The following is a 144,179-nucleotide window of genomic DNA, read 5'->3' as shown; positions in this document are numbered from 1 at the left end:
CCAAACAGTAAAGTGGTAAGGACAGATTCTAATCAGTAATATACTATTGCACAGAGAAAAGAGTCTGATGTGAACTGAACTCAACTTCGATTTATACAGAAGTGGCTGGTTAAAGGAGTACTTTACACAGCATTTTAAAAGGAGAAGGAGTGAATAGGGAAGGAAGTGAATGAGGGCTCAGTAGAGTCAAGGAAATGAAAAATTACAAAAAGCAGGTAGAAGGGTTGGTCCATGTGAAAGCCATCTGGGTTTGCTAATTGACATTTATTACTTATTGAAGTTAAGCTCCTATCCTCCATCAATGCTGGGAGACAGGGGCTCCCTCTTCAGGTGTTGGCTGGAACACAGTAAATTTTGGGGGCAGCTGTGAGTTTTCTCTGGTCTTGAGCTGTTAGAGAATACGCTACTGTTTAAGCCTTTAAAAGCCAAGGTTTAGCTTTAGTAGAGAGGAGGGCTTGGAGGAGCTTGGCTAGAGTTTGGTCAAGGAGACAACCTTTGTCTCTTCTTTGACTAATTTTAAAAATCTCCTCTTTATAATTTTATTTTGCTTTTGCTAACTCTTCCATCCAATGGGATTAAAATAAATTAAGTGTATTAAATAAATCTTAATATTTAATATAAATTTAACACAGCTATATTAGCTTACACTGATTATGCATGTAGAATTTGGAATTGAGAGACAGTTGAAAAGAACTGGTACCAAAAATTGATTTCTAATACTGGTGCTGTTGCCCCAAAATAGTGGCTTATGTATCTGGTTTATGTCTATTCCTGAAAAGCCCTTGCTGGCCATTCCTAAAGTGACTCTCATATTTCTTCTCTGAAGTGAGTAGTCAGTTTTTCCATTTTTTTCTGCTCTTACCTTTCTTACTCTACGGTAAGGATTACAATCTTACATCTTGCATTTCTGACATCTACATGTCTTCGTTATTTCACTAACTCAGAAAGGGCAGGGAATAAAACTTTCTTTATAGTAAGCATTTTTTCACTCCAAGCTCAAAGAAGGAAGTTTTAGGGAGCATGAAATAAATGTTATCAGTCAAACCGAACAGACTCGTTAAGCCAGGAAGTTCTTTCCTTCTCATATTTATTGTCCTATCCGGATCAAGGACAAAATAATCTATGAATAAATTAAGTAGCTCAAGATTGTTTTGTGAATATTTGATCCACTCACTAAATCGTGTACTTTATTATTCGTATAATTCTTCTTCAATTCTCCTTTCTGACTCCATTTTTTGGTTTATAAATAAAAATACAAGGGCTTTCAAATAACTCAATTTCTTACAGTTTAATATAGCCCTCTTTATGATATGTCTATTTGCTAAAGCTGTATGGTCCAAGATGACATTTTAAAACTCTATATAAAGAGCTATGTTGTAAAATCACCTAAGATCTGTTCTTAAGAATGCCAGTTAGGGGGGAGGTTATACCTGTGAGGGGCGTGTGGGGAATGTCTGTAACTTTCTCTAAATCTTGCTGTGAACCTAAAACCACCTTAAAAAATTGTAAAAAAGAAAAAGAAAAGTGCCAGTTAGGTCTTTGCTATTATTTATATTCTGACAGTGCGGAAAGGGAAATAGGAAGGCAACTGGGCAGTTGTTATTTATACCAATTGACAATAATCTCCTTCACCATAAAACAGTTAAGAATAATCTGTTTTAAAGAGTAGAATACTGGTTGCCAGGGGCTGGGAAATGGGGGAGATGGGGAGATGTTGATCAAAGGGTAGAAGCTTCCAGTTACAGGATGAGTAAGTTCTAGGCATCTCACGTACAGCATAGTGACTATAGTCAACAATACTTTATTATATACTTGAAGGTTGCCAAGAGAGGAGATCTTAAATGTTCTCACCACACACACACAAATGGAAATTATGTGATGTGATGGAGATGTTAACTAACCTTATTATGGCAATCATTTCTTAATAAATGTGTGTATCAAATCGCCACATGTACACTTTAAACTTACATGAAGTTATATCTCAATTATATCTCAATAAAGCTGGAAAAAAAGAATAATCTGCTTCATCTCTAAATTCAGAGTGAGTATAAGTAAAGGTTTTAATAAGGAAAGGAAGAGAAGGGAAGGAAGTTGACAGACTTTTTTCAAGGCAACCAATAACTTCAAGTAAGTATTTTATCATTATTTGATTAAGCTTCCAATAGCTTATGGATGCTACCATTTTATCTCTGGGACACTGTTACCTTTGTAGATAAATGCTTACTTTTCAGGAAACAGGGAAATAATACCTTTAATGTAAAAATGCCTTGCTATTCTTACAGGGCTTAAAATGGGGTGAGAGCTTATAGGGGAATGTCAGGTAAAGGAAGAGTTTTGTTTTGTTTTGTTTTGTTTGGCTGCACCATGCGGGCTTGTGGGATCTTAGCTCCTTGACTGGGGATTGAATGCAGGCCCTCCGCAGTGAGAACACAGAGTCTTAACCACTAAACTGCCAGGGAATTCCCAAAGGAAGAGTTCTTGTTTCTAGAGAAAGGTATTACTTTTAGACAAAGCTTTCCTAGAGAAATGAATCCAAAAAGCATTGAAGAGGAAATTTCTTTTGCAATACAATCCCCAAACTATTCCTTACCAAATCCATAAAAGATGGTTGCAAATTGCATGCAGTCATACATATATAAGATTGCACTTGAAATAATTTGGGTTTAATAAGATCAGGGAAACAAAGTAGGTTTATAGTCAAGAAAAAGAATTTCATATAAGATCAAAGAACTCATATTTAAAATTACCACTAGAGGGCAGAAAACAGGGGGAAAAGGATAAATAACTGGGTTTCTAGAATCAAAATTTTTAAGCTCCTGGAATCTCTGAAAACAACTGTAATAATAACAACAGTTAACATTTATGAGGTGCCTACCATGTACTAGGCCCAATTTTAAGATATATACGTGAAATATGAATATATATATATGAAATTAACTCATTTAATTTCACAACAACCCTATGAGATAGGTGTCTGGTAGATGGGGGAAACTGAGGTTAAATTGAGTAGTGCAAGGTCATGTAGTAACTCAAAGGTATCACTGGATTCAAATCCAGGAAGTTTTACTTCCAAGACTGTACACATACTCACTACCTTTCCTCATGGGTGACAGTCTCTTTTTGTGTGTGTGTACTTTATTACAGTTATCCTCTGAACTGTGAGAGCAAGTAGTTTTTTTTCTAGCATGATAAGTTTCCTAACTTGCTTCTACTGCGTTATCTGGCAGGCCAGGAATTTTGTGGCTGGCCTCAAATATACACTTTAGAAGTCTAAAAATGTGTTTTATTAATGCTGTGAACTGCCAACGCTATTAAGTTTTCTGGATAATCTGAACTAATAAGCAGGGCCTGTGATGGTAACATTAACAGTGTCAGGGGGAGGCTGACCCCAGAATGGAAGAGTAGCTGTATTAACCAAACACAGCAGAGTGATACAGGACAGTGCTGGAGCTCTCCTGGTAGACACTGAATGATACCAGGTACAGAAAGACCAGAGACCCCAGCTTGTCCTTAAGCCATATTGGTGCTGTGTGGAGAAGGGTGCAAATTAAAATAGAATGGTTGAGCCTTGACTGTTAAACCACAAGCTCTCTGTACTCATCCCATTTCTAAACTCACCAGTCAATTGCAACTTAGGGCCTAAATTTCAAACCTGCCCTGAGAACATATGACTTGTCAAGGTAGCTGATTCTCCAATACCAATGCACAGGAAAAATTAGGAAACTATCATATCGGTGTTACAAAAGAAAGGCAATAAACTAAAACCTAAAGTCAGCGGGATTAAGGGACCAGGCAGAATAAGGGTCTAAAATATGCATGGTCAATATTTTCAAGGAGATGCTATCCTATTTTCAATCAAAATTCAATCAGGCAGGTTTGGAGGAACTTGGCAATTACATTCAAAAATATACATGGAAGAATAAAGGTCCATGAATAATTTAGTCATTTTCATCTAAAGAAAAGCAAAGAATGGGAACACATCCTGCTAGATACAAGACATAGTACAAAGCCATAATAATGATATGATAATAATAATAAAACCAGTGCGGAATTCATCACAGATAGAAAGACCACAGAACACAATGGCAAGCTCAGGAATATATATACACACATAAAGCACATATATGAATTTTCTATATGATAATGTTGAACTATAAGTGAGTGCAAAAATGATAGATTGTTTGGTAGATGGCATTAGGAAACTGATATAATTCAAGAAAATTAAGTTGGAGCCATGCCTTATACCATAAATAAGCTACCCCAGGTGTGTGTTTTTTTTTTTTTTTTTTTTTTTTTAAACATCTTTATTGAAGTATAATTGCTTTACAATGGTGTGCTAGCTTCTGCTTTACAACAAAGTGAATCAGTTACACATATACATATGTTGCCATATCTCTTCCCTCTTGCATCTCCCTCCCTCCCACCCCCAGGTGTGTTTAAACATTATAATGAAAAGTAAAATTTAAAAAGTAAGAAAAAATTCAGAAGAATATATATGTTGCCTTGGGGCAGTGGAAAATCATATTAATTAAAACTCTAGGGACTTCGCTGGTGGTCCAGTGGCTAAGGCTCCACGCTCCCAATGCAGGGGGCCTGGGTTCTATCCCTGGTCAGGGAACTAGATCCCACATGCCTCAACTAAGAGTTCGCATGCTGCAATTAAAGTTCCCACATGCTGCAACTAAAAGATCCCTCATGCTGCAACAAAGATCCTGCATGCCGCAATGAAGATCCTGCGTGCTTCAACTAAGACCTGGTGAAGCCAAATAAATAAATAAGTATTTAAAAAATAAATAAAAACAACTCAAGGAGTACAAACCACAAAGGAAAGAAAGAGAGTTTGAGAGAGAGAGAGAATATGGATTTGATTACATTAAATTAAAGAGCTATTTCAATGAGGAAAAAACAGAGACAAAGTTAATAAATGGTTAATAAACTAGGAGAAGAGTTGCAATGTGTGAAATAATCTAGGGATTGGCATCTAGAATATGCAAGAAATTCTTGAAAATCAACACGAAAAAGACAGGTATTCCAGTTTTTTAAAAATGGGCAAAGGAGAATAATAGACAATTTCCATCCAGAGAAAACTACACAGCTAAGAATTCTGTGGAGAGTTGCTCAACTTTCCCTGTAAACAAAGATGGGTAAAGTAAATCAACAACGAGATATGACTTCACCCATTAGTTTGGCAAAATGTTGAGAGCTGGATATCACCAAGTATTGGTAAAGCAATGGAAAAGGGAGTGTAAACTTGTGTAACCATTGCAGAGACCAAACAGAGTGGAATTAAAACTGTATAATTTATGCCCTCGTAATCCTACTCCTGGGAGTTTCCCAGAGAACCTTCTACCCAGATCCATAAGGAGACATGTATGAAAACATGTGTTCATTACAACATTGTTTTGAAAGCAAGAAGTATGTTACAACCTTGCTGTTCTTACCAGGAGACTAAATTTAAAAAAATGATCAAAGCATACTAGGAAAAACAGTGTGGCAGAGAGAAGCACTGAGCTAGATGTATTTGAAGAGCATGGATAGATTTTTAAATAATGTTAACAGAAAAAAGTAAAAAACAGCCAGACCGGAACTTCCCTGGTGGTCCAGTGGTTGAGAATCTGTCTTGCAATGCAGGGCACGCCAGTTTGATCCCTGGTCAGGGAAATAAGATCTCACATGCTGCGAGGCAACTAAGCCTACGCGCCATAACCAGAGAGAGGCCCAAGCACCACAACGAAGCAAAGAGCCCACACGCCGCAATGAAAGATCCTGTGTGCCGCAACTAAGACCCGATGCAACCAAAAAATAAAGTAAATAAGTAAATATAAAAAAAAAAAACAACAGCCAGACCAATAGAATACAATCATTTAGTTAATAAATTCAAAACACCTACACTCCCCAAATACAATACAGTTTTCAGAGTATAGGGGAGAAAAAACTATTTTCCCTCTACCCATCTTAGGTTCATTGGCTGGGCCCTATAAATTAGACTAACAAAATACAGATTAGCAAGAGAAAAGCAGAAGTTTATTAATGTATGCATTGTGCATACATATGGGAGCACCCAGTGATGAGTATCTTGGAGGAGGTGGTTAGAACTTGGGTTTATATAGCATCTTAACAAAAGAACAAAACATTTTTACAGAAGTGACAAGAAAAAAGCAAAGGACTTTGAGCTTCTAGGGGCACGAATTGTGGGAAGGCAAATATTTTGGGACAAATAATGGTAGATAATGCCTCTTATGGCAAGGTTTGCTAAGTAGATTCTTCTGGTGCTGTCTTCAGGCTGATAAGGGTTTAGAGTTGTCTCCTGTGAGTAACTGCTTTTCTTCCTGGTACTGAGGGAGGGGGAGATGCGTTTATAAGTTTATGTCCCACTTTTAGGCAAATAAAGGGAAAGTAGAGAGCTTTTCTTATATTTGCTTCTTCTCAGTTACCTTTAGTTCAAAATAATCCTTATGCAAAGTGGCGCATTTTGGAGTGGCATATTCTGCTGCCCTTCAAGGGTAATTTAAGACCAGATATCCAGCAAAGTGCTTAGGTGGTGAGGTGGGAAAGGTGATGAAGGCAGGACCCAGAGCTAATAGGAAAAAGTGAATACAGACCAAGAGAAGGCCTTTTCTGTGCTGATAATACTTTTCAGAGTAAATTAACTCAATTCCCTGCAACTGAGTTTTTTAAAAGTAAGAAAAATACAGCAGTTTGAAAGAGGGATATGGAAATCTCTAGAAAAAGAATTTCATTTTTATATGTAAGTAAATTCACATTGCTATGTTTATAAATCATAGAATATTACCAATACATTTTGAAACACTGTTACTGTTGAGGAAGTACTTTGAACAGGAAATTTTCTCATGTCTTTTAATAAAAATATTTATATTTGAGGTACTGGGCAGAAGGGGCCTTAGATTATGAGCCAAGAGCAAGATGGTCTGTATGCCTGTGAGAAGCCAGAGAGCACAGAAGACACCGTGGAAATGTTCTTTTCTGTAGTACAATTTCAAAGTCAGTAGATGATATCTGACTTACAAAAATTAATAAGAGGAAATCAAGGGTAGGAAAAAAGGGAAGGAACCAATTCATAAAAAAAAAGACAAACATTTCAAATTCCTTGAGTTTTAAGAGACTAAATTGGTATTCTCACTGCATCAATAGTTCACTGTGATGCAAACATTGGCATTATATATATTTACATATATATAGAAATATTTATTTCTAAATAGGTGGCAATAAACATATATATATATACACCCATACACACACATTTTATATGTACATGCAAGGTACCTATATGCAAACCCATAAACATTCCTAAGTGACCACTATTTTGTATCCTCAGTATTTTTATCTGTGAAGTAGAATTAGTCACATTCAAATGAATGGTGACTTCTAAGCCACTGAAAGTAAATAAAAAATGAAGTCATGTTTTGGTCTATTATCTCATAGGGAACTAATAGACATTACTACCAGGGAAAATGGAAACCTTTACTTCCCTTCCACCTAGTTTTATATAATTCAATAGACAATTTCAAGCTGCCCAAGAAAGTATAAAATATTTTTCATCATTGTACTATTTTTATGATTTTATTAAACTATAATTTCTCTAAGATCTGAGATTTTTATGAATCTTTTATGGAGGTTGCTTATGTTTATAAGGTTTCCTGTTATCTGATTTTTACAACCTTGTAATAACATAGGCTTATGAAGAGATGGTGTGCTTACTATACCGTGATACAATGGAATTATGGAATACATTTATAGTCCATTTCACTTTTTTTAAATCACTTTACACACATGTCAATATGTACTGAGCATGGGAAATTAGAAGCATATGTGCGCACACACACGCACGCAATATTCCCTGCCTTTGTAGAGCTTGCAGTCCAGATGGGGTTTTGACTTTAAATTGAACCAAAAATCTCAAAAAATCTACCTTCCTGTGACATTTTAACTGCTCAACCTCAGCAGCAAACCAATTAAACTTATTACCTCTTCTACATGAGAGCTCTTTAAAAATTTCAAGAATCACCAGAACCTTCCTTATACAATTATTATGAGTGCATCCTCAGATCACATTTCATTTCCACCAAGACCCTCTTAAAATGCAATACCCAGAATTGAATGTAGATACTGTCTACCCAAACAGTTAAATTATTAAGTATGAGAAAACAGATGGTATGCAGTATTTTAAAGCAGCTGGTATGTCAACAGCACGTCATTATTGTTCAGGTTTCATAATGTGTCAATTTGGCTATGCAGAACTACATTTTCCATAATTCTCTTTCTTGTGTGCTAGGGTGAACCACAAGGGAGACACTTGGGAGACTGGAGGCGAAAGGGGAAGCAACAGCTCTTTTGTAGCTCACACATGTTTTTGATCTGCTGACTCACCTCCTTGGGGTGAAGTAGCAGCTGGGTGGGCCTGCAACTGCTCTAGCTTGCCCTGAATCGGAGGTCAGCTTCATTTACACCTGGGTCAGGTGTGTGTGTTAGCTCTGTGACAAAGGACCCGGGAAATTCTGCAGGACACCCTTGTCACCAAGGTCCCAGGCAACAAAAACTGACGTGACTTTGTCTGCCCTCTTGCGGTTCCATTCGTGCTTATGGATTCCCACTTTCCCTTGATCTCCTCCACTTTACATCCATCTTCCCTTCCTGCCTACCAGCCTAGTGGACTTAGTGCTCCAGCATTAGAATCAGCGACAACCACCTAAGACTGCTTAACCAGCTCCCACATTTGCCCAACTCCCTGTAACAAATTGTATATATTTATCGCCTAGTAGTTCTGCTTCTCTAGCTGAACAAATACAATTACTAAGTTTTTATTATTTTCTACTTTAATTTTGAAATAATTCACACACACAGATATGTCCCATTTACGAAGCAAAACACTACTGATCCATCCGATGCTGGTGCCCTTATGCTTCCATTACTATTACACTTGCATGGCCTCACGGATGCCTCTTCTCTCTTAGTAACCACTGATCTGAATTTTATGCTTATCATTCCTTGCTTTTCTTAAAGTTTTCATGTATATAATATTTAATTTTGAATATTTTTTGAACTTTAAATAAATGGCATAATTTTAGGCAGCCATATGACGGTGAGGACTTAAAAATTATTTACTTAAATCTGTACATCTTTTGTTAAAAAATATTTTCTGTGTCTTCCACCCCATACTATATTTTTCCCTTATTAAACGTGAGAACATTGATTTTGGACCCTCAACCTAGACTGTTGACATCAGCTTGGATCTTGGTTCAACTCTCTAGCATATCAGATTTCCCACCTGAAGCTTTGTTTTCCCTCAAGTCTTGCTAAGAATATTTTCTATGTTTTCATTCAAATGATAAAAATATTAAGAGGAGAGGTTGAAGGACATTGTACAGACGTGTGCTACTATTAGCTTCACCTTCATTTGGCCTTCTAATTCAATTTATATGTTGCTTTGCTGCGTTACCAAAGTGTTCTCAGGCATCATCCTTATCACACATTGCTGTAATTGTTTATTTACTTATCACTCTCAACAGCCAGACAGTAATATCCTTGGTGAAGGGATGAAGACTAATTCAATTTATATTTTCTGTGCAATCACAATTCTTGCATTAAAGAGGCATTCAGTAATTATTTACTGAATGTACAAGCTTCATTTAGAAGGATAAATAGGAACTCAAGAGATGAATAAGGTGGGAAAGGGTGTTTTAGGCAGTGGAAGCAATGAACAGGCAGGGCACATTGGGCAAAATTGAGGACAAGCTCAGTACTATTAAATTTCCTTTAAGGAATTAATATTATAGAAACATAGGTAGGCAAATGAACCAACCATCAGATTAGGCCTACAGCTGAAGCATCGCCAGAAATTTCAAAAAATACTACAGGAAAATGATAGTAGGGACCACTGACTTTTGAAAGAAATGTTCATATTTTAAAAGGCATAAAATGGGGGCTGTCTTTCTGGTCTTACATCTGTTTTTGAATAGTTTGGTGTGATTTTAAATGGGCTGGATAAACCATCATATTTTTCACTTAAAAAACAAACTCAGAGCTAGGATATTTGAATATTTGCTTTTGTTTTCTTTCTTTCTTTTTTTAAACAGTTAACTTTATTTATTTATTTATTTATGGCTGTGTTGGGTCCTTGTTTCTGTGCGAGGTCTTTCTCTAGTTGCGGCGAGCAGGGGCCCCTCTTCATCGCGGTGCGCGGGCCTCTCACTATCACGGTCTCTCCTGTTGCGGAGCACAGGCTCCAGACGCGCAAGCTCAGTAATTGTGGCTGACGGGCCCAGCTGCTCCGCGGCATGTGGGATCTTCCCAGACCAGGGCTCAGAACCCGTGTCCCCTGCATTGGCAGGCAGATTCTCAACCACTGCGCCACCAGGGAAGCCCTTGCTTTTGTTTTCTTAAGCAAGGATTTCTTGATACTGACTTCTTCGTTATTTCTTTGTTTCTCTCTTCCATCTTACATCAGTGATTTTTGTCCTTGTAGTATGGTTGAAGGGAGAAAGAGGGAGGGGAGGAAAGAGAAAGTTGAAGGAAGGAAGGGAGAGAGGGAAAGAGGGTAGGAAAAGGGTTATAGGTTTTTCTTCCCAAAGATTCTAATTCAGTAGATCTGAATTGGGTTGTACTGTGAAACTGTAGTTTCAGACATTTCCAGAATTGATGGCGATGTGCAACTCAGTTTGAGAACCATCATCTAAGGGGTATGACAATGAACTGATAGAAAAATGAGCACAACCACAAAAAAATCATCTATAATATGAGTCTAGTGTAAGATACTGATCCACCATTAGAATATTAGTGACACCTATAGTCAGGATTGCATCAACAAATAGCTGCCCTGGTTCTAGGTCACATTCTACTGCTCTCTCCCTGGACCACCTGTAAATCAAACACCAGTAAATTTTCTGACTTGATCCACATGCAAAAAACTGTCCATTTCCTTAAAAAGATGTTGATATCTTATTTTCAGAATTTCTCAATATTTCATCTGCAATTAGGATAATTTTGAGGCATCAAGAGTTTTTCAATTATATTTCTATTGATCTATTTCTCTTCTGTATTAATTAGATTATAGGCTTATAAATTCAATAATACATATGAGAGAAATATAGCAACAAGGATTGCATGTAAGAAAATACAAATTATAGAGACTGGGTGGGTATGGAGTGTTTACAGCAGGAAGGATCTCTCCAAAGGAAAAAAGATGGCTCAAAATTGGAAGCTCATCTCCATCAAGCTCATTCTCACATCAAGAATTACATGGAATATTATTCCAAATTATTCCATAACAAAATATGGGAGCTAGGAAAAGCCCAAGAAAAACAACTACACAGAATCACAAGCCATAATAAATTTCAAAGTCAAGCTGTCATGAATATAATATAGAAGTATTAAGGGAGACCATTATCTATTCAGAGTACAGATTTTTAAACCAAATTAACTACAATTGATTACAATGTTAAAACTGGACTTTGCTGCAGTAGTTATATTTTGAGACACCTTGATTTTCAGAGGTTTAAAGTTATTTTCTAGTAAAATATCTTTAAAAATCAACCAGTATCAGAGCTTCAGTGATGTGTAGTTTTCAAACTACAGTGCATTTCTGGTTTGTCTTTTTTTTACTACATAGTTTAATTTGAGAAAGATAGGGATTGAAGTAAGCTTAGGTTTGATCCTAGACTGAGAAAGTTGGAGTTTATATGGAACAGCCACTGCTATTTGACAGGATTATGTTGCTATTTTAATACCACTAATAAATTCATATACAAAAAAGTTCTGATTATTTATAAGTTGTATATATAGTTTCATATTTCAAAGGGTAATAAACATTAAATTTTGCTTTTTCATGGAATATTTGGACTTCAGTCAAATATTCTGACTTTAATCACATATTTTGGGGATACAGATTTACTAAACTGAAAATTTTTTGTTATATAATGAATTTGATATAATATATATGAATGTGCATATATATATATAAATCTATATAGTGGGGTGTGTGTGTGATTTGAATTGAATTTATGTATTTTAAGGCCATCTTGTTTGCTTCCATTCCCTGAGAGCACTACTTTTGTTATTTGAGAGTTTCTGAATATTCTTTTCTGCAGATAAAATAGAATTAAGGAAAATAATCTAGACAAAATATTTAACAAGTGTTTTAGATGATTAATTATAATAATTCAGGGAAATAAAGGATATTAAATAGATAACTATTTCTAGTCACGCTAAAAGTCTAATGGTATGTCTAATGGTATAAAATTTTTATAATATATGTATAATGTTGATGAAATTCCTCATTAGATGAGAATATAGAGAAAAATACCATTTTATAGTCCAAGTCCATTTATATGCAATGCAGAATGTAGCAGTAGAGCTATCTGATGAATATATGTAATATTTAAAGGTAAATATTATACTTTTCATAAAATATTTTTGCATTTACTCTCCTTGAAATTGGTAGTAGATATATAAGGTACAGATCCTACTTAACAGACAGTAATCAGTACCTCCATATACTACATACACGCATGAACACACACACACACACACACACACACAACAGTACATATTTAGGACCAGTCTCTATTTGGAACTTTGGGAAATATAAATTTTAGAGAAAAATTTGGCTATTGCTGTCAAATAAACAATAACTCCGAATGTAGAGATGCTAACCCAGTCAAGTACTAACTCTTAACGGAAATGTATGTAAAGTTGGTGGAATGGCTGAAGTTGTGGATGAAAGCAAATTCACCCAAGGAGTTTCTTTAGTAACAGATCGGCAAGAGTCCATCTTCTCTTCTGCCTTTCTCTTGATGTAACTTACCTGTCTCCCGATCTATAAACTTGAGTTGATTAGAGAAGTGAAACTGAAAGACAGATGTCTAGAATTTCAGTTCCTTGAGGAGCAATGATGTCTGATCTCAAACTACTCCACTTAAAGATAAATGGCTTTGTTAAAACAGGAAACATAGGTAGTATAAGGCCACTGATGGGTACGATCAGTTGTTTGAAAATACTCTAGAAATTGCAAAATACTGTAGCTTTTAAGATGAGATAGGGGAAAATTAAAAAAGAAAAAAAGAACTTTGCTATGTATTTATAGTTATTTCTGATAATACTTTAAAGTAAAAATGATTATTTAACTTTAAATATAAAACACTTTCTTCATGGTTTCTGAAGTTTAATTGTATTATATTGATATAATCGTTTTTATTGAGGTATCGTTGATGTATAACAGACTCATCTATTCAGGAAAATAATTAAATATTGACATGTAAGGTACATTTATTATTTGTACATTATAATCCTTTAAAGACTAATCTACCAAGTAATCTTCATTAATAAATGCTGATGTGTGGAAGAATGGATCACCTTTGAAATCAATACATGTAAACTATAAGCCCTCATCATACACTGAAAATGACATAGAAGGAAACATAGGGCAAACCTTAGTTCCTTCATGTGTCAGTCCTTCCTTACTCATCAGTAAGTTGAAGGTAGAGAGTAGGTATAATGTGCATGTGTCAAAAAGCAAAATAAAAACAGCTGAGTTACTTCTGAGCAGCATTTTCATTCACTTGGTAAGAACCAAATATATACTTATATATAAGCTATGAAATATGAATTGTGTAATTTCAGAGATCCTGCAAATGAGTTAAATGCTCTTATATTTACATCTAATCTGGTATTGCATAATCTAACGACGAACGGTAAAATTCTTTTTAATAATTAAAAAACATTTTTTTTCTTTACTTAGAACACCATTACATAGGAAATAAAAAAGACATGATTAGTCAAGGGAGAGACCACAGAAGAAAGTTAAACTTTATATAAAGTTTAGTTAAACTAAACTTTATAGTTTAGTACTGGTAATGGAACTTCTTCCTGCTTTTTGAACAAGAGGCCCACATTTGCATTTTGCATTGGGTTCTGCAAATTATGGAGCTATCGTTGTCCAGTTTAACGAGGCCCTGGAGAGGATATCACAGTGGCACAGAGGTCAATGATTCCCTCTCACAGGTGCTGCATCAGATACTTTGACCATCCTTCCTGGCTCCACTATTGTGGCAAATCTCTCCAGATTCTCTTTGCAAGCTTGCTGGGGCCAACTCACTCAGACTCACACCATTGCCCTGGCCTGCCCTGTTAACTTGCTTTGCCAACCATGGGGCCAGCATTTCTAAAATGTTTTTTTCACAGCATTGCCAAGACAATAGAGCTCTTTTCCTTTGCCTAAGGAGCCTGGCTGAGCCACAAACAGATGGAGAATGTAATTCATCCCCTCAAAGGTCTGAAAGATACAAAGAACCTGCAGTACTTGTTCGGCACCTGGCTCCTCCATTGGACCCCGTGATCTGAATGAACCTGCTGGTTACTTTTCCGGCTGTCTCTGTGCCAATGACTTTGCTGATGGCTCTATCTGTCCCTTTTATTTCTAATCCATGCAGAAGCTCATTATAGAAGCCATGAACTGAGATCTATGGTGTTTGGAGTCTAGAAAAGAAGGCTGAGAAACTGCAGTAGACTCTACTTTCTTACACAGACTTTTAAGACTAAGCCTAATCCATCTATATATTGTCTCAAATGCATCCCATCCCACTTTTTTTCAAGTGGAGGCTTTATCTTTTGTACTGATTTATTAGTATTCTTTTAATATTAAGGGTATTAATGCTTTGTAGATGATACACTGTACATATTTTCTCCCAATCTGTATTTCATTTTTCATCATGTAAATGTTTTCTTTTAAATTTTATATAGTTAAAAATTTGTGACTTATTTTGATCTTACTGAATACTTTGGAATTCCTATAGTATTCTGCTGTTAAATATATATTTTTGTTGTTGCTAGATACCCATAATTATACAAAGAAAGTTTCCTTCTATTCCTTGCTTACTGAAAGTTTTTGGGTTGTTATTATTTTAATAGAAAAATGGATGTTGACTTCTTATCAAATACCTTTTGAGCATGTATGGAGATAACTGTATAATTTTCTCCATTAATATAAAATAATAAATTACATGAGTAGTTCCCTAAGGTTGAATTATTCTTTCAAAATATACCCCATTTGACTTTGTGGTGTTATTGCTAAATTGCTATTATGGTATTATTGGTGGTATTGATAAATATTCAGTGTTTACATTATTAGGCCTATATAATATATTTCACAGCTGATAATTTTAGCGTATTAGGAATATTTTTGTTTTTCCCCCTCCTTTTGTTTTTCTCGTGTGTGTGTGTGTGTGTGTGTGAGTGTGTGTGTGTGTATCTGTTGCTATTTCCCTCCACCACTTATCAGTAGTAGCCTCTAAATACAATTTCCAACAAGGTCAATCACATCAGGTGAACTTAGACATTTCAATTATTTTCCTGGAAACAACCCTCCTGGAGACCCTCTTTTTCCTGTCTGAGCTGGTTGTACTCTGGGTGTGAAGCACAATGGTCATAGTAGGACTCCCCTTTTCCCTCATACTTTGAATTCTTTGTCTTTTTCTGGCTTGGATCTATTGTTTATGGCTCCCATCTTCCTCTTACTTGATGTGTTGCAGAGGCAGGGGGATGAAAGCCCTCACCTACTCTAATCTGAGCTGATGGTGCTCTGTGCCGGTGCTCATTTATCATCCTGGGCTCTCCCTTCAATGTCATCCTGATGATTTCTGTTCCTGTATCTCCCCCTTTAATTTGATCTACTCTCTTGATTTTGAGGAGTACCTTCCTCAGTAGCTTGCTGAGAAAAAGTATGCATGGGAGATACATTTTTTGAGACAGTTCATACTTTAACATGTGTGTATTTCATTCTCATATTTAATTGACTTTTCAACAGGGTACAGAATTCTAGGTTGTAAATGTTTTCCTTCAGAATTCTGGAGGTATTTCTCTTCTGTTAAGACCATCAAAACCATTCTATTTTCTGACCAGTTCTATATCCCTTCCCCCTTCTATGGAACCTATAGAATTTTCTCCTTTTCCACAGTGTTTTGAAATTTTACCATCATGTGCCTTGGTGTGGGTCTATTTTCATTCGTTTGACAAGGAACGTGGTGGAATCCTTCAGCCTGCATTTCCTTCAGTTTTAATTTTTGAATTGTTTCATTGTGGACTTCCTCCCTTCTGTTTTCTCTGTTCTGTCTTTCTGCTATTTGGATGTTGAGCCTCCTGGACTAATCATTTAATATTATCTTTCTTCTCTTCTTACAGCTCTCTTTGTTCTTCTGCTCCACTTCCTGTGGGATTTTTCTTAACTTTATTTTCCAAAACTTCTTTCATTTAGTCTATCATGTCTTAAAATCTGATCACCTTTTTCTTTCTTAAATGTTCATTTACATAATAACTTGTTCTTTTTTTCATAGATGTAAAATTGTCTCTTAATATGAAGGTTTTTATGATAGTTTTCTATTGAAATTTTTTCTCTGTGTGTATTTTTTACGTATAAATGATGTTTCTTCTGTTTTGGTTTCTCTTTCCATATTAAATCTTTTCCTTGGGTGTTTGGAAATCTTTCGTTGTTTATTTTGTTTAAGACTGTGGGATTAAAATTTTATTTTAATCATTTTGAGTGTATTGGACTTTTTTGACTTTAAACTTCACTTGAAGATTATCTTAAATAATATGTTTTGAGGGATCCTTGGGCTGGTCATATACACTTGAAAATATTCTTTCAATCTCCTATCTGGAGAGTAAAGGTAATGGCCCATTAGTAAAGGCTTCTCAGTGTTCAGCATACACTACGTGTGTGGACACTGACCCTCCTATCTTCAGTAAAGTACTATGTAGCCAATTATATGGGGGCAGAACCAAATTGTACAGTCACATTGAGCCCTGAGAAGAGCCCCACACTCGATTTGTCTATTGTAATTATCTTGAAATTAGTAATTTTTGAATAATGAACCCAGCAAGTTATGTATCCAGTCCTGGGTATCCACACCCTCAAGTCTGCAGATCTAAGGCCAAAAGACCGTCAGTTTTATCTTCTCCAGTTCTCTTTAAGGGTGGAAGAAGGGCATTTGCCCAGCAACGTGGGCAAATAATTCAAGTGGGCATCTAGGGATCTAACTGTTTCTAAATTGGACTTCACAGAATTCTCTAGCACTGCCTTTCATCCTCCTTCCCCCTCCCTCAAAAAGTAGCTGTGCCTAAATCTAGCTTTCCATGGGCACCAAGGTCACAGACTGCTAGTAGCTGATTTTTCTCTGCCACTCCTCTATGTGGCTAGCTACCCAAATCCAGAATGCCTGTTGATAAGCAATCTTTTATTCCTCCACCAAAAAGGTTGCTCTTTATTAACAGTGGGGTAGGGTCCTTCCCGTGAATGCTAACCCTCCCTCTGTGTCCAGTAGAGCACCCTGGCCCTAGAATACTTCTCTGTGTGATAAGGGGACATATTGGAGGACCTGTGCATTTCTTTCTGGTGATCACGCACTTCATGCTTTGCCAATAAAATCTGTTTCTTAACCCATTAGAGTGACTTGGTAGCGGCTTCAACAAAACACAGCTCCAAACGGATGCATTCGACACTGTGGGGGAGCAAAATTTGCCACCCCAAAATGTGTCTCTTTGGAATAAGGATTAATTTAGGCTGCTTATTTTTAAGAAACAGAGGACTCAGAAGTCTTTCTTTTTACCTCCCCCTTAACTGCAGAATGTATATAAAGGGCCTGTTCCCAGAATAGCGCTATCGCTAGAGATATCTGCAAAGAATATGGGCTAGGTGTGGTGGGCAGACTCAGCAAGGCCTGCAGATCAGAGTCCGCTCTGTTTCCCATTGTGTCTGTTTGGCTCAGAAACCATTTATTTACCAAACATTTGCTTTTTCATCTCCATGTCAGTTGCCTTCCTCCCCTTTGAAGTCCCAAACCAGTACCCCCAACAACCTCTTTTGTCTTTAGCTAAGGATGGTATTAAAGATGAGGGTTTTGGCCATTTTGGCTAAGTTAGTTTAGCCAAACTAAACTAGGAGAGACCTAATTTTCCTGGGTCTCTCCCACATATAGATGTTCTTAAAATTTTGTTTGATTTTCTCCTGTTAATCTATCTATCTCATGTCAATTTCATTCTTAGACCAGCCAGAAAAACCTAGAGAGGTAGAGAAAAATGTTTTTTTCCTCCCTGACACCACAAAACTAGAAAAAAATATAACTTTTGTGAAATCTACAATAATAATAGTAACAACAACAAACATTCACATATTTTGTTTTATCATTTGCAATACTGCCAAAACTGTTATTTTCACCTTTACGACACTGGCAGATACGTATTATTTTCCTATGTTATGGGAAAAGAAACTGAGGCTTGGAGTGGTTAAGTGATATTCCCACATTTACAAAAAGATTAAGTGGTATTGCTCAGTCTCAAAACTGCTGCCTCCAAATATTTTCTTAATCAGTGTGAACATGCAAGGTTGTCTCATCCACAGGCTGAGTTTTCTCTTTTTTTATATGGCATCTCCATTTTTGCTAATTTTTTCATTGAGGAAAGCTAATCTTCCTGTCTTTCCCTCTTAGTCAAGAGCTCCTTAAATAATACCTAAGTTTATTAACTAAACACTTTCCTTAGCAACCATTACTCTTCCAGAATGACTACAAAGCTGCTTTGTATCAGAACGCAAATCAGGGTTACGAATGATAGATCGATTGATTGATTTCTTATGCCACATCTTCAAAAAGACATTTATAGAGCACCTAACAGGTTGTAAAAACTAAGAATATGTTTTCTTGGCAACAGTTTAATGAAAAAAAAGAGGACATCACTACAAATGGCCAAATATCTAGTTGTTGAGATCAATCAGTTTTATTTAACTTGCCAATCTTATTTTTAAAAAATTTTAACAAAACAGTTTAACTGTCATGGGAAATAATATATTGGCTCTATTTTGAGATAAAACTCTCTGCATAAAGTCAAACATTTGGATAAAAATTGAGAATTTGAAAGCAGTTATAGTGGAAAATGTCCTTCCTCGCCATCCCCTACTTCACCCCTCACTCCTATTGTAAAGGTTGAAATAAAATTTTATGGATCAGGCTTGACATCTTTGATTTTGCTTTCTGTAAACTGCTTTATCTCTAAAATGTGAACATGAACGGGATCTCTTGAGAATCAGTCCAGCTATGAAATCTTCACTTCCATCAGTCTAAATAATCAGATAACTGGGTATATTCAGGTTATTTAATTTTCCTTTCTCATTCATATGTTCGGTTAGCCCTCTTCCCCATAGTTTTAATTAGACATTGTCACTTCCTTGAGCTAGCATGAAATATGAGAAACAGTTAGGAATATTAAACAAATAATAAATGAATAATTCATTTAAATGAGTGCATTACTTTATTGGCCCAAACACAGAAGCAAAATGAAATTCTAAAATAAAAGATGACTGGATATGATGGGAAGATGAGTCATAACTGTTGTTTTTAAATGCATCAAAAAATCAAACATAAAAAGAGAAAGCAAAAAATACTAGAAGAAATCATAGATACTTTTGTATTTTTCTTAAAATAATGAAGGCTTTTTCTAGCTATGACAAAAGCAGAAGTCATTTTTCTTTTTTTCTAAAGAGTGGTTAATCTGACTGCATAATACATAATTTTTGGTGATAATGTCAGAAGACAAAAGGCATACTGGGAAAAGTTACCATCAAAAGTGAAATAGACAGTGACAAGTGACCCAAGGAGGCTTGGTTTCTCCTGATGCCTCTTACCTTGACCTGTAGATGATGACCTTTTCTCTGTATGCACATCCTTGGTGTCTCTTCTATAATCTTGGATTAGATTCTGAGCCCACCCATATGACCTCATTTAACCTTAATCACCCATTTAAAGGCCTATCTCCAAGTACACTCACATTCTAGGGTACTGGGGGGTTAGTGCTTCAACATATGAATTTTGGGGGAACACAATTCAGACCATAACACTTTGTGCCAAGTGATCATAGGGTATCAGGCTTTGGTCTTCCACTCTTCACCTTTATGTTGGGATGCCCAGAATCTCCTCAGTCACAGTGCTGAGTGAGTCCCACAGCAAAAGGTCTGTATACCTTTAAGTCATTTTTAGACTAGGTGGCTAGCAATAACTTGTCTCTATACCAAAGGGACTGCAAAACACAAAATTATATTAGAATAAATCTCTACCAAGTATATCCTTAATTCACCTTCCTTTCAGCAGGACCCCCAAAACAGTCACAGCATGCCATCTGAAATGTGGGAAAGTATGATGCAAGAGAAGTTGGAGTAGAAATAAATGGTCATATTAAGTGGTTCCAGTTAAAATAGCAAATTTTACAAAAATTCATATGGAAAATGAACATATTACTAGTTCCTGTCCCAGAGCCTTAGAATGCATCTGTACAAGTCATGGATCTGACTTCCCCTTCTAACAAGACTTGCTTATTTCTGGGGTTGGATGGAGTGTCTGCATTTGATATGAGTAGAAGGTATATTAAGTTGAAGGAGTATCTGCTTTTGTTTCAGAGAATAAGTATGAAGAAGGGTTGCCTGTCAACAGTGAATAGGACTGGAGAGAATATTTGACATATTCAGGACTTCTTATATTTTGAAAACGCTTCTGTATTTGGGGAAATTTTCACATTATGAATCCTACCTCCGCCCACTGAGATCAGAACTCAAATACTAGCCTCTCTTGCAGCCAGCACTCAGGCATGTGCCCTAGCCCTTCACACACCCAGGTGAGTGAGACCAATTCAGAGATGAGCCTGGCGGCACTCCTGTTTATGCAGGGTAGCTCTCCCATTTGGCTGGTGTAGGTGGCAGCAGGAATTGCAAGAGCAAGTTCCTGACACACAGGCAGCATCACTGATGGAGGCAGTAGTGGATGTGAGGTGCTGAGTCCCTGGCATTTCATGTTTGATGGAGGAGGCATCAGTGGTATCCATATCAGACCAGTATACTGCATGGTTCTTGGTGTTCCTGGAAGTCTATCCTTGAGTTTGTTTCTTCAACAACCCCAAGTAGGACCTAATAAACTTTAAGAGGTTATTTTTCTGGTTAAACTAGCCAGACTGGATTTTGTTGTTTGCAATGTTTGTACATCACATTTTAACATATAAAAAATACTCATCCCGACTTACAACTTCTTACAAAGAAGTACAAATTAAATTGTAAATACATGCCGTTTTTCAACTGTCAGATTGGCAAAGATCAAGGATTTGATTTCTTGGCATTAATGTAGGGAAACAGGCCCTTTCATTGTTGGTGAGAATGTAAACTAATAATTTTGAAGAAAAACAATGGTACAGTATCTATCAAAGTTTAAAACACAAATATCTTTTGATGAGGAAATATTATTTCCATGATTATATTCTACATGTATACCCTTGTATGAACCACTAAAGAAATGTACAATGATATTAATTTTTAAGCTGCTTGTAAATGGAAGTATTTAAAACAATATAAATGCAGTCAAGTGAGACCTGGTAAATACATAGTTGGACATTCACAGAATGGAATGATATTTAGCTGTTGAAAGGGGAAAGCTCTACACAGAGGAAATAGATATATTGTCAAAGTAGAAACGTTAGGCACGGAATGCCGCCATCCATGTGAAAAGGCATAGGCATACAGAAACGTTTTGCATAGATTTGGAATATCCCTGAAGAAGGCAGCACAGATAACTATCATCTCTGGGGAGGGAGTCTGGGTGAGGGACATGTCAAGAGATGGTTACTTTTCAGAGAATATCTGTAGATTTTGAGTTTCATTCTGTAATTCATCTCTGTGACAACTGTGTGCTTTGCTTACTCTGGCACACGGGACATGAAGGTAACCAGACACTGTTTCAGCATTTAGGGCGCTAAATGACATAACTACACAGATGATTATAGCATAATGCATTAAGAGCTGGGATAGGTGTGTACACAAGATGCTGTGGAAGCCAGAGAAGAAGCTCTTGAAGTGGCACAAAGAGAACTTTCTGGAGAAAAGGGCACGCAGAAATTGAAGTGAGAATTGGCAGTGGAGCTATAGGCAAAGCTATTCCAAGCATTAAAAAAAAAAAGAAAAGAAAAAGAAAATAATCAGAGGTAAAGTCAGTGAGGCACACAAAACAGTCAACTTTGGGGGAATTCTAAGTATTTCAGGATGAGTATAGTTTGGGTGGGGGAAGATGTCGAAAAGTAGATTGAAGAATTATTTAAGGTCCTTAGATATTGGATATTATCCTCACAGAAAAGGTGAGTAACTAAAGCTAGGAGGTGGAAGGAGAATCCTGCGTGGAGACATAATGGGAGTTCCAAGGCAAAGTGCAAGGCTTTTAATTTAAACTAAGGAAGTACTGGAACAGATAGGAATGTATTCAACTGCTATGAACCAAAAAGAGTGCTGTAACCAGTAGTTATTATTTGATACAGGTCTGGAGGGAGGCATCTCAGGGCTGGTGCAGTAACTCAGAGATGTACCAAGGACCCAGGTTTCTTTCTTCTTTCTTCTCTGCTATTCTTGGAAAAGTTGCCTGGTCACCACATCATTGCAAAGTTGCCACCGCTGATACTGGTATCATGGTTATATTCAAGGCAGGAAGAAAGAGGCAAAGGGATGGGGCAAAAAGCCTTCTCTACTTAAAGCTTTTCTCTCTTTGATGAGGGAAGCCATTCACAGCAGACTTGCTCTTGTATTTCATCAGCTATGCTCCCCTTAGACACACCATTGCTAAGGGGAATGAGATTTTACTCATTGTTTTAGACCAATTATGATTTATCTCCTAGCGTGTAGTAGAGGACTTCCACCCCTGAGATCAAAGGATCTCCATACATTGCTTAAATAACTTAGCAATTATTAAATATATATACATATGTGTATATATACATGCATATCTATACATGTAATACCCATGTATATATACACACATGTATGTGCATATATATATATATATATATATATATATATATATCAATATATCTATATATTCCTTTTCTTCCTTCCAGAGGAGGAGAGCAAATGACTGTCAGATGGTCATAGGTCCCAATTTAGAAATGGTATAAACTTCTGAGTAGCTTTGGAACTTTTTCATCTAATTCTTAATATCCAGAGACAACTAAAGTGGTTTCTTTTTCCTTCCATATCCATTCCTGACCTTGTTCAAGTATAGGATCATTTTTTTAACAATGTAACTAGAATCACATCTGATGGGCTGCCCTGTATTAGTTTATTACCACCAACTTAGTGATTTAACACAAATTTATGGTCTCATAATTTCCATGGGTCAGAAGAGACAGGCACAGTTAATTGCATCCTCTGCTCAGGGTCTCACCAGGCTGCAAAGCGTTGACTGGGGCTGTGATGTCATCTGAGGCTTGGGGCTTCTTCCAAGCTCACTGGTTGTTGGCAGAATTCAGTTCCCTGGGGTTGTAGGACTGACATGCTCAGCTCCTGGAGGATGCCCCTCTCCATGGGCAGTTAGTTCACAATGTGGCTGTTTGCTTTTTCCAGACAAGCATGAGGGTATCTGCCTCACTAGGAATGTCTCCCTCCAGCCTGCTGAAATAGAGTCTTATCAAATGTAACCTAATCAAAATAGTGACTACCCAAAACATTCACAAACCTGCCCACATTCCAGGATCACCCCATGTGACCAGGTGTCAAGAATCTTGGGGGCTACTGCAGAATTTTGCCTACCATTATCTCATGACTTGGATTTGTATTCTACTAATGGGCAGTAGCAAATTCCCACCCTTATTTTTAGTACTTTACATATTACTGTCTGATATAATGCTTTTTTCTAATAAAATTTTAAAATTAAGTATTATTTTCAGTAGGAACTAACCCACTCCACATTCCCATTCTCATTTTCACAGTTTCCCAGGATCTTGTCATACACTTTTCACTCAACAACAGCTTAAGGAAAAAAAAAAAAGAAAGATTTTATAGCATTATTTTACTATAGAAAAAGGGAAAACAGAGTTTTAGGAAAAACAGAAGAAGAAAAGAGATGTTTTGTCTATACTGAAAAGAGTTGTAATGTAGTCGGGAAAGAAGATATAATCACATAAGTTGAATACCAATAAAATATTTAAATGGGGGTTGAAACCAACAATGAAGGTCAAGTCACAAGGCTGTAAATTGTTAATTTTCAAATTAATCCTAGGGAGATTCAGAGGAGAGTGGTTGGATAATTTATTGTGGTGACACAAGCTACCCTTAACTTTAATGTCTTAAAACAACAGTGTTCTTATATCTCACAATTGTGTGGGCCAGGAGTACAGGCAGGGCTCAGCTGGGCAATTCTTCTGCTTCAAGGAGCATCACGTGGCACTCAACGGGCCTTGTCTGAGGCTCCAAGAAGGGTTCCTCACAAAACTAGCACACCTTACTGCCCCTCAGCCCCTCTTTCTACATGGCACCTCATCCTTCTAGGCCCCCCATGTAGTCTGGGCTTCTCACAGCACGGTGATCTCAAGGTAGTCATACTTCTTTCCTGGCAGCTGTCTTGTAAGAACAAGAAGGAAGGAAATGGACGCTCTTGTGGTCTGGATCTGGAAATTCACACAGTGTTACTTCAGCGATATTCAATATGTTAACAGGAGTCACCCAGCTCAAGGGGAGGACATACAGGACCCTCTTTCTTCTTCAACATAACTCATGATAAGGACAGTGTCAAAGCAGATGTGGCCATATTTAATTCACCACGGAGGGAAAGGTCAATCTGGACCAGAAAGATCAGAAAATGCCATACATGGAAGGTAGTATATAAATTGGTTTTAAAGGATATGGATCATTTGAAAAAAATGGACTGGGGATAAGGTTAAAAAATATTAAATATATACATATAAACCAGTACTAATGGGGAAAACTTTCAAAATGCTTAGCAAAACAAGAATTACATTTCTTCTTCAATTTATTTCGCTCTAACAGCAAAAGAGAAGTGGAAACTAGCCTCAACCTGGCAAGTCACTGTTTCCTGTTCATAAACACGTTGAGCTGATTGGGAAGATAATTTTTCCTTAAATGAGGTCAGCTTATTTGAAGAAAGGTGAATTTGAGCTTAAGGATTTTATTGGAGTAATTGGGGAAGGTCAGTCAGAGTTCAGTTTGTTTTGAGAAGTGCTTAACTGTTAAAACTCTCCAAAGGCATAGGGAAAGGCTTGTAGTTAGTCTTGAGACAGGATGCAGGGCAGCAAGACAGGGGTGTGACTTAGCGACCAGTGATCAGGCAGTTTGGGTTTAGCAAGTCCGCTCAAGGTCCTAAGAGTGTCATGATGTAAAATGTTTAGTCCTTCAGGGTCTCTCATAAGGCTTTGTTCAGAAAGGTTTAATCATTATAGCCATAATTTTCTGACTGAGACGAGGCTTTCCTTAGATTTGTAGTTCATAGATAAATAGCTCTCTAGATGTGTGTGTGTGTGTGTGTGTGTGTGTGTGTGTGTGTGCGCGCGCGCGCGCGCGCGCGCGCGCTCCTTGCAGTACAAGAAATGAACACAGTGCCTGGCACTTGGTGGAAATTTAATATTGCTTAACGAACTGTATTATTCATGTTCTCTCGATACAAATTTAAATAATCTACATTTTCCCTCAAAGTTTTGCCTATGTAATATTAAACTGGAAACAGGAATATTTTAAAAATACACACCAATTAAAAATTAATCATTCCTGTATGAGGTGAGCATAGTTCTTGTCTTGCACTTCAATTTTCAAAATTCGTATCTAACATTTTCTTTCAATCCTTTTTTTGACACATATATTTTGAATTTATGACTATCAAACCTGACATTGCAAAGACAAAGGCAGAGGGAACAAACTCATGAGAAATACTTTTAAAATATATCTTTTAATGTGTTATAACAGCCTGGAGAATTATCACATCTTACTACTCCTTTATGTGGTAATTAGATTCCTCCTATCCTCTCCGATAAAGCAGTAGCTTTTAGCTGTTTTATTTTATTTGGTCGGGAGCACTGAAAAATTCCAAGCTACAGTAAGTAAGGGATAACATTATTTTAAACGGTGTTGGAGTTTGACAAAGGTCTACAGGCTTGTGCATGTTACACAGTTATCTACTTCCCATAGTTTTGTTTCTTGAGCTCTAAGTGGCTTCTCGGAAACTGCTAGGTTAAGCAAACAAAAGAAAAAGGAAAACAGACTGCGGGACTCTTGAGACTCTGAAACCTTAATCTAAAGCGAACCGGTTAAGCCTTCAGAGACTGGAGAGGAGGCTGTGTGCGATTGGTAGGCAGAGCAAAGACAGATTAGTCCAGGATGCAGGGCAGCCGGATAGCGCCTTCCACCAGCGCACACATAAGCCTTCTTAACCCAGAATGGCCGGGGTAGCTGAAACGCGTTCCCAACCTCTGTCCCACTAAAGTAAATAAGTGAACCTTGCTTCAGATGAACTGCAAAGGATAGTCTGCAGATATATCTATACATATATAGATATTAGGAGTTTCGACCTCTCTCCCGGGAGATGGGCTAGGCGCCACCTGCCAGCGTCTTTAGCAATCTGCCTCCCTGACCTGCTGGGGCGGAGAGGAGGCGGGGGAGGATGCGGCGCGGGGGTGGCCACCGCACATCCGGGCGCTCCTGCAGCCGGCCGCGGGCTGCATAATTGATGGAGGGCCGGGCGCAGTTCTGGGTGTGCTGCTGGCACGGTGAGAGTGTCTCAGGGGAGGAGGGCAGGGCGGCCGGCCCCTCCCACTCCGCCTTTTCTCGAGTGTCCTGCCCCCGGGCCTGGCAGCGGGCGCCGGGCCGCCGGCGAGTGTGCGCAGCGACTCCGGGCACCGACGGCGGTGGGTGCGCGAGGACCGCGGCGGACCTGCTGGCGCCATGCGCTCCCTCCTCAGTCTGCGGGGGCCCCGGGCGCCGCCCCTGCCGCTGCTCCTCCTGTGCCTCCTCGCCCCGGTGCGCCGGAGCTCGGAGGACGGCCGTACCCCAGGTGTGATGGTTGCAGGGCCAAGGAGGGGGCGGAGAGCGCGCGGGGATCCTGGGGCAGAGGCGCGGGGATGCTGGCGACCGCGGGTGGGGAACGGCGTCCGCCTACGCCCGTTTGCCACGCTAGGGTTATCTAAACTGGCCGAGAGGCCGGTGCGGTTCGGGCTCCTCCATGGAACGAACAGCGCCCTACGAGACGGGGTCGTGCGTAGTAGGGCAGTGTCTGGGTGTTCCTAGGAAAAGGGCGTGAGGGTGCGGGCAGGAACAAGGCAGCGACTTGGCCTCTGCTAAAGTGGCAGGATCTCTGAAAGCCACATTTCCCAAGGCCCTTCACTTAAATCGATAGTGAGGCTTAAATATCCCCTCCTCCCTTCCTGGCAGGTGGGTTGGCTTTGATGATGTTTTTTAGAGCTGAGCTGAAATAACAACAACAAAACAAACAAAGCCCCACGACTTAAGGATAATGTGTGTATCTTCTTTTCTACCTTGGTCTTTGAAAACAAAGACCATGGGTTTTTCTTTGTATTTGTGGTTGTATTATTAAGACACTGAAAGAGGGATTTTGGTGCAAAGCATCACGGAAACGAACACCAGATTTGCCATTTTAGCTTCACCCCTTTATAATTACTTTTTATGGTGAAAGTATTCCATCTAACCTACTTTCTAATGCAAGTTCCTGTGTTATAAATTTCGAAGTATTAGCAGCTAATTAGGATAACAGACCACCTCCAAGTTTGCAAATATTGCCCATCAGTAACTAAAATCAGGATATTATTCTACACAAGGTTTCGAACCTTTAATAGAAATTCATTTTTATGCACTTATAGCATGTAGATTTTTTGTAACATATTTTGAAGATGGAAAGATAATCAAATAATAAGATTACTCATTTTTTAATAAATGTCCTTTAACAGGCCTAGCTGTTAACAACTTGGACAAAGCATTTTGGGTTGCCTCAGTTTCCAAATTTCCTCACCCCGCTTTGCAGCCACCTTTCTCTTTTTCATTCACACCACTTATAAAGAATGGTCAAGGACGTTTTCTACACCCTGCATATCCCTGATTCACCTATCATTCACCTGAGAGTACTGCACTTCTGAGGACCAACGCATTCTAGGTGTGTCGTAGAACTTTGGTTCTCGACTTGGCTGTATGTTGGAATAACCAGCGAGCATTAAAAATGCTGATACGTGGATCCTGCCCTCAAAAATTCTGATTCAGTTGGCCTGGGATTCAGCCTACACGTGAGGAGTTTTAAAAGCTCCCGTGTGATTTTAATCATATGATCCTAAGCAGGTTGAAAACCACTGCTTTGAAATGATATGGCCTAGAGAGTGCACTGTTGGATAGGTATTCCATTGGTATGAGGGAGTCAGGTTTAAATTGACACTTAGAGCAGACTTCCAAAGAGAAAAGTATGAAACAAATGAAGGTGGAGTAAATTAACAAATAAAGTTTTAAATAAATAGAATGATGTATATATGTACGGCAGATGTCTGTGTGTGTATGTAGCACAAGTCCTGTCCTTTAAGCTCCACTTAAGCTAAAATTATGGAAGAATGTGACATATAAAAGGCATGAAGTTAACAATTCATTTCAAGGCAGAATTAAAACTTGTGAGGCAGCCTCATCTCACTTTATAGATACTGTATCGATCTCGGTGAGGTTCAGTTTCCTCCTTGCTAAAGACCATTGTGAAGTTTACTGGCTATTTTTTACCTAGGTGCTTTTGAACTACTTGGAAGTAGGTGTTCTATAAACCTAAGATTTGGGGCCAAATTTAAAAAATAAAAATGTTTATCATTTTTTATCATAAATGTATCATATTTACTATGTAACAACTGTGTGCCAGGCATTGCACCATATAGTTTACAGCTCTATGGGTTAGTTTTTATTATCCCTGACTTTCAGATGAGGAAATTGGAATTCAGAGGGGCTAAATAGTTGCCTAAGTACACATAATTAAGCAGTAGAGCAGGAAATTTAGCACTGTTCAGTCCGATTCCAAATACTGTGTTCTTAAACTCAGTTGTCTCTCTGAGATGAGTGGGTATGTCTATGAAAGTTTGGAATCATTGACAGAGAGCAGAGTGTGTGGATACAAATGCTAGATTTGGGCTGTAGGGCTTGCTGACTCAGTTTGAGTCCTGGAATAAAGTTGGCACAAGGACTCACCTTAACTCTTTTAGGCTGTTTTAATTAAATAAGAAATGTAAAATATCTTTATGAAGGAGAAATATTACATAAATGGGAATATTTAAAAATCATTATTATTACTCTTATGGGGGAACAAATCGAAGGAAAGGGTCATGCTTATCTTTTGAAAAATGTTTGCAGGGGTGTCATTTGAAATGATCATTTTTAACTTCTAGAGGATGTTGCTTATATGCTTCCTTGATCAATGCCCCCTTCCTTTCTAGAGACACACAGAGCAACTGCCCGGTAGTAAATATTTGTTGGAACAAATATTCGAGCACCTACACATGCCTTACATTGTTAGTCTATATCTAAGCAGAAAACTTTAGCAGTTTTTACCTTTCATGGCATTTAAACTTTAAAGGAACAGATTGGATATAAGCCTGTCTTTAATAGGGTTGTATCTGAGGCATCAAAATTTTGACCCTAAATTACCATCACATTTGAAATTACATTATATACACATTTGTTAAGAATTAGTTCAACTGGCTCTTCCTCGTCCTGGCCTTTTATCCCCACCTCTCATCCCCATCTCCTTCCCTCCCTTCTGGGAATGAGTCCTGTAGTCATTAGGTGGGGAAATGCGGAAGCGTCTTCCCTGTTGAAGGGACCCAAACGGTTTCAGATCAGGGAATTAGAAGCTGAGCTCAGTCAGGATGGCATCCAGGTAGGAGAGCAGCCCCGTGCAGAGTGTTAGAGCCGAAGCACATGAGGTGGGCGTTCCTGCATAAGGGTGGTCTGATGAGAGCCCTCAGAGCTGAGCACTGACAAGGGCTTCTCCGCAGCTATGGCATGCAGGTCTGATCCTGATCACAGGATGGAGGTAAAGCACGCAGGAGCAGACAGTGCAGGATGCTGGAGCCTAAGTGCGTGAGGAAGACACCTCTTTGGGGCCAATGGGAGATTAGTTATATATGGGGGGATTGATCAAATAAGTAAAGCTGGTGAGGATAACAGAATCTACGTTTTTCTCTAGAGAAGAAGGAAATAAACGGGGAAAACTAAAATGAACCTTGTGGTGTTGGACTGCAGTTGGCAGCATTAGTGTGAATTCATGACTTTAAATATCTATCTATCTCTATCCATGTCTTATGTCTATATATATCTATATAAATAGATGCATAAATATAAACGTGTATGTGTAAATATATGTATAATGCATATATGTGTCATATATATTTACAGGTGATCCCTGAACACAAAGGTTAATCTATGTATAATTTATAGTCAGCCTTCTGCATCAGTGCATCTGAGGATTGAACCAACCATGGACCATGTAGTCACATAGTATTTACTCTTGAAAAAAATATGCGTATAAGTGGACCCTTGAAGTTCAAACCCTCATTGTTCAAGGGCCAACTGTATATATGTATGTATATTATATCCATTATATATATGTTGTGTGTGTGTGTATGAATATGTACACATGTATTCTTAGGTCTACCCACTGCGATGGAGCAGTGATTTCCCAGCAGTGATGAACATACTTAGCACCCAAATCTTGATTCTAAATACATTTTTTTTTTTTTTTTTTTTTTACTAATAATAACTTGGACTTTTTGTAGAAATGGCTGATATCAGAACTGGAGTGGGGAAAGGATAGGATAAGCCTGGAACATCTTATGCCAGAAAGCAATGAAGTGTTCAAAGAATGATGGGTGATGTCAAAAGGATACAGAAGCCAAAGTGAAGGGGGTACGACTGGACAAACAGAGCATGAAAGTAAATAATAATACTAATGGACTAGTATCCATATGCACTGAATAATGTCCATTGAATTATATAGGTATTCATGAGTACATACTGAACTTAATTAATTAAATGAGTCAATTGAAAGTTTGATGAGGCACAAAATATTATATAGTTTCAAAGTAACTTCCCACAAAATTGGCATTAATGAAAAGGGAGAAAGAATAACTTTTAAGTGGAGAAGCCTGGCAGACACCACTTTAATCAAATGATCAGAGTGTAAATCAGTAAAGAAAGAAAGAAAATTGTGTGTCATCTGACAGGGTGCAGTGAGAAGAACACAACATCTCCTCTGTGACTTTCCTGCCAAAGATGTCTACTCTGAATCTAATCGTATAACAACTTAACTATCCTGAAACTTTCATAAGCATCAAGGTCATAAAAGTCAGGAGAGACTAAAGCTGTTTAGAGTGAAGAGAATAGAGGGACATGGCTCATGGCAGCTCATGTGATCCTGAGCTGAAACCTTTGGCTAAAAAAGTACATTATAAAGACTTTTATTGAAACTTAGATAAGATGTGGGATGAGATGATAGTGCATAAATGCTAATTTCCTGATTTTAACAGCAGTATTGGGGTGAAGTGGGCTATGTCCTTTGTAGGAAATGTTGTAATGTTTCTGAGGTCGAATGGGTCATCAGGTGACCAACTTGTTCCCCAGTGGTTCAGGGGAAACATTCTTTACTCTGTACGTAAAACTTTTCTGTTAGTTTGAGATTGCTTGAAAAGCAAAAAGAATTTCAACTCTGAGAAAGCTTGAATTAACAGACAAACCACAAGGATAGCTGAGAAATAGTCATCAGTTTATGTAATTAGGTACGATTTTCCAAAGGAGTATTTGCCCTCAAACAGAGACAGATTATAAGTGTTGAGGCTGTCTGTCCTAGATTGTAATCTTTTCAAGTTACTTTTGTATAGTTGGCCTCACATATTTCACAATATTAGGTGAACCCCGGAAATAAACAACTTAGGACACACACATTGACATAGAAGGAAAAAACCTCACAGTGGTTTACTAAAAATAAACTCTCTACTCCTAATAAAACATAGTCACTATTCATGCACAACAAAATATCTCAAATAATATATTGTTAGTATAGAAATAATAGATGTTATCTTTAAAAATGCTGTTTCTCTTTTAATTGAAAATAATATTTTTCTGGTATTTTTAAAGTTATTGTGGTCATATCATTACTAGTGTATCCCTACTCTCAAGATAGAATCTTTTTTACTATTGCCTTATAATTATATAGTTCTGAGATCCTGAAAGGGAATTTAGATGTCTCATCTGATTGATCTTGAAGCCCAGAGTGCCTTTGTGATGTAGCTAAGAGCCTGGAGCTAGCTAACAGCTGTAACTGGTTTCCTAGTTTGCATTTCAAAACTCCATCCAGCACTTGGTACCTCTTTGGAAAAGGTCCTCAAGATAGGAAGGGCTGCAAGAAATGTTCATGCTTTAAAATATCTGCACCTAAACCATGTAAAACAGCACCTCAGGGCTACAGGGCTATTTGAAGATTTTAAAAAATCATCACTTTGAGGAATGAGGGTTGAAGATGTACCTGTTTTGAAATCAGGATTTCTCAACTTTGGCATTATTGACATTTTGGGCTGGATAATTCTCTGCTATGGGGGGCTGTCCTGTAGAATGCTTAGCAGCCTCACTGGCCTCTACCTTTGTAGTGGGTGAGTTGTGTCACCCCCCAAAAGATGTTCAAGTCCTGACCCTTGGTATCTGTGAAAGTGACCTTATTTGAGAGTAGGGTCTTTGCAGATGTAATCAAGGTAAAATGAGGTCATGTTACATGAGGTCATGTTACATTAGGATAGACCCTTAACCCAATGACTGTGTCTTTATGAAAGAAGTGAGAGGGAGATTTGGATCTAGAGACACAGACACACAGAGGGAAGATGGATGTGTAAAAATGGAGCCAGAGATTGGAGTGATGCATCTACAAACCAGGGAATGCCAAGGATTGCTGGCAACCACCAGAAGCTAGGAAGAGGCAGGAACAATTCTTACTTTAGCACCTTTAGAGGGAGCAAGGCCCTGAACCTTGATTTCAGGCTTCTAGCCTCTAGAACTCTGAGAGAATGAACTTCTGTTGTTTTAAGTCACCGTATTTGTGGTAATTTGGTATGGCAACACTACGAAACTAATATAACCTACCAGGTACAAGTAGTAACCTCCAAGTTGTGATAACCTGAATGTCTCCAGACATTGTTAAATATCCCCTGGGCAGGGTGCGGGGAAGAAGAGAATCACCTCTAGTTGAGAACCATTAAACAAAATCTAAGTCCTATCAAAGAATAACCTAGTGGGTGAAACATTTAAAAAACCCACAGTCTCTAGAAAGAGCAGAGATCCTAGTTTTATTTGGCATAAGTTTCACTGTTAAAATATCTTAATGACCCAGGTGGAGGTAGTTTGAAACATTAGTTTCCACACTGCCCTTCAAAATATATTTTATTGCAAAAATCATATTTTAAAGAAAAGGTCAATTTATTTGCATTTCTATGTGACCAAGTTTTAAAAATAGTTTTACAAGGCTGTGTAAAAGTACACATTGCTTTTGTCATTAGGCTTTTTAATTGTTCTTTAATTTTTTTTTAACTAATCTAAAAATGACCTTCTTGTCCAATAGTTCCCATGTATATACAAAAATATGAGTTCCCTATCTAGACTGTTACCTGTCCCTGACTTAGAAAGTCTGACTTATAAATGTTCCCATCAGGAATTTATTTTCTTGCCAAAGCTTCTTTCCTCTTCTTTTCCTGACAAACTGTCTCTGGGGTATAGCGTCTAGGAATCAAGGTAGCCGTATTCCCCTTCTCTTCTTTTACTACTGCCGCTAGGGACAGGGGAGAGGTATCCTATATTCCTAGAGCCCAGCGGTAGAACTCTAAATGTATTGTTTACAAGCAGTATTGGTAATTAGATATTTTAATGCTATAGTTCAGCTATATCATGGCTTAAATGGCTTTTACAATTTGGTATGGGATCTCATGGTTATGTATATTGATAGTGTTGCTTCCACGGGGAAATATATTCTGAGTTTGAAACCTCTGTTTTATAAATAGTATATGTTATCCATTCCTAGGTTGTGTTTCTGTAATTGGGTTGCACATTTATATTGCTATTTATCAGAACGCTAAAACTAAGACTTATTAAAATAATTTTAATTATACATGTTGATAGCAATCAATACATTATGTGGATGAGAGAGAGAAAGACAGGGAATGGTATTTATCCTAATAGCTGTTTCTTATACCTTTCTTTAAATGATGTCCAGACCCTTCCAAGATTTTAAAATATAAGAGATCTGCGGGGGGGATGTTAGAGAAAATGCTTATTCTTAAATAGAGGTATAGTTGAACTGATTTTCTGACTTAAGTAAAAGCAAATCTTAAAACCCAATGCAGTTTTTTAGTGTTTATCTTTTTTTTTCTTCCCAATTTACTTCAATTAAATAGGGCCCCATTTAAACATGTGAAAATGTTACCTTAATATTAAATAGAAATTATAGCATGTTTATTTCATTTAAAATGTTAATAGCATAAATTATAAACCCTTCTAGCAATGTCTATTTTAAAATGTAATATGTTAAAGATATCTAAGTGGAGATCATTTTGCAATTTCCCATGAAACAATATAGGTGAAAATTAGAATGTTACACAGTTCTTTGATGCAACACCCTCATGCCCCATCGCCCAAGTAGAGGGAGAAAAATCTTTTAATCTCTGTGACAACTACTAAAAGCTACTCTTTTATGTTGGCATTTTGGCCACTACCTGTAAAAGAATGCCGAGTGGAAAATTTCCAGCAATGATTAATACAGGAGTGAGTATGATAACTGAAGGAATGCGTGTTATGATCTTGGCACCATCACTCAATATTATCCAGCTTTTCTGATCCTCCCTTCTCTATGAAATGAAACCCCAAGTAACAAGTCAGTGGCAGAACTTGGACCAGGATACAAATCCCTGACTCTCCATTCTGTACTTCTTTTTGTGACTCAGCCTAATCCTTTCAGGGAAGTATTCAAACCACATCTGCCTGAATCTCCTGCCAATGTCCTTTAAACACTAACATCAGCTGCATCAGCCTCCTGCCAGCTGTCCTCCTACTGAAAGCAATAAGGTTTACATTCTTACTTTTTTGATTAAAAAATATCTTGGCTAAACGATGAACTTCTCACTTTAATATTCTAACACCTTCTGCAGACTGCCCTGCTCTTGTACTCAAGACTTTTAAAGGAACTTTTCCCAAGACAAAAATCACAACAGTTATACATGCCCTTTTGCACTTGGGGCTTCTTCAGTGGAGTCTGGAGCCTGATCATGAATGCTTTAAAGGCAATAGGAAGTTAGGATACAGGTGGTGGCTGGATTATAGATGTCTGTTTGTATTTTTAATGTATGAGTTGGCAATTGGAAGTGGTCACAACAGTTAGTTATATTCTGGAACTATCCAAATTTTCCTACTCTTGAAGCTTGATTTTTCCTTTTCCTCCTATTCCTTCAACTTCCATAAGCTTATATTTTGCCCAAGTCAAGCCTAGACCCCTTTTCTCTCCTTATTCTAATGTAGGTCCTAGGGGGACCCATCCATCCACATCCTGCTGATGCAAAATGGGAAGATAACCCCAGCCTCAGAGCTCATCTCCTTGGCATTATCTCCAGCTCTATTCTACCTCCAGAGTCCTTCAAAGATGTAGATCACACTTCATACTCTGTAGCTCACATACCAACTTGTATACACCACATAGGCTAGTTACAGTCAATACTATAAATGGGTGCTACTCTGAAATTTTAATGACTCTCAATCACAAATTGTGGGCCTAAACCAACATTATTATGATCCATGTAGCCCTCCAGGAACCAAGTTTACTCAGCTTCATATTCCTTATTGGCATCAAGCATGTATGCTGTATATGTTCAATTATTTAAGTGAAATGAGAATGACAGCATTTTTTCAGCTTATGTCATCCTTACTGTTGCTGATACTGTGAATAAGAATAATGATAATGGTAATAATAATAATAAATGTCAGACCATCTCAAAAGGGTTATGAGCTTGTTTCAGGGATAAAAAGTGTGGTGAAGAGCTTCATGATGGCATTCTGCTCTGCAGTAGGCTAGGCCAAGAAGAAAGGTCTCCCGAGCAAAGGAAGCAAAGATATCAAAGCTTCTGTTTGCAAGCTTCACAGAACAGATGACAGAGTAGAACAGTCCTTTCTTTCCCACCTGCTGTTCCCAGGTGCTGTTCCCTCCTGGCTTCCTGTCCAGAAGGGAACAGCATCTGCCTTGATCTTCCTGAGATATTTTCTCTTTAATGCAACCTGTAAGTGAGCTATGCCCAGTAATAGAAAAAAAGAATTTTCATATTGATAGGTGACTTTTTGGCAATGTGTGTGTGTGCTTGAGAGAGAGTGACAGAGAGACAGAATAGGAATGAATGAATATTAGGTGTGGGTGGAGGAGAAATTTTGTATTCCTGACAGCCTAGTGAGAAACTCAGGGCATATTTTCCTAAATAATCACCGTCAGAGGGTAGTATGATTTAGGTATGTTATTTGTTAAAGGATTATTTTATGGGAAAGTGCATCCCACCTTCCAAGACTGTATTAGAAGTGATCAACGCTCTGGAACATGGCTAATTGGAGAGCTAGGTTCTGCGAGGTAGATTTTTTTATTAGGCAATATTGAAAAGCTGTGTGTAAGCTGAAGCAACAAAAATGATCACTTGCTTTGATAACATTTTTCATACGTTTAAGAAATGTAAAGAACTAGAAATCTAATCTTGCACTAGGAATAACTTTCTGAGCAGAGTGTTAAAAAATGTGGTGTAAAAAAGGCCCAGGTTTAATTTAAAGTGAATGAAGGGTCTTAAGAATGCAGCCAAGTTTACAATAATGAGCCTTTCTCCTCTGATTTGTTTGGTAAAGTTGGGGTAGTTTTCGTGGGAGGTAAGGTCTGTGTCCTGAAGTCAAAGAAACAGTAGCTAGTGTTAAAAAAAAAAAAAAAAAAAAAGAATCTTTGAGGAGAGTGGGACAGGTGGAAATGGAAACCTTGTTTCTTCGGTGAAAGTTTTTGAAAGAAGAGATAAGTGACAGAGAAAAACGGAAAGTTGGTTTGGTAGAGGACACACTGGACCGTCACCGTAGCTGGAAAACAGAGCAGCACAGACTCTCCCTGTCCATCCATTTATGTTCTCTGTCCTCTAGCGCCCGGTGCACTCTCTCTTATTCCTTTTTTACGCCCTTTATTTTGGTGTCTCTGTCCCTTTTTGTGCTCTCATCTTCTCTCTGCCTTTCTATGTCCTTTTTTTCCCCTGGCACTCTTATCTAATTTCTCCATATCTTCATTTATGTTTTATAAAGAAACTACAAATTTTAGGATAAGGAAAGGTTTTTTTTTAAAGCCATTTGATGTAATCAATAGGGATTTTTCAGTAAGAAAAGAACATAGAAAAATTGGAAATTTTGTTATATTTAATAGCTCAGTGTGTTTCTGAATGTCTGTGGAGCATGTAAGACCTAGTGAATCAGAGCTTCCTGAAAACATTATTTTTCATTAATAGTATACAATATACCATCTTAGCTGTTGTGAACTAGCTTTTAGACAGTCACTTAACCTTGATAATAATATGTAATCACATGTTCTTATTCTTACAGCTGCACCTTTCACAAGTCTACCTGTCCGGGAAGAAATGATGGCAAAATACGCTAACCTTTCCTTGGAGAGTCATAACATATCACTGACTGGTAAGTGTATTGTGTTTCAAATAATATAATGCCAGATAATTTTTCATTTTTAATTAAGCTACTGTATGAATTATGAAGTACTAAAGCCTGCTGCCAGTCTGGCAGGAGAGACACACCAGTACCTTATACAGTCATAACACAGTGTGACGGGGTCCCGTGCGACCAGGCCGGTGTGCCCTGTGTGAGGGAGGAGGCAGCCTTTCCAGGCATGGGGGTTAAATGCTCTCTAGAAGGAGGGCGCCTGGGACGAGAGGAGGGCTCATTTTGACGTGCAGATGCTCTTCGGTTTTCATCACACCTTGCTGGTACATGTGTTCAAATCACTGTTCACTGAGAGGAGAATTCATGTATCTGCTGGAAGGCCTTTAGGCAAAAAAATTAAATATGTTATCTATGACTGCTATGGAAAATCAAGCGAAGAATCCTGACATAAAACTCAAGTCTGCTTTCTCTTTTCACAGTTTTGGATTCCAGTATTTTAAAAGTAATCTCAGAGTTCTTTAAATGAGCAAGAGCAGTTATCTGTTTTAGCAACAATATTAAAAGTATAATTAGAATTTTAATCCTATTTATTAAGTCACTAATAAGTTTCATCCAATTATATGTCCAGGCTTTAACTGTCCTCTAGTCTTAAGAACGGTTTCTCTATTTCTGTTTAATATGAATTAAAGGTGTGCCCCTCCCCCCAATCTGATACCAGTGGAATATTTGCAGTGAGTTTTCTGGTAGGAGAACATTTTTTTTTTTTTTTTAATTTTATTTATTTATTTATTTATTTATTTATTTATTTATTTATTTTTGGCTGTGTTGGGTCTTCATTTCTGTGCGAGGGCTTTCTCTAGTTGCAGCGAGCGGGGGCCACTCTTCATCGCCGTGCGCGGGCCTCTCACTGTTGCGGCCCCTCTTGTTGCAGAGCACAGGCTCCAGACGCGCAGGCTCAGTAGTTGTGGCTCATGGGCCTAGTTGCTCCGCAGCATGTGGGATCTTCCCAGACCAGGGCTCGAACCCGTGTCCCCTGCATTGGCAGGCAGACTCTCAACCACTGCGCCACCAGGGAAGCCCGGGGGGAGAACATTTTTATGACCCCTGTTTGTTCCCAGATGTCCCCATCCTAGTATTTGGAGCTTACTCCTACTTGTAAAAAGTAATTACAACACTCCTGTGTTGCTACTTCTTCTTTTACTTTTTGCACATTCTAGTCATTGGTTTCCTTTGTTAGGATGGAATGTTTCTTTGAGAGAGATTTATGTGAAAACAAAAGTTTGGAAATCCTTTGATTGGCCTGGTAGTGCTGGCAGCAGCACACCCCTCACTTATCCTGGGTAGCTGGAGCCCGGGAAAAAAGGGTCAGGTGCCCAAAGGGAGAGCAAAAATTGGACTTTTTAGTTGATGTCTGGTTGGTTATTTCCTTAACCCGTTTGGAGGCTTTCACTCCTAACCACTTTTTTTTTCTGGTACCAGTATTCCTACAGTATTCATGAGAGCAGGTGTTCACAACTGTCCGTCACTCACCTTCAGCTCTGGCCTGATCAAACTTTAGTCAGGCTTTTCTCTTCCTCCCAGACCCCTGAACTTGGCATGCCCCAAGTCTGAGCAAGCAGCAAATGCATGACCACAGCCCAATCGTGCTGTCTGCTTCTACCCACTGGTTGCCTCATTTCTTCTCAAAAGTTCCTGCTAGCCTTCTTACCCCTCCCTATAAAAGTCTTTTTCTGTTTGACAGTGAGATACTTGAAGATCCAAAGCTTGGAGCATTTTTCCCTATTGCAATAGACTTTTGGAATAAAGTCTCTCCTTATTTAAGTCTAGGTTTGTTTTTATTTGACAAAAGAAAAGATTTGACATTAATTTCAAAACACAGGATCTCTGAACTGTGACCCTTGTTGTTCTGTTTGCCTTCCCATCAAGAAGTTTGGTCTTAGGAACTGCCTTTATTGAAATACAGAATTTAAATCTGAAGACGTACTTATGCTTATTAGGAACCATAGGCTTTCTTCTTATTGTTACCACCAGGATTTTTAATCTACTTCATAAATAGAATGTTTTCATATTCTGTCATATCATTGTTTATTTGAATTGTGCTTAACATTTCTGTGTTGTTACTTATTTTCTCTTTCCCTCTGGCCATTTTAGAAGTTGATCTCTCTGTTGGGATAAAAATTTTTTTGTACAGAGATGCAAATGTAGTACATTAGTTGCAGATTTTGGACCAGCTTGACAACTTTTGGCCCAGTTCATAGCACATTTACTCAAAGATGCTTGAGACTGGGAAACAGGTCCTGTGCCTTGGAGAGTGAAAAACATGACCTTTGATTCATGAAAGCCTAATTGTTTACTTGTTTTATGTTTTTAAAATACTGCTAATCATTTACTTAACAGACATATGGTATTGACTATGTACCATGTATGTATTTCTACATATAACTTAGTTTAAACCTCATAAGAACCCTAAGCAATGGGTACTATTGCTATTTGCAATTTTCAGATGAGGAAAAAGAGGCACAAAGAGATCAAGTGAACTGACCATGGTCACAGGTGGTAAGTTGGGAGTTTGATTTTGAACCCAGACTGTCTGGCACCAGGCGCCACGCTATTAACCATCATACTATGCAGTCTTTCTTAATGCCCAGTTACTCATTTCTTTCCACAGTGTTATTAATACAATTATACCTATAAGGAAACTTAGATTCGCTATGAGACTATGGAAAAAAGTTTCAAAAACAATGAAAACAAAGGTATTTTGATTGCCCTTTGCTAAATAGGTTTGTCTTGGAAATTGCATTTGCTGAGATAATGGATATCTTTGTAAAAGTATAATTGACTTCACTAAGCATGAAGTGTTTTTTTTCCAGTTGTCTGATGTCACTGTGTTTCAAAAATTGATCTTTTAATAATGGACTATTTTAACATGACTGTGCTAGGTTTCCCAATGTCAATATTCAGAAGTCATTGTATTATAGCAATTAGAGTATTTCTTTATTGTTTTTTTTTTCTTTCTCTGTGCATATTACAGTGTTTGGTGCCTCCATTAGTGTGTTATAGTTTAACCCAAGAGGTTAAAATCAAAGCGTCAGCTGGCAGTTTTCTTGACTACCCTGGTAATGTTGGCATAGGCTCTCCCCACTGGCACATTTTATTTATCATTTTGAGATGTGAGCAGCTGGCCTGGCAAGGACCTCGTGAGACAGGGAGGTAGACAAAGCAGGCATTGGAGCTACAGATACGTATATTAAGGCATGGAGTAAAATTTGGGAAGATTAGTCAAGGTCAGGAAAGGCAGCCATGTCGCTTAGACCAGCTAGACAAGAAGTTGTGTTAGGACCATTCAGATTCCTGGTTCAAGTGCCTGGTCAATCAGATTGAAAAAAGAAAAGAAGCGAGAGTCCCTTACATTTGGCTGCTCAGACACTTTGTTGCCGGGAAGATCCCAGAATGACTCCAATGAGGTGCACATGTTTAGGATGTTTCTCAGAAGCAGACCGCCAGTTATCAAATCTTATGTAGACTGTAGATGTACAGAGGAAAAAAAATGTGAATCCTAATATACACAGAGAGTGAAAGAGAAGGCAGAAGAGGGATTGCCCATAGTAACACAATTGGTAGTGGCTGTTAGCAACTTTTGTTTTACACTAGGGTTTCTCATTAGCATAAATATTGACATTTTGGGTTGGATAACTCTTTGTTGCTGGAGTTGGGGGGAGCATGTTCAGGGCATTGTAGGATGTTTAGCAGCATCCTTGGCCTCTACCCACTAGATCTGAGTTTGTTTAAATTTTTTTCTATTGTAAACCATGAGCAATGAACACTTCTACATATCTCTTTCTGGGCATGGTTGTGTGTGTTCCTCTAGGATAATTGCCACAAGTAGAATTGCTGAGTTAGAAACTATGCACATTTTAATTTTAATACATACTTGCAAACTGCCCTCCAAAGTATCCTGACAATTTACCCCTTCCCCCATCTGCATATTTGAGTATAATTTTCTCTAGATCCTGACCAACCTTGACAGTATTAAACTCTTTGCTTTTCTGAGTGTGAAAAACTGTACTATTATTGTTTTAATTTGCATCCTGGAGTTAGGCATACTTATATCTGTGTATGTTTATCTGTTAATACCCTTTATTCATTTTCCTATTGGGCTTATAAATTCTTCAGTTTATGTAAATGAGACAGCTATACATTTTGAGTACTAATCTGTACTTTTTATAAAAGTTGCAAATGTTCTTTCTTGTCTTTAAAATTTTACATGGTGTTTTTTATTGTGTAGAAATTTCATTTACACATTTCTCCTAATATTTTCATAGGAGTTCTTAATAGGAGTTTTTAACCTTCAGTTTTCAAACCATTTAAAATATGGTTTTACGTATTGTGTGTGATAGAGCACTAACTTTATTACTATTTTATATAGATAGCTAATGTCCCAACATCCTTTACTGAACAGTTCTTTTTCCTACTGCTGTGAAATAGCACACTAATCATATTCCAAATTTCCATATGCTATTCTGTCTCTCTACTGTTTCAATGTTTTTCAAACTTTTTATAGTGTTACACAAAGTAAGGAACAACTTACTTTGTAAACTGATGCACTACCATGCATGCACGCACACGTCAAGCAACACCCACACCTAATAGATGTGTTACACTTTGATAATTTCTCTTTTCTTACAACCCATTAAAAAACAAATCTGGTGGTAACTACTAAATTGATTTCCTGATCCACTAATAGTTTCTAACTTGCTTCTGAAAAATTCTCATTTATTCCATTAATTTTCTAGGTGTTTTCTAGCAGCACTAACAAATTAATATTAATTTTTGAAACATTATACTTTATACTTTTGTTCTTTTTTTAAAAAATAACTTTTCCTACTTCCTGGACTTTTACTCTTTCATGTGGGTTTTTTGTTTGTAATCAAGTTCCATAAAAAATACTTTTTGGATTTTGACTGATATTTCACTGAATCTATAGATTAATTTGGGGGAGAATTAGTATTTTTATGATACTCTATTGTCACCTGTGATGATTTAGATCTCATTTGACTTAGGGTATCTATTATAGTTAAATTTTTCCATATATATATATAATTTTTAATAAACATTGTATATAATTAAGATGTACAACATAACTATATGGATATATATATTACTACAGTCAAGCAAACTAATTAACATATCATCTTCTCACAGTTATCATTTTTTGTATGTGAAGAATGCACTTGAAATCTACTGTCTTAGCATATTTCCAGTGTTCAATACAGTATTAACATAACATACAGCAGGTGTTAATCATATTTATCATATTGTACATTACATCCCTAGTACTTATTTATCTTATAACTGGAAGTTTGTACCCTTTGGCCACCATCCAGTTTCCCTTCCCCTCACCCCTGCCTCTGGTAACCACAGATCTGATCTCTTTTTCTATGAGTTTGTTTGTTTGTTTTTGAAGTATAATTGATTCCACAACACTATGTTAGTTCCTGGAGCACATTATAGTGATAAGATATTGCTATATATTTCAAAATGATCACCACTATAAGTATAGTTAAGTCTATACCATCTGTCACCAGACAAATGTGTTACATTATTGGCTATATTCCCAACACTGTACATTTCATATTTGTGACTTATTCATTTTGTAACTAGAAGTTTATACCTCCTAATCTCCCTCACCTATTTCTCTCAACCCTATACCCACCTCCCTTCTGGCAGCCACCTGTTTGTTCTCTGTATCTGTGACTCTGTTTCTGTTTGGTTATGTTTGTTCATTTGTTTTTTAGATTCCACATATAAGTGAAATCATACAGTAATTATCTTTCTCTGTCTGACTTATTTCAGTTTGCATAATACCCTCTAGGTCATTCATGTTGTTGCAAATGGCAAGATTTCATTCTTTTTTTATGGCTGAGTAATATTTCATTGTGTGTGTGTGTGTGTGTGTGTGTGTGTGTGTGTATACACCACATCTTCTTTATCCATTCATCTATTAATGGGCACTTAGGTTACTTCCATATCTTGGCAATTGTAAATAATGCTGCAGTGGACATAGGGGTGCATATATCTTTTTGAACTAGTGTTTTTGTTTTCTTCGGAGAGATACCCAGGAGTGGAATTGCTGGATCGTATGGTAATTCTATATATAATTTTTTGAGAAACTTCCATAGTGTTTTCTGTAAGGGGTGCACCAATTCACATTCCCACCAATAGTGCACAAGGGTTCCCTTTTCTCCACATCCTCACCAGTACTTGCTATTTGTTGTCTTTTTGGCAATAGCCATTCTGACAGGTGTGAGGTGATATCTCATTGTGCTTTTGATTTGCATTTCCCTGATGATTAGTGATGTTGAGCATCTTTTCACATGCTTGTTTGCCATCTGTATGTCTCTTTGGAAAAACGTTTGTTCAGGTCCTCTGCCCATTTTTTAATCAGGTTGTTTGTGTTTTTTTTTTTTTTTTTATAATGAGATTTGTAACATTATCTCTATTATTTATTTTATTTTATTTTTGGATGTGTTGGGTCTTCGTTTCTGTGTGAGGGCTTTCTCTAGTTGTGGCAAGCGGGGGCCACTCTTCATCGCGGTGCGCAGGCCTCTCACTGTCGTGGCCTCTCTTGTTGCGGAGCACAGGCTCCAGACGCGCAGGCTCAGTAGTTGTGGCTCACGGGCCTAGTTGCTCCGCGGCATGTGGGATCTTCCCAGACCAGGGCTCGAACCCGTGTCCCCTGCATTAGCAGGCAGAGTCTCAACCACTGCGCCACCAGGGAAGCCCTGTTTGTGTTTTTGATGTTAAGAAAGGTCCGTATACTTTTTTTTTTAAACATCTTTATTGGAGTATAATTGCTTTACAATGGTGTGTTAGTTTCTGCTTTATAACAAAGTGAATCAGTTATACATATACATATATCCCCATATCTCTTCCCTCTTGCATCTCCCTCCCTCCCACCCTCCCTATCCCACCCCTCTAGGTGGTCACAAAGCACCAAGCTGATCTCCCTGTGCTATGCGGCTGCTTCCCACTAGCTATCTATCTTACATTTGGTAGTGTATATATGTCCATGCCACTCTCTCACTTTGTCCCAGCTTACCCTTAAATTTTTAAGAGAGTATTTAGACAGAGGTAAATTACTGTATGATTTAGAGAACATTCTTTTTAAAAGTACAGTTCAGAAACCGAGCAAATGGGTATGGTATTGGAAATGTAGATGTCATGGATGTTTTTATAACACTCTAAAACAGCAGAAATGCATTGCAGTTGTGGAGTTTTGGGGAAGTTGAAACATTGTCCATTGAGTTAAATGGACACATTAGTTTTCTGGCTAACCAAAAAATATTTTTGTGTTAGGGATAAAACTTTCTACGTATTTTTGATGCTTGTGGTTTCCTGACAGGAAGGAAATCAGGCTGCAGAAGCACCAGCAAAGTATAAAAAACAGTGAGATAACAATTAGGGCTTGGAGGATGGCTTGGCAAGAAGAAAGGTTACATTGCAGTTTTAATAGAAGCATTTAGTTGAAAGTATGAATGTTTAAAATATGTTGATCAAGGAAAAAATATTTTTTCTTTTTCATTTATTTTGTATCTATATGAAGTGATGGATGGTCCCTATACTGTGGTAATCATTTCATAAGGTATGTAAATCACAACATTATTCTGTACACCTTAAACTTATATAGTGCTGTATGTCAATTATATCTCAATTAAACTGGAAGAGAAAAATTTTTTTTAATTAAAAAAATGTTGATCACATCATCTAGCATCACATTGATAAATTATAAATTTGTTTCATCTTCTTTTAATGGTTTCTTTCATTTAAAATCTTGGTTCAGTAGTTTGAAAGTGATGAAGAAGTTAATTTCACTGTCATGAGCATTTCATATCTTTGAGAGTTGGTTGTGAGAATCGGGACTCAGTCACACCTAAATTTGAGATTCTCTGCTGTTATTATCTTGATGCATGATTTTGGGCAAGATAGTCGACCTCTCTTTGCCTCAATTTTCTCATCTATGAAATAGTGATGAGGATAATGGTACTTACCCTGTAGAACTGCTGTGAAGATTAAATGATATAATCAATGTATAACTTTTAGCAACATAACATGATAACTTTTGTTATACTCCCCAATGAGATAAATGGTGAGAGGGAGGAAGTGTGTAATTATTCAGCAATTACTATATTACTAATACTTTTCTTATGATAGTTCATTTAATCCTTTCTACTATCTTATGAAATATGTATTGTCCCATTTTATAAATGGGGAAACTGAGGTGTCCAATATAAATATACTTTGTTTTGCCCTGTAAGTAACCTCAGGCACAGAGCCCCTGACATTGGGCTGCTCTCTTGTGAAATGGGGGAATAATTCATATTCTAACTTAGGAGGCTCCAGTGAACCACATCACCAAGAAGAGCATGGTGCCCTGGAATCACCTTCTGGAATGTAAATATCTCTATACTGTTTCCTGCTAGGGGTGATAATGCAGCTACATCTCCCTGCCAGTTCTCCCCAGGAAAGTTTGTCATCAGCCTCACCAGGTGCCAAAGAAATAATGCAAGAGTCAAATAGCCTTTTCTGGGTGCTCTGAGCGCCGGAGCCTCTTACAGCTCCATGCCCTGGAGCGAGGCCTGGGCCTCCTCGTTCTGAGCAGGGGAACCCTGCACGAGTTAGACTTGGGTTGAGCAGCATCCAGCAGGAATCAGCTCAGCTCAGACCTGGGGAGGAGACTCACAGACGTCTACAAAGATTTTATTCCTAAAGCAGAGTTTTGCCAGATGTGAAAGAGTCTTTTGTAGAGTTGAGTGATGGTCCATCTACCACGTGTCCTAGGCATTTTGACCTCCTGAGGCCTCTTCTTTCTTTATAAGCTAAGCTTTCCTTTCATACACGAGGCAGGGAGATAAACCAGACCAGTTCAGTCTTCAAAGGAGCCATACAGTACCAAGAAAGGCTGTAACTACTATGAGCAGAGACTGCAAAAATGCAGACCCCTCCACATGCGTGGAATCGTGCAGTGTTTGTCCTTCTCTGGCTGCCTTATTTCATTGGGCCTGGTGTCCTTGGGGTTCATCCATGTTGTGGCATATTGACAAATAAATTTCCCCTTTTTAAAGGATGAGGGATGTTCCATTGTTTGTATATACCACATTGTTTTTGTCCGTTCATCCACTGACGTTTGGGTTGTTTCCACATCTTGGCTATTGTGACATGAAGTATCTAAAACAGTCAAATTCACAGAAGCAAAGAATAGAGTGGTGGTTGCCAGGGGTTGGGGAGGAGTGGGAAATGGGGAGGTATTAGTCAAATGTCTAAGTTTCAGATAAGCAAGGTGAATAAGTTCTAGAGATCTACCGTACAACATTGTGCCTACAGATAAGAGGGTAGGTCTCGTGTTACTACCACGAATTAAAAAAAAAAAAAAGTATACTTTTTTTTTGGCAAATGAAAGGTATCTAATCAGAGTAGAATAATAATCTGAGTTTTACTTTAGAAGGACAACTTTGGTGTTGTTAAATAAAAACATGTAGAGGAGGAGAAACTGTAGCCAAGAGAAGTTAGGAAGTCATTTTTCTCATCCTGGTGAAAGGTAATGAAGGTGTAGGGGAGGAAAAAGTTTTCCTTGACCCTCTTAGAGTCCCTAACTGGGTCTGAAAGTTAAACTGACAAACATAGTTTAACAGGATTAAAGCATACAAATTAATTTAAGTTTTATGTGACACAGCATCCTTCATAAGGAGAGGAAGACCCAAAGAAACAGTTAAATCTGAGTATTTTTATGCTAGGCTTGATGAAGAGTGGAGAGTCGTGGGAGAATCTGATAGATCAGAGAGTATGAGATAAGTGTAATAAACTGGGGGAAATGTAGCAAATCCTATTTGTTAGAATTCTTCTATGTGTCCCTTTGTCTTCGGAGATAAGGATGCTCCTTTCCCCCAGGTATAGGGAAGGCACCTGTCCCATGAAGGTTTTATGACCTGTTTCAGGGGAGAAGCGCAGGGGGAATGTCAGAGTGACCTTTCTGCTTCTGCTATTTTCACAAACTCCTTCAGCTTAAGACATTTAGTATACCAAGGTGCCATATTTTGGGGGTAGCGTGTTCTCAACCCCATCAAAGCCCTACAGTAAGAAGAGCTGGAGACAACTGAGCAAATCTGATTGACATTTCAGAGGTAAGAATCGACTGAATTCTACTGGATGTGATTTAGTCTTAGGGGTCAGGAGAAGAGAAGGCTAATGCGTCTCCCTCGGATATTTTGAGTTTGAAGAACCTTTGGGATATCTAGGTTTACATGCTCAGTAGGCAACTGGAGCTGTGGGCCTGGGGATCAAGAAGGAAGTCTTGAATGGAGCCAAGAGTTTTACAAATAAAGGATATTAGAAATAATAGTTGAATCCAACATGGGAGTGTCAAACAGAAAAGTAAAGAGGCCAGAGAGCAAAGTCCCAAGGGAGACCGACATTTAGGGGTAGTTGGAAGAATTGGTGTGGCTAGCAGAATGTTAGGATCATGAAATAGGAGCGAAGTAAGGGGAATTGCTAGGAGTAGGTAGTCTCTGGCAACATCTGATATTTCAGAGACATCAAACAAAACATGAGCTCTGAAAAGAGGTCATCAGGTTAAATAGGCCATTTTTAACCCAAGAGAAAGCACTTTCTGTAATGTGGTAAGATACTAGAATATGCTGTACTGAAATGAGAACGTGGGTGAGGACAGAGACTGTGTGTAGAAAACTCTTAAGAAATTGGCTAACGAAGTAAGTTTCTTTGACAGACAGCAGACAGGACTGTTTTAAGGCTATCATAGAGCTAAAGATGAAGTGAGGAAAATTTATAGAAAACAGAAGCTCAGAACCAAATACGGCAGATCTTGAAACATTTTCTCCTATTACTAGTACCTAGTATAATTTCTGCATGTACATATGCTGAAATGTATAAATCCCTTCAGTTTTACTGACTCAATTTTTTTTCCCTGTATAATTGAATTTTGTTAAGGTCTTCCCATAGCTAGGGTTTTTGTTTTGTTTTGTTTTCCTTTTTGGGCATAAAATTCAATTCAGCAATTTTGGAATTACACGAGCAGTTATTTCAAGCATGTGCTCACAAAGCACTTCACACTAGTTGTACTCCACTGCTGGCAAAACTTTGCACGTAGTCATTGCTTAAGGAAGCATTTTTGTGAAGTTTTAAATGTAACTAAAAGTGATGTCATGCTATTTTAAGTTCTGTTTTTTTTTCCTTCTACATTTTGGCTCTGCATTCTACTTTTAATGATACTATACTATTGAGCGTGAGATGGAGAAATGTGTTTATATAATGCAGTGCCCTCTCTCAAACACAGCCCTTTCCTTTCCATTAAAAGTAACCATCACTGTTCTGATTTTTGTATAGTCACTTCCTTGCTTTTTAAAATTGTTTTATTACATAGGTGTATATTCCTGGGGCGCAGTGGTTAAGAATCCGCCTGCCAATGCAGGGGACACGGGTTTGAGCCCTGGTCTGGGAAGATCTCACATGCCGCGGAGCAACTAAGCCCGTGCACCACAACTACCGAGCCTGTGCTCTAGAGCCTGCGAGCCACAACTGCTGAGCCCACGAGCCACAACTACTGAAGCCTGAGTGCCTAGAGCCCATGCTCTGCCCCCTTCCACTTTACTTTTTTTTTTTTGGACAAGATTACTTCTTAGGTAGTGGGGTGTTCCTCTTCCGGAGACACACAATTCTGTTTTTGATTGCAGTAGTTGATGCAAAATGACTGGATTCATGATTCACCAGGGTTTCCTGCATCATTGTACTGTATGTCTATGATTTCTTCATTTATTTGCTGGAATTCTATAAAGTTATCTTCCCTTATTATTTGGTTACCAGTGGTACATTTAGTATAGGAAGAGCAGTGTGCTTACTTGATATTTTTTTCTTTACCACTGTTCAAAATTTTAAAAGGCTGGCTCTAAGTTGGATATATATATCAATATCTATATCTACATATTTATATATAGATATATCACCTAATGGCTTTGTACTGATATTTCAAAGGCAGTGAAAATTCAGAACTGCAAGATGTTTATTTAAATTCTTCTGTCTCACGACTGTATCTTTATCCCATCCCTACAAATTCTTAAGGAGTAAGAAGACTGGGAATGACAGAATTAGTATATCACACAAACCTACATTACACACAAAACTTTCTTGTAGTAACTACCAATAACATGATTACTGAAAGGAGCTGAAACAGTCACTCCTTTCTCTCCTTACTAGTTTGTTTGTTTCTACGGTTGTACTGCTTCTACACTGTCAGAGCACATGGCACTTCTTTAAACAGTACTCTTCCCCCTATATCCTTGTCAGCTAGTGAGTTTAAGCAGATTAAGATCACAGCGTTAGGCTTCTGTGATTCCATTACTGTTGTAACAAAACTTTTCTTCAGCTGTGCCTATGAAAGAAAATAATAAAGGGAACTAAATATATGTTACAGAGGAATAATTCTTCAAAGGAATATTACATTAGGAAACTGTTGATATAGCACTGTTGTTATATTAGGAAACTGCTGATATAGCCCTATTGTTGATTATTTAAACTTTTTTATATCTTGGATTTCCCCTAAATGTAACTTTTACAACATCTTTTTGTTTGTTTGTTTTCTTTTGTGGTTAATAGAACATTCCAATATGCCAGTCGAAAAAAATATCACTTTAGAAAGACCTTCTAATATAGAACTCACATGCCAATTCACGACATCTGGAGATTTGAATTCAGTAAATGTGACTTGGAGAAAAGGTGATGAACTACTTAAGAATAATTATCTCATCAATGCAACAGGAAGCATCCTGTATACCCAATACATGTGAGTAAACAAAATTTTAACCTGTATGGCTAGATGAAATTAAATTCTAAATATTTTCCTGACTGAGCATTCTTTCCTTTGCTGTCACTTGAATGTTATGCTAATATTCTAATTTGCACATTTACAAAATTTTTTCATCTTTAAATTTTGATTAACGGCTGAGTCTTTCATTTTCATTAAGGAGAGTTTTTTGAGAACTAAGCCTGTATTAATAACTTAAATTATCTTTAGGTTCACCATCGTTAATAGCGAACAAATGGGAAGTTATTCTTGTTTCTTTGAAGAGAAAAAGGAACAAAGGGGCACATTTAATTTCAAAGGTCAGTACTAATAATTTGTAGAGTAATAACTTTAGCATTATATTCTTAGAATTCTAAATCCTCAAATTTGTTGGGAAGAAAATATCTAGTTTTTGTGCTGAAATAAATCTTTACCATTATGTAAAGGTCTTGGATCTTATGCCATCGTCTAAAATCCTGTTGTGTTCACAAAATAATTGTTGTGGTAAAAAATAAACAAATAAATCCTCAAATTTTAAAATTATTATTACAATACTAAAAATACAGCTGAAAAAAAGGCATCATGTGCTTTCTATTGAATCATAAGTGGTGACCTTGAAAATGGAGCTTCACAGTGTCTTCCCAGTGCTCCCTCCCCCAGTTTAAAACACAGGTTTTAGTTTGAAAGACCAGGCTGCCAGGTTATTTGTACCTCTCTTGTAGTAGTCTCTTGAATTTATTTATTTATTTAGCCCTCCAAATTCAGACCTTTTATAATACTCCTCTAGGTGTCTGAGTTATTGCACTCCTAGACTGTGAGAATATGCTTTGGTGTTCTGGATCAGTGGCTCCAGAACTTGGGATTTTAGGAACCCATAAAATTTAAAAATAATTTGGAGATGCACAAAGGTTGCCTGCTTTTGATTTCATCAAGTAAGGACAAACCCCAGAATGTAATCCACAGTTCTCCCCCATAGGAAAAAATAAACTCAAAGTATTTTACTCTTACCATCATTAAACCAAAACTTTAAAGGTCTCAATCTCATAATAAAGACGTTGTTCAAGTTGGGTAATTATCTTCATGAAAAACCCATATTCTCTGATAGATAAGTGAATGTCACTGTCCCTGCTGGTATTTGGGAAATGCAGTCTGTTGCCATATTAACTATCTTGGGCTTTGCTTCACATTAATTTCCCAGCACACATGAGAAATTGTTTACTTTTTCCTAAAAATTGTGAAATCCAGCTAGCTGCTATGACAAAATACGAATTCTATCCCCACAGTCCCATCAATAGCAGAATGGCCTGATTCATCATTGCCATGATTTAAGATGGTCCCCTCCTTAATCCCTCCCTATAGTCCCTCTGCACTCAGACTCATTTCCTTCATGTGGTTTTATAAATATTCCTACTGGGTAAATATAATAAATCCTTGTATTTATGCACTTTGGTCTCTGCAAAGGCAGAAACTATTATCATCTTTTGATTATTTTGATCATGTACATTCTCTTTTAAGCTTCTTTCCTCCATTTGCCAAATTTAACCTAGTGAAGGATAGATATATCATATACATTTCCTTCCCTTATTCCTTTTCTTACCTTCCCTTTTCTTTTTCTTTCCTCAGTCTTTTTCTCTTGCCCCTGCCTTGCCATCCTAATGAACTAACAGATACTAAACACATGGACACACATACACACACACAAACACACAATCCTAGTACACATTTTATGTGTCTCCTTTAAATGTGTAAAGAAGGCCTACAGGTCTTGAGGAAATACTCATCAAATCTTGAGGCTCAAAGTGCCTCTAGGAGATTCAACTTTAAAAATTGCTTTTTCCCCTCTTCTAAATAGCACTGTTTTCTAGAAATATGTACTAGTCATGCCTGTTCAAAGTTTAAATATCAAATATATTACATTTTTTCTTATTAGCACTGTTATGATAAATTACTTAAATTATTACTTGGAAGTGATCATTCTAGTCTCTAATGTGAAGATTAACAGAAGCATTTTAGTTTTCAGTGTACTAATAAATTTAATGCCAAGTAGTCTTAAAGAAGGCCTCTTGATCTGTATCTATTTTGAGTAACTAGGTTGATGCTGGCTGGTGTCAGAAGCACCTACACAAGGTCTAGGTTTGAAATCAAGTGCTTGGGGAATGCAAAGAGCCACTGAATATTTACTTTTTTGCTTTTTTATAGTTTTCTTAAAGCAGTTTAGTTCAGTTTATTTGTTTTAAATGCCCACTTAACAATGTAACTTTTAAGTATGTACTATATCTTAAAGATTTTTATACAATTAATAAGTTGGGCCCTTCCAGATTTTCTTTGGTAAAATAATAATTCTCTTTAATTTATCTAAGTTGAATATGGCTTGGAGGAATCATTTCATTTGAGTACGATTTAAAGGCATCTGCAGAACAATTCATATTATAGTTATTATTTAATTAGATCTTGTAAGGCTTCTAGAATGGTGTATATATATTTTTTTTACAAATATCCTATTTTACTCTTTCTCCACATGGATTGCTTATGGCTTTTCCTAAGAGGATTATCTTTTCAATTGAGTGTGGATGAAAAGCCTGTTTTATCCTCCCTTTAAAACTGAGCCAAAAAAAAAAAATTCTGCTATTGATCACATGAGTCAACTAAAGTGCATGAGCCTGAGTCCTCAGAACAATTTATCAGCAAAGTCCCTCCTTCTGCCTTTATGGGAACTGGTTGACTTATTACTACAAGATTATAAAAGGGCCTCAACATCACTGATTAGTACAGTGTGGAAAAACCTGCTGACTCTGTGTGTTTGGCTGTTGATGACAGTAGAGGGGAGAAAGCAAAAGTCACACTGGAAGCTTGCAACTGCTAATGTCACTGACTGCCTTTCACCAAGAAAGATGGGTGATGGTCTGCAATGTTTTTTAGTAGTAGGTCAAATATTCTGAGGTAGATACTGAAAATTTCTATAATAACCATCAATGTTAAAATCTCTTAGTAAAAAGATGCAGAAACTTAGTTGGTAAAGCATAAGTAGTAGGACATAGAACTTCCTGGAAGACATGGTGAGATTCTGATAGTACCAAGTGCTATGAAACCTGCCTTGGCCCAGCCATCTGTCCTCACTGGGAAGCATCCAAGGAGTCAAATGGAAGAGCAGAGTAATAGAATCAGTTTGAACTTAAGCTTCAAACCCCAGTGCTAAAACCTAGTTAGTTGTCTTTGACTATATGGAAGAATCTTTTTCCTAATTTGATAACACCTAAACATCCTTGAGCCAAAAATGACACAGGCTAATGTTTTCTAGTCCATAAATATGCAAATATAAATCTCTAAGATTTACAACTCCATAGGGTTTTCACTTTCACTGAGTAGTTCCTAGACACGCATCTTCCTAGACACTAGTCTGAATCAGCAATTTCACCATCTTTAAACTTGAATTCTTTCAACCCCAAGATTCTGTGTGTCCTACTTTATCCAGAGTTCCAAAAGGTCAAAAGGACACATTAGAATGCTCTATCACTGTCCTCCTATTCATAAATATTTCTAAACATAAGCAGAAGCCCAGAACCAACTGTTACCTCTGGAGAAGTTTGAACAAATTAATGTTCCACTGTTATCAGCCATATAACGCATAATAGAGCAGTGTTTAATGTCATCTTGGCCATTAGTTTAGGGCATAGTCAAGGAAACAGAAGAGATGAAAAGAAAATAGAATGTGGGTTTTGTTTCCCTGTGGCATCCCTCAGTCACTGTCAGTTATCTGCAGTCTGTACCCAAATCTTAACATTTAACTGGGATGGTTTAATAGCATACCCATGTGTTCCTCACCCAAATCTCAAAATACCCAAGATTTTCTTGAAAAGCACCCTTCAGCTACCTGTTATACTTCCCAAGCCTGTGCCTCTTAGAGGCATACTGCAGACCAATGTATCTTCTGGCATGTTTTCCCCCTCAAATGTTACCTTTCTTCTACTTTTGATTCTTAGCTTGTGGGTGGATTTCAATATTTTGATCATATTTCAACACACATTTCCCTGCTGAAGCATGATTTCCAGAAAGAAGCATGCTGAAATTGAGAAACAGGATAGATATCTGGGAGATCCATAAGCTGGGAAAGCAGAAACTGTGCCCTTAACTAGTGCTCAACAAAACCAGTTTTGCGGTCTGCCTTCAAAGCAGTGTTTGTTTTAAGGGGAGCCTAGCCTGGCTCTAGAAGTACTGCACCAGAGCCACACTATCAAAAAGCAGTGCCAAATATGTACACGTTGTACCTCTCCATGTGGAACTCAAGAAGGGTGGCTCTGCTCCATTGGAGGTTTGGAAGGAACCTTGTGGCTTCAGAAAAGAATCCCTATTTTAGCCAAGCTCAAATCTCTACTTAATCTGCAGGCCTTTAGTTGAGGCCTCTCCTAAAGTAGGGTTGATCTTTCCAAGTGGGACATTATCCCTCAAGTGCTTCTGTGTTCTCATACTTCATTTAGTAATAAAACCACACCAGATGCTGGGAATATTGGAATGAAGTATGATTAGAAAGTGCTCTTAAGCCAATAGTGTTTTGTCAGCAGACCCAAGAACAACTCCATTCTCACCTGGTGCAATCATTCCTCTTCACAACAAATCTCAAATGTGGAAATATACACAAAACAGAGACACCAAAGAAAAGTAACATCTTATTATTGGCCAGCCTTGGCCACAAACCTCGCTGAAATCCTTAGATGGCTTCTTTTTTCTCAGTTAGGTCTTACTAACCTTAAACCAAAGCAGAGTCATCTATTCTTTCACAGTCCAAGCTCAATTTGGTACTTACTACTCTCTAGATAGGAGGATATACCCTCCTGAACCAGAAGACACATGCTGAGCATGAGGCTGAGTTATTTACATCTCCAAATTCCCAGCCCTAGAAAACAAGACCCAATCTGTGCCCTGGAATATGACCAATCCAGGACTAACTTCCTCTCTAGGACTGGAAAACTGGAGGGTTGAATGAGAGGAGGGAATTTAAAACCGAGATCACCAAGGACTTCTGTCCAGACCACTGCCCAGACTTCTGCTGCCTTTGCTTCCAGTGTCTAGTGAGAAAACTAGCTTTACCATAAGAGAAATGAAACAAAATATGATGTTCTGTGGCTCAGCCTAATTTAGGCCTTTAACATTTTGACATTTAAACTTATTGTCTTGTTTTTCAGGAACTTAAAATATAGTTGTTATGTTAATATCTCAGTACGTATGGTCAACCTTTTCTCTTAGATCCTAGAGTTGCTTCCACTTTTCTTATATTGGTTCCTCCATTAGAGTGCTGTCTGGGTCTACAAATGGCCCTGAAGGGGTAGCCGCAGACTGAGGAAATTGAACCAAACTAATTTTTATTATAAAAAACTTTTATTATAAAAACATGTGTATATTATTTTAAAATTTAGCTTATGGTGTGTCAAAGTATTACTTGCTTTATTCTCGCCTTTTCTTATTAAATCCAGTATGTGGTGAATGGGCTATTTCCTTTTTATTCTTAGGTTTTATAATAATATGTAAAGTTACTATTGCATTTGTTCTTTCTGCTCCATATACTACATAGGTCTGGAAACAATAATTTCTTTTTAACTTTTAACTGATTTCATTTCTTTTTATGGTAAGGAGCGGCAATTAGGTCCCCTGATTGAAATTGTTCTAATTTATACTTAAATTGTAATCCTTATACAAACTTTTTTTTTCTTTTTTTTTTTTTGCTCACAACTCACACACACACACTGTATTATATTTTTACAAGAGATAAATAAACTGACACCAAGCATTGTAAATGGATGACCGCTACAAAAGCAACAATTTCAATCACCACACACGAAACACACTCATACTATGTCATAATATTGACATTCAGTCCAGTAATCCTCCACTGTAACAGCTCCTTTACTTTGCAGTGAAAATTGATTTGTATATTTTTTGCCTCTGAGTCCTTGTGGGATTTTTTTTTTTTATTCAAACAAAGTCACAAAAATTATAATCATCCTCATCAGTTCACTCAGTCCCCTGTAATTAATTTTCTTTTCATCTTGATCTTTTGTTAGCACTTTTATGAATTCATCAGTTTTCCATTAGAGTTCTGAAAATGCTTATTCATTCAGTTCAGCAGTACAGTCAGTTACCAGAAACCTGTACTTGTCAGAGTCTTTTCCATGAATTCCTTGAATATGAAACCCTTTTATAGGAACATTTTTGAAAAGCATCAGAGTACACCCAGAACTGTCTGTAAATGACCAAAGACTTAAAAATGACCACGGTTAAAGATTTGATGAAAGTTCATAATAATGCAATTGACAAGGAAATTTAGTTATTTCTGAGATATACATTTTAAAGTAATAACTAGAATTATGACTTATAACATTATACCAGAACATATAAGATATTTAAAAATTTCATGTAATGTCTGAAACATTTATATTAACATATTTCCATACAAATAACCCAATGAAAGTTTAGTATTAGTTGTTTTTTTGTTTTTTTGTTTGTTTTTTTATACTGCAGGTTCTTATTAGTCATCAATTTTATACACATCAGTGTATACATTCAATCCCAATCGCCCAATTCAGCACACCACCATCCCCACCCCACTGCGGTTTTCCCTGCTTGGTGTCCATACGTCTGTTCTCTACATCTATGTCTCAACTTCTGCCCTGCAAACCGGTTCATCTGTACCATTTTTCTAGGTTCCACATATATGCGTTAATATACGATATTTGTTTTTCTCTTTCTGACTTACTTCACTCTGTATGACAGTCTCTAGATCCATCCACGTCTCAACAAATGACTCAATTTCGTTCCTTTTTATGGCTGAGTAATATTCCATTGTATATATGTACCACATCTTCTTTATCCGTTCGTCTGTCGATGGGCATTTCGGTTGCTTCCATGACCTGGCTATTGTAAATAGTGCTGCAATGAACATTGGGGTGCACGTGTCTTTTTGAATTATGGTTTTCTCTGGGTATATGCCCAGTAGTGGGATTCCTGGATCGTATGGTAATTCTATTTTTAGTTTTTTAAGGAACCTCCATACTGTTCTCCATAGTGGCTGTATCAATTTACATTCCCACCAACAGTGCAAGAGGGTTCCCTTTTCTCCACACCCTCTCCAGCATTTGTTGTTTGTAGATTTTCTGATGATGCCCATTCTAACTGGTGTGAGGTGATACCTCATTGTAGTTTTGATTTGCATTTCTCTAATAATTAGTGATGTTGAGCATCTTTTCATGTGCTTCTTGGCCATCTGTATGTGTTTGGAGAAATGTCTATTTAGGTCTTCTGCCCATTTTTGGATTGGGTTGTTTGTTTCTTTAATATTGAGCTGCATGAACTGTTTATATATTTTGGAGATTAATCCTTTGTCCGTTGATTCGTTTGCAAAAATTTTCTCCCATTCTGAGGGTTGTCTTTTCGTCTTGTTTATGGTTTCCTTTGCTGTGCAAAAGCTTTGAAGTTTCGTTAGGTCCCATTTGTTTATTTTCGTTTTTATTTCCATTACTCTAGGAGGTGGATCAAAAAAGATCTTGCTGTGATTTATGTCAAAGAGTGTTCTTCCTATGTTTTCCTCTAAGAGTTTTATAGTGTCTGGTCTTACATTTAGGTCTTGAATCCATTTTGAGTTTATTTTTGTGTATGGTGTTAGGGACTGTTCTAATTTCATTCTTTTACATGTAGCTGTCTAGTTTTCCCAGCAACACTTACTGAAGAGGCTGTCTTTTCTCCATTGTATATTCTTGCCTCCTTTATCAAAAATAAGTTGACCATAGGTGCGTGGGTTTATCTGTGGGCTTTCTATCTTGTTCCATTTATCTATGTTTCTGTTTTTGTGCCAGCACCATATTGTCTTGATTACTGTAGCTTTGTAGTATAGTCTTAAGTCAGGGAGTCTGATTCCTCCAGCTCCGTTTTTTCCTTCAAGACTGCTTTGGCTATTCGGGGTCTTTTGTGTCTCCATACAAATTTTAAGATGATTTGTTCTAGTTCTGTAAAAAATGCCATTGGTAATTTGATAGGGATTGCATTGAATCTGTAGATTGCTTTGGGTAGTATAGTCATTTTCACAATAGCGATTCTTCCAATCCAACATGGTATATCTCTCCATCTGTTGGTATCATCTTTAATTTCTTTCATCAGTGTCTTATAGTTTTCTGCATACAGGTCTTTTGTCTCCCTCAGTAGGTCTATTCCTAGGTATTTTATTCTTTTTGTTGCAATGGTAAATGGGAGTGTTTCCATAATTTCCCTTTCAGATTCTTCATCATTAGTGTATAGGAATGCAAGAGATTTCTGTGAATTAATTTTGTATCCTGCAACTTTACCAAATTCATGGATTAGCTCGAGTGGTTTTCTGGTGGCATTCTTAGGATTCTCTATGTATAGTATCATGTCATCTGCAAACAGTGACAGTTTTACTTCTTCTTTTCCAATTTGTATTCCTTTTATTTCATTTTCCTCTCTGATTGCCGTGGCTAGGACTTCAAAACTATGTTGAATAATAGTGGCGACAGTGGACATCCTTGTCTTGTTCTGATCTTAGAGGAAATGCTTTCAGTTTTTCACCATTGAGAATGATGTTTGCTGTGGGTTTGTCATATATGGCCTTTATTATGTTGAGGTAGGTTCCCTCTATGCCCACTTTCTGGAGAGTTTTTATCATAAATGGGTGTTGAATTTTGTCAGAAGCTTTTTCTGCATCTATTGAGATGATCATATGGTTTTTATTCTTCAGTTTGTTAATATGGTGTATCACATTGATTGATTTGCGTAGATTGAAGAATCCTTGCATCCCTGGGATAAATCCCACTTGATCATGGTGTGTGATCCTTTTAATGTGTTGTTGGATTCTGTTTGCTAGTATTTTGTTGAGAATTTTTGCATCTATATTCATCAGTGATATTGGTCTGTAATTGTCTTTTTTTGCAGTATCTTTGTCTGGTTTTGCTACTAGGGTGATGGTGGCCCCATAGAATGAGTTTGGGAGTGTTCCTTCCTCTGCAATTTTCTGGAAGAGTTTCAGAAGGATGGGTGTTAGCTCTTCTCTAAATGTTTGATAGAATTCACCTGTGAAGCCCTCTGGTCCTGGACTTTTGTTTGTTGGAAGAATTTTTTTTTTTTTTAAACATCTTTATTGAAGTATAATTGCTTTACAATGGTGTGTTAGTTTCTGCTTTATAACAAAGTGATTCAGTTATACATATACATATGTTCCCATATCTCTTCCCTCTTGCATCTCTCTCCCTCCCACCCTCCCTATCCCACCCCTCTAGGTGGTCACAAAGCACCAAGCTGATCTCCCTGTGCTATGCGGCTGCTTCCCACTAGCTATCTATTTTACATTTGGTAGTGTATATATGTCCATGACACTCTCTCACCCTGTCACATCTCACCCCTCCCCCTCCCCACATCCTCAAGTCCATTCTCTAGTAGGTCTGTGTCTTTATTCCCGTCTTGCCACTAGGTTCTTCATGACCTTTTTTTTTTTTTTCTTGGATTCCATATATATGTGTTAGCATTACTGTATTTGTTTTTCTCTTTCTGACTTACTTCACTCTGTATGACAGACTCTAACTCCATCCACCTCATTACAAATACCTCCATTTCATTTCTTTTTATGGCTGAGTAATATTCCATTGTATATATGTGCCACATCTTCTTTATCCATTCATCCGATGATGGACACTTAGGTTGCTTCCATGTCCTGGCTATTGTAAATAGAGCTGCAATGAACATTTTGGTACTTGACTCTTTTTGAATTATGGTTTTCTCAGGGTATATGCCCAGTAGTGGGATTGCTGGGTCGTATGGTAGTTCTATTTTTAGTTTTTTAAGGAACCTCCATACTGTTCTCCATAGTGGCTGTATCAATTTACATTCCCACCAACAGTGCAAGAGTGTTCCCTTTTCTCCACACCCTCTCCAGCATTTATTGTTTCTAGATTTTTTGATGATGGCCATTCTGACCGGCGTGAGATGATACCTCATTGTAGTTTTGATTTGCATTTCTCTAATGATTAATGATGTTGAGCATTCTTTCATGTGTCTGTTGGCAATCTGTATATCTTCTTTGGAGAAATGTCTATTTAGGTCTTCTGCCCATTTTTGGATTGGGTTGTTTGTTTTTTTGTTATTGAGCTGCATGAGCTGCTTATAAATCTTGGAGATTAATCCTTTGTCAGTTGCTTCATTTGCAAATATTTTCTCCCATTCTGAGGGTTGTCTTTTGGTCTTGTTTATGGTTTCCTTTGCTGTGCAAAAGCTTTTACATTTCATTAGGTCCCATTTGTTTATTTGTGTTTTTATTTCCATTTCTCTAGGAGCTGGGTCAAAAAGGATCTTGCTGTGATTTATGTCATAGAGTGTTCTGCCTATGTTTTCCTCTAAGAGTTTGATAGTGTCTGGCCTTACACTTAGGTCTTTAATCCACTTTGAGTTTATTTTTGTGTATGGTGTCAGGGAGTGTTCTAATTTCATACTTTTACATGTACCTGTCCAATTTTCCCAGCACCACTTATTGAAGAGGCTGTCTTTTCTCCACTGTATATGCTTGCCTCCTTTATCAAAGATAAGGTGACCATATGTGCGTGGGTTTATCTCTGGGCTTTCTATCCTGTTCCATTGATCTATATTTCTGTTTTTGTGCCAGTACCAAACTGTCTTGATTACTGTAGCTTTGTAATATAGTCTGAAGTCAGGGAGCCTGATTTCTCCAGCTCCATTTTTCGTTCTCAAGATTGCTTTGGCTATTCGGGGTCTTTTGTGTTTCCATACAAATTGTGAAATTTTTTGTTCTAGTTCTGTGAAAAATGCCAGTGGTAGTTTGACAGGGATTGCATTGAATCTGTAGATTGCTTTGGGTAGTAGAGTCATTTTCACAATGTTGATTCTTCCAATCCAAGAACATGGTATATCTCTCCATCTATTTGTATCATCTTTAATTTCTTTCATCAGTGTCCTATAATTTTCTGCATACAGGTCTTTTGTCTCCTTAGGTAGGTTTATTCCTAGATATTTTATTCTTTTTGTTGCAATGGTAAACGGGAGTGTTTTCTTAATTTCACTTTCAGATTTTTCATCATTAGTATATAGGAATGCAAGAGATTTCTGTGCATTAATTTTGTATCCTGCTACTTTACCAAATTCATTGATTAGCTCTAGTAGTTTTCTGGTAGCATCTTTAGGATTCTCTATGTATAGCATCTTTAGGATTCTCTATGTATAGTATCATGTCATCTGCAAACAGTGACAGCTTTACTTCTTCTTTTCCGATTTGGATTCCTTTTATTTCTTTTTCTTCTCTGATTGCTGTGGCTAACACTTCCAAAACTATGTTGAATAATAGTGGTGAGAGTGGGCAACCTTGTCTTGTTCCTGATCTTAGTGGAAATGGTTTCAGTTTTTCACCATTGAGGACAATGTTGGCTGTGGGTTTGTCATATATGGCCTTTATTATGTTGAGGAAAGTTCCCTCTATGCCTACGTTCTGCAGGGCTTTTATCATAAATCGGTGTTGAATTTTGTCGAAAGCTTTCTCTGCATCTATTGAGATGATCATATGGTTTTTCTCCTTCAATTTGTTAATATGATGTATCACGTTGATTGATTTGCGTATATTGAAGAATCCTTGCATTCCTGGAATAAACCCCACTTGATCATGGTGTATAATCCTTTTAATGTGCTGTTGGATTCTGTTTGCTAGTATTTTGTTGAGGACTTTTGCATCTATGTTCATCAGTGATATTGGCCTGTAGTTTTCTTTCTTTTTGACATCTTTGTCTGGTTTTGGTATCAGGGTGATGGTGGCCTCGTAGAATGAGTTGGGGAGTGTTCCTCCCTCTGCAATATTTTGGAAGAGTTTGAGAAGGATAGGTGTTAGCTCTTCTCTAAATGTTTGATAGAATTCGCCTGTGAAGCCATCTTGTCCTGGGCTTTTGTTTGTTGGAAGATTTTTAATCACAGTTTCAATTTCAGTGCTTGTGATTGGTCTGTTCATATTTTCTGTTTCTTCCTGGTTCAGTCTTGGAAGTTTATACCTTTCTACGAATTTGTCCATTTCTTCCAGGTTGTCCATTTTATTGGCATAGAGTTGCTTGTAGTAGTCTCTTAGGATGCTTTGTATTTCTGTGGTGTCTGTTGTAACTTCTCCTTTTTCACTCCTAATTCTATTGATTTGAGTCCTCTCCCTCTTTGTCTTGATGAGTCTGGGTAATGGTTTATCAATTTTGTTTATCTTCTCAAAGAACCAGTTTTTAGTTTTATTGATCTATGCTATTGTTTTCTTTGTTTCTCTTTCATTTATTTCTGCTTTGGTCTTTATGATTTCTTTCCTTCTGCTAACTTTGGGTTTTGTTTGTTCTTCTTTCTCTAGTTCCTTTAGGTGTAAGGTTAGATTGTTTACTTGAGCTTTTTCTTGTTTCTTGAGGTAGGCTTGTATAGCTATAAACTTCCCTCTTAGAACTGCTTTTGCTGCATCCCATAAGTTTTGGATCATCGTGTTTTCATTGTCATTTGTCTCTAGGTATTTTTTGATTTCCTCTTTGATTTCTTTAGTGATCTCTTGGTTATTTAGTAACGTATTGTTTAGCCTCCAACTGTTTGTGTTTTTTAAGTTTTTTTCCCTGTAATTCATTTCTAATCTCATAGCGTTGTGGTCAGAAAAGATGCTTGATATGATTTCAGTTTTCTTAAATTTACTGAGGCTTGATTTGTGACCCAAGATGTGATCTATCCTGGAGAATGTTCCGTGTGCACTTGAGAAGAACGTGTAATCTGCTGTTTTTGGATGGAATGTCCTATAAATATCAATTAAATCTATGTGGCCTATTGTGTCATTTAAAGCTTTTGTTTCCTTATTTATTTTCATTTTGGATGATCTGTCCATTGGTGTAAGTGAGGTGATAAATCCCCCACTATTACTGTGTTACTGTCGATTTCCTCTTTTATAGCTGTTAGCAGTTGCCTTATGTATTGAGGTGCTCCTATGTTGGGTGCATATATATTTATAATTGTTATATCTTCTTCTTGGATTGATCCCTTGATCATTATGTAGTGTCCTTCCTTGTCTCTTGTAACATTCTTTATTTTAAAGTCTATTTTATCTGATATGAGTATTGCTACTCCAGCTTTCTTTTGATTTCCATTTGCATGGAATGTCTTTTTCTATCCCCTCACTTTCAGTCTGTATGTGTCCCTAGGTCTGAAGTGGGTCTCTTGTAGACAGCATATATATGGGTCTTGTTTTTGTATCCATTCAGCAAGCCTGTGTCTTTTGGTTGGAGCATTTAATCCATTTACGTTTAAGGTAATTATTGATATGTATGTTCCTATGACCATTTTCTTAATTGTTTTGGGTTTGTTTTTGTAGGTCTTTTTCTTCTCTTGTGTTTCCCACTTAGAGAAGTTCCTTTAGCATTTGTTGTAGAGCTGGTTTGGTGGTGCTGAATTCTCTTAGCTTTTGCTTGCCTGTAAAGCTTTTGATTTCTCCATCGAATCTGAATGAGATCCTTGCTGGGTAGAGCAATCTTAGTTGTAGGTTCTTCCCTTTCATCGCTTTAAGTATATCATGCCACTCCCTTCTGGCTTGTAGAGTTTCTGCTGAGAAATCAGCTGTTAACCTTATGGGAGTTCCCTTGTATGTTATTTTTCGTTTTTCCCTTGCAGCTTTCAATAATTTTTCTTTGTCTTTAATTTTTGCCAGTTTGATTAGTATGTGTCTCGGCGTGTGTCTCCTTGGGTTTATCCTGTATGGGACTCTCTGCACTTCTTGGACTTGGGTGGCTATTTCCTTTCCCATGTTAGGGAAGTTTTCGACTATAATCTCTTCAAATATTTTCTCTGGTCCTTTCTCTCTCTCTTCTCCTTCTGGGACCCCTATAATGTGAATGTTGTTGCGTTTAATGTTGTCCCAGAGGTCTCTTAGGCTGTCTTCATTTCTTTTCATTCTTTTTTCTTTAGTCTGTTCCGCAGCAGTGAATTCCACCATTTTGTCTTCCAGGTCACTTATCCGTTCTTCTGCCTCAGTTATTCTGCTATTGATTCCTTCTAGTGTATTTTTCATTTCAGTTATTGTATTTTTCTCCTGTGTTTTTTTGTTCTTTAATTCTTCTAGGTCTTTGTTAAACATTTCTTGCATCTTCTCGATCTTTGCCTCCATTCTTTTTCCGAGGTCCTGGATCATCTTCACTATCATTATTCTGAATTCTTTTTCTGGAAGGTTGCCTATCTCCACTTCATTTAGTTGTTTTTCTGGGGTTTTATTTTGTTCCTTCATCTGGTACATAGCTCTCTGCCTTTTCATCTTGTCTATCTTTCTGTGAATGTGGTTTTTGTTCCACAGGCTGCAGGATTGTAGTTCTTCTTGCTTCTGCTGTCTGCCCTCTGGTGGATGAGCCTATCTAAGTGGCTTGATGGGCGGGACTGGTGGTGGGTAGAGCTGAATGTTGCTCTGGTGGGCAGAGCTCAGTAAAACTTTAATCCACTTGACTGTTGATGGGTGGGGGCTGGGTTCCCTCCCTGTTGGTTGCTTGGCCTGAGGCAACCCAACACTGGAGCCTACCTGGGCTCTTTGGTGGGGCTAATGACAGACTCTGGGAGGGCTCACGCCAAGGAGTACTTCCCAGAACTTCTGCTGCCAGTGTCCTTGTCCCCACGGTGAGCCACAGCCCACCCCCACCCCCGCCTCTGCAGGAGACCCTCCAACACTAGCAGGTAGGTCTGGTTCAGTCTCCTCTGGGGTCACTGCTCCTTCCCCTGGGTCCCGATGCGCACACTACTTTGTGTGTGCCCTCCAAGAGTGGAGTCTCTGTTTCCCCCAGTCCTGTCGAAGTCGTGCAATCAATTCCCACTAGGCTTCGAAGTCTGATTCTCTAGGAATTCCTCCTCCCGTTGCTGGACCCCCAAGTTGGGAATCCTGACGTGGGGCTCAGAACCTTCACTCCAGTGGGTGGACGTCTGTGGTATAAATGTTCTCCAGTCTGTGAGTCACCCACCCGCCAGCTATGGGATTTGATTTTACTGTGATTGCGCCCCTCCTACCGTCTCATTGTGGCTTCTCCTTTGTCTTTGGATGTGGGGTATCTTTTTTGGTGAGTTCCAGTGTCTTCCTGTCGATGACTGTCCAGCAGCTAGTTGTGATTCTGGTGTTCTCGCAAGAGGGAGTGAGAGCACGTCCTTCTACTTTGCCATCTTGGTTCCTCTCCACAAACTCTTATTCATCTGCTATAGCCAAGGACTTGCATAAGTGTTTCAAGCAGCAGAATTTGTTTTAGTTTCACTGAAAAGTTTTTTAATATATGTTATTAAAGGATGGATTGGTGCCACCTCCAGCATCTCAAAGCTACTGTTTCTTCATTCTTCTGGGCCTTGTCTCCTGTGAATTCATCTTTTATTTTTCATCATTTTAATTTCTTTTAATCGCCTTTCTCAGATGGGCTGGGTGTTCTGTAAATGGCTCAGTTTGGACCCTTTTCCACATTTGGGGGTGTTTTTATACATTCCTATGGTTCTGAGATGAATTTAGGTGAATTGCCAGTTCTCCTTTTATTCTGTGTCTTATTTCTTCTCTGCTCCACATGGCCAACTGGCCTAGAAATCATTCTTGCACATGACAATAATCCATGCCATTAAGCTGGCTAATGTAGGAAGGCCGTGGGCATTACAAATTGTACGAAAATTCAATTAAGAAAAGCAACACCAGTACATGATGACAACAAAAGTTTGAATTTTGTGGTGTTTACTCTATACCAAGCCCTTTATATATTGTGTTCCTGTACTTAATTCTTTACAGTAACATTGTAGAAGGGTATGACCAACCTGTGTCCTCAACACTAGTAACACTGAAGCTATAATTCTAATTCAAATATTTCCTGGATCCAAATCTTATATGTTTGTCACATCATTGTCTCATTGTGCTGACTACTTCAAATGCTCATTGACCTTTGAAATGGACACATATTAACCACATTTCCCTTAGTGTCCCTCAGCCTAATGGTGACCAATAAGGAGTGTGGGACACTAGTAGCCATTCAAAAGGAGTGTTCAGAATATCCTCTGGCAAGGTCAGCTCACCAATTTCTTCTGGCTGGGATGACTTCAGTCATGCCAGTCACATGTGTTCACTTCTCTCCTACCTCAGGAGTACCCTAGTGGTACCTTACTAGGTGCTCATAAACTATTAGTGGGATGATTATAAATTCTGATTGGCAGTTCACGTCTTTGGGTAATGTAAAATTGTAGATCATTCAATTTTATCAAAACATATTTCCTTGGTTATGAAAAGTATGAGAACCGTTGACTTATAGATTGCTCTGTCATCTTATGATTTACACTTTCAGTGGTGATACACCTTCCTTATTTGCATCTCTTTATTATTAGCAGTGCCTCATTCAACACTCTGCTGGTCAGCATTGCTGATGAAGGAGGGGGTGATATGTGCAATTGTATTTAGGGCCACATTAAACCATAAGGAAAACTGAAGGCTTCCGACACTCATCACTGTAACATTAATCACCTAAAGACAGAATCTGTGAAGAAATCCAACCCTATTTTTACCCCTATACAAGTGATTATAGAAGTCAGAATTTCTTTTCCAGTTATTACCAATTATTTCCCCCTTCCTCATCTTTACAATTCATACATCCAGCAAATGCCCAATATTCTTCTGGTAGTAGAAAGCCAAGAGTGTTTAGAAAATGTATTTAATCTGGAAACCTAATTTTAGCAATTAAAATTGATCTTTCCATTTTCCACCCTGACCCTCCCCAAAATAAAATCTAAAAATAGGATAACAAGTGAATAGCAAACAGTATCTATAAAATTTGTCAACACAGTATTAAAAATTTAGACATTGTCTCTCTGCTGGCAAACCAAAAAAACAAAAAGGAAAAACAAAACACAAAACCTGCTAAAATTAGTAAAAGAAAAAAAATCAACAGAAGTCATCTTTGTTGATAAGTCTGTCTCCCATAAAAGTGTACATTTTATAATACATCCTTTGAGGTCAATCAGAAGGAACTGATTTCACCATGGAAGCTGCTAGTTGGCTTTTTATTGCTTTGCTTATGTTCTTATGCTTTAATTTTCTTTACCAAGTTATTCATAGCCTTAAAACTTAATTTTTCTAAATTCAGTGTTCATTTTTATTGTTACTAATGGCATCTGCTTCAAACTTTAAGAAATTTATCACAATGAATATTAGTTTTTGTTTTTTCCCTACAAAACCACATGAAAGTGTTTTTTATCTCATTTTCTTTCCTATTCTTTTCTCTTTCTCTTAAATTTCCTTTGCTCCTTTCTCATCTTCCCATCTTCTCCAACTCTTTTCATAAATCTGTGTCAAATAAAAATTTTAAATCCTGAAAATTTTGTCTCCTCACTAGAGTGCCATTTAAGGGTAAACTTTGAAAAAATATTTGCTCTAACGTAACTTAGTAGGTGGGAAGAAAGAATAGTCTTGAAAACATGAAGTTTCTTTCTTATCCAAAGCATGTAACAGTCTATTACAATACTTGTAATTGTTATTAGCTCAATAATAGAAGACCTTCCTTCTGTTTCTATATTACTGACAATTATATTGCGCCATCTACCTACTACAACTATACGTCCTAACTAACTATAGTTAACTATACTGTAAATTAGTTCATTTTATATAGAACTAAAACTACAGAAATAAAATCATATATTAGTGAAAAAATGAAAAGAGAAATTATATTCAACTTGAATACATTCCCCCTATTCAAACTCTTTCAGTAACATACATTTCTCTCCATTTTTCTTAGTCCCTGAACTTCATGAAAAAAAGAAACCGTTGATCACTTATGTAGGGGATTCAGTTGTCTTGATGTGTAAATGTCAAGACTGTTTTCCTTTAAATTGGACCTGGTACAGTAGTAATGGGAGTGTACAGGTAAGATCATATTTCTTTGACTTGAAGAAAACAAAATAAAAACTTTTATTTAATAATAAGATTATAATACACTCACAGTTCTTAGGAATATTTATACTTCTGTTATCTTGTTCCTTAATATGTATTCATGAAGAAAGAACAGTGATGAATGGAGCTGTCATTTGGTGTTTTTAGCATATTACATTATACATCTGAAGATACTCTTAATGTTTCATTAGGTGGTACTTTGTTTTTTAGATTTAGCAATTTATTAAAATTCTATGTAATGAAGTTACAATTCATTTTTAGTTGACAAGTTTAGATATAACATCAACAAAAAAGATTCTTTTTTTTCTTATCATTTCATGAGAGTAACTAGAAAAAAGAAAGGGAGTTTTCTTTTCCTGCTTCTGTCTCTGGAAACATTTGTGATAGAATGCAATACACTGGCAGCATCTGAGAAAAGAATGAAAATTTGGTAACTTAAACTCAGGTTTTAGGTTCTTTTAGTGTCACTGACCTCTTTTGGACTTCCAGAGACCTAAGGGAAGCCAAATACTTTAAATTCCTACTAAAGAATTAATGGCTTTTCAAAGAGCTGATATTAAGAAAAACATGAGTACTTAAGAAATCATTTCTGGTTTTCTTCCTCCCAAATAGCCTCTAATAGCAGGGAAATTTAGGACATTGTCCTTTAGGGGACACCCTTTTATTGCCCTGGTGCTAATGAGCATTGAATGAAGTCTTGTAAAGGCAATTCTAGAAGGAACGGTATGAGACAGTGTAGATCTTAGTGAAATATTAAATTCCTTCTTAGACAATATTGATGCTATTGTAGACTGTTGACGATGACAGAGGGAAGGACTTAAAAGGGTGAGTTACTGATTCTGTGATTGGTTTGAGTTTTCAAAGAGATAGCTCCAAATCACTTAAACTATTAATATTTGTACTTATCTTGTTATTGATGATTAGGAAAGGCAATCATTTTGTGTATGGAAATATTTTTAAAGAGCATGTAAATTTGGAAAAACAAGTAACAGTTTTTGAATTACATAGCCTAATTTATTTATGCATATGTGATACTAGACAAAAAAAGCTTGTCTAATTATATTAAACTTTTAGAATGTAGTCTGTGCTTCTCTCCATTTGCTATACTAAGTTTCTCTCAATTTGGCCCTAAGCATGGATTATATTAGGATATAAGAAAAGTGCAGGGAAGAGGGTGCAAGTCAAAACTTTAGGTCAAGTGTTTTTTCAAAAAGTAGGTGAACCATCTGCATCAGACTCACCTGGGGCACCTATTAAACATGCAGTACTTTGATTTATCAGCTCTGAGTTAGAGAGAGTACATTTGTAACAAGCATCACAGGCAATGCTGTGCACAGTGAGCCAGGTTGCTATAATTTCTTTGGCAAATAATAAACTCACAGACAGTTCTTCATCAGATAACCTCCAAGAATATTTGTATGCAAATTAGCATTTACTGAGCAGTACAGTTGAGTGATAGAGCAACAAAAGCATCAAATGGCCTGAGAATAAAATTCAATTTAAATGGATTAAATAAATCAGCCACCAAAAAGCTTAGTATGGATCTTAAAAGGCTGAGGAAAAGCCAGTGAATCTCAGAGGCCAACGTGTCAGAAAGAGAAATTCAGCTATGAGAAGACAGAAGGTGCGCAGACCACCATGCATACCAGGCTTACAGGGATTTCTACCATTTCTTCTACATCAGCTTCAAAGGCCTGAAGATTTCGTCTTCAGTTCCAGTTTGAGGAACTCCCAATGTCATGAGCCAGTGAACTTCCTTTACAGGAATGATCAGATATAATAGCTTCATTAATTTAATAGTTGATTTAATGAATGTATGCCTGCACTTGTGAAGGAGGAAGTATTTTGAACTAGTCAGGGATTATAACAAGAAACCCGGATGGCTGGAATTTTTCTGTATTTCTAATTCTCATAGAATATTTACCCACGATGACTTGCACACTGTAGTTTCAAACATTCAGTGCTAAGTAGTTAAAGCAAAGTGTACTTTTCCTTTGTCTGCTACCTTTGAAAGATCAAACTATGGTAAGACTTGAGCTCTGTATGTATAACTTCTCACATACTTTAATGTGCCCCCTCTTTAATAAATTTATTTATTTATTTTTGGCTGCGTTGGATCTTCGTTGCTGCGCGCGTGGTTTCTCTAGTTGCGGCAAGCGGGGTCTACTCTTCGTTGCGGTGCGCGGGCTTCGCATTGCGGTGGCTCCTCTTGTTGTGGAGCACGGGCTCTAGGTGCACGGGCTTCAGTAGTCGTGGCACACGGGCTCAGTAGGTGTGGCTAGCGGGCTCTAGAGCACAGGCTCAGTAGTTGTGGCATACAGGCTTAGTTGCCCTGGCCCAGGGCTCGAACCCCTGTCCCCTGCATTGGCAGGCGGATTCTTAACCACTGTGCCACCAGGGAAGTCCCTAATATGCCCTTTTTCTGGTAAGCAGTTTTCTTGGTACTATCTTGTAGCTTTCACTCAAAACTAGATCATTCAGGACATGTATCTTTTATGCAATATGATAGGAATGGATTTTAATGTCTCCTTCTATTAGGTTCCTGTTGGTGTTCCAATGAACAATAAGTATGTGATCAATGGAAAAAATGCTAATGAAACAAGGCTCAAGATAATGCAACTTTCAGAGGAAGATCAGGGATCTTACTGGTGCCATGCAATATTCCAATTAGGCGAGAGTGAAGAACACATTGAAATTGTCGTGCTGAGTTATTGGGTGCCCCTTAAAGCATTTCTTGGAATAGCTGCTGAGGTTGTTCTTTTAGTGGCTATTATTCTGCTTTGTGAAATGTACACCCAAAAGAAAAAGAAGCACTCAGGTAGGATTTCTTTTTTTTAGATAATTCTCATGTTATGACTTAATCCATTATGGTGGCTTTAGAGAAAAATCTAACTTTTGTTTTTTGTAGTGGTATTTATGTTAATAACAGCGGTGACAGTGAGCTATGAGCTTATACTGATGGTCTTCCTGTGTTAACTTCCTAAAAAAATTTAATGTTAAAATATACCTTTTTTCCCTTTTATTTGGTATTACTGGGACCAGCACACCAATTAAGTGATATGTGCATTGGTACTGGAATATTAGAAAATTCTGCATTAGCTTAATATAAAAGATCTCAAAGACAAACAATTATTCTTTCATTTAGATAACTCATTTTTAAAAACGTTTTATCAAACATTCTGAAATTCTCATAAAAGACATTGCCTGCCAGCTTTCTGTTTTCATATCCTGTGCCTGATGGATAACAGACTGAGAAACCAATGGTCCCCTAAGAAAATTTATCTTACATTCTGTATTTTTTCCTGATCTTGTACTAAATTTTTCATAACTTAAATCATTACAAATCAGTCAGTTCTGTTTTTGATGATCCCAGGCACCAGACTATGCCTGATCAAAACTGCAGGCGATTTCGCAAGTCGGGAGAGCAGGGAAGGAGTGGACATGATGGAGGGGCAGCTGTCTGATGGGGCCCATCTCTCTCATTCCAGAGCGGGAAAACAGCACAGGCAGTCAGGGGATGTTGAATTCAGGGGAAAGTAGAATTGAGCATATATGCTTTGTAAGAATAATAAACCAATCTTAACAGTTAAATTCTTCTTTTGTTACACAGATGATGGGAAGGAATTTGAACAAATTGAACAGCTGTAAGTATTATTTTTTATAGATTAATTTTCACTTGCGTAAAATACAGATAAATATGAAATTAAATAAAATGTTTGCAGTTAGAGGAAAAAAGTACAAGAGTATATAACGTGTGTGTTATTTTCTGTACATGTCCATGTTGTGGTGAAAAATGGCATTTGGCATTTACCTGCATGCAACAGAATCCCCCTCCACCACTTACTTTCACCTCTCTGTGCTTCAGTTTTCTCTTCAACAAAATGGGTTTAATGATATTACTTACCACATAAGGTTTCTGGATTAAATGACTTTCTATGTGTAAAAATCCTTAGCATAGGCTTTGATGCACAGGAGGCACTCAAGAACCATAAGGAAGTATTATTTGTGTAAAGCAATGATTCTCAACCCTGGCTATATTTTTGATCACTTAGGATGGTCCTTAAAATTACAGTTACTCAGACCTAACTGGATATCTCGGATCAGAACCTCTGGAATTGGTGCCTGGGCATCTGTATTTCTTTAAAGTGGCTATCACTGATTCTGATTCTCAGAATTCAGTGTTGAAAATCACTGGGCTAGAATTGTGTGTCATTATTTTTGAAGGAACACAAATTGTGCCATATTTCTGTTACAGTCTCCTTTGTTTAGAGTTGAGCTGAGCATGAGGAGAACTAGGAAGAAAATTACCAGGGATATCATTTGGTTTGGTGAACGTGGGAGTTACTGGATTCACCAAGCCAGAGAACTGACAGTGGAGCCCAGTGAGAGAGGTGCTTAAAGTCCAAGTAACACAGCCAAGGGCTGGGGACCAAGAAAATGAGACCAGATTAAAGGAGCCGAAAGAAACCTAGGAAATGGGAGGGCTGAGCAGCTATTACCAACCCAAAATGACACCTGAAGTTTATCTTTTTCAGTCAACAGGGGCTCTGAGGTGTGAGTGCTATAGCCACGGTTAAAAAGCAGGAGTGGGGCGGACAGCTGTCATGCAGATATTCGTAGACATTATTCAAATAGTTATTTTTTTACTCAGTTCACACATGGCAGGTAACTTAAATCAACAGGATATGAACTTCTAAATTAAGAGCATAAAATAATTATATCAGGAGTTCCATAACCCCAGATAGGAAAAAAGTGTTGTCTTAGAATCAGAGACTCTCATGGTTGGAAGGAATTTGAACCTCTTTCCGGAGAACTTGGACATCTTGTTTGTATTGATTTGAACACTTTATCTTTCTGGTTCCCATGTATTGATTACCTTTCTTATACTCAGAGTCATATAAAAAACATGACCGTCATGCAGATATTTGAAACAATTACTCCCTTGCCTGGATTCTTTTGTTCTCCCAGCTCAGCCTCCCCAGTGTTTCTATCCAGTCCCTTGCAGTCACATTTCTCATCTTTAGGTTATTTCAGTATCTTTAGATTTAAATCAAGTATCAAGGGCACTTGTACTCGTTTAGAGCAACTTTTCACCAATGCTGTTTTTAGAATTTTTAGTTTAGGAGATAAATTTTTCTTTACAGAGAATACTGTTTATCAATACATTTTATATTTGATGCTTATATATGTGTTTAGATACCAGCGATTCATAGAATTTCTTGGTGAAAATGACTTTTAAAAATAGTACAGTACTAAATAAGCATATAACATCAAAACAAGCTAGTCATTTCAAACAGCATTTATCTGATCCACCCAGATATTTAACCCACACAATTTCACACAATATTTAACCTACCTGCCCCATCCCCCAAATTTTGAGACAGCTGATTAGGTGGTTGAATTTATTATCTGGTGGTACTAGTTTAATGAGCTCAAGCCTGCCAATAACATCTAGAAGGGTATTTATTATATACCCTTGTAACCTAGTTTAGTCTTCCTTAAGAATCTGGAGCCCACATTGTGGTCTTACTCTGATACACATTGGGTAGATAAAGAACCATGTTTAACCTCCAATTCAATGTAATAAACATGTTGAATTATAGCACCTGTATCGCACATACTGGCTGAGCTCCTGATTGGCTATTATCTTGCATGTGTCAAAGCAACATATAAGTTAGGCTATATACCCAAGCCTCCACTCATGCCTGGGGAGAAGCAATTCTCCCTCTGCATAAAAGAAACAGGCCTCTGTCACTGTCATCTGTGGCAGCAGTTCTGCTCCAAGCAATGGCATACAAATAAAATCAACACTATGAGTAAAACATTTTTAGGAAGAATAAATTCTGTCTGTACTGACCTTTTAAATTTTAACCTGATGGCCATGACATAGATGGTGTACTGACTTAGTTTTATGCAATGTAAACATCTAGTAATTTTCTTTCTTGTTTTCTCTACAGGAAATCAGATGATAGCAATGGTATAGAAAATAATACCCCCAGGCACAGAAAAAATGTAAGTTGCTTCCAAATGATATTCCAAATAAAAGCTAAAATTCAATATGCATAGGCTATTAATCCATCTACACTTTTTAGTTTTAAAAAGACCTAGTCATTCACTATGTGCTTGGATATGCTTTTTTAAACAATATTATAGGAGGATATACATAGTTACACAAAAATAATCATCTTTTTTCCACCAGAGAACATGTAACAACCAATCTAAAAGTGAATCTATTACACTGCAGATATATATTTTTTCTTTTGTCACCACAGGCTAGTTTCTTTTACAACTTTTTATGTGGTCTTATTTTTTTTCTCTCTCAGTTTTTCTGGATTCTCTTATTTTATTCTCACATATTCCCATATACTTGGTGCTATGAATGAATCAATATTAGCTTATTTTCTTCACTGATTAGAATCAAAATTTTCACACTTCATAAACATTTTTTTCCTTGAGTATTTAGAATAGGAACTGTTGGTTTTGGCAGTAGTTTGGATCACCTCTTCCCAGACATTTTTCCTTTGCTAAAGTGATAATAAGTTATTATAGAATAACCAGGTTATGCTAATTATGTTTCATTATGCTTTATGTAACTCAGGAATCTGTGGGCCAGTGAATGAGAAACATCATGTCAAGAGTCACAGGAAGATGTCAAAGAGTTTGGATTTCAGCTTTGTTTCTGCTTCCTGTTAAGAACACGTGAATTTTTATTTTTAAAAGGATGAAAAGTTTATGCAAGATGCTCAGCAGTAGCTTTGTAAATAATATATGCTATTTCAGATCTAAAGATATATTTTCATTCTGTTATTATTTTACATTAAAGCAAGGTAAATTGTATTAAGTATGTTCTATGAGCTGTAACCCAGGACAATTAATTTCATTCTAGTCCTCAAGGGACACACAGAACAGACACCAGCAAAACCAAATAGTACACAGAGCGAATGTCACTCAAGACCTGTTTATGACCAAAGAATTCATAAAGACAAACCCTTTGCCATTTGTCTTAAAAAGGTTTTTTCCCCAATCATGTTTACTAGGTGTAGAAGTATTTGTAATAATTTTCATGTAAAGTTCATCCTTCAGTCATATTGAAAAAAAGTGTCCTCAAGGGGAAATTAGTACTTTCTACCTTTGTTAATGATGGTTACTCTACAATCTCCATAAGAAAAACATACTTTTCCTACAAAAATATTGGTTTAAGGCAAGAAAATAAAACCATACACTTGCCCCAAATCTCCATCACCACAAAAGCAGATTTCCCAATCTCATTCCACTCATCGCCACTGTTTTCCCACACCAGGCTAAAGTGATTTTTAGTCTTTCTGGAGAACATGTTTTTAAAGCTATGGGTTTTGGATTTCTTAAGTGACAGCTGGTGTTGATGTTGTAGGGTACAGGTTCACACAGACGGGATGTAGCACTGCTAAAGCATGCTTCCGTGCTTCATGGTTTCCTGGTATCCATGCCTGGCTAAATATCTAAAAATGCATTATTAGTGGTTTATAATACTAATGCCTTTGTCTGAAATCAAGAAGTACTAAAGTAGTTCTGTGTTGCTGCCAGTAACTTAGACTTTTCTTTAAAAATAGAATACTTTGTTTCTATTGCATATATAACTGAACTATTTTATGAAAGTCACTATAAGTCCAATGAAATCTGAACAGACATGGAAAGTTGCTAATGGTTTTGAATGTACCATTAACATCATATGGCAGGACACTAGGTTAGGCTGAAGACAGTGATGTGAAACCTGCTGGGGGTCCTTGGTGCTGATGAGTCCACTGTCCCCCTGCTCACAGTGCAGCAGCGTTCAGAACAATCACAGGCAAAGAGGGAAGGGTTTGGGACGGGGGCAAAGAACCCATGATCTTGGTGACTAGGGGATTAAAGCTTGAAAAGAGGAGTTCAATTATTTGAAAAAAATACTTTTTAGACATTTATATGATGTTCTGGCTGAGAAAATTATAATAAAATTCAGGTAGTGAAAAATTATACTTTATATGGCATTTTAACTAATGTTAAAAATATTACTAGTATAAATAATACACATAAAGTGTCATTTGGAAGCTACTCATTTTGTTGCAGCAGTGTTTTGTGTAAAGCATGTTAACTATCGACACAAGTTTTGCTGAACAGACTACATCATTTAAGTAATGGCAGGTTTCATCTTATTCTTGTTTTAGAGCAATAAGCCAGACATTTGTTTTGGTTTAATCAATTATTAATTTGATAAAATGATCTTGGGTGGTATCTATATGATGGCAGACAACCAAGCAGTTCACTTAATTAATCTAAACAATTTGAATTCAGTGAAAAATTATTCAGACCTGCTATTTGACTAAGTCCAATTCAAAACAATGTATTTGTGACTGGACATATACAGATCCCCAATTTGTAGCTCATATGCAGTATGCATTCTTCTCTTTTGCCACCACAAAATGGTTCTCAAGCAAGAAAAATTGCTTCTCCAATGTAAAATAATCTGAAATATTTATGTAGTAAATTGAATTTTTAAATGTTAATGCTTGCTATTTTTCCTAGCAAAGACAATTCAATTCAGTAACTTTAAGCAGAAAAGGTACTCAGAAAATTAAAGCTGAATTTTGCCTTTTCAGAGTCTCTCTGGAGAACTTCCAGAAAATTATTCCACCACTGTTAGGTTAAAAATGGAATGCTTCCATTAACTACCCTCACGGAGATGAATGGATTAACTAAAAATGACCAACTGTAAATTGAAATGACCAACTGAAAATACTAAGCAAGCAGAAAAGCTGAAGTAGGAAAACTACTCCACGTTTATATATTAGACACCTTGGGAAAGTCTATCAATCTTTCTAGCTAACAGAGTTTTGCAGCATAATAAGTAGATTTAATGATGTCTTAAAATTCCCAGATATTTTCATATTCAGTTTATGCTCTAATGTAAATCTTCTTTGCAGTCTTTCCCTTTTTTCTCAGCATCTAGTTACGCAGGCCAAAACCTAGAGCTCATTGTGCTGTTTTCTCCTCTATTAACTAATGTTTATTAGTCATGAATCTCTATTCCTTTGGCCTTTTTAATAGCTCATTAATCCACCCACTGCTTCCCCTGCCCCATGCTCACCAGCTGCAACAGCTAAGGTCTTGATTTTCCTACCTCAGTCTCATCTTCGGTTAGTCATTTTTTGCATTGCTGCTGGGCCATATTTCTGAAACACAAATCTCACTATGTAGCTTAATGTGGCAGCTTCCATGACAAAGCTCTACAGGCTCACCTTTGCCATATCTTAATATTGCAGTTTTCCAAATTGCGAATCCTTTCCCACTGTCTTGATTTAGCCTTGACATAGAGTCTGTCCAGAATGCTGCCCCCTGTGCTCCTCCCTTTTGATGAACTCAAGTTTAGCTTTCAAGACTTTAATCTGATGTTACGTCCTGGCAGATCCCTCACACCCAGCTGAGTATGTGCCATCTTATGAGCTCAAATAACTCCACGTTTCTTTGTGCTTACTACCCTGTATTATAAATATGTACTTATATGTCTCCTTCCTGGATTCTGCTTTTATTTCTGTATCCCGTACCTCCCACAGAGAGGGTACATTGGAGATGCCATGAAGTGTGTGGTTCATGGATAAATGTACAGGTAAACATCAAATTTCATACATTTACACTTATTTTTAGAAGAACAATCTAAATTGTGACATCAGAATTGAAACAGATTAATCTCCAAGATTTACAAGCAGCTCATGCAGCTCAATAACAAAAAAACATACAACCCAATCCAAAAATGGGCAGAAGACCTAAACAGACATTTCTCCAAAGAAGATATACAGATTGCCAACAAACACATGAAAGAATGCTCAACATCATTAATCATTAGAGAAATGCAAATCAAAACTACAATGAGGGCTTCCCTGGTGGCGCAGTGGTTGAGAGTCTGCCTGCTAATGCAGGGGACACGGGTTCGCGTCCTGGTCTGGGAGGATCCCACATGCCGCGGAGCAACTAAGCCCATGAGCCACAACTACCGAGCCTGCGCGCCTGGAGCCTGTGCTCTGCAAAAAGAGAGGCCTGCGTACCGCGATGAAGAGTGGCCCCCGCTTGCCGCAACTACAGAAAGCCCTAGCACAGAAACGAAGACCCAACATAGCAATCAATCAATAAATAAATAAATAAATCTTTAAAAAAATTAAAAAATAAAAAAAAAAAAACCACAATGAGATGTCATCTCACACCGGTCAGAATGGCCATCATCAAAAAATCTAGAAACAGTAAATGCTGGAGAGGGTGTGGAGAAAAGGGAACACTCTTGCACTGTTGGTGGGAATGTAAATTGATACAGCCACTATGGAGAACAGTATGGAGGTTCCTTAAAAAACTAAAAATAGAACTACCATACGACCCAGCAATCCCACTACTGGGCATATACCCTGAGAAAACCATAATTCAAAAAGAGTCATGTACCAAAATGTTCATTGCAGCTCTATTTACAATAGCCAGGACATGGAAGCAACCTAAGTGTCCATCATCGGATGAATGGATAAAGAAGATGTGGCACATATATACAATGGAATATTACTCAGCCACAAAAAGAAATGAAATGGAGGTATTTGTAATGAGGTGGATGGAGTTAGAGTCTGTCATACAGAGTGAAGTAAGTCAGAAAGAGAAAAACAAATACAGTATGCTAACACATATATATGGAATCTAAGGGGGAAAAAAAAAAAGGTCATGAAGAACCTAGTGGCAAGACGGGAATAAAGACACAGACCTACTAGAGAATGGACTTGAGGATATGGGGAGGGGGAAGGGTAAGATGTGACAGGGTGAGAGAGTGGCATGGACATATATACACTACCAAATGTAAAATAGATAGCTAGTGTGAAGCAGCCGCATAGCACAGGGAGATCAGCTTGGTGCTTTGTGACCACCTAGAGGGGTGGGATAGGGAGGGTGGGAGGGAGGGAGATGCAAGAGGGAAGAGATATGGGAACATATGTATATGTATAACTGAATCACTTTGTTATAAAGCAGAAACTAACACACCATTGTAAAGCAATTATACTCCAATAAAGATGTTAAAAAAAAAAAAGAATTGAAACAAAATATTTTAACAGAGATGAACAAGCCTTTAAAATTCACTGTTTGCTTCTACTTCTTTGAAAAACAGTAGTAATAGAATAAAAAGTCCTGTCAGATTTTAATAATGTGTAATAATCTAATGAGCAAAGGGAGTTCTGATTCCTAAACTATTATACAGGGTATGTTGCTTTCAACTTATCTAAGTTCCTATTGGGACTTCCCTGGCGGTCCAGTGGTTAAGACTTTGCCTTCCAATGCAGGGGGTGCAGGTTTGATCCCTGGTCAGGAAGCTAAGATCCCATATGCCTCCCAGCCAAAAAACCAAAACATAAAACAGAAGCAATATTGTAACAAATTCAATAAAGACTTTAAAAATGGTCCACATCAAAAAAACTTAAAAAAAAAGTTCCTATTGTCCTTTATTTTTCATAGGCAGTGCAAATGTTAAACTTATTTTTATCCTTTATTTTAATAAGATAGTGTATTGACTTTATATACATAAAGAATTTTAGTAATTGTAGTTCTTTGCATGGTACTGTAGATATTAGTGTCCACTTCACTAACTTTCTCTTTCCTCCTCCCTGCCAATACCTCAAGAGTACCTCAGAATATCTCAGAATCCAATTCAAAATCTGTATTAAATATATTTTTTAGAAAGCTTTCGTTGGTTAGTTTTGGTCACTGAAAGTCTGTCATTAATTAAATTCATCAAAAGAAAAAGAATGTCAGTTCTGCTCACTTATTCCCTGGGTTTTCATCTTTGAGGCATTTAAATAGATTTATGCAAATTATTTACTGAATATCTACTTCTTTATAGAAAATGAATCTTCTCTAACTGAACAAGTTATGCAGTGAGTTAGGGACTTGCTTCCTGTTAGCATGTTTAGGTGGCAGCAAGTTCAAGTGTGTGTTCCAGTATTAATTAAAAGGCACACTGACCTATTATAGCTTTCTCTGAATTTATATTTATTGAATGACTGAAAAATAGATGAACGACTCAATTATTTTGGAATCTTAAATTATACGTATTTATGTAATATCTACTTTGATTTTGATTAATTAACTGAATTTATCTTCTCTAGCATAGATAAAAAGAAAACTGGAACTATCTACGTGCATTTCTTTCACGTGATATTTAGGAATGTATTTGCAGTATACCTGAAAGGTCAGTTACATGCTCAGTTTATCAGTTGAGTTCTTTATTGAGGGTATATCATATTATTAAATAGTAATAAACACATTCGTTGAATGCTTAGCATGTGACAGATACTGTGCTAAATACTTTGAAATGTGTTATCTCATTTAATTTCCACATCATCTTATACTATAGAAACTATTAACTACTTTTTTATAGATGAGGTCACTAAAGCTTGAGAGATTAGGTATTTGGATCTGGGATTGAAATCCAAGGAGTCCTCCTCAAGAGTCTAGGTTTAACTACGTTGAACAGCTTTGGCCTGCTACTTAGGTGCTTCTTAGAAAAATGAGGCTATTATCTATTAACTGTCTTTTTTTTAAAAAAATTTCACTCCTTTCGATGGTCAGTTAAATCATAAGTTCCATAATTTTATTCTTAAGGCTTATAGAACCTATTCTGTGGCATACTTGTGTCCCTGCAGTGGTCCTGGGGAATCAATATACTTCTGTTTGTTTTGAGAGTCTTCATTGTTTTCTCAATAACTAGTGTGACCATAAAATTTATCATCCAAACACTGAGAATGAAATAAAGTGCTATTTGTAATTTTACCAGGACAAACAGAAAACAGACTGTAAGTCACATTTTTAGCCTGTAGGTAGGAGCTAAGTACTTTATGGATGATCTAGCCTAGGCACAGCAGTAATATCTGCAATTTTGAGTAATAAACACTTTGAAATTTACCTCCAAGGAACGACCTATCTTTAGCAAATGCCAGGTGAGTCTCACTATAGAGATGTGCCTATAATGAGACAATTTAGTAAGCTTAAAGATTTATTACTTTTCAAAAGTAGTATGATTAAAGTGTATCAGCATTTGAAAATGTGATTCACAAGTTGTAAGAGAAGCTGGGAAAGAAAGTCCTGTTTTTGATAGCCTGTGAAGTGAACTAGACAATTCTTTGGACTTGCTTACCTTCATGATTAACATGTCATAATGATAATATCTATGTAATTCTCAATAAATCAGGAATGCCTGATTATGCCCTTATAATAAAATCTACTTCTGAAATCAGTGAACATCACTCATGACTAACATTGTCAAAATTACTTTTAATCACATGATTAACCTGTAACATTTATATTTCATTATTTCTCATGTCCCAAATAGGAGAATGCTAGTGAAACTTGTTTAGGGTATTGGTTAAAGTCTATATATTATTTTGGTATGTTATCTATTAAGAACTTTTGCTTATAAAAATTGATTTTGCTATTTAATTTGTAATTTACTTCAGAAAATAATTAGCACAAATTCTTATTTTTCTAAAGTTTATTTGATAAACAAATGAAAATATTAGACTTATTACATATATAATTAACTATAATGCTATGTAATCGTTTAAAAATATCACAAAATATGATGACATGAACTGCTTTTGTGTCTCTTAAGATAGAAATTTGACCATAAACTTTACTTTTTTTTTTTTTTTAAGTCAAGGACCATGGATTTATTATGACATATTTCCTAGTAGTTGTAATGGTTTTTTTAGCATGTGTGTCTAAATTCTCATTAATGCCTTTCTGTATTATGTAAACAGCACAGAAAATGTTTGTATTAGAATGTTTAAAAATGTTTTTGTTGCATTAACTCAAAGGATATCCCTAATATGTATTTAAATTCAATAAAATGTACTCTGAATTAAAAATTTAAGTATTATAAAATGTATTTTAAATTTTTAATTTTTAATAATCACTTAAATGTGAATTTAAAGGCACTAGATAATAGAAAACTGACTTTTTTATTTTTTATTTTGATTATACACACAGGAAATTCAAGTTTTGTAAAACAATTCATGCTTCTCAAGTCCAACAAGAAAAACTGCCTACAGCTGGGATTCTGTATTTTGACACATCAAATAGGAAGTTAGAAAGGAATTTTCAAAACATACCAAGATATGTTTAGAAAATTTAAAAGACAACTGTGGCCTTGACAAAAATGGACATTTAAAATGAAATTAATGTATAGAACATATTTGCTTGTTGTCCTGGGTGATTTTTTTCCCCCAACATTGCAGTGTCATTTTCAACTGGTTTAGCAAAAACAGTTACAAAATATTTCAAAATTTGTATTCTATACAAATGTCTACTGCCACAAAAGAGAATCAATATTCCAAACAGAGCATTTTAATGATCCTGCCAGTCAGTCAAGGTAAAAAGAAAAACACATTAGGGAGAATAATAGCATATTTCACTATGTATTATACTTGACTCTTACTTTAATTGAAATAATTAAATATATATATTAAAATGATGAATGGCTAATAAAGAAGTGTTTGTGTTGTAAAGCATATGAGGCCAATTTAAAAGGAGTGAGTAATTGTATTTGGGCAGTCACTAGATTAAAAAAAAAAGAAATCATTGGGGAGATCCATGTCTGGAAAGACGTAGTTGACATATTTTCCTCTATTCCTTCATCCAAGTATAGCTAACAATCTTGTGCCTTATTAAATAAGTAAATATTTAATATTTACAGTAAAATATTCTGAAAAGTGAGGACAAGAATGCAGATCAACTAGGAACTTTGGGAAACAAGTTATGACACACCAATGAGATTCCTGATTCTAGGTGCTAGAGAAGACAACAGCCTGGAAAAACCAATGGGTTCAGGTACAGAAAGCTCTCCTCTCTTTGGCCAAAGAACCAGGAAAGGAAAAATCTAGTGAGGCAGAAAGACATTTAGATAAAAACTATTCTTCTCCAGCCAAACACCACCACTGTGGCTCCCCCATGCACAACCAGCAGCAAAAGTTGAGTGGGGAGCTGAGACTTTTCACCCACCTGGTGGTAATGAGGCACCTCTCCCACTCCTAGTGGAAGGCTGAATTCCCACTTCCATCCTAGAGGGACAAGGTACCCCTCCTTCCCTGGATGTCAATGTGGAGGCAAAAGAACTTGGATTTCCAAGTCTACCTGACAGTAACCAGGTGAAGTACCCCTTTTCCCACCAAAGTGTCTCACAATACCTAAAGTATCCAGGTTTCGATAAAAACCTCACTCGTTTTACCATAAATCATGAAAATGTCTCTCTGAATAAGAAAAAATAATTAAGAGATGCCAATACCATGATGAAAACAGAATTATCTGATGATGATTTTAAAACAGCCATCATCAAAATGCTTCAGTGAGCATTTATGAACAAATGGAAAAAAAAGCAAATAAATAGAAAGTATCAGAAAATAAATAGAAGATATAAGGAAGACCCAAATAGAAATTTTAGAACTGAAAAATACAATAACTGAAATTTTTTTAAAAACTCAATAGATAAGCTCAACAGCAGGATGGAGATGATAGAAGAATAAATCAGTCATACTCAAGACAACAATACAAATTGCCCAATCTACAACATAGATCATCTAGACTAAAAAACATGACAGAGCCTTAGGGACCTGTGGGATAACAACAAAAGATAAACATTTGTGTTACTGGAGTCCCAGAAGGAGAAGGGAAATGGCAGCACTGAAGAAGTACTCCGAGAAATAAATAATGGCTGAAACTTTCCCCAAATTTGGCAAGTGACATAAACCTACAGATTCAAGAAGCTGTGCAAATAACAAACCATAAACCCAAAGAAATCTATGCCAAGACACACTGTAATCCATGTTGTGAAAACTAAAAATAAATAATCTTGAAAGCAGCAATACAGAAACATCTTATCTGTTGGGACAAAAACAAACTGAATGACAGTGGATTTCTTATCAAAAACCATGAAGGACAGAAAGAAGAGTCACAGCATTTTTCAAATGCTCAAAGTACTGTAAATCCAAAGTTCTATATCTGGTGAAATGATCCTTCAATAATGAAGCAGAAATCAAGACATTCTCAATGAGGGACAACTAAAAAACTTTGTCACCATCAGACCTACCCTAAAAGAATGGCTAAAGAAAGTTCTCTGCAGGGGGTGAGCAGGTGGGGCTCACACCTACGTGGCCGGGTGGGGAGCCCGGGGGACGGGGGAATGAGGAGGCGAGGCAGGTCTCGCAATGCCGTGCTTCGGCTCGCGTGGGCATTGGGTGCACGGTTGTAGCTGCCTGGTGGCAGGAGAAGTGGCGCTCGAGCCAAGGGACGTGCCACTGCCCTCGCGTGGTCATGGAGGCGCCGCAGCGGCTACCAGCAACCACTTCGGCCCCTGGCTGGAGCCGAAAGCTACTACTGCTGCCGCTGCTGCTGTTCCTGCTGCCGGCCAAAGCTCTGTGGGGCTTGGCGGTGGAGGAGAGGCCCCCAACCCACGAAGAGGAGTGCCACTTCTATGCATGTAGACAAGTGTACCTGGTGGGGAGGCGTCCCAGGTTTTGGTTGCCAACCACTCCCTGCACCTCAGCAAAGCCAAGATTTCCAAGCCAGCACCTTATTGGGAAAGAACAGCTGTGATAAATGGAGAATTTAAGCAGCTGAAAGTTAACTGATTATTGTGGGAAATACATGTTTTTTTTTCTTCTACCCACTTGATATCACTTTTGTGTGTCCAACTGAAATCAGTTATTCTTTGGTAATAGAACTGAGGAATTCAGATCCATAAACACTGAAGTGGTAGCATGCTCTGTCGATTCACAGTTTACCCATTTGGCCTGGATTAATACCCCTTGAAGACAAGGAGGACTTGGGCCAATAAGGATTCCACTTCTTTCAGATTTGAACCATCAGATCTCAAAGGACTATAGCGTATATCTGGAAGGCTCGGGCCACACTCTTAGAGGTCTCTTCATTACTGATGACAAAGGAATCCTAAGACAGATTACTCTGAATGACCTTCCTGGGAGTAGATTTGTGGATGAGACGCTGCGTTTGGCTCAAGCATTCCTGTACACCGATAAACATGGAGAAGTCTGCCCTGGTGGCTGGAAACCTGGTGGTGAAACAGTAATCCCAGATCCAGCTGGAAAACTGAAGTATTCTGATAAACTGAACTAAAAAATACTTCCTCAGGTCTTGATGCTTGAAACTTCTCAATAAAGTTCACTGTTTTATTACCAAAAAAAAAAAAGTTCTCTGAAGAGAAAGCAATTATAAAAGAAGAAATTTTGGAACATCATGAAGAGAGAAATAACAATGGAAAAGAATAAAAATATCAATGAATACAATAGACTTTCTTCTCTTGATTTTCTCTATTATTTTTGACTGTTAAAGCAAAAATTACAAAATTGTCTGATCTGGTTGTCAGTATAATGTAAATGTAAAGGAAATATTCAATATACTTACATAAAAAATGGGAGTGTAAAGGGACATAAAAGAAGATAAAGTTTCTACACTCAAACTGGTAAAATGTCTACATCAGTAAATTGTAATAAGTTATGCATTATGATACCTAGAGAAACCACTAACAAAGATATACAAAGCTATTATAGATAAATCAAAATGGAATGTAAAAAAATGTTCTAGTAACCCACAGGAATGAAAGAAAAAGAAAAAAGAATGATAAAACAGTAAAGTAAAAGGATGGAAATATATGCCATGTAAACTTTAATCAAAAGGAAATAGGAGTGGAGACTATTACTATCCAATGAAGTGGCGTCAGAGCAAAGATAATTACCATTAACAGAAAAGGACAATTCATAATGGTAAAAGAATCAACCCACCAAGCAAATGTAGACCAAGCAACAGAGTTGCAAAATATGTGAAGCAAAACTAATAAAACTGAAAGAATAGACAAACCCACAATTATAGTTGGAGACTGCAACATCCTTCTCTCAACTGACAGAACAACTAGACAGAAAAAATGGCAAGTATATAAAATAACAACACTGTTACCAAATACAAGTTCTTGTGCCCCACACACAGTGAGGACAAACAAACTGAAACATGAAAGGTCAGAGTTTGGAACAGAGAAATGTTTATTACAGAGCCATACAAGAAGACAGGTGGCTTGTGTCCAAAAAGCCCCGAACTCCTTGAATGGTTGCAGCAAAGCACTTTTAAAGGCAAGGTTGGGGGAGGGGGGGAGAGTGGTTAGTTGCTACAAACTTCTTGGTGTTGAAACCCTTTGTTCTTGCAGCTGTCCACGAAGGTCAGGTCAAGATGTTCCTGTAAAGCTCCAACACATGCTGTACTCTGTTTTGCAACTTTTTATCTCTATATGAATGGACTCTTACAGGTCAGAACCCTGAGAACAGGGCTCCTGTATATTTCAGGCTATACACAACATTCTTTTACAAAAGCTGCAGAGCCAGCATGACTAACCACAGGCAACAAAGCACAAGGTTAAAGTAAAAGGAACAGATCCAATATGGAGTCAGATTTGTTCTTCCCTATTACAACACCATCAACAAATAGTATCTAATTTACATATATGGAACACTAACCCAAAACAGCAGAACATGTGCCTATGGAACACATACCAAGATAGATCATATCTTGGATCATAACCCAAACATCAACAAATTAAAAAAAAACTAATATCAGTATTTTTTCATCCAAATGGAATCAAACTAGAAATCAGTAACAGAAAGCAAACAGGAAATCTCTAAACTTGGAAGTTAAACAATACACTTGTAAATAACCTATGAGTCAAAGAGGAAATCTCAAGGGAAATTTTAAAAATACATTGAACAGAAAGAAAATGAAAATACAACATCAAATTTATGGGATACAGCTATTGCAATGCTGACGGACATTTGTAACATTAAATTCTTACGTTAGAAAAGAGGAAAAGTCTCAAATCAATCTACGCTCTCACCCCAAGAAACTAGAAAAAGAAAAAATAAATCCAAAGCAAGCAGAAGGAAAAGAATAATATATATAAGAACATAAATCAATGAAATTGAAAATACAAATAATAGACAAAATCAATGAAACAAAAATCTGGTTCTTTGAAAAGGTCAATAAAATTGACAAACCTCCAGCAAGACTGACAAAGCAAAAAGAAGACAGAAATTACCAATATCAGGAAGGAAACAAGGCAATATCATTAGAGAACCTGCAGACATTAAAAAGATAATAAAGATATAGCATGAACAACTCTGCCCACATAAATCTTGACAATTTAGATGGAACAAACTACACAATTACTGCACAAACTACCACAAATCACACAGTGTACAAAAGTTAATAGCTCTATAATTATTAGGGAAATTAAATTGATAATTTAAAGACTATCAAAAAGGAAATCTCCACGCCCAGATGATTTCACTGGAGAATACTACCAAACATTTAAAAAGAAAATAACACCAAGTCTTCATAATTTGTTTCAGAAAATAAAAGAGGAACAAACATTTCCCAATAATTTTTATGAAATCAGTGTTACCCTTACACTAAATCCAAAGATAGTACAAAAGAAAACTATAGACCAATACCCCTTGTGAATATAGAGCAAAAATCCTTAAAAATACATTAGCAAATGGAATTTAGCAATATATAAAAAGAGTTATATACCATGACTGAGTGGAATTTATTCCAGGGATGTAAACTGGGTCAATATTTTAAAATCAACCATTGTAATCCACCATATTATCAGTGTAAAGGAGATAAATCACAATTATCAAAAATTGGTGCAAAATAAGCCTTTGACAAAATTCAACACCCAATCATGATAAAAACTCAGAAAACGAGGAACAGAGGGGAACATCCTCAACTTGATGAAGAACATCTACACAATCCAATAACTAACATCATACTTAATGGTGAAAGTGGAATGCTTTCTTTTTAAGTTTGGGAACAATGCAGTGGTGTCTCCTATCCCCACTGCTAGTCTACATATTACAGGAAGTTCCAGGAAGCTCAATAAGGTAAGAAAAAGAAATAAAAGACACACAGATTGGAAAGGAAGATATAAATCTGTACATATTTGCAGATGACATGATGGTCTACATAAAAAATCCTAAGAAATATACCAAAAACTCCTAGAACTGATATTTAACAGTTTACAGTTCAGTAATGTCTTAAGATCCAAGTAAAACATACAAAGATTAATTGTATTTCTATATAAAAGCAATGACCACTCAGAAACTGAAGTTAAGAATATGATACCATGTATAATCTCTAGAAATCAAAAAAATTAAACACAGATAGAAATCTAACAAGACATGCACAGGACTCCTATGCTGAAATCCACAAAACAGAAAGAAACCAAAGATCTAAATGAATAGACATTTGGTGTTTGTAAATTGGAAGACTCAACAAAGTAGAGATGTCAATTTTCCCCAGAGTGATATACAGATTTAATTATCATAATCCAGTAAGGTTTTTTCCTGAAGATAATTATTAAATAATAAATAAATAAATAAAGCAAAATTATTCTAAAATTTATTTGGAAAGGAAAAAAGAAATAGAATAGCTGAAACAATTCTGAAAAATCAGAATAAAGGAGGAATCGCTTCATTCAATTTCAAGATTTATTATACAACTGTTACACAAGACTGTGTGGTACTGACAGAAGGATAGACATACAGAACAATGGAACAGAATAAAGAATTCAGAAATACTCCCACACAAGTACTGCCAAAGAGTCTTTTCAACAAATGCTGCTGAAGGAATGGGTTATCCAAAAAGATGACCCTCATCTTAAACCTCACATGTTTTGCAAAAAATACCTCAAAATGGATCACAAATTTCAAGGCTTAAAGCTAAATCTTCCACATCCATGTTCATACAGCACTATTCACAAGAGGTGGAAGCAAAGCAAACATCTGTTAAGAGATGAATGGATAAACAAAATGTAGTAGAGTCATACAGTAGAATTTATTCAGCTTTAAAAGAGAAGGAAATCCTGTTACCTGCTACAACATAGATGAACCTTGAGGAATTATGCTAAGTGAGATAAACCAATCACAAAAATGACAAACACTGTATGATTTCACTTCTGTGAGGTATCTAAAGTTGTCAAATCCACAGAAACAAAGGAGAATGGTGGTTACCAGGGGCTGGGGAGGAGGGGAAAAAAGGAGTTATTTAGAGGGTATAGAGTTTTAGTCCTGCAAGATGAAAAAGTTCAGAAGATCTGTTTAACAACAATGTGACTATACCTAATACTACTAAGCTGTACACTTAAAAATGGTTAAGGTGGTGAATTTACGTACTTTTTTTAAACCACAAGAAAAAAAAGAATGACAGGGTAAAAAAATAACCTATATATCCTTTGGTAGAAAAATAGGGAAAATCTTCAGAAACTAGGGCTTGGTAAAGAGTACATAGGAATGACATCAAAAGAACAATCCATAAAAGAAAAAACTCGTAAATTATAAACCATCAAAATTATAAACCTTTACTCTGCAAAAGACATTCTTAAAAGGATGAAAAGACAAACTACACACTGGGTGAAAATATTTGCAAGTCACATATCTGACAAAGGACTCATATTTAGAATATATAAAGAACTCTCAAAACTCCACACTAAAAACAAAACAATCGAACTAGAAAATGAGCAAAAGGCATGAAGAAACATTTCACCGAAGAGGATATATAGATGGCAAATAAGTACATACAAAGGTGTTCAACATCACTAGTTATTATGGAAATACAAATTAAGATCACAATAAGCTATCACTACATACACATGAGAACAGCTAAAATAAAGAATATCAAAAACACCAAATGCTGACAAGGATGCACAGAATGAAATCTCTCATATATTGTTTGTGGAAATGTATAGACACTCTGAAAGATGATGTAAGAGTTTCTTAAAAATAATAAATATGACCCAGCAATCACATTCCTAGGCATTTATCTCAGAGAAATGAAAACTTAGATTCACACAAAAAACCTGTACATGATTGTACACAGCAGCTTTAATTATAGTAGCCTCAAACTGGAAGCAGCCAAATTGTTTTACGATGGGTAACTATTTAAGCAAACTGTGCTACATCCATACCATGGAATATTGCTCAGCAATAAAAAGGAACAAACATGCAACAATTTAGATGGATTTCAAGGATGTTAGGCTGAGTGAAAAAGCCCATCTCAAAAGGTTTGATTCCATTTCTACGATATTCTCATAATGAGAAGATTATAAAGATGGAGAACAAATTAGTTTTTGCTATGACTATAAAGAGGTAGCACTGGATATGACTAGAAAGAGATAGCATTAAGAAGATCTTTGCAATGAGGTGTTAGTTTTGTATCTTAGTAGTTACATGAACCTACATATGTGATAAAAAACAACTATACATTATACCAATGTCAATTTCCTGCTCTTGATATTGTGCTATAATTATTTAATTTGTAACCATTGGGAGAAATGGGATTAGGATAAATGGAACCTCTCTGTACTATCTTTGCAATTTCCTATGAATCTATATTTTCAAAATAAAATGTTTAAAAAATGTTTGAATCAACTGAATAGTCTAAGCATTAAGTGACTAGAATTAGAAAAGAATATGGTAGAGATTTTTTCCTTTTTTATTTTAAGTTCACTTAGAAAATCAACCTAAAAGGTCAGCTAAAATCATTGACAAAAAAGCAAAGTATAGGATTAGTTACAAGCCCCTAGGCTGACATTATAATACCTTATCATTTAGTACTTGCCAAAAAGAAGAGAAAATCTATTTTTATTCTTATTTAAAAGACAATAAATGTTTAGAAGTTCCTCCCCATCACTGAATTGACAATATTTATGTACAAACTTGAGAAAAATCATCTGAGCATAAGAATCTTTATTCTGTGCTATTGTAGTGCAGATAAAAAATGCTACCTGCCATTCTAGTAAACAATGAATGTTGCTGTCCATCAAGCTATCAAGCAATCAAGTCATCAGCCACTGTGGCTGCCCCCAAGGGTGCTCCCTGAGGGGAATTCAGGATAGAGAAAAACAGGATATTGGACCTAGATAGTTAAGATGCATATCTAAGGAATAATTTCAACAGCCCAGACTCTTACATCTTCCCATACATAGGAAAGCACTAAAATCATTAACTTGAGAGGTCTGTTTTATTTGTGATCAGCAGTAATCTTTTGATGTTTGACTACATGTTTTTGTTTTTTTCAGAAAAGACTCCTATATATCCTGGCTCCTCCCTTACTTCTTCGGAATTGTTCCTCACAGCTACCTGAGAGGCTGTCTCCCAGCCTATAATTCTCCGTAAGGTCCTTGAATAAACATAACTCACAACTTTTAGGTTGTGCGTTTTTCTTCAGTTGACAGTAGTTATAAAAGAGATGGAAATTATTTATATTAAATCTTTCATCTTTCCTAACCATAGCTACGAGAGCCACGTTAGCTTTCTGCTGACAAAAAAAAAAAAAAAAAATTGTTTTATTTTGGAAATAAATCCATAATCAAGGTTGAATCAAAACCTTGCCCATTTATAAAAATATATCTGTACACACAAAATACCAGAGTATATATATATCCCCATTCATGTCACCTCCCTATCCTAACTATATTTACTCATATATTTGTTTCTTTGAATAGGGGTTCTGGAGCCATTATAGTTGTTACCATGTGGAACAGGAGATAAGAGTGATCAATCAGTGTCAGTGTTCACAGTGATTGCAGTGGCAGGAGACACTACAAGTTCACAAGTGAGAGAGACATCTGTTGATGATACTCTTCTAGGTCAGTTAGCTCAGAAAGCATTAAAATTCTGTGTGTTATGAAATATTCTATGTTTTAAAAACTTCTCCTGAAATTCTGAAAACAATGATCAAATTATAGTCTAATTTTGCTCTCAGTGATGCCCTGAAGGTTCCTTAGTTGGTGCAAACAAAAATCTTTAGTTAAATAAAAAAAAAAAAAAAAGTTAGTTTAAAGCACTATAAAAAATAAGTATATTTTACCTAAAGAGAAATCAAAGTTTTGCATTTTTTTTAATGTTATAAAAGTATACGAAGAAATGACAGAAACAATACAAATTTATATGGGGAAAACCACAATTAAGAAAATTAATCCTCAGTCATGGATATTAGATTTGTTTTCACACCTATTAAGTGGTGCCTTGCTATTTTCAATGGTATTGTTTGAGCTTAACAATTCATGGTGAAATTACAGTTTGAGTTCATGCTGCAAAAATGTGTCCATTAAAGTCAGTTGTAGAAAGAAATGATTATGTTCCCTTTTGAAATGGCAGTAAACATCATATCATTTTGGGCTCTTAATCTGGCTTTAAACCATGTGAAATTTATCTGTCATTCTTACTTTTCTGTTTTAATCATAGAAGTTTGCCAAAGTGCTAATTCTTTTGTATCTGTGTCCCTACCATTGTGCACACAGACTAAATGGGCCCCAATTACTGTAATAATATGTTTCAGAAAAGCAATCAGTATCCATAGGATTGAGCTTAGGCTGGAAACTTCTCAGCCCAAATGAGAGTTTGGGCTGAGAAGAGAATGAGCCCAAAAGACAGGAGCTGAAAGCCCTTGCACTGGCTGACTTGAGAAAGAATGTTGCCAAATGAGTGGACTATGACACAGCTGAATTTTGCAAAATCCTGGGAGCTGTGGCAAATGAGCTTTGAACCACTGAGATCATAAATAAAAACATGTTCATTTTTTATCACTTTTCCTTTTACACCACACATAATAGAATGTGGTAGAGTTATACCTAAGTTATACCTGGCAAAATTGTTGCTAACCAGTATCTAGTGAGGGAGAAAGCCAGGCATCAGCCAGCACTTTGCTTTAGCCTTAGAAACCCCAAGAACTTACCTTTGGGGAAGGAAGTTAAGGTATTTAAGAGAGATCATAATTTGAAGCTAGCTTGTTTTCTTGGAATTAGGTCACAGTTGGGCTGACAGGAAAGCATCTGTTTATTCACATGTTTCTTCCCAGGCTCTTTCCCACCCCAAATCCTAGTTCTGGGTGTCTTGAAAGAATAGGAATTGCAAGAATGTGGGAATTAAATTCTTGAATTTAAATTGTACAGAGCATTCTTTTCACCTCATTTCATATCCTCTTCTGTGACAATACCAAGAGCATTTTTGCAATAAGTGTTACTGAAATTTTCCTTGCTCATTTTTTTAGTGTGCGTTTGTAAAAAGCCCTTAGCACCACTTAAGAGTCAATTAACATTGTTATGACAAATATTTTATATACGTTATTTCATTCAAATCATGGGAATGACTGTAAATGCTCTTAGAAAGGCTGGTTTATGCCTTCCACAAGCAACTGTTGAGGATTTACTTTGCTCAGCAGTGTGCTAGCCACTGGGAATACACGGATGAAAGAAGCAGGTGCTAAAGAATTTACAAGCTAGTGCTGGGGAAAAAAATAAACAGCAATTTTCAGTACAATGTGAAAAATGCTTTCTTCTTTGCAGAATACTTTCTGGACTAGAAACAGAAAATACAAAAGAGATCTTCGTTAAAATGGAATGACCTTCCCACGGGCTTTAGTGCAGAAAAGAACACCTTCTCAAAAATTCTCAATTTTAACAATTCCTGACAGTTTTCCAGAGTTTGGGCTCTTTAAAGTCAGGTCCCTCTGGTTTGTCCCTCCAACTTCCTTCTTAGGCTATGATGCTGCTGCCTCAGCTATACTGCCTGGGTTAATTGCCACTATTTTGGACACAGCCCCGGTGCCCTGAATTTTGGAAGAGGCCTCTGCTTTCTTTCTGCTTCATTCTTAGATGTGGAATAGTTCCTTTCTCTTTATTCATCATGACATAGAGAATATTTATCCAGATGTTACTGAAGGCTTGACCATACTGGATGAGAAGTACAGCACAGAAAATAATTTATAATTACTCCAAGGTTGCAGCCCTATACTACAGAGTTCTTACCCAGCTTCATTGCTGTTTGAATCCAGCCTGCCTCCACCAATAGGAGAACTCCCAGTGTCTCCCTCTCAGAGCCCAGGCCACATGTCCAAAATACTCAGAAAAGATGAAAGCTTTTCAAACTTCTCTGCCTGTGGTGCACCACTGGAGGCTCACTTTCTTCCCCAGAATTGACATCTTTCCAGTGTGACTGACTGCAGGATAATTCATTGAGGGAAAATTCCACTCTTGCCCATAAAACAATCACAGCCAAACAATCCTACAGTCGCGTGAGATCAGTATATTTCCTGAATTCTGAATTGTATAATGTGGGATTATACCTTGGCCAAAACAGTCAAGTTCAGGATGGGATACACAGAATTCACTGCATTTCCATTTCGGTCTCTTCCCATCAAATTAAAAAAAAGACTAAATTTAGGGTCTAATCTCACCAAGCTTCTTCCTGTTTCCTGAGTGTAAAAATGAAACCAACAACACAATAATTCACCAAACAGCACTTTGAAGGCTCTAACAGAACTTTGACAAACTCACCATCAAAAAAATGACCAGTGTTGACTTCCCTGGTGGCACAGTGGTTTAGAATCCGCCTGCCAATGCAGGGGACACAGATTCGAGCCCTGGTCCGGGAAGATCCCACGTGCCGTGGCGCAACTAAGCCCGTGCGCCACAACTACTGTGCCTGAGCTCTAGAGCCCGTAAGCCACAACTACTGAGCCCACGTGCCACAACTACTGAAACCTGCATGCCTAGAGCCTGTGCTCCGCAGCAAGAGAAGCCACGACAATGAGAAGCCCTTGCACAACGAAGAGTAGCCCCTGCTCGCCGCAACTAGAGAAAGCCCGCGCGCAGCAACGAAGACCCAACGCAGCCAAAAACAAATAAATTTATTTTAAAAAAAAAAAGACCAGTGTCATATCAGTTTACCAGCCTAACTATCCTGGGTATAACAGGATGATAAGATGAGTAAACGGGTATGTACATGTATAATCAATTATTCATATGTTCATACATTCAAGAAATACATACTGTGCAATAGTGCCTGGAATGGTTCTTGGTCTGGGAGACAGAGTAGCAAACAAAACTGGAACTTAGCTTTCAGTGGGGAGGATAAACTAAAAGGCAAATAAAAAAAATATATTAACTGGGATTAATAAATGCTATACAGAAAATAATAAAGCAGATGAAGAAAGACTAACTTGTGCTTTTATTTAAGATATACTGGTTAGAAGTCTTTTCTGGAGGAAGTCCAAGCAGAGACCAGACACTCACAGGACTCTTATGCTCCGGGAAAGCACGACAGACTGAGGGACAGAAAGCACACAGACCCTAAGGTAATAATGTGCTTGATGTGTCCAAGGAGTAGCAAGCAGTTCAGTACAGCTAGAATAGACTGAATGTAGATGAAGTGTAGGAAATAAGGGATAAAATTAGCCAAGGAGCATGTAGGCCATGGAGAGGATTTTAATTTTATTCTCAACCATGTGAAAAGTTAGAATTAGGTACAGCTGCAAATGATGAAAAATTTATATTTAGACTAGCTTAAGAAAGATAGAAGATTACTTCTCTTTCATATAAAAACATCAAGATATAGGCATCAAAAATTCAAAAAATTGGCAGGGACATAGCTCCTTCTATCTTGCTCTTCAATCATTCTCAGAATGTGGTTTTTAGCCTCAGGAACTGAGATAGCTGAAGGAGCTCCAGCTATCAACTCTGCATTTCAATCATCAGAAAGCACAAGGGAGCACCCTTGTATAACTGCTTCTATTTATAAAGTTATACCCCCAAAAGTGTTCCAGACATTTTTTTAAATTGAAATAGAGTTGATTTACAATGTTGTTTTAGTTTCTGGTGTACAGCAAAGTGATTAAGTTATACATATATATACATATTCTTTTCCACGATGGTTTATTACAGGTTATTCAATATAGTTCCCTGGGCTATACAGTAAGTCCTGTGGTTTATCTATTTTATATATAATAGTTCGTATCTGCTAATTCCAAACTCCTAATTTATCCCTTCCCCACCTGCTTTCCCCTTTGGTAACCATAAGTTTGTTTTCTATGTCTGTGAGTCTGTTTCTATTTCGCAAATATGTTCATTTGTGTCATATTTTAGATTCCACATATAAGTGATATCCTATGGTATTTGTCTTCCTCTTTCTGACTTACTTCACTTAGTATGCTAATCTCTAGGTCCATCCATGTTGCTGCAAATGGCATTATTTCATTCTTTTTTAAGGCCAAGTAGTATTCATTGTATATATGTACCACATCTTCTTTATCCATTCATCTGTAGATGGACATTTTAGGTTGCTTCTATGTCTTGGCTATTGTAAATAGTACTGCTATGAACACTGGGGTGCATGTATCTTTTTGTCCAGATATATGCCCAGGAGTGGGATTGCTGGATCATATGGCAACACTATTTTTAGTTTTTTAAGGAACTTCCATACTGTTTTCCACAGTGGCTGCACCAATTTACATTCCCACCAACAGTGTAGGAGGGTGCTTTCTCCACAGCCTCTCCAGCATTTGTTATTTGTAGACTTTTTAATGATGGCCATTCTGACCAGTGTGAGGTGGGTACCTCACTGTAGCTTTGATCTGCATTTCTCTAATAATTAACGATGGCCATCTGTATGTCTTCCTTAGAGACATGTCTAGTTAGGTCTTCTGCCCATTTTTTGATTGGGTTGTTTGTGTTTTTTCTGTTGTTGAGTTGTATGAGCTGTTTGTATATTTTGGAAATTAAGCCTTTGTCGGTTGCATGGTTTGCAAATATTTTCTCCCAGTGTGTAGGCTGTCTTTTTGTTTTGTTTATGGCTTCCTTTGCTGTGCAAAAGCTTATAAGTTTGATTAGGTCCCATTTGTTTATTTTTACTTTTATTTCTATTGCCTTGGGAGACTGACGTAAGAAAACACTGGTATGATTTATATCAGAGAATGTTTTGCCTATGTTTTCTTCTAGGAGTGTTATGGTGTCAAGACATGATTACATTCCATTGAATAGAACTCTGTCTTATGGTCACACCTAGCTCTGAGAGAAAGCAGAAAATGTAGTGTCCATTCTATACATCTGTGAATATATTGAGGGTTAAACTCTCAAAGAAGAATGGTAAATAGGTATTGGTGGAAATAAGCAGGCTCCGACATAAAAGCCATTGGATGGTGTTCAGCAGAAGCATGACACGATCTGATTTACATTATTAAAGGATTGCTTTGACTGGTGTGTGGAGAATGGAGGATGCAAGAGTTGAAGCAGGGAGACCAGCTGAAAGTGTACAGTAGTTACCTAAATTCTTTAAGGCCACCTTAGTTATGATTTAATAGATACGTAGTTGTAGGGTTTACTTGGAACAAGCCAAATACTAGTTGTTGGTGTTACTTCCCCAACTTTATCTTTCCTTTATTATTCACTTAATATTTGCTTCAAAAAAACAGAGTCAATTGACAATATAGAAGTCTTTCTGAATCCCTGTTACAATGAGGTACACATCAAATCTCACTAACTGTAAATTCTATCTATATTAAATATATAAACTACTGCAAAAATTATGATAAAACAAATTAATATATGTTTGGTGATACTGGCAGTCTTTAGAGAAATCACTGAAATCAATGTTAATCACTGCAGAGCATAATCTCAGTACAAAACATTTTGCCATCATTCTCCTTCCAGTCTACATGGATTAGAAATTTGAAATATTATTTCTACTTAGTACAAATCTCTTTCCAGTGAGAATCCAGACAATAGTTGAAAGAGAGAGAGAGAGAAAGAGAGAGAGAAGGAAGGAAGGAAGGAAGGAAGGAAGGAAGGAAGGAAGGAAGGAAGGAAGGAAGGGAGGGAGGAAGGGAAGGAGGGAGGGAGGGGGGAGGGAGGAAGAGAGGGAGGAAGGGAGGGAGAAAAAAAGAGAGAAAAAGAAAGAAAAGATAACAGTCATCCTTATGGGGGCCATGGCTGAAAGGCAGCAAAGAAGATAATCTGGTAAGGTTACTTACAGTTTTGAGTGTTTTCCTGTTATTTTTCATATTAACCATCCCTACCAAATGTTTTTAATAATGTATGAATTTTTTTTTCACTGAGGAAAGAAAAAATTATGCTCTGTTTCTGAGCAGACACGTCTTCCAACTTGGCTAGGGAAATGCAGTTCGTGTTGTGCATGCTTGAGGGCAAGGTAGAAGGAGAGAAAAATAGAAAGTAAGAAAAGAAGCCAGGAAACAAGTCATTATTTTCTCATCAGCTAAAGAGCATTAAACTTGATTTTCAAATACTTGATGTGTTTGGTATCTTGATATCAAGGCCAGCTGTCTGTGCAGTGGTCTGATTTGAGGAGTATTAGGAAAGTTCCGCCAACTATAAATATTTCCTCCACTCCTTCAGTGAAATCATTGATTTGTCAAAGCACCACTTAGAAAGTCAGGGACATATAAAGAGGACACCAAAAATCAATTTTCTAAGGGGCAGTATGATGGATGATGCAGTGCCTGTCTATATATAGGCTAGGAAGAATAATGTTTCAATGTTTTTATGCTTCATTTTAGTATACTTTGGAGTTTAACAGAATTATTTCAAGAAGCTCTTCAATAAACAAAATGTGAAAAATCAGCATCAAATTTACACTGTCAAATTGGAAGTATAAGGACCATGTAAATTTAGTTTAACTAGACTAGAACAATCGCCACAATCTTAAGAATGGTTAGGAACTGAAATGCAGTAGTTGCTTTAGAAATTCTTGATAAGAGTCGTCATGGATTGTCAGTGAATTAGATTTCCCCCAAATTTTATTTCCTTCTTATTCTGCTGTAAATGTTTGTATATAACCCAAAGAACACCCAAGTTCATGAATCCAGAAATGGTGGAGGTCAATCACCCCACAGTTATAAACTGGACAATATCAAAGTGTCTTCTTTTTACAAAAGCATGGACGGCTTCATAAAAAAATTTGAAATGGGCAGCCAAGCTTCTCATTATGCTTCATATAGTAGTTAGTTAAGAACAGAAAATATTCATTCTGTGAAGAAAAATTCAGGCATTTAATAATTTAAAATTTTCTGTACCTTTAAAATGTCTCTTTGGAAGAATATGAAATATTGCAGGAACTGAAACTTGATAATCATAATGTTTATCAAGGAAAAGCTCACCATATGTTATCAAAATGCTAACTGGGAGTTCAACTTTAATGAATCATAGTTGATTGATTTAGCTGAATTTATTCCTTTAAAAGAGAAAAATATTCCCTTACTTGTATGTTCCTTCTAGTCATCCCACCCTGTGGTACCAATCTCAAGAGTGAGAAAGGATTCCTAACTTGATTTCTTTTTGTATAATCATAGAATAAGTATTTAATTACAACTAAAGGAAAAGGTAGAAACCCAATGGACAAATATTTTTAACTACTGAATAATTAATAGAGAAATTTTTCAGGGAGAAGAAAGCATAAACAAAGGTATAGAGATGAGAAATACAAGGCAAAATCAAGGAATGCTAAAAATTGTGACACCAATTATTAAAAGGGAGGATAGAAGTAGGGGGCTGGGAGTTAAGTGTTTGTTGATGAACCTACAAAATTAAATTAGATCCATAATGTGAAAAATCTTGAATAAAATCTTAAGGAGTTAATTAAGAGTTTACTGATGAAACACAATTATCATTCTTTAAATTACATACCTTGATTTTGGATAGTCAAAGTAATGGTGGCCACCTAAATTAAAATCTCCCAACATATCTTTCAAAACTATACAAATCAATAAGAATGACAAAGAAAACCACACAAATCCCAAGCCTTCAGTGTAAGTGGAAAACAGAGAACACAACAACTTCAACTGGCCTGTAAGTAGAAAAATAAGCACAACTTTGCAGTGGAGCTATTTCTTGAGTTCCTACCAAACCTTTGCATAAAGAGTAGACATTTTGAAAAACTGTCCGGAAGATAGGAGTAGAAAATAGAGGGCCTAAGATTGAACTAAAATCACCACCATAAAAAAGAAAGTCTATACTAAGTGCTAAAACACTGCAAAAGAACCCGTGTATATCAGAGCACTGGCTATAGATATGGGACTCAAAGTATGCAGTTTGGAAAGTTATTGCTTCTGGGGAGAATAGGATAAAAAGGAAGAGACAAGTGGACTCTGGAACTTGTGCAGGGAAGAGAAAAAGGAGTAAGTATGGAGAAATTTTGAAAGACAAAAGAAAAAATAATAATAAACTCAAAACACAAACACTATCCTCCAAGTGCCATTGATAAAAAAAAAACTGCATTTTCCTATACTGACAAAGGGGTAAAGGAGAGTCATTTTTCAACTAAGAATACTCTAAACCACCCTAAACCAGTAGCTTTGTCCATAAAATGAAAGACAAAAGAATGTTTGATCTCCACAAAGCTATTATAAGACCACAAATGAGAATAAATCTATTTTAGCTAATGAAAGCTTCCAATACACACACAAACACACACACACACACACACACAGCAGAAGGAAACTAGCCACTATTCTGAAATCAAATATTCTCATACATTTGGTGATATAACAAAATCCCAATAATAGTGAATTTGAAATTTTAAAAAGAACAGAAATGTACCAAAACCATAAAGAAATAAAATGGTACTTGACTGATCTCAAAAAGGAAATAGAAGAAAAACAATATAACAAATGAAGACTAAATTACAAGATACCTGAGAAACAAAAATAGGAAAACTTCAAAGAGAATGAAAATTGAAATAAAGAAATGAATAAAATTCACTAGAGAGGCAGTGGTTGAAATAGACAAGCAAAGAAGATCCACATATAACTGAAATTACTGAAGAAGAAAAAACACTGGGATAATGCTAATGTCTTATCTAATCCTATTAGACAAGAACACTTTCCAGAAATAAAATAGACATAGATCTGCAGGGCTTCCCAGTTATCTGTGAAAACTGATCCAGAATAATCAAGCCATAGACATATTTCAGTAAACTATTAAACTTTAAAAATTATGAAAGAAATTATCAGGGCCTCCAGGCCTAACCAAACAAACAACTAAGTTTCATCAAAATCAGACTGTCATCAGTCTCTTCAAAAGCAATTATAAAGCAAGAAAACAATTAGCAACATTTTCAGACTTCTCAAGAAAACATGTGAATAAAGACGTTTTTACCTAGGCAAACTGTCCTTCAAGAGGTAAGGCTATAGATGAAAAATGTGAAACATTCAAGATATTAGGAATTACTTCTTAAGCAATCTAAGAGAGCATGAACTTTATCCAACCAAGAGGTGACTAAGGAAACTTCATCAAAAGAACTGATGGTGAGCATTTAATATTTTAGTTGATGATCTAAGACTGAAAAAAATGTGGAATGGAGCATTAAAGAATAATATAATAATTTATCTTTTGATGGTAGAAATAGTGTCGTTAAAAGTGGGAGAAGGGAGTGGGAAAGAGGGAAATAGAATAAATCCATTAATTGTTGTACAGACAATAGGTATAGTTAAAGGATACCATTACAAACTGACTAACTAGATAGTAAAAGATTAAATAAGAAAACTAGAACAAAGGGACACTTGAAAAAGTATAAAGAAAACCATTAGGACAAAAAATACAAAGTTATTTATTTTTAAAAATAAACACGTAAAGAGCATATCACTTAGAGAATGCAAATGTAACAGACATGGTAATTGTAACATAAATACCTGGATAGACTAGAGACCAAACATATCAGACTTTTCAATAAATACGCATGGGCTTAACTTATCTACTGAAAGAAAGAGATTTTCAGTTTAACTGACAAAGCAAGACTCAACTCTATGACGCATCCAAGAGCACACCCAAACAAAGGATTTAGAAAGGTTAAAAACAAAAGGATGACAGAGGTATACCAGGCAAATGGAAACAATAAGAAAGCATGGGTTGCAATTCTTATATCAGACAAGTAGAAATTTAGTCAACATGTGTTAAACATGACAAAGAAAGGTACATTTTATCTCAAAGCCACAATTTAAAATGAAAATATAGTAATTATGAGTATCTATGCATCAAATAACTAACTTTATAAAGCAGACACTACAGTCAATGTAAGAAGACACTGATAGAAACATACTTTTAAAAATAAGAGACCTTTATACACCTCTCTAAGATTAAAAGGACAAACAGTAAGTAAGTATATAAAAGATGTGGGGACTTCCCTTGTGGCACAGTAGTTAAGAATCCATCTGCCAATCCAGGGGACACAGGTTCGAGCCCTGGTCCGGGAAGATCCCACATGTCGCGGAGCAACTAAGCCCATGCGCCACAACTACTGTGCCTGCGCTCTAGAGCCCGCAAGTCACAACTACTGGAGCCCGCATGCCACAACTACTGAAGCCCACATGCCTAGAGCCTGTGCTCAGCAACAAGGGAAGCCACCGCAACGAGAAGTCTGCGCACTGCAACGAAGAGTAGCCCCTGCTCACCACAACTAGAGAAAGGCTGCGTGCAGCAACGAAGACCCAACACAGCCAAAAATAAATAAATAAGTTAATTAATTTTAAAAAAGTTATGCTTAGAAAAAAAATCTGTACAATAAAATTAACTAGGTAGACCTTATAGTTAGATATTGATTTCTACACCCTGATAAAAGAGAATAGATTGATAACATTTTACAACAAGGCAATAAAACTAGAAATTAGTTACAAGGTATAAAACACAAAAGAGTCTTTCCCAGGAATAAAACCCTTCTATTAAAAGCAACTCTTTGAATATTTTTAAACATACGTTTTTTTGTTTTTAAAGGTTTTTTTTTTTTTTTAATTTACGTATTTATTTATTTATTTTTGGCTGTGTTGGGTCTTCGTTCTGTGCGAGGGCTTTCTCTAGTTGTGGCAAGTGGGGGCCACTCTTCAATGCGGTGCGCGGGCCTCTCACTATCGCGGCCTCTCTTGTTGCGGAGCACAGGCTCCAGACGCGCAGGCCCAGTAGTTGTGGCTCACGGGCCTAGTTGCTCCGCGGCATGTGGGATCTTCCCAGACCAGGGCTCGAACCCGTGTCCCCTGCATTAGCAGGCAGATTCTCAACCACTGCACCACCAGGGAAGCCCCTAAACGTACGTTTTATTATTATTTAGGTATAACAAGGTCAACAGATCAGGAGACAACTGCCATTGAAAAGACAGTTTGTCATACTCACAGATCCCAAGAGGAAGGGGCATGCCTTGCTTTGGGGGTCACAAAGGGAGGCACGTGGGTTGGTCAGAAAGCAGATAGAGTAAAAAATATATATATAGGCAAGAACTTTTATTATGCCGGAAGGAAAAGGCAAGGCTGTTCCAGGGTAAACAGGTTTCACATTGGCTAGTGCAAATAATTTTGGCAGACCATGGAGCAAAGGGGCTGTCTCTAGTTGTCTGGTACCAGGCACTGGGGTGTTTAGGGCAGATGAAGGAGGTGGTTGCGAGCTTGGGTTTTGAATTGGTTGGTCTGCATATGAAAGGCATGCTCCAGGTAAGCTGTTGACTGTTTTTACGAATTAGGTAGCCTTGAGAGGGCAGTCTCTCCAGAGTCAGCAAGGCTCCAAGGTGTCAAAGGATCAAAAATACATAATAAAAAGACACAATTTATATATTGGTGAAAGGGAAACACAAACTAAAATTAAACAACTTTAAAAAATAATGATAAAAACTACAGCCAGTGCAGTAAGGTAAGAAAAATAATATAAATGCTTACAGGTGGAAAGGAAGAAATAAAATTGTTCTTATTTACTGTTGACATTATTGTTTATATAAAATATTGCAAGAGTCTAGAAAAAGAAATTCCTAGCACTAAAAAGTGAACTCAGGTTACAGGACACAAGGTTAGCAGACAAAAATTAATTCATATAATAAGAACGAAATTGGAATAAAAAACACACAATCACAATTGCTCCAAAGAAAATGAAATTCTTAAGTATAAATCTGAAAAAATCTACAATATATATATATGGTGAAAATTACAAAATATTGATGAAAAAATATAAAAAGACCTAAATAAATGAAGAGACAAACTATGTTCCTTTACTGGAGCCTCAATATAACAAAAAAGTCAATTCTCCCCAAATTGATCTATAGATATAATGCAATATCTATTTTAAAAAAATCCCAGCAAGTTTCTTTTGTAGAGATAGATAAGCATATTCTAAAATTTATAAGTCACAGGACCTAGAATAGTGAAAACATTTTGAAAAAAAAAAAAAAAAGAATGAAGTGGGAGGAATGAGTCTACCTGATATTAAAGCTTTCTATAATAGCTAAAGTAATCAAGACTGTGTGTGTGGTATTGGTGGAAGAACAAACATTTTTGCAAGCTTAGTTTGGGCAAAGATGTAACAGCAATGCAATGGCGGAAGGATAAGACTTTTCAACAAACAGGGCTAGAGCAACTGAGTATCCATAGGGGAAAAATTAAAACTCAACCTAAATCTCATACCTTATACAAAAACTAACCAAAATGGATAATGAACTTAAATGTAAAATGCAACTCTACCAAATTTTAGAAAAAACATAGAAGAAAATCTTCAAGATGAAGGGCTAGGTGAAAAATTGTTAGATTTGACACCAGAAGCATGATCCATAGAAATAAAACTGATAAAATGGACCTCATCAATGTTATAAATCTTTGCTCTACAAAAAAGTTTCACTCTGCAAAAACCTTTGCTCTATCCTGTGAAGAGGATAAAATGACAAGCTAGAGATTGGGAGAAAATATTTGCAAACCACATATGTGAAAAAGGACTTGTAGCTAGAATATGTAAAATAAAATTCTCAAACCCAACTCTAAAATAATAAAAAATCCAATTAGAAAATTGGCAAAAGACTTGAACAGACGTTTCACTGAAGAGGATATACAGATGGCAAATAAACATGTGAGAAGATGTTCAACATCACTTGCCAGTAGGAAAATGCAAATGCAAATCACACTGAGGTAATCCTATACATGTATCAGAATGGCTAAAATTAAAAAGTAGTTATAATACCAAATGCTGATGAGGATGTAGAGAAACCAGACCACTCATATATTGCTGATGGGAATGTAAAATGGTACAGTCACTCTGGACAAGAATATGTCAGGTTTTTATAAAACTAAACTTGTAATTACTGCACAACCCAGTAATTAAACTCTTGGACATGTATCCAAGGGAAAAAAAAATATTTATGTCCATACAAAAACCTGTACATGAATGTTTATAAGAAGTTTTATTCATAACAGCTAAATCCTGGAAACAATTCAGATGTCCTGCAACAGGTAAATGGTTAAACAAAGTGTGCTACATCCATGTCATGGAATACTACTCTGCAATAATAAAAAGGAATGAGCTATTAATATACACAACAACTTGGATGGACCTTAAAGTATCAGGCTAAGTGAAAAAAGCCAATCTCAAAAGACTACATACTGTTTGATTCCATTTATATAGCATTCTTGAAATGACAAATTATAGAGATGAGGAACAGATTTGTTGCCAGGGGTTAGGCTGGCAACACAAGGGGGGGGGTCTTTGTAATAGAACTGTTCTGTACCTTGACTGTGATGGGTAGTTACACAAATCTATGCAAGTGATAAAACTTCATAGCATTAAATACACACAAATAAGCACATGAAAAACTGGTGAAATCTAAATAAGGTTGATAGATATGCAAATTGTTACCACTGGGAGAAGGTGAATGAAGGATACACTGGACCTCTGTATTATTTTTTTTAAGTACATGTAAATCTACAATTATGTTAAAATATTAAAAAATCACTACATCTCAGAATTTATGAAGGATCAGAGAAAATGTATAACCTTAAACACTTGTATTAATAAAAATGAAAGAATGAAAATTAATATAATCCCCAATTCAAAAACCTAGAAAAACAACACCAAATAAAGCAACACACACACCAAACTCGCACACAAGGAACTAATAAATATAAAAATGGAAATTAAATAAGGTAGGAATGTGAAAACATTATATCTAATTTATAACTCAAAATCTTGGGGGTTTTTTTGAAAAAAATTAAAATAAACCACTATCAGACTTAATTAGCAAAATGGAAGAAAACACCAAAAATGGAGGAACAATGGAAGAAAACAGAAAACGTAATACATGACGAGTGAAATAAGACATTGAAAGAGAATAAATTATAAACATACAAAACTGCTGACATTTCCTATAAATAAATATAAAAACCTAGATTAAATAGATATTGTTTCTAGAAGACATAACAAGTTCTGTAGAAGAAATAGAGAAAATTTTCTGGAAAATATTCTACAAAAAAGCACTAATGTCATATATTTTCACAGGAAAATTCTACAAAACCTTTAAAAACAAGATTTTCCCAATTTCCCATGAGATTTCTTAATTCTTTTTTAGATGAAAGTATAATAGTGGTGCCTAAATCTGATGAGGTCAGTACAACAAAATAAAATTACAGTCAAATGTCACATAAACATTATTGCAAAAATATGAAATAAAATATTAGTGAATAGAATCTAATACCACAGTAATAAAATAATACATTATACATAAATGAGATTTATTCTAGGAATTCAAGGTGAGTTCAATATTTTACAATGTAATAATATATAAAACACCTAGCAATCCTACTTCTAGGAATTAACTCTGAAGATACAGTTCTAAAAAGACAAAAACTTACATGCTTAAATTGAACTGCAACATTATCTGTAACTGCAAAATATTAGGAACAATCTAAAATACTCTAACATAGGTGATTATTTGAATAAACTGTGGTATACCTACACACTGGAGAACCATGCAGCTGTATAAAAGAATGAGCAAGCTTTCTAGGAACTGATGTGGAGGGATTTCCAGGATATATGCTTAAGTTAAAAAAGTAAAGAGAAAAAGATTAATGGTAGTATGCTACGTTTGTATAAGAAAAAAGGAGAAATAAGAACACATACGTATTTAATATAACAAAAAAGAAAGGCAGGAAGAAATGCCAGAAACTAGTGAGAGTGGTTACTTACAGTGAATGGGTGGGATCATGATGGGAGAATTAAGGGTGTATGAATGAGGGAAAGGGATGTGGAGAGGAGTGGTAGTTCTTTGAGTATATATTTTTTATAGGTTTGACTTTTGGAACCATGTTATGTTTCCCATTCCAAGTGAACGAGTGAATAAAGTAACAAATAAAATTAACAGAGATTGAAAAAAAAAACCATAAAATGAAATACAAATGGAAACAAGCCAACCTAAGTGCATTTCAAATAAATACCATAAGCACACTGAAAGGGAGAAAAAAGAACTAACACTAGTAACCTTTAAACACAGTATTTGAACTACATACCTTAAGACAAAAAAAAATAGCTAAACCAATGTTGAACTCTAGTTACTAGTTTTTCTCCTTCAAACCCTCAGTGGGATGGGTTGGCAGTTTTGAAACTACTTTTAGTATATTCTAGCACTGAGCAAATAAGTAAATATTATATATTGATAATAATCAGATTCAGATATCTGTGTTAAAAGGAGGATCATAGTGAAAACTGTGGTATGTCCCCAAATCCCCTTTTAGGACTGAAGGAATTTTTCTCCTGGTTGCTGGAAATGCTGCAGGCTGACAGCCCTTAGCTGTCAGCAACCCAGGAGAATTACCCTTGGCTAAATAGAATTGCCTAGGTAATTATGAAGTGTAGGATTCAAAAATACAGCTTACCACTTCATAGAACTCTTAGATTTTTAGTTTAAATAATGTGCATGAAAAATAATGTTAATCAGCGATTGGCAATCTATGACCCATGAACCAAATCCAGACTACTGTCTGTTTTGTAGTTAAAATGTTATTGGGTCCCTGACTTCAGACTATACTACAAAGCTACAGTAATCAAGAGAGTATGGCACTGGCACAGAAACAGAAATATAGATCAATGCAACAGGATAGAAAGCCCAGAGATAAACCCACGCACATATGGTCACCTTATCTTTGATAAAGGAGGCAAGAATATACAATGGAGAAAAGACAGCCTCTTCAATAAGTGGTGCTGGGAAAACTGGACAGCTACATGTAAAAGAATGAAATTAGAACACTCCCTAACACCATAAACAAAAATAAACTCAAAATGGATTAAAGACCTAAATGTAAGGCCAGACACTATCAAACTCTTAGAGGAAAACATAGGCAGAACACTCTATGACATAAATCACAGCAAGATCCTTTTTGACCCACCTCCTAGAGAAATGGAAATAAAAACAAAAATAAACAAATGGGACTTAATGAAACTTCAAAGCTTTTGCACAGCAAAGGAAACCACAAATAAGACAAAAAGACAACCCTCAGAATGGGAGAAAATATTTGCAAATGAAGCAACTGACAAAGGATTAATCTCCAAAATGTACAAGCAGCTCATGCAGCTCAATATCAAAAAAATAAACAACCCAATCCAAAAATGGGCAGAAGACCTAAATAGACATTTCTCCAAAGAAGATATACAGATTGCCAACAAACACATGAAAGACTGCTCAACATCATTAATCATTAGAGAAATGCAAATCAAAACTACAATGAGATATCAGCTCACACTGGTCAGAATGGCCATCATCAAAAAATCTACAAACAATAAATGCTGGAGAGGGTGTGGAGAAAAGGGAACCCTCTTGCACTCTTGGTGGGAATGTAAATTGATACAGCCACTATGGAGAACAGTATGGAGGTTCTTTAAAAAACTAAAAATAGAACTACCATATGACCCAGCAATCCCACTACTGGGCATATACCCTGAGAAAACCATAATTCAAAAAGAGACATGCACCACAATGTTCATTGCAGCTCTATTTACAATAGCCAGGACATGGAAGCAACCTAAGTGTCCATCAACAGATGAATGGATAAAGAAGATGTGGCACATATATACAATGAAATATTACTCAGCCATAAAAAGAAACGAAATTGAGTTATTTGTAGTGAGGTGGATGGACCTAGAGTCTGTCATATAGACTGAAGTAAGTCAGAAAGAGAAAAACAAATACCATATGCTAACACACATATATGGAATATTAAAAAAAAAAAAGTTCTGAAGAACCTAGGGGCAAGACGTGAATAAAGACACAGACCTACTAGAGAATGGACTTGAGGATACGAGGAGGGGGAAGGGTAAGCTGGGACAAAGTGAGAGAGTGGCATGGACATATATACACTACCAAATGTAAAATAGATAGCTAGTGGGAAGCAGCCGCATAGCACAGGGAGATCAGCTCGGTGCTTTGTGACCACCTAGAGGGGTGGGATAGGGAGGGTGGCAGGGAGGGAGATGCAAGAGGGAAGAGATATGGGGACATATGTATATGTATAACTGATTCACTTTGTTATAAAGCAGAAACTAACACACCATTGGAAAGCAATTATACTCCAATAAAGATGTTAAAAAAAAAAAAAGAGTAAGCTGGAATCAAATATATCCTTCATTTAAAAAAAAAAAATGTTATTGGGCTACAGGCATGTCCAATTGTTTATATATTGTCCATGGCTTCTTCCTTCTATATCTGCAGAGCTGAGTAGTTGCAACAGAGACCATATGGCTCACAAAGCCTGAAATATTTGCTATGTGCCCCTTTCCAAAAAAGCTGACCCTTGCTCTAAACTACAATATTATTAATTTAGTTGCTATAAAATATGAATCAAGGTAAAAGGACTCATAGGACTTAAGTCAACTACATTTTATCATCTTCTCTATAATTAACAACAAGAAGGAACTCATTCAATGCATATTTTATTGATTGGTGAAGTCAAAATTTTCTAACATTTCTTGTAGGAAATATTGGTCTCTGTGGATATTCTTTTTTAAAAAGGTTCTGCAGTTAAATAATTTTGAAACACTGCATACATCTTCCTCTCCTGGAAAGTCCCCACACTCATTGCCATGATTAAGGCCCTAAGCAGCCAGACTTCCCATTTTCTCTGTGAAAACATGTATCTCTGACTTGTGAGTTTTTTAAAAAGCACCTAATAGTCCAAAAAGGAAAACAATTATAGCCTCTAATCTCACTTTACACATAATACTAGTGGAATTAAAAGCAATTAAAAATAGTAAAAACTATAGACATACAAGGATAGGTAACGAAGCAGTATGGAAAGTCATAGGATTAACAAATAATCTCCTTCCTCCATTTTCCCTTATTCCACCTCTCAAAGGTAATTATCATTAAAGTTTTTTTTCTGAGTTCTTCCAGTTTTTTCAAAAAGAAGGAAAAAGAAAATTGATGTGTGTCTCCTTGTATATATTCTTTTTGTTGTTGTTTTATACAAAAGGGAGATCATATAATACACCATGTTTCGCACCTTGAAATTTACATTTGAATATGTACTTTGAAGAGCTTTAAATATTAGCATTCACTTTTATTTTCTATTTTGGTAAGTATCCCCAAACTCATTTATCCCTTGTAGACAGAACAAGTTTTGCTTTTTTTGTATACGGTGTTTTGTTGTTACTGTTTACTTTTGCAATACAAAAATGCTGAAATGACATCCTTGAACATATGTTTTGATACAGTTTGTGGATCCATCTGTAAAACAAAATCCTGACACTGGGATTTCTAGGTGAAAATTCTAAATATAATTAAATCATCATTAATAAATATATAAGGTTAAACATTGCACTGTTATATACTCAACAAGGAATGGGGTATTCTTTCTCCATACTCTTACCGGCACTAAAAATCCTTTTATTTGAGAAATACCTTTAAATATCTCATATTTAAAGGTAAACATCGAGGAAGTATAGTGCTGTTATAATTGTTCCTCTTTTTGTGAAATAAAGCATATGAATAGTGATATGAATAAATAAATAAATATGAATTAAGAAGTAAGCACATTTTATTTATTATATTATATATTTATTATTTTTAGGATATTATTTATTCCTTATATGATGATATTTAGAAAGTTGAAATTTATAAAGCTGTATCATTGAGTTCAAGAAACTGGAGTAGCATTAAAGAAAGATTTCAGCTGATTATTGAGCAATGTTATCATTATGTGATTATTAAACTTACCAATAGTAACTCCTAAGAATTCCTTCCTAAAATTAGATAGCTCAAATACCAGAGAAAGTATATCGGTGTCCTGCAGATGTTATTTTTACAATTGCTTACAGTTGTTTGCTGGAGTCAAATGGCCAGGGATTTGAAACATAACTCATGACCTCCATCTGTCTTCCTGTTTGTCTCTATTGTTAGGTAATAATCCTGTTGGGTATTTTATATTTCTCTCAGGAATATCACATTTACATTAACCACAGGCTAACAATGAGAGGTTACAGCCATGGAAAGAATCAGGTGTAGGGATAGGACTTGTGTTAGACTGTTTTCCACCTGTGTTTCTCTCCTGTGTGTCTCCTTTACTCACATAGAACACCTCACTTCTGACACTTCTGGTCACCAAACGTGTGGGGTTTTTTTTTCCCCACACTAAGCAATTTTCTGTGACACCAGCTGGGTGTCCTACAACTTTCTATTACTATCAACCTGTATTTAGTGTCAGATCCCACAGGTTAAGGGCTCAGTCCTGCAAGATAGCTCCCACCCTACTTCATATGCTAATTGCAAGTAGTAGGTCCCTAGGTTACCCATAATTTCTGTCCAATTTGGCTACAAATCAAAGGTTCCCATGACCCCTCTCCCTAGGTTCGATTAATTTGCTAGAGAAGCTCACAGAACTCAGGGAAATACTTACATTTACCAGTTTATTAAAGAATATGATAAAGGATACAGATGAACAGGCAGATGAAGAGATATGTAGGGTGAGGTCTGGGAGGGCTGTGTGTGTAGAAGCTTCTGTCCCCATGGAGTTGGGAGGTGTTATCCTCCTGGCAGGTGGAAGTGTTCATCCACTTGGAAGCTCCCACGCTATTGGGATTTTATGGAGGCTTCCGCATGTAGGCATGATCAATTATAAACTGCATTTTCAGCTCCTCTCCCGTCTCTGGAGAAGTGGGGGTTGGGGGAGGCTGAAAATTCCAAGCTTCTAATCATGGCTTGCTCTTGTGGTGACCAGCCCCCATCCAGGAGTCCCCCCTAAGGTCACCTCATTAGAACGAAAGATGTTCCTGGTGTTCTTATCACTTAGGGAATTACAAGGGTTTTAGGAGCAGTGCGCAAGGAACTGGGGGCACAGACCAATATGTCTATTTTTGTAACGGAGCAGGACCCTATGGGGCTTTCCTGGAACAGACCCCACCCCCATGTCTTCTGCTTTAGTTCCTCTCTGACTACCTAGATAACAGTATCTGATGCACATTTCCTGAGTTGTTTTACAGATGCTAAAATGCCCACCAAATGGAAGAAGTTAACTACTTGATGACCATGAGCACATAGCCCCCAGACCTACTGGAGCCTGAGAATTAATAACGTTAACCCCTGTGACACTGCCCTATTACCTCACCATCAACCAATCAGAGAATTGTTAATGAGCTGATCGATCACAAACCCTGTGACTCCCCTCCCTCACCTTGCCTTTAAAAATGCCTCTCTGAAACACATCCGGGAGTTTGGGCTTTTTGAGCATTAGTTGCCCCGGAATCCTTGTCTGGCACCTTACAATAAACACTGCCCTCTCCTTCACCACAACCTGGGGTGAGTAGATTGACTTTACTGCTTGCGGGCTAGCGGATCCAAGTTTGGTTCGGTAACATTTTCTGTTATCTCACAGGTCTAGAGCTGTTTTCACAAAGAACCTCTCTCTGGCAGCACTTCTGTAGCCTTCCATTTGAGAGACAGTCTGTCTCTTCAAAAATTAAGGCTTTTTGGCACTGGTGCCATTTTAGCATTTGGCACGAAATGCATTTATATGTGTATTATGATGAATGTAATGATACAATAAGAATTTATATTTAAAGGAGATCATACAAGCTTGTCACATGTAAGTTGGCCTCTTGTCTGAATTAGAAAGTTTAGATATTCTCTTAACTAAAGGTGGTAAGAACCAGATAGTTTCTTACTGTTCCTTCCCTTTCTATGATTTTTATGATACAATTAGTTTGACTGGCAATGGTTGCTCTTATTTTCTAAATTAACTCCTGACACCTCATGGAGCCAGGGTTAAGAATTCACTTAAAATGTTGGAAAATTCCATATTTGCAACTTTAAAGAGACACAACAAAAGGCTTCTTTTTTCCAATCACATTTGAAAGGAATGAGTGTTGGTTAGCATGGTTTTCTTGTGGTTCAGGGAAAATGTTATGTTCACTCCTGAACTTCTGGCCCTCCTCCCTTCCCCCAGCTGGAACACTTTTTTCCAGCTCCTTATTCTAAGGGTATTCACACTTAAAAACTCAACTATACTCTCCTCCTGCAAGTGTTCCCTAAAAACTTCAGAATTTGTTGCCAGATTCTTCTCTGAATTTCTATATGAATGTTCTTTACTTTTGAAAACACTTCATTTCAACTGATTCCACAATTGAATATGAGATAGGCACAGCATATAGAGATTTGCTTATTTTACAGATAGTGTAACAGAGAACAAACCTGACTCCATACTGAATCTATTCCTTTAGCTCTAAACTTTGTGCTCTGTTGCCTGTGCTTAGTCATGCTGGCTCTGCACTTTCAAGAAAGAATGTTGCCTAGAGCCTGAAATACACATGATAGCCCATTCTCAAGGCCCTGCCTACCAGGCTTGATTTTTAAAGGTAGAATGAACAGTTGCAGAAAAGAAAATAACAATTGTCTTGTTGAAGTTTTATAGGAACATTGTAACTACCACAGCTACAAGAACAAGGGATTCCAAAACCAAAAAGTTTGCAACAACCAGCCACAACCCTTCCCCTTTTAGTATGAAAGCAGCCTGAATTCTAAGGCGGTACAATGGTTCTCTGGGACACTAGTTCACCATCTTCTCAGTCTGCTGCCCTTCCAGATAAAGTCGCTATTCCTTGCCCCAACACCTCGTCTCTCAACTGACGGGCCTGTCACGCTGTGAGCAGTATGAGCTTGGACTCAGTAACAACAGTAATAATGAGGCTTGTGGATTAAATAACTTTTGCAAAATTGGCCAACTGATAAGAGACAGAGCTGAAACTAAAGCACAAGTCTACTTTCCACTTCAGGGCTCTTTTGCCTCAACAGGCTGACTATTTAAAGACAGTACGAGTTATCCTGCAATTGTTTATTGAGTGAAAACTATGTGCTTGATAATCTATTTGGTATTGAAGGCAGACATAAAAGATGTAAAACGTATACTGAGCTTCTCATGTACGCATAATCTGGTTGGATTGAAAGAAACATATAGATAATTGAGGGATAATGTAAACTAAAGGAATATTGAGAGGGGGAAGACAATGTGATTCAGAAAGGTCAAAGGTCATTTGTGAGTTAAGACCCAAAAGGTGGGTAGGGAATGAATTATTAGAGTGAAAGGCAAAGAGAAGATACTTGAGATGAGAAGTGCTCTTTGAGGAATATCTTACTTGGAGTTGTGAGCAATAAAAATTAGAGAACTGGAACTGAATGTAGTAGACATTTGTTCATTTCTTCCCTGACATTTATTCCTCCTTTCTGCTGCCGAATGTACTCTTGCCTGTTTTTAACTATGAGGTAGGATTAACTTCACCCAAATTACTCAAGCTAGGGACTTCCCGGTGGTCCAGAGGGTAAGACTCCATGCTCCCAATGCAGGGGGCCTGGGTTTGATCCCTGATCAAGGAACTAGATCCAGCATGCATGCTGCAACTAAGAGTCCACACACCACAATTAAGAAGCCCACATGCTGCAACTAAGACCCCGCACAGCCAAAATAAATAAATAAATAAAAACAAAAAAAAATTGCTTAAGCTAATAAATTTGTACCACTTCCTATCCTCAGTGATTAGTACAGTGTTGGGCAAATTAAAGTCAGTGATATCACTTATTGTGGGATCTAAAAAATACAACAAACTAGTGAATACAACAAAAAAGAAGCAGACTCACAGATATAGAGAACAAACTAGTGGTTATCAGTGGGGAGTGGGGAGGTGGGGAGGGACAATATAAGGGTAGGGGATTAAGAGGTACAAACTAGTATGTATAAAATAAGCTACTAAGACATACTGCACAACACAGTGAATATAGCCAATATTTTATAGTAAGTATAAATGGAGCATAACCTTTAAAAATTGTGAATAATCATATTGTACACTTGTAACATATAATCTTGTACATCAACTATAACTCAATTTTAAAAAGTATAATAAAAATACTCAGTTACACACAGAAAATAAAGTCAGTGAGATGTGAAGGGATGTTTATGGGACTATGGGAAATATCTCTTTCTTTTACAGGAAGTGAGGTCTGCAACTTTGATAACCATTTTCCCATCACAAGGGAAGGGCCCAGATATTCCAGAGACAACTAGGTCAAGTCTGAGGATCAACACAGTACCTCAGAAGAGGAAAGAAAAGGGAAAAAAATGTTATTGGTAATAAAGTTTGAGCAGGATCAAGCCTTGCCTGAAGAGGTCCTTGCTCTTTTCTAAAAAACAACAGATCTCACTTTTAGTTTAAATTATGAGGGAGGGAGGGATGGAGGGAGGGATGGAAAGGGATGGGGAGACAGGGAGAATGAATTGGATATGTAAGTTTGAAAATCAAATGTGTGGTAGGTTTAATTAAAGTCATAAATAGGATCTGTTCATGAATACCAAAACTGAGCTTTGTAGAATATCTCCTCTTAGGAGGCAAGAGGTATAAGAGGAGCAACTAAAGGAGTTATGGTGGTAGCAGAAAATATAGTTCAATATAATAAAAGTTAACAGGTGATAAAAATCCCTCTTAGTTAGATGTCTATGCCAGGTCTCCAGTTTTTGAGTACTGCAATAGCTGGGATGAAGTGTTTCTGAAGCCTATAGATTTGAGATCTACTGCCACTCCAGTCAAATGAGATAAGTCCTCTGGTCATTGTCTTAAGACCTTCCTTTGAACACTGTGGTTTGTGGACCAGCACAGGCATCTCAGACATGCAGAACCTTGGTTCCTATTCGAGACCTGCTGATTTAGAGTTTGCATGTTAATGAGCTGCCCAGGTGAATGAATGTGTGGAGCCTAAATTTGCTCTGCTTCTCACCTTATATCCACGAGTGATAGTATCCCCCCAATGGCTATCCTTTGCTACCAGACTGTCCCTAAAATCTCTTTTCTCTTCCTTTTTTTTTTCTTTTTTTTGGTTCGAGATTGTTTTTATTTTCAGAGCCTGCAACAGTTTGTTAGCAATGCTAGCTAAGCTGGTACAAACCAAAGGCCATCCCACTTCCCTTTTCCATCATTCAACCAACAGAATCCCTACAAACAAGATCAGAGACCAACTGAGATGTGTATCGACGTGTGGGGGAAGAGGCCTTCTCCCTCTCCCCTCCTCCTCACATTAATTTCCCTATTTTGAAAAGCAAACCTCCCTCTACCTCTTTATCCTAAGTAAAAACCCTACTCTTTCCTCCAGAGCAATCAACTATTCCTATATACCACATTGCATTTATGTGTAATGGCAAAATAAATTTATTTATTTATTTATTTATTTATTTTCATTCATTCATTCGTGCTTCAGGCCCTCTGGATTTGATGAAGAATCAAAATAGGATACAGCTCATTACCAGTGGGTGGGAATGCCCAGAGCAGCCACATGTGCCCTATGTCTTGCTTTGATAACTACATTCTGATGTTACCATCCTCTTTCCCTTCCTCCATCTCTCCTCTTCTGTGTTTCTGTTTGAAGAATATGGTGATGAAGGTGGGCAATTAAATATAAGTAGAGAAAAGGAGAAAAGGAAACAGAAAACATAGTCATTGTCCACATACCTCTATGTTTCCAGAATTGGTCCTGTTACATTTAACCAAATCAGATCTCTGGGGATAAGAGACAAGAGATAAGCCTACAGAATGACAGAATACCTACATTTTCTTCCAGAGTCATTCTCTCCCCACACAACCTGAGTTCTTAAATGGCCACTTTGAATTCTGTCAGTTTGGTGATTTTCTCCCTCTACCTATGGGAAATTCAAGTGTCACCCTCACATGATGAGCTTGAAATGATTCACACATCCCTGGGGTATTTGTTTAGGAGACCCAGAGAGTATCACAGAGACAGACTCCCAGACAACTGTGAGCATACTGTGACTAAGTGATCACTTAGTCATTTCTTGAAAAAAATGAGAAAAATAAAATCAATATAGTGAGCTGTTGAGAAAACTACAGCTACTAAACAGAGTATTATCCTTCATTCTGATATTATGACTTTCCTATATTTTGCCATTACAATATCTTTTATTTTATGAAATGATGGCTAGAAAAGGTAGTTTTAGGTAGCTTTAAACAAATTGTCCTTGGCTAAATACAAAGTTGTCAACCCTGGGTCTAAATATCTATATATAAATTGAGATATGGGGTCTGCAGGATGTGGTGGGTCCATGTTTGGAGAACTGTTTTCTTCCTGTCAAGTCCTGTATAACCCAATAACCTTCCCACCTCAAGGATATAAATCCAACAGCAAACATTTGGAGGCAATGACAGGGCACAGCCCAGCAGAGAAGGAAGGCATTCATGAGGTGATGGGTAGTAGGTATTTCAGATGACAAGAAAATCTCCCAAATTATATATTTTGTAGATCTGACATGACATGTGGATAACTAAGTTATAGACATGCTGGTATTAGGACAGTATGCCCTAGTAGAGATGTATTCTTCAAAAAAGCAATAAGATCTAATAACAGGATCAGCAAATGCAATAGCTCTGGGACAAGGAAAAAAGACTTGTAAAGTCTCTTTGTTACAACTCCCTAAGTGTGTGTGTGTGTGTGTGTGTGTGTGTGTTTTCATGCGTTGGTAAGGAATGGAAATTAACTTTACAACATTTAGGATGACTTAGGAGGCAATCTGGGACCTCATAATGCCTTGAGGTCATCATTATGGACATTTATTATCATGGTACTAACTTTGCCTAGCTGCAAAACACTATCCTTTCCTATACAACTCTGAGTTTGGATAGGTGTTTATTGTAGTGGATTCCCAGAACATTACATTTGGAAAGGACTTGAACTTATAATTCACTGTCCTCATTTTAAGGATAAGAAAATTGATAGTCAGAAAGTTTAAGAAATTTTCCTTGGTCACAGGTATAGAAAGTGGCAAAACTGGGACTTGAATTTAGGTCTTCTGACTCTAGTATAAAATCTTTTTTATTATAATTGCAACTGTTCTAATATTTTCCAAAATGAACATGTTCTTCAATGCCAAAAGAACATTTCAGTCAAAATTATTAACATTCAATATAAAATTAATGCTCTATAAATTAAATTACTAGTAAATTTGGATTTTACTAGATTTGTCAACTGAAGCATCACATTAACATGTGGGCCTCTTTAAGTACATAATGCAGAATTTATCATTCATTTATTCAATAAGTATGTATTAATAAGGCCTTATTAATTGCCAGGAAGACAAAGATAAAATCAGGTATATCATAGAAAAAACGGATCCCACCCAAAAAGAATTATTATTTCAAATATTATTTTCAAAGTATAACTTTAATTTAGTCTTCATTTGTTCAATAATTAATTCTTTCAACAAATATTTTCTGAAAATAGACTATTCTAGGTATTGTTCTAGGCATTGTTCTAGGTTCTAAGTATATAACAGTAAACAAAATAGACCAAGTTTCTTGCTCTCTTATGGCTTACATTCCAGTTGGGGAGGCAGAAGAGAAAAATAAAAATGTATTAATTGTATGGAAAGTTAGAAAGTGATGAGCGTTATGGAAAATTATACTGCTGATAAGAAGAGTAGTATGGAAGTTCTAGGAGATTTGTAATTTTAAATGGGATGGTCACATAGGCATCAATGAGAGAGTGCTACTTGAGTAAAAATTTGAGGGAGGTGAAGAGCTGCATATAGATTTTTCCAGGCATAGAAAACAGTCAGGACAATGTTCTGAGGTGGGAATATACTTGGAATACTTAGAAAACAGCAAACAAGCCAGCGTGGCTACATCATAGTGAGCAGGAAGAGCAGACAGATGAGAGCCAAGAGGTTACATGATAAAATTGTTAAAAATCACTGATAAAGAGATAAATATTAAAAGCCCTCCCGTTCTCCCAGGTAGACTGGGGAACAAGTTACATATGAAGAAATAAAAATAAAGATGACAGCATATTTCTCTTAGGAAACAACAGAACTGGGAATATCAAATACTTAAGGAAGAAAAAAATGCTTACAGAAAACAGAAAAGGAGGGGTTGTTTCCAACCCATTTTATGAGGCCATCACCCTAATATCCAAACTAGACAAGGATATCACAATAAAACAACCCAACAAACTACATGAGTATGCATGAATATGCATGTAAAACTTCTTAACAAAATTTTAACAAATCAAATCCAACAATATATTAAAAGAATAACATATCATGCTCAAATGGGATTTACCCCCAAAATGCAAAGTTTACTTAACATTAAAAAATTAATCAATTTAATTTACCTTAGTAACAAACTAAAAGAGAAAAAGTATATGAGCATCTCAATAGATGCAGGAAAAAGCATTTCAAAAAAATCCAATAATCATTCCTAATTAAAACCATCTTGAAACTAAGAATAGAAAGGGATTTTCTTAACTTGATAAATGGCATCAATTAAAACTACAACTAACACCATAATTAATAGTGAGAAACTGAATACTTTCCCTCTAAGATCAAGAACAAGGATTTATATTCTCAGCACTTCTCTTCAACATCTAGCCAGTGCAATAAAAGAAATAAAAGGTGCTCAGACTGAAAAGGAAAAAGTAAAACTCTTTCTTTGTGGGCAATATGATAGTCAACATAGAAAATCCTATGGAATCAGCAAAACAACCAACCAAATATAAAAACCAAGAAAAATTAATTCGAGTTAAGTTTGCAGGATACAAGATTAACATATAAAAATTAATTGTACTTCTCTTCACCATCAAAGACCACCATTAACACACATTGTAAGTATTATACACACAACATAGGAAACCATGGGGGGGGGGTCTCAATATAAGTGTGTTGGAAAGAACTTATTACAGAACTTGAGTTTTAGTTAGGTGATTTGGGGAAGGGTCCAAATGAGCATAAATATAAAGTATATTACTATATAGTATATCACTATAAAGAAGAAAGATACTCAATGTAGTCATATTAACTTGGAGAGGAAGCTATTAGATATTTTGTTGTTTGCCTAATGACCTTGTTTTTTTCTCTGCTTAGACAAAACTATCAAGGGGTCTTGTTTTGTCACACAGCTTCATGGTTGAAGAGTGACCTTTGTGTTCTGTAAGATTCATTATGGCCAAAAAGACAAGAACATGAGTTCCAGGACAGCTTCTAAGAACACTGTGGTGTCAGTTTGGTTCTCTAATGTCAGGGACTGCTTTTTTCTTTCTACCATAGCTCCTCTAAGGTCAGGTTTCTGAGAGAGGAAGCAAGAGTGGAGGTAAGGGTTGGGGAAATCTGACACACTCTTTCAATGGGCTCCCTCTCCCATTGACTAACATAGGAGCTGCAATTTTAGCTACTTTGTATGTTGAGAATCTTCATAAAATTCCTTCTATTACTTAGAAAGTCTTGAAAGCCACACTGTATGTGTGTGTCTTTATTAATATGTCATGAACAGAGGCAGGGATGTGTAATGTGTGGGTTGAATCTGATCTTGCAAAGAACAGGTGAATCTGGGAAAAATAACCAGATCTGCAGAAAGTCAGCCCTATTAGTATTCCTTTGACTACACTGTGCTACAATTGTTTTTTCTTTTTTTTAATTAGTAGGAATTTATGCAGTAAATTCCAGATAATCCCACTTCAATGTGTAGTAATAGTACCTCATAGGTTGCTCATATAAATGATTCAGATCATGAAACATCTCCAACATAAAAATCATAATTTTGCTAACATGTAGAAATGGAATGGGTGAAATCAGAAAAATGGAATTCATATCTCCATTTTTAATTTACTTTCTATTAATGAAGCCTTCCCTGAATATTCATTCTGGAAGCCATATTTTTCTTTGACCTCTATCATTCAATGATTCACTTCTGCTTTGCATTAGAAATGTTCATTTGCATATCATCTCCACAAAAAATGGTATTTTTCAGTGCAAGAAGTGAGACAACTGTGTCTTATTCCTTCTTACACGTAAGTCAGTATTTCACACAAATGTGGACCCAATGAATAGTTGTCCATTAGAAATATTTGGGATCACAAAATAAATCTCTATCATATGCAGTTTGCTTTAGAATTTGAATATATTTAATATTAGCTTTAAATGCCCAAAGAATATTCATCTTGGACACAACTTTCAATCTCTGATGTGTAAGAATGTCTCATTTTTTTAAATAAAGAAAAGTTTCTATGATAAATTATTAATTTCAGTAAAATTTTGAGTCAAGCAAGATTGGAAACATCAAGCACTTAAATAAAAAAGTGGATGATTAAATAAATCAGTATGTACTCAGAGCATCATGAAAAGTAAAGATGTTAATGATTATGTGGGGGAAAAAGGAAAAACTCTAAGTAGATAATAAGTGCAAAGGTCAAAATACTGACATACTGTCATTATAATTACAAAGCTGGTAAGCTGGTAGGTTTCAGCTTTAGAAACCGGTAATAAAAATTCCTGAATGGGAGTTTTATTTTCTATTTGCATGGTGGGGCAATATTTCTTCATTTTGAAAAATGTTTTAAAAATAATCAACTTGGTAATAATATGACTTTAAAAAAACTGTTAAGAATATTTACATTTGATCTTAGGTTAAAATATTATCATATGACAGTTTTAAAATAAAATTTAAGTAATACTGAGGTTCAAGTCTTCCTTAAAACTTTTATTTAAAATATTGACCCATCATTTCAAGAGTCGAAAAATATCAAATGATAAATAAAGAAAATTAGAATGTAAAATGCCTACCAAAAAATGACAAATGATCCTTACTTCTCAAAGGAACACTGAGACCAGATTCTCCTTGTTTTGTAAACTGAAATTAAAATTAAAATTTAAACTAGTAACAATTGTGCAACTTCACAGGTAGCCAGCAGGTGTCAGACTCATACTGCCTTATGTAATATTACAAATTCCTATCAGGAAAGTAGGTGGAGTTTTGAGATTTTCTTTGAGATATTCAACAAAGTAATTTGAATATAAGGGGGAAAACATACAATACTGTTCTAGAAGTTGGGAAAAGAACATTTAAAACATGCTTCTAGATAATAACTATGTACTGATTGTGAAATGGCAAGATCTGGAAAGTAATTTGGCATTATTTATTCATAGTTGAGATAAAAAATTCATAGTGTTTGAATTAAAAAATGAGGCAAACGTTTACGCATAAATATTAAAATGATTTCATAATGTTAGGTGGAAAATAGCAGTACAAAGTTATGATTGCATATCTAATAAAATGGGTATTATGATATATATTAAAGAATGATAATTTTTAAAAGTATATATATTAAAGGGCATCACATTATTAACAGTGATTATTTATGGATGGTGGTGTTGTATTTAAATGTCTTACTTCTCTGCACTTTTTTCTCAATACGAAATGGGGACCTTTTAAGGAATGTAGTTGTGATTGGTGCTGGAATTTGATTTGTGCATTCCCTTACCCTGCTCTCCACAATGTTTTATTCAGCATTTGTTCTACTCTTGAGCAAAATGGTTCAGTTTCTTCATTTGTGATGTCACCTATTTTTATATATTATTTCTTGTTTCATTCATTAAACATTTAAGTAGCACAGACCATGACATTAATTCTCATAATGACCTTAGAAAGTAGGTGCTATTTTTATTAAATTAGGAGACTGAAGCACAGAGCAGATAAATGATTTGCTCAGCTCATAAGCAGAGGAGCTGGGATTTGAAATCAAGCAGTCAGATTCCATGTTCTAACTCCTCTGCTAAACCCAGAAATGCCATATGGATGGAGGATGACATTTTAAAGTGATAATTATTTTGAAAATTAGCTGGATACAAATCTCAGTCCATGGAAATTAGATGTAAAGAAATATAACTTAATGTTTCTGTGCTTAACACTATTTTAGATCTAGTGGGTACTTCTGCTGTTTGCATGCCATTCTTGTGATCATGGGAATTGCCTGACTGCCTCCCTCCGTCACCAGCTCAGGGACTCTCTCTGAGGATTTGGTCTACAGCCCCGTCTGCCCATGCACAACAGATACCTATTTTTTCCCTGTGGTCTTGCTGCTTCTGGGGTGTTTTATTCACGATGCAGCATACTAACCCTCCTGTTCTCAGATCCCACCAATTTATCTGTGGTGTTGATACTTTCTCAGGACTCTCTGGGCTATTGAGCACCTGTTCCTTGTCTCCCAGACCCTCTGATTTCTCTCACCTAATGTATCCCTCTCCTGAGGAAATGGGCATTAAAAAACAAAACAAAACAAAACAAAAACTGAGTAGTTTGAACATGGCAAAAGGCAAAAAATGGAGGATATTGGAGAAAATATCAGGAAAAAATATTGATTAATATTTCACAAATATTTTCCAATATGTCAAGAAATAGTAAAAGAAGAAAATTAAATTTTAAAGGTCAAATGTATATCTATTACATCAGTGCAATATTTTACAGATCTCATATTGTGTTATTAACTCAGATGAAGCTTCCCACAATTTCTAAGATGTGTGAGTAATTTTATTTGTGGAATGGTTAAGAGTAGCCACATGAAGACTATCATTTTCAAATTTCTCTTTCTTTGTTTCATAAAAGAGAGAGAGAGACAGTCAGACGCAGTGACAGAGATTGAAAGAGAGAGAGAGACTCATGATTACTCCAGGACAAATTAATCTTTTTCATGCTGCTGCTATTTCCCAGCTCTCCACTGTTTGGAGCCATTGCTTTATACTTCAGTGGGTCTCTCTACAGAGTTTTGTTTTTTAATTTTTGTACATATATATATATTTTTTTTTACAATATTTACATCTTCTTAGTAGTTTCTCAGATATGAAGTTTCCAGCTCCCATTAGCATGTGTCTTTTCAGTGGAATTACCATTTCACTGCACCCTGTCTGACTGAAAGGATGAACTCTGTCAGCTCCCGTGGATGACTTTGCCTCACTGTTTGATACTAAGTTGTGCAGCACACTAGCTAAACTATTTAAGAAGTTGCCATCTGTGAAATGTTAGGCATTCTGAAGCTGGGGCATTGGTTTTCAATTATCTATTGAATTGCATTATGGTACTTTGCATGGAAACCAACACATGTATATACAGTCAAGGTTTTGTTGTTTATATTCATTTGCTTGCTTGTTTTTGATGAGAGCAGACCAGATATGGTCAATGAACGCTGGAATGAAAGGTAAATGTGTTGTTAAAATCGATGTGCAAGACTCCTATGCCCACCTATTTCTTGCTAGAGCAGGCTTTCATATCTGCTGAGATGAGGATGTACTATGCATAGCATAGCATTCTGGAATATATTTCCCTATGTACGAAGAATGCTGATTTTGGAATTAACAAGGCAGATTATTTTTTATAGGAGAAACCATGGGTAAAAGTACTAACTATTCTTCATATCTTCCAGAAATGTTTGTCCATTAGAAGATAATTTACATATTCCCTAAAATAAAAATTCTGACAGGACTTCCCTGGTGGCGCAGTTGTTAAGAATCCGCCTGCCAATGCAGGGGACATGGGTTCGAGCCCTGGTCGGGGAAGAGTCCACATGCCACGGAGCAACTAAGCCCGTGCGCCACAACTAATGAGCCAGCGCTCTAGAGCCCGCAAGCCACAACTACTGAGCCCACGTGCCACAACTGCTGAAGCCCACATGCCTAGAGCCCATGCTCCGCAACAAGAGAAGCCACTGCAGTGAGAAGCCCACGCGCACCGCAATGAAGAGTAGCCCCTGCTCGACACAACTAGAGAAAAGCCTGCGTGCATAAATGAAGACCCAATGCAGCCAAAAAAGAATAAACAAATAAATAAATTTATTAAAAAAAAAAAATTCTGACAGAAAGTGTTGCAATTGCTGCCATCAATGACTCAAAGGCTCTTAGAATTTTTTACCTGAAAAATAAATTTATGAAAAGAGCTGGCCACTTATCAAAAATGTAATTTAAAAAGTATCTTAATTGTGAAATCATATAGAAAGGCTTCTAATTAAATATATTCAGTTCTGAACCCTATAAACTTCTAGGCTATTCAAGTAGCCATCAGCTGTCTACAGATATTATTTTTAGTCTCCTGTGCATGCATGTAATCATGTAACCTTTACGTAAAAATTACATTAAATATTATACGTACACTTGAATGCATTTTCTATTCTCTTTCAAATTGCTGGAGTTTTTGGTAAGATTTATTGCTTTTTGTAAAGATTAAATTTTCCTTTCTGAAATTTTGATCACAGACTTGAAATTTGAAGCCAACTCAAAAAGGATTTTGAATGACAATAATCATTTCAAGTATTTAAAATTTACCTAAATTTATAATAGCAATTATACTTTATGGTTTTTTTGGTTACAATATATTACGTCCAAATGCTTCTGATGACAAATAGTTCTACATGAAAACAAAGTCTTAATAGTACTTAGTAGTAAAAAGCAAAACAAAACAAACAAAACCAAATACATATTGTACTAGGAGTTGGAAGGCAGCCAGAAGTGAAGGAAGGAAGAAAAAAAAGAAGAGAAAGGAAAGGAAATACTCATTGCATGAAGATTGCCCAAACTTGGTAAGCCAATGTTTCAAGCTTCTCATGAAAACAGACAGAACAAATGGACCCTTAAGGTCTACAGCCCACATGAAAAAAGCTTAAGAATAGAATCACCTGTGAGATAAGTGTGTGAGACAACGGACCAGGACTATCTATTGTTAGCCAGGGAGGACAAATTCAATGAAGATTTTGATATAGCTCATTCTTCCTTTCTTCAGATAACACATGCCTGGACTCTTAAGTCTTTCTATGAAGGCTAGATTACTTGACTGTATTTATTAGTTGTTCTTTATACACACAAAGTTGTTTTTTTTACACAGAATTGGTTTTTATTTTCTTCCTTCTTTCCTTTCTTTCTGTTTCCTTTTCTTTCCCTTCCTTCCTTTTCCTTTTTTACCCCCCTTTTTTTGTAGGGGTAGAGCTTGTGGGATGGTAAAGAAGAAATAACATTTATTTTTTTGAGAAAGAACTTACCAAGCAGCCAATAGTCTCAAAACATTAAAAAAATCTGCTCCTTCTCCAGGAAGGCTATCTTATTGATTACACTTAATTCCCACTTTCACAACGTTTTCTTCAATTACTGAATAAACATCAAATATCTTTGCATTACACATCCTCAAAGGATGTCTGAATGGTCTTGAACTCCGTAAAATAAAAGTGATTTCTGTTACTCTAAGTGTCTCTTAAAACTTTTAAAATAATCCCATATTTTTAAAAATCTCTACTGAATTCACAGTATGATCAACCAAACAATTGACGGAGATCTCTTTTCTATAAGATCCAGAGGCAGCTCCTAACTGGATAGATAATAATTCAGTTTCTTTTCGTTTTTTGTTTTGGCTGCATTGGGTCTTCATTGCTGTGTGTGGGCTTTCTCTAGTTGTGGCGAGCAGGGGCTACTCTTTGTTGCAGAGCACGGGCTTCTCATTGTGGTGGCTTCTCTCTTGTTGCATAGCATGGGCTCTAGGCACACAGGCTTCAGTAGTTGTAGCAAGTGGGCTTCAGTAGTTGTGGCGCGCAGGCTCAGTAGTTGTGCCTCGTGGGCTCTAGAGCACAGGCTCAGTAGTTGTGGCGCATGGTCTTAGTTGCTCCACAGCATGTGGGATCTTCCCAGACCAGGGCTCGAACCTGTGTCCCCTGCATTGGCAGCCAGATTCTTAACCATTGCACCACAAGGGACGTCCCCAGTTATTCAGTTTTGAGACTCTAAAATAAATGATTTGACATTACAGTGTGAATTAAAAGAATCTGCTCTTCATTTGCATGTATCTGTAGTTGTCCAACCCTGCCCCTATCTTCTTTAACTCTACACAAGAGCCTACTTCTGAAATGTTAAGGAGGCTTCTTTGTCACAAGAACAAGTTGTCAACTACTTAAGTCCGTTTCCCCAAGGTCTGTGATCTTGAGCCTAATTTTACCTTTTCTCCTTTTTTGTATTCCCAAACCTTCTATAATGGAACCACCATGCTTCATATCAACATTATTCTCTATTGTTGTGGGTTGGATATTGACTTATGAAAGCAGTATCTGTTGAGATAGCTTTCATTTATATACAAAAATGATTCCTCCATAGGTTAGTTTCCAGAAATGGTAATACATTTTTATTCCTTTCTCCACTCTTTCTTCCATTCCTTTGACTTTTCTTACATTTATAGCTTGGCCAGATGGAATAAGGGGTTCAGTCAACAGAACATGTTCTTAGATTGGAAAGACTTGCCCTAACTAAGCACTGATTTCTCCTTAGATTGTGGCTCAGGCCCGGCCAGTACAAAGCACTTAATAAATGGTTGAATGAATGACTACATACAACTTCTGGATGAGGAGTTGGTTCATGAGGGAATTGAACTTGTAACTTTAGCTTCATCAGTATATCGAATGTCCCTATATCGAAGTGATTGTCTGGATCCTACGTATTTAATAAAGAAGTTTTAGCAGCAACAGTTTGGATTTCCCAAATATAACTTTTTTTTCTTTTTTTACCACTTAAATCAAAATGTAGAAATACTTTAAAATAAAAACTGAGCTCAGACAAGAGAAATAACCATGCTTGTCAAGCTGCTGAATCAAGTCTGTGCATGAAGTCTAACAAAGCAAGTGTTCTCCTGGGCCCTGAAATTGTTGAAGGACATGAATTGCAGCTTACGCATACAGCCTTCTGGGGAGAAAACCAGCCACAGACAGCGTCACACTATACAGGGTCATCCCTTGTCACTGAGGGAGGCATCAGAGTGAGCTCAACTGCTAAAAACATCTGTTTATTTGCTCCTGATTTTAAGCCACAAGGTATTAGACTCTACTTGTCTGTACTGACTTGTCTTTACCTCCTTCAAAGACCCCTTTCCACAACAGCACCAACAGTAAAAAAAAAAAAAAAAAATTCCCAGTCTGAGATATAGAAGGTTCCCAGCACCTGAATTTATCATGCTATTTAGAAAAATCATTCTAAATACAGTATTGCTCTTCTTACTATAGATAAACCTCAACTTTCTTAATAACCCCTCTTCCCAGGAAAGCAATAATGCTGAGAAATATGATATTTGGACAACAGTATCTTATTCACTATTTATTGCACCTAGAAAGAATAAATTACCACACGCATTTAACATTTTCTAAGCGTGAAGGTTTCTTCCAGTTCTAATGTTTTGTGATTCTAAGAATAGAAAGATATTCTTTAATAGTTGAAATAATGAATCATCAGTGTTTACTGAGCATTTTCTACGTGCCAGACACTGTTAAATAACATGGCTTATTTATTTCATTCTCAGAAAACATCTGTAAGGAAGGCAGTGTTATTATGCCCCACTGACAGGCAGGAAAGTGAGGCTTTATGAAGTCAAGCCTTGCCCAAGTTCCCAGAGTGAAAAGTAGAACTGAGCTTTGAACCCAGGCAATTTAACTCAAAGGCCCAAGAGTTGGGCACTCTATACTACCACCCAAAACACTGAATGATCTTGTTTGTTACTACAAGATTTTACCTGAAATAATTTTATTTATTAAGTGTGTAGATTTAATAAAAATTCTAAAGACAGTATTTCTAAGCTAAGTGGGATGCTTATAACTTCTTCATGGACTCTACTCTCCCTGTCAAACCTTGAAAACATGAGAAAAAATGGAAAGGAGAAAAAAAGGAACTAACAATAAATTTACCAACACAATCCACATAGGGTTAATAGTACACTTTAATTTAAAAACCACAGCAAACAAGCAAAAACCCAAACTCTCAGGAAAGAATGAAACACATTTCTGAGCAGAATACAAAAGCACAGCTTGGTACGGTTCCTCACACCAACCCCAAGCCCAGAACCCCTCTCAGTGAGGGGAGAATTTCCATTAATAACCCCAACTTGGAGGAAAACAGAATGTTGATCCTCACCCACTCCCCAGCCCACACCTTCTGAAGAAGCATAGTGGAGACCCGTACCAGTAGAAATGAAGGAAATAATAGGCCTTTGGAATTGAAGTTCCAGTGCTACATTCTGAATTGGGGAAATGATCCAAAGTCCAATGGTATTTCTCCCATAGGATTGGCCTACCCCTGCACTCTACCCCCATTCTAAACTCGGTAGAGTATAGAGCTGTCAGATAAAATACTTATAATAAACATTTACTCATTGTTCATCTTAAATTAAAATTTAACTGAGTGTCTTATATTTTTATGTACTACGGGATGTGTAGTTAAACTTGAATTTCAGATAAACAATGAATATTATTTAGAACAAGCGTACCCAAGTATTGCATGGAACATACTTATACTAAAAAAATACATTGTTTATCTGAAGTTTAAATTTAACTGTGCATCTTGCATTTTTCTTTGCTAGATCTGGCAACTCAAGTGAGGTAGAATTCTTAGTATAGGACATATAACCAAATCTCAGGATTAAAAACAAACAAACATCAAAATAGAGGCCATGAATTCAAACAAAGACAAGACGAAAATACTGGACTCAAACATAGAACTCATACTGAAGAACATGCTAAAAATGGATATATAACAGAAAATAAAGCCTGAGATATATAATAATATAAGGCTGAGAAATAAGAAAGGGAATTTAAAAAAAACTATGATCCAAAAGGATAAGATATTAAGAATGGGTAAATCTGGGTGGTGAGTAATTGTTATCTTCTTCTAGGTACTGTTATATATTTTTAAAAAGTAAAGAAATTCTAAGCATTATATATAATCTTCAGTATCATTTAGAACTAAAAAGCTAGAAGAAATGGGAAGAAGGCTTATAAAATACTAGAAATTATTTTATTTCCCCCTGAGAAATGAATCTGCCTACTAATAAGGAGATGATAATATACATATTGGGCACAAAGGGAAAAACAAGGCAAGAAGAGGGAATAAAAAAGACAAAGGAATAAGAGAGATTTAAGAAAAATTATTCTGTCTAAAGCTAATTTTAGACATTTTATAGAAAGCCAGCCTTGCATTATAAGATTACTTCATGGAACAATCCTCATTTAGTACGTTGTGTGAGGATTGGTTAAATTTCCATTTGATCATCTGCTACTCTTGGAATTTGTTTGCTGATTACAGAAAAGCGGGAAGACTCACAATTTTCCTATCTCAGTTTTCCACATTTGTTAATAACTGGTGACTGTTCTACTCAGAGTGAGAGACAACAGACTTGTGCCTGGGGACTGACAGTGAAGATTGATGATCTGGTATGTCTAGACACCCCTCTCTCTACTGTTAGGCTATTTTTCTTAACTACCTTCCTCAGATCTTCAACTAAGCTCAAATATCTCACTCTGCAGTATTGGTTATGTTATCCAAGCTATAATTAATCTAAAATGGCTAACTAGATTATTAAATTAAATCTAAATAGATAAACCAGGGAATTTTTTTTTTTTGTACAGAGAAACTTTAGAGAGGTGTTTTGTTACTGCTGCTACAACTATGAAACCTCAAAAATAATAGTAATAATAAAAAAAGTAATAATTAAAATGCTGATGAATAATAGTGATGAAATTATAATTGTTTACATGTGTGTCTACTTTTTATACAGCGGTATGATTCATGAGTATGTTTTCTTTTTAAGATTACCTAATTTACATGTATAAACAAATATTTTTAATAATAATAATTATTGTTTTGGCTATAAATCTTGGGAACCTTCCCCCCTTCCCCCCCAATTCCACGCGAATAATAACCTCAGTACGTTAGATATTCACTATTCATTCGGGCCGCCTGTGTCACCTTCAAACAGGTTTCCGCGCCTTCCCGCCCTTACTCGCACCTGGTCAGTCTCGCGAGACCAGGTCAAAGCGATTTCACCACAACCTTATCAACGAGAAGATCTCTCACCTGGCATCTCAAAGCAAGAAGCTAAGTACCGACAGCACCAAGGAACACCTGCTGGACCAGGCGCTTGCGTGACTCTACCCAGACTTGTCATTCTGAAGTCAGGCTCAGGCCACTTAGCAAGCAAACACGCGTCCTCGCGGAAACTTCCCCCGACCCAATGGGCTGAGTCACCTTGTGACTGTAATTTGTCCTACGGGCTGGCAAAGAGTGAGAGATGGGACTATGTCCCACCAGAGGTACAAGAGCGGGAACAACTGAGGCGCGGTTTAGGGAGGGAACTGCATATGTACCTACCGGAGTCTGTCGTTTTCCAGAAGTCCAGGGCGCCGGGCCGAAGCCACAGGATACAGGCACAGGCTCCTGGAGAGCAGGTCTGTCTGGCAAGGTCCAAGGCCGCAGCAAGCTGAACTCACGGTTCCATTATCTTCGAGGTCAGTCGTTCCTCCTGGCAGCTGTGAGGTGTCTAGAATTTGTCCCAGGAGACTGACTGCTCCTCAAGCCTTGACGCTGAAGAACAGCCTCAAGACATTGCTCTCCTTCTGACCCAGCCCTTTGCCAGCACCCTGCTATGGAGAGCTGGCTCCTTCACCCAAGCCGTTTCATCAGGAGAAGTTCTTTTTTTTAAAACACCTTTAATGCGCGAGGGTGGAGCCGAGGCCTAGTGGCGGTGGGCGGGTGGAGTGTTGGGCCTCCCCGGGAAGGCAAACAGGAACCCATAGCAGGAGCCAGCAGAGTGTGCTAATGTGGCTTGGGCGTGTTGGGGAAGTAAGTGCAGGCCCCTTGGAGGAGCAGGGAGAGGACGAGCCCAGTTGCAGTTTCGCTGAGCATCAGAGGAAGCTCCGAGAGAGGCCGAAACAATCCCCACGCCCTGCGGCCATCCGCTCTTCCGAGAGGAAGCGCGATATCTTGGGATCTCGCGAGACTACGGGGTCTGCCCGGGAGTCCTGGGATGACAGGTACCTAGGTGCCCCAGGTGCCTGAGGCCTCTTGTCTCACACTCTTCTTTAGGAAGTCTGGCTCATGCCACCTATCAAGCAAATCCCAATTCTCCTTGATGCCCCGTCCGCCAAAATGCTGGGACTCTTTCGGAGCGGGGGAGGCAGGAGGCAGGCTCTGGTCCAAAGGCTGTGGAGCGGTGGAAACACCTGAGGCCAGAAGGGGAAGTAAACTGTGCATGCAAATGCTGTAAATCTAGAGCTTTCTAGGGGACTAAAGGCCCACAGCAGTGACTCGGGATTATGGTGTGGAACCCTGGGGCCCCAATCCCAAGTCTGCCGTCCAAAACCGCAGCAACACTAACCGCAGTTTCATTATCCTTAGGGCATTTGATCCTCTCGGCAAGGAGGTCCAAGCTGCGAGATGTCTAGAATTTGTCCTAGGAGACCAGCTACAGGTGAATTAAAAGAAAGTATACTTAAATTGTTTCTAATGATAATTATATCACTTATACCAAAATAGCAGGTAGAGAGATATGGGTTGTGAGCTAGCTATGTGTTTTGGAAATCCTCCCCTATTTATGATCCTACACAACACCACCTAATATTTTAAATATTATTTTTAAATAGCCATTATTTGTAGGCTATTATTTGTTTATTTTTCTTTATTTCAGTATTTTTGTCTAGATATTTGTCATACAAATGAAGTAAAAAAATTTTCCTCTTTAGTAATGTCAATGGAGGACAAATACTGTACTTTGTGACTTATATGTCCTGTGATTGGTAAAGAATATTCTAGCACATAGAAAAGTAGAGTATATGGTCAAAATAGAACAGTATTCTGGGAAGTAGAAGCCGGTATTTAATTCTTAGAATGAGTTCGGTATGTGTACTGTGTAATAGTTGTATTTTCTGAACAAGTTTCCGTTTTGGGTAGAGAGATACCCAAATGTTATTGACCAGACTGGGGTCATCCACCCACCCATTGGTCAGAGGAGAATTGAACCCCTTGATTTACAGTCTTAACGAGGCTGTACTCAGTGGGGAAAAGTTATTTCCTTAAAGAAAAACTGAGGTATTTTTACCAGAAGAAAGAATAGATCCTGGACAAACAGAATGATTTCCACTTAAGATAGGTGGTCGTTAGTGTCCAAATAGCCTTGGTGTCTTAACATTCTAAACTTGGTTTATTCTACTAACTGATACTTTATTGGCTCCCATTCATTCTTCATTTAGAAGTTGCTAGAAACTTCTCCAAATTCAAATCTTTCATCTTTGATGACAGTAATCAAGGTCAGTTTTTAAAATGTGACTTAGTGTATTGCATTTGTGCTGTACATTTTTCCTTTTGTTAAAAGAGAAACTGAAGCATGTTGGAATTTTCAAGAATTTGAGCAAATGTCAATTTGAATTGAGCAGCACCAAACCAAAAGTGGTTAGGAGCTTTTTGCTGACAGGACCCAGAGGAAAGGCTTTTATAGAGCACATGTGGTAGTGAAGCAAGAAAATTGTTTGATTGGCTGTAGCTTAAGTTGTTGCCTTATTTGGGAAAGCTCGGTTTCCTGTTTGTGATTGGTTGTTCATAAATTTCTTTTTCTCAGATACAAATGTGTTTACTGGAATTGACTCTGGCTTAGATTTTGGTTTCCTTACAGAGACTGCTAATGCATTAGAGCCACCTCAGTCTAATGGCCTCCTTGTTTAAGTAGGTTAATACTTCTTAATATCATTATCCAACTGAAGAAATGATGAGTTGGAGAATAGGTAGAAGGATCTTTAAATAATTATATTCAGGAATACATTAGAACTATGTGATACGTTGGAAAGAGTAAGAGATGTTAGATTACTAAGAGTTCAGTAGGCTTGCATGCTACCTGAATTTTCATATACTATAAAGAAGAAGTCTCATTTAAATCTCTGGGTGAACTCATTCTTTCCTGTGTTTTTTACTCTACCTATATGATGATGAATCCTAAATCTGTATCTAGGGCAGACCTCTCCTTCTGAGCACTGAATCTATTTGTCCTATTGCTTACTTGACAACACTGCCGAGACTTCTTTCTTCCTCAACTTTCTCTTTTTCTAAGGCTCTAAATCTTAGTTAATGGCTAAGCTACAAACCTTGGAGTTGTCTGTGAGTCTTCTCTCACCACAGATTTAAACAATATTTAAATGTTTAAAAATTAATTGGCTGTCCCTTCTAATTAACTTTGTTCTCTGCTCCCATTTTGATCCATGTTGCTAACACTGGCCACTAATTAAATACAGCATGTTGCCTTCCAATTGAATAATTCACAGAAGTGGAGAAGGTTCACACAAAAAATTGATTTTAGTATGTGATAAATGCTGTTATGGTGGTATGGTAGGTAAATTGACTTACCTACTCCTAGATGGTGTGCAGTAGTGGGAAAGGGACATTACAGAAAGACAGGCCTGGATTTGAATTCTGGTTAGTTGTATGACTTTGAGCAGATTATACAATTTCTTTTAACCTCCTTTCCCTCATCTGTTAAAATGGAGGTAAAAATATTTATCTTATGGGACTCAGGCAAGCATTACAGGAGTTTATATATATGTATATCACATATATGTATATTGTATATGTGTATATTACATGAGATTTTGGAGATATATATATATATGTTATACATTTGACATGCATTTATTAAGCAAGTGCTGTTTTTCAGGCACTGTTAAAGGTTTCTTAGTGCCAGTACTTAAGGAATTTATAATCTAGGGGAAAATATGGAAAAATAAACAATAAAGTCTAACATTTAGAGATGGCTTACTATGTGATCTGTGTGTTTTTAAGTACCCCATGGATAGTAATCCATTTAATTAATAGGGTGATCCTTTGAGGTAGGTGCTATTACTATACTGACATTACAGAGAAAGACATTGAATTGAAGATATGATAACTAATTTGCTCAAGGTCATACACCTGGTAAATAGTGGAACCTGGGTTTGAAGTCAGGGACTGGTAGATTTGGGGCTTTGGATATGCTTTCCAAAGGAGGTGGACCTTATATCTAGTTATGCCAACTAGTAGGTCTCTTGTGCCTCTTCCCTTTATCCTACAGCCTCCTGAACTAGGTTCCTATCTCTCCATACTTAACATTGCATTACTGACATATAAAGTGAGGATAGTCATTGTAAAAACACAATGTTAATCTCTCTTTCTCCACCATGATTGTTTCACAAGATGGAAGAAGCCTCGGTCTCCAAATGACTATTATATGTAGAGCTGACCTGTATTGAATAGTGACATGAGTGAGGTGTGTGTGTGAGTTTGTATGTGTGTGCACATTCAGGTGCACACGCTTAACAGTAGATAACATTGTTTATGATGAATAATACAAAGAGAAAAGTATTTTCTCTTAGGCTGAATCACAGAATGTTCACCATTCATTTCAGGAATTTGGGAGTAAAAGAAGTAACGGGAAGGCAGTAATAATGTCAAATTAATATTATGTTTTGAAAGGGCAACATTTGAGTAGTGGGAGTTAGGAGCAGAGGTTTACCAGAGAGGTTATATAAAACATTGAATAAAATCCCAGTGAAGGCTGAGTATTGTAAGAGGGATTCTTTGTCTTGCAAATTAATATACACCCCCCTCTCCTTTGAGGCAGAAGCCTTAAAGGTAAAGTTTAGAGAAAACAGATGTAGGTAAGAATGAAAAGTAATCAATTTATGGAAGTTTATATCTGATAGATGCTATTTTTTTGATGAAGCTGAATTTAAATTAATCTTCTAAGAGTGAAAGGAAGTGCTGGGAATTTTACAATTTATCTTAAAATATAGTGAATTACACATTAAACTATTGGACTTATAAATCACAGAAACAGACAAGTAATTTTATAACTTTACAAAATATATTTTGTGAACAAAACCTAACCTATGGTATTGGGTTAAATTCCTGCAATGACATTACCTGGATAAATCTATTCATTGAACATGTTTGTCAGTACAATTATCTTTCTTTGGGTGTATGCATGCAGAGAATCATCCTCATTCTCTCCTTATAGAATGCCTCAACCAAATGCCAGAAATCGGGCTGGGAGCAGGAAGAATGAGATTTTAATTTTTTGGCTTCTTCTAGATGATGAGTGAAATTTCACATCACATCCATCTTACTTTTAATAGGTTGCCATCCTTAAAGAAACTTGTCATCTTCTGAAGAGGACTAGGAGAAAATAGAAATTGCTCAGAACAGCTTCCTATATTTCCCTAAGGGGAAAGTAACTAGACACTGTACCTGTCTTTTACAGCTGATGCAGCATGTAGTTTAGCAGTTTATATTTCATTTATCTGTACACGGCTCAGTAGAGCTTAGTTGTTTTTTTTTTTTTTTAATGTATTAGGTTAGCAAGATGACTTATAAAAGATCCAAAGAAAGAGTTTGAATTCCATTTGGATTTCCATCTGAGCTTTTTAAATGCTGATGCACTGGCAGGCACTTACATGAATACTTGATATTGTTCTTGACACCGTCTTAGACTAAAATACACCTTTCTTTGAGTTTTGCATACTCCATGGGAAACCACAAAATGTAAGGAGCTGCCAGATGCAAAGATCAGCAAGGCTATAAAAGGACAAACAACCCAAAGTACCAAATGTTTCTTTTCTGGTTGGAAATTTTGCACAGAGCATGAAAGATGAAAATGAGAGCAAGGGCTGCACGAAAAAAGAAATGCAGACTTTTAAAATAAAAAGGAAATGTGAATTTTGTGAGACTGTGTTCTCACCTCTTTATTGCTTTTCTCAGATGCCCTTTACTTGACAATGCCCTGTTATCATGCAGTCTTTAAACAAATGATATTGGCACTGAGGCATTTTTAAAGAAAATACTCTTTCTTAAGGTGGTTGAAAACTACATGAAAGAAAATTTTTAAAAAGATTTGCACATACAGTGAAAACATTTTGGCTGTTAAACATTTCTGTCAGATATTTGTATCAACTTTGTTCAAAGCAGTAGTTGCTCTGCATATATATTCATGCACACTTTTTTTATGTTGTTTTTAAAGTCTTTGATGGGAAATAAATTTAACCTTATCCAAAATGCATTTTTTTATCATATAGGCTGGATATGTTAGAACACTGTGATGAAGATCTGAAATGATTGTTTTAATTAGAGAAAAGGAATGTACTTTAAAAGTAAAGTAGTCTTTAAAAAATTCCATATATCATGTGGAAATGACAAATGAGAAATTTTTAGTTTATACTCTAAATTAGCAGAAGCAGATAGTTTCTTGTACGTTTTGCTTACTTTTAGGGCAGTAGGCCTCTACTCCAACTCTTGGAGATTAATCATGATTTATTGAATTAAGGCAATCCCTAAATTCTTCACTAGTGATTGGCTACACAATCAGGGTACAGTGGTAGGTGAGTGATTCAGTTCTGGCCAATGAAATGTAAAGAGATGTCTGCTAAAGTGGGGAGTCTCTGGAAAGGCTTTGATTTCTTGATAGCAAGGGCAGATATGACTTTCTTCTCAACCCCCTCTTCCAGCCTTAAACAAAATCTTAATGCCTGAAGCTCGAGTGGCTATATTTTGGTTGAGAGGCAACATTAGCAGGAGGATAAAAAGTCAACAGGCTAAGGATAATGATCTGCAAATAGAAAGTGCCTGTGTCTTGACAGCATTCTCAAGCAGATAATCACATAAGACACTGCTTATTTTGGGACTTCTTAGATATGAAAAATAAACCTTTTCTGGTTAAGTCAATATTAGTTTACCTTCCTATTTTTTGAGGCTGAGAATATCCCTAACTAATACAAGTAGCTTCTGTTGCTCCCACTATATTTTAATTTTATTTAATTTTTAAAATTAACGTGCAGTAAAATTAACTTTTGGGAGATACAGCTCTGTGAATTATATAAATTTGTGTAAACACTTCCACAACCAGGATACAGAATAGATCTGTGACTCCCAAAATCTCTCTCCTGCTATCCCTTTGTAGTAATACCCTTCCCCTACTTCTAAACTTTGGCACCCAATAATTTGTTCTCTATCACTATAGATGTCTTTTTGAGAATATCATAGAAATGGAACTGTAAAGTACACAACCTTTTGAGACTGGCTTAATTTACTCACCATAATGTTTTTGAGATTCATTCAAAACGTTGTATGTATTGAGTTTGTTCTTTTTTACTGCTGAGTTCATTGCATAGATGTACCACAGTTTGTTTAATCATTTACCTATTAAAGGACACTGGGTTGTTCCCAGTTTTGGAGGATTATAAGTAGAGCTGTTGAAAACATTTGTGAAAATGTTTTTATGTAAATGTATGCTTTCATTACTCTAGGGTAAATACTTAGGAGTGGAAGTGCTAGGTTGTTTGGTAAATGTATACATATTTCATTTTGTAAGAAACTGTCAAACTGTTTTCCAGAATGGCTGTTTCACTTTGCATTCTCACGGCAATGCATGAGAGTTTCAGTTGTTCCACATCCAAACTAGTGCTCGATATTGTCAGAAATTTAAAATTTTAAATCATTTTAATATGTAATAGTCACCGTATATCTCTTCATTTATTTAGGCCATCTTTAATTTTTCATCAGTGTTTTTCAGTTTTCAGCACTCAGATGTTTTATTAGCTTCATACTTAATAATTTCATACTTTTGAAGATATTGTACATAATACTGTTTTTTAATTTTGGTTTATAATTGTTCCAATTTCTAATTGCTGATATATAGAAATACGATTGATGTGTGTTTTCCTTATATCATGTGATGTTACTTTACTTACTAATTAGTTCTAGGAGTTTTAAAAATAAATTTCTTATGATTTTTTTACATAGACAATCATGTTATCAATGAGTAGGAAGAATCTTATTTCTTCCCTTCCAATCTGTATACCTTTAATTTCTATTTCTTGTCTTATTGCACTGGTTAGGACTTCTAGAAAGATGTTGAATAGGAGTGGTGAGAACCGACATCCTTGTCTTGTTCCCAACGTTAGGGGAAAATCATTCAGTTTTTCACCTTTAAGTAAGATACTTGCTGTAGGTTTTTTTGTGAATACTTTTAAAAATAAGATTGAAGAAATTCCTTTCTATTCTGAGTTAGCTGAGAGTTTTTATCATGAACAAATTTTGAATTTTGTCAAATGCTTTTTCTGCATGAACTGATATAATTTCTTCTCTACTATTAATGTGGTGGATTATACTGATTGACTTTCAGATATTGAAACAGGCTTTGCATTTTAAATATAATTCTCCACTTAGTTGTGGTTTACTATTCTTTTAATATATTGCTAGATTTAATTTGTGAATATTTTGCTGAGGATTTTTTCTCTTCTTTACTCATGAGGAATACTGGTAGGTAGTTGTCTCTTCTTATCCTATCTTTGCCCAGTTGTAGTGTCAGATTAATGCTGGGCTTCATAAAATAAGTTGGGAAGTGTTCTCTACTGTTCTGTTTTCAGGAAGATATTTTATAGGATTAATGTTATTTCTTCCTTAACTGTTTGGTAGAAATCACCAGTAAAACAATTCAGACCTGCAGATTTCTTTTTAAGAAGATTTTAAACTGTTGATTCAATTTTTTTAGTAGTTATAAAACTGTTCAGATTATTTATTTACTTGTAGATTAGTTTTGGTAGTTTACTGTTTTCAAAGAATTGGTCCATTTTATCTAAGTTGTTGAATTTATGTGCATAGAGTTATTTATAATGTCCCATAATTGCCATTTTAATGTCTACATACTCTGTAGTGATATCCTTTCTCTTTTTCTCCACATCGGGAATTTTTTTCTTCTGTCTTTTTTTTTGTGAGTCTTGCTAGAACTTTATCAATTTTATTGATCAGTTTTTAGGTTCATTGATTTCCTCTATTGTTTTTGTTTTCTATTTCATTAATTTCTATTTCTATTTTCTATTCTATTTTTTAAAGATAGTAATTCCCAGCTTTTTCAAATATGAAGCATTTTTTAACCAATCCATTTTTAAATTTTTAAATTCTTGACATTACAGAACTATACTGACATTTATTAACATTCCACTCTTACATTCCTTATCCACAAACAGAAATAAAATTCATGAGCCAAAAACCAAAAACAAAGCTAAAAATAAGGAAAAGATTATAAAACTAAATATGGATCCCAGCAATAACAGCTGAACAGAGAATGTGATTTTTAAATTAGCAGGTGATAAAGTTGTGTAGAAACTGAACACTTGGAAATTATTTAAAACTTGGAATCACTGACCAGAAATTACACAATTGGATCATGGGAGAACAGCAGAAAGGGCTTATGAGTGAACCTAGACTGTTCTAGCTGCACCCATGCTCTTCTCAGAGGAAAGCCTGGCATTGATTAGATACTGGGCTAGACTAATACTGTCAGCAGAACCAGTGATAGTAACCTGCCTACCAGAAGAGCTTTCCACTGGATTGGCAATTTTGATCTGGGCCCCAGACATCTGGTGGATCTCATTAATGTTTGTGCCTTGGCACCTGATTATACAGCCAATTAAATTATTTGGAATGGTGAGTTCATGGATGGTTTGAGTAGGTGCATCCATACTTGCCTAAGAGCCTTTCATCTCTGGAGAGCTTTTAATTTTATTTCTTACTTTCTTCTACTTTCTTTGGCTTTATACAGCTCTTCTTTTTCTTTGGCTTTATACAGCTCTTCTACTTTCTTTGGCTTTATACAGCTCTTCTTTGTCTTGGAAGCTTAGGTTATTGATGTTTTTCTATTCTATTATAAACATTTAATACTATAAGTTTCCCTTTAAGTACTCCCTTACCTGCATCTGATAAGTTTTGATAATATGTAGATTCATTTCCATTAGTTCAAATTATTTCCAAATTTTCCTTGAAGCTTACTCTTGGAACCATGAATTATTTAAAAATGGGTTGTTTAGTTGTCAAATGTTGGATATTTTAACATTGTATCTTTAAATTATTGATTTTAGTTTAATTCCATAATGGACAGAGAACACACTTTGCATGATTTTATTTCCTTTAAATCTGTTAAGATTTGCTTTATGGTTCAGGATATGTTATATTTTAGCAATTGTTCCATGTGCATTTGAAAAGAATGGGTATTATGCCTATATTGAAGGAATGTTCTGTAGATTTCAACTTACATCCTATGGGTTGATGATGTTATTCAGTACTATAATCTTGCTGATTTTCTGTTTGCTAGTTTTATTGATCAGTAAGAAACTACCATTGAAGTCTTCAACTCTATCAGTGAGTTTGTCTAATTTCTCATTTTTTTAAATAAATAAATTTATTTATTTATTTATTTTTATTTTTGGCTGCATTGGGTCTCCATTGCTGTGCGTGGGCTTTCTCTAGTTGTGGCGAGTGAGGGCTACTATTCGATGTGGTGCGCGGGCTTCTCATTGCAGTGGCTTCTCTTGTTGTGGAGCATGGGCTCTAGGCACGTGGGCTTCAGTAGTTGTGGCACACGGGTTCAGTAGTTGTGGGTTGCAGGCTCTAGAGCACAGGCTCAGTAGTTGTGGTGCACGGGCTTAGTTGCTTCATGGCATGTGGGACCCTCCTGGACCAGGGATCGAACCTGTGTCGCCTGCATTGGCAGGCAGATTCTTAACCACTGTGCCACCAGGGAAATCCTTCTAATTTCTCATTTTACTTTTGCTAGTTTTTCATGTAATTGAAGGTTTATGGTGAGATGAATACACATTTAGGACTGTTAAGTTTTCTTGCTGAATTGATTCTTTTGTCATCATGTAATGTCCCTCTTTATTCCAAATGCTTTTCTTTGCTTTGAAGTCTACTTTGTTTGATATTAATATAATCACTCCATCTTTGTTTTGATTAATTTTTGCATGGTATATATTTTTCCATCCTATTACTTTTAATTCACCTATAACATTATATTTGAAGTGAGATACTTGCACAGAGCATAGACTTGAGTCATTTTATTTCAAATCCTTATTGACAATCAGTGTCCTTTATGTAGTGTTTAGATCATTTATATTTAATGTTACTATTTATACATTTGTAATTAGGGCTTCCATTTTATTATTTGTTTTCTGATAGTTTCTTTCATTTTTAGTTTCTCTATCTCCCCTTACTTTTATTTGAACATTTTTAAAACTGTTTTATTTTATGTATTGTATTTATATTGCTTTGAATGGATTTTTTAATTGGTTGCTCTAGGGTTTAAAAATACATACTTAAATTTTTATAGTTATCAGAAATGTAGTTTTTTCTTTCAACCATCAAATATATATTAAAGAATTCAAGAGGGAAAATAATAGTTTAATATATTAACCCAGATATTAACTATGTTGCTTTTCTTTTATTCCTAATATTTAAAACTTCCTTTCTGGTATTATTTCCCTCTGCCTGAAGTGCTTCCTTAAGTAATTATTTTAAAGCAGGTCTGTTAGCTCTGAATTTTCTAAGTTTTTTCTTGTTTTTTTTTTTAACATGTTTATTGGAGTATAATTGCTTTACAATGCTGTGTTATTTTGGGCTGTATAACAAAGTGAATCAGCTATATGTACACATATATCCCCATATTCCCTCCCTCTTGCGTCTCCCTCCTATCCTCCCTATCCCACCCCTCTAGGTGGTCACACAGCACTGAGCTGATCTCCCTGTGCTATGCAGCTGCTTCCCACTAGCTATCTGTTTTACATTTGGTACTGTATATATGTCAATGCTACTCTCTCACTTCGTCCCAGGTTACCCTTCCCCCTCCCCGTGTCCTCAAGTCCATTCTCTACATCTGTGTCTTTATTCCTGTCCAGCCCCTAGGTTCATGAGAACCTTTATTTTTTTTTTTGATTCCATATATATGAGTTAGCATATGGTATTTGTTTTTCTCTTTCTAACTTACTTCACTCTGTATGACAGACTGTAGGTCCATCCAGCTCTCTACAAATAACTCAATTTCGTTTCTTTTTATGGCTGAGTAATATTCCATTGTGTATATGTACCACATCTTCTTTACCCATTCATCTGTTGATGGACATTTAGGTTCCTTCCCTGTCCTGGCTATTTAAGTTTTTCTTCATTTGTGAATGTCTCTATTTCACCTTTTTATCTATAGGATACTTTTGCTGACTATAGATGTCTCGACTGCCAATTTTTTTTTCCTTTCAGCAATTAAATGTCATTCCACTTCCTTCTGGCTTTCATGTTTCTGATGAGAAATCCTCGACTTTCTCAAATCATTTTTCTGTTAGAAGTAATGTAACATTTTCCTGTGGCTATGTTTTATCTTTGGTTTTCAACAGTTTGATTATGATATGTCTCGATCACGGATTTCTTTGTGTTAATACTTTTTTTTTTTTTTAGCTTCTTGAATCTGTATGTTTAAGTTTTACCAAATTTGAGATGTTTTCATCTATTATTTCTTTAAACATATTTTCTGCACCAACTTTTCTCCCCCATTTCTGAGACTTTTATGACAAAAACGTTAGACCTTTTGGTGTTTCCCCACAGGGCCATGAGTCTCTGTTCAAGTTTTTAAAAAATGTTTTCTCTCTGTTAAGGAAAATGCATAATTTCTGTTGATCACTTTTAAAGTTTATTTACTTTTTCCTCTGTCAGCTCTGTCTTATTACTGAGCCCATCAAATGATATTTTAAAATTTTGATTATTGTTTCAGTTAGAAAATTTCAGTTTGATTTTTCTATGTAACTTCTGTTTCTTTGTAGTGTCTTTCTAGCTTTCCATTCATTTCAAGAGTTTTTGTCTTTATTTTTTTGCAAGTTTAAAAAAAATAGCTTCATTAAAGTCTTTGTCAAACAAGTCCTGTCAATTTGGTGTTGGCATGTGTTGATTGTCTTTTTCCATGCAAATTGAGATTTTCCTGGTTCTTCGTATCCAGGTAATTTGGGATTGTATCATGGACATTTTGCTTCTTGTATTACGAGACACCAAGTCTCTTAAAATTATATAGGGACTGTTTACATTTTTGTTTTAGCAGGAAAAACACATGATGCCACTCAGACCACAAGGTCCAGTTTGGCCTTCTTTTGATTGTGGTTACAATATCAGTTCTGTTTTTAAAGCCTTTTCGGTGCTATTTGTATCTGCCCCGTGTGTATGCTACCCAGTGGCCAGTCTGAGATCTAGACAGTGATCTA

General features: G+C 36.6%; 1 protein-coding gene and 1 pseudogene across 1 annotated transcript; both read left to right on the top strand.

Moving 5' to 3' along the window:
- Positions 1-26,583: 26,583 nt before the first annotated feature.
- On the top strand, positions 26,584-75,069 carry EMB (embigin). The gene is made up of 9 exons (XM_061187771.1): positions 26,584-26,861; positions 37,478-37,567; positions 50,213-50,399; positions 50,631-50,719; positions 68,183-68,310; positions 70,876-71,155; positions 71,948-71,981; positions 74,295-74,349; positions 74,936-75,069. Exons 1-9 carry the CDS (start codon positions 26,753-26,755, stop codon positions 74,951-74,953), a joined length of 990 nt encoding a protein of 329 aa, XP_061043754.1. The 5' UTR covers positions 26,584-26,752; the 3' UTR covers positions 74,954-75,069.
- Positions 75,070-84,678: 9,609 nt separating this feature from the next.
- LOC133089674 (peroxiredoxin-4-like) lies at positions 84,679-85,500 on the top strand (annotated as a pseudogene).
- Positions 85,501-144,179: the final 58,679 nt, after the last annotated feature.

This window comes from Eubalaena glacialis, chromosome 4 (assembly GCF_028564815.1).
Source record: "Eubalaena glacialis isolate mEubGla1 chromosome 4, mEubGla1.1.hap2.+ XY, whole genome shotgun sequence".
Classification (NCBI taxonomy): Eukaryota; Metazoa; Chordata; class Mammalia; order Artiodactyla; family Balaenidae; genus Eubalaena; species Eubalaena glacialis.
The sequence above is the reverse complement of the archived record's forward strand: the minus strand, read 5'-3'. Positions and strand labels throughout refer to the sequence as shown.

Bases quoted from the DNA above. Each gene is read 5' to 3' on its own strand.
- EMB (XM_061187771.1), top strand. From the start codon at position 26,753: ATGCGCTCCCTCCTCAGTCTGCGGGGGCCCCGGGCGCCGCCCCTGCCG. The intron at 26,862-37,477 runs GTGTGATGGTTG...TTATTCTTACAG, and splicing joins GGAGGACGGCCGTACCCCAG to CTGCACCTTTCACAAGTCTA. The intron at 68,311-70,875 runs GTAAGATCATAT...TCCTTCTATTAG, and splicing joins GTAGTAATGGGAGTGTACAG to GTTCCTGTTGGTGTTCCAAT.